Source organism: Lacerta agilis, chromosome 4 (assembly GCF_009819535.1).
Source record: "Lacerta agilis isolate rLacAgi1 chromosome 4, rLacAgi1.pri, whole genome shotgun sequence".
Lineage (NCBI taxonomy): Eukaryota > Metazoa > Chordata > Lepidosauria > Squamata > Lacertidae > Lacerta > Lacerta agilis.
This window is the reverse complement of record NC_046315.1, coordinates 34,997,115-35,119,180: the sequence shown is the minus strand read 5'-3', so window position 1 is coordinate 35,119,180 and position 122,066 is coordinate 34,997,115. Positions and strand designations below refer to the sequence as shown.

At 40.2% G+C, this 122,066-nt stretch overlaps 4 protein-coding genes and 1 long non-coding RNA gene across 10 annotated transcripts; 4 read left to right on the top strand and 1 right to left on the bottom strand.

The window, feature by feature from the left end:
* The first annotated feature begins 6,678 nt into the window (after positions 1-6,678).
* LOC117045014 lies at positions 6,679-9,832 on the top strand. Its single transcript, XR_004426386.1, has 4 exons — positions 6,679-6,722; positions 7,686-7,752; positions 8,533-8,591; positions 9,805-9,832. It is a non-coding gene; the product is annotated as an uncharacterized LOC117045014 (long non-coding RNA).
* A 1,677-nt stretch (positions 9,833-11,509) lies between these two features.
* Positions 11,510-25,588, top strand: LOC117045547. Its single transcript, XM_033146694.1, has 9 exons — positions 11,510-11,526; positions 14,009-14,063; positions 15,231-15,292; positions 16,142-16,252; positions 16,817-16,889; positions 19,490-21,033; positions 21,455-21,518; positions 23,642-23,729; positions 24,719-25,588. Exons 2-9 carry the CDS (start codon positions 14,030-14,032, stop codon positions 24,837-24,839), a joined length of 2,097 nt encoding a protein of 698 aa, XP_033002585.1. The 5' UTR covers positions 11,510-11,526; positions 14,009-14,029; the 3' UTR covers positions 24,840-25,588.
* Positions 25,589-28,610: 3,022 nt separating this feature from the next.
* On the bottom strand, positions 28,611-32,805 carry LOC117045013 (T-cell receptor-associated transmembrane adapter 1). Its single transcript, XM_033145804.1, has 5 exons — positions 32,691-32,805; positions 31,341-31,377; positions 30,800-30,873; positions 30,277-30,335; positions 28,611-28,921 (listed from the first exon to the last, which is right to left on the bottom strand). The coding sequence occupies exons 1-5, from the start codon at positions 32,803-32,805 to the stop codon at positions 28,658-28,660; spliced, it is 549 nt and encodes a 182-aa protein (XP_033001695.1). The 3' UTR covers positions 28,611-28,657.
* Positions 32,806-45,822: 13,017 nt separating this feature from the next.
* LOC117045545 (SH2 domain-containing protein 1B-like) lies at positions 45,823-80,318 on the top strand. 5 transcript variants are annotated; one of them, XM_033146689.1, is made up of 6 exons: positions 45,834-45,869; positions 53,573-53,694; positions 72,599-72,736; positions 74,126-74,189; positions 74,691-74,865; positions 79,918-80,318. In XM_033146689.1, exons 3-6 carry the CDS (start codon positions 72,603-72,605, stop codon positions 79,959-79,961), a joined length of 417 nt encoding a protein of 138 aa, XP_033002580.1. In that variant the 5' UTR covers positions 45,834-45,869; positions 53,573-53,694; positions 72,599-72,602; the 3' UTR covers positions 79,962-80,318. The 5 variants fall into 5 exon arrangements, with proteins under 5 accessions (XP_033002582.1, XP_033002580.1, XP_033002581.1 ...); XM_033146691.1 differs by lacking the exon at positions 53,573-53,694 and having other exon boundaries at positions 45,823-45,869; XM_033146690.1 differs by lacking the exons at positions 45,834-45,869; positions 53,573-53,694 and adding an exon at positions 55,687-55,997.
* Positions 80,319-89,292: 8,974 nt separating this feature from the next.
* CIP2A (cellular inhibitor of PP2A) lies at positions 89,293-119,783 on the top strand. Of its 2 annotated transcripts, XM_033146687.1 has the most exons (21): positions 89,293-89,590; positions 92,052-92,199; positions 93,715-93,827; positions 95,549-95,643; positions 96,859-96,955; positions 97,854-97,976; positions 98,239-98,384; positions 99,885-99,960; positions 100,537-100,761; positions 101,952-102,111; positions 102,887-103,028; positions 105,807-105,906; positions 106,806-106,924; positions 107,085-107,277; positions 108,168-108,242; positions 108,335-108,445; positions 108,810-109,006; positions 111,779-111,892; positions 115,564-115,646; positions 116,528-116,667; positions 119,533-119,783. In XM_033146687.1, the coding sequence occupies exons 1-21, from the start codon at positions 89,489-89,491 to the stop codon at positions 119,701-119,703; spliced, it is 2,730 nt and encodes a 909-aa protein (XP_033002578.1). In that variant the 5' UTR covers positions 89,293-89,488; the 3' UTR covers positions 119,704-119,783. The 2 variants fall into 2 exon arrangements, with proteins under 2 accessions (XP_033002578.1, XP_033002579.1); XM_033146688.1 differs by lacking the exon at positions 101,952-102,111 and having other exon boundaries at positions 102,880-103,028.
* Positions 119,784-122,066: the final 2,283 nt, after the last annotated feature.

The window sequence follows — 122,066 nt, the reverse complement described above, 5'->3', positions numbered from 1 at the left end:
CTTTTAAGTACTGTTTGTTTAACTTGAAATTTACAATGTGGTGATAAACCACTAGATAGGATTGGCTTCCTTCTAGATCAATTAAGGATGAAGCATGGTTTGCATTAACTTAACATTTGCACTAATCAGTGCTTAAAATAGGAATAGATTATCTGGGAAACACCTCAATCAGCTTATGACTCCAAAGATAAATATCCACTTATGGAAGCTGCTTACCACTTTGGTATTATTATTACATCTGTAAGTTAATGTGACTTAGGGCTTTGATGTTTCAACTGTTTTGCCTTTTTCTTTTCTTTTTACCTTTATGATGCAGTTAGAAAAAAAGGATTAACCTTTTTAGAGAAGCTTTACATTTGTCATGGAGTGACACCTTTTTGGGGAAATAATTAAAACTTCAAAGCTTCAAAAACACTGGCTTCAGTGATCCAAGATTAATTCCATGACTTTAAAGAGAATTTATGCCTATTTGATTTGACAGAAAGCCAGTTCACACAATCCCCACCCCCTACAGTTTATTTTAAAAAATACACAAGCTTAATACTCTTAATAATAAATGGGAAACAGTTGATCACTCCAGGAGGGATGTATACATAAGGAGTTGCTTTGCTTACAACATTCCCTGTTCTTGTTTGAGAATCCTAAATGGGATTCACCTGCCTCAGAGTTACCTTTGGAGATGGCAAAAAGTGGACCACTTTCTCATTTTGGAAGACCTCCCATCTCGGTCCTATTTCAGTTCATTGGCGTCTGCTGACCTTAACTACTATTCTAAACTTCCACCACCCCCTTTCAAATTTGTGCTTGCGATGTTTGATTATGGGTTGTTTTTCTCCTGTCACACTATATCCTGGCTTCCAACCCAATTGCTTGGTGTGACTTAGCTTGTTTCTTCATTCTAGTTTTCTAGTGCTACAACAGAGATCTTTACCACCCCATGTAGGGAGCTTGATGTCATCCTTCAGTTGTGGAACGTGCATAGACCTCATGTCACCCACACAGCCCAGCAGGAACCACTGCAGGCCTGAGTTCAGGCATAAGCTTGGGGCTTTGCAGTGCTGAAAGCAGGGATGATAGCAAAACTTCTCCATTTATTCAAATTAATTTAAATATTTCTTTATGTATCCAAAGTCCCAATGTGTGTGATTTCAGATTTTTTGTTGATGTTCAGTCATTTAGTCGTGTCCGACTCTTCGTGACCCCATGGACCAGAGCACGTCAGGCACGCCTATCCTTCACTGCCTCTCGCAGTTTGGCCAAACTCATGTTAGTAGCCTCGAGAACACTGTCCAACCATCTCATCCTCTGTCGTCCCCTTCTCCTTGTGCCCTCCATCTTTCCCAACATCAGGGTCTTTTCTAGGGAGTCTTCTCTTCTCATGAGGTGGCCAAAGTACTGGAGCCTCAACTTCAGGATCTGTCCTTCTAGTGAGCACTCAGGGCTGATTTCTTTGAGAATGGATAGGTTTGATCTTCTTTCAGTCCATGGGACTCTCAAGAGTCTCCTCCAGATTTTACAGGATTATAACTATCATGTAAAACCAGGCTTGTTTCAAGTTAATGCTCATCCCAGAAAATACTTAGGGAAATAGTAATGAGGTGTAAGGAAAGTATACTGCGTTGGTCTTGATTTAGTTTTATCAGGAAAATGAAGGCTTGGTTTTATTTAATATGCATGTTCCGCTGGCCATGCTTCAAAGAGAAAGAGATGCCTAAAGCTGGTCAGCCTCACTTTCATCCACAGGTTGATAACATGTAGGAAAATAAGCAGACATGAAGCTATACTGAGCTTTGAGAAAAACGCATACTAAATAATGGCATCATAATAATGTGAAGTATTGTCAGGATAATGAAAAATATAGAGGCAGGAAATAGGAAACAATAGAGGCATCACTTCAAATTTGGGCAAGACCAGCCCTAAAGGCCTACCTCTTAATGAAAATATTGCAGAGACCCAGCATCTATTTCCTCAGGTATCCCTTGTTGAAACTTTCCTTTGAATCCTCATAAATAAGTGCTTGAATTCTGTTGCAAGTGAATGATGAACAAGGCTGGGCAAGCAATTTCCCCCAAAAGGTGATCAAACCTGAGCAATGAAAATGCTTTCAGTTTTGCTTAGCCTCTGTGGATAGGTGCACATGAAATGCACCACATCATCTGTAATTATTTTACCAGTAGTTTGATCGATATAGCAGACAGCCAAACTATGCAATGTATCACTTGGTATTATAAGCAGAGTTGACATTACCTGTATAGCTTTGGCATTTAGATTATTTTATGCTTTCCACCCACCCTCTAAAAAATCTGCAATAATGAATGGAAACTTCAACTTATTCAACAAAGGTACAGTAATATATTACGGTCTGTCTCAGTATTTTTTTTTGATAACTGAAGGACAAACTCAGTGTAGAAAGGAAGGATTAAATAAAAGGAAACTGTATTCCCCTGAAGTGAATGGAGACAGTGAAGCAGGTTACATCCCTTCTGAGAAAAGGTTTGAGCTTTCCAGAGTCCTTTTAAGGTTGAAAATGTTAGTTTTGATTCGAATGACCAACAGGGCAGAATGGGGGTGGAATGAAAGCAGAACGGCGACTAGGAATGGAACTCCGATGCAAAATGGTTGCTGCCTGTAAAATGTTGAAATAATAGCAGTCTTATAAATAATAATAGTAATAATAATATTTTATTATTTATACCCTGCCCATCTGGCCGGGTTTCCCCAGCCACTCTGGGCAGCTCCCAACAGAATATTAGAAACAGGACAAAACACCAGACATTAAAAACTTCCTCTAAACATGGCTGCCTTCAGATATCTTTTAAAATTGTTTATTTCCTTGACATCTGATGGGAGGGCATTTCACAGGGCAGGCACCACTACTGAGAAGGCCCTCTGCCTGGTTACCTGTAGCCTCACCTCTCGCAGTGGGGGAACCTCCAGAAGGCCCTTAGCACTGAACGATGGGGGTGGAGACGCTCCTTCAGGTGTACTGATATATAAATATCAGAATAAGATCACAGGAGGCAGAGGAGACACTGGAAAAACTGATAACCCCACCAGTCAGAATTAAGTATCCTAAAAAACCTAGCTTCATAATAATAATGATAATAATGTAAAAAGTGTTGCTGAAAATGTAACAGAGAATAAATGAAGACGCTCCCTTGAGGACACACCCATTCTAGTTCATTGGTGTGTCAGGCAAACCATTTTCTATATTTGCTTTTATAGCCTAGGAAGTTAAAGCAGGGAAAATTCTCCCCCTCTGAAGGAGGATGGTTTTCAGTGCAGGTGACACCATAGCTGAAGAGATTCTCAGTTTTCAATGCACAGGCATAACTCAGGTCATGAAAAGCCTCAGTCCACACTTTGAGACTTCATTTTACCAAGTATTCATTTCCCAGATTGCAGGCTCCATATGTAGATTAATAGTGGGCTAACACCACAGTTCTATACATTCTTATCTGGGAGTAAATTGAACTCAATAGGGCTTACTTCCAAGTAGATATGTATAGGATTTAATTGTGAAAGAGCTAGGTAACACTTATTAGAAGACTTCATTGAGCAAATCTGTCGCTTCATAGCATTGCTCTCAAAGTATGCACTTTGTTTTTATTTTTTTATGTCACTATTTTATGATTGGAGCAACTGAAACAGGTGAGAAGGGGGCATTTTTGTTTCATACATCCTTATGTTTCATTGAGGTTATAAGCATAACTGAGTGAGAAATGAGCTTATTATACTCTATAGGACGTTTTAATAATTGAGGGTGTCAGTTAAGTTATCTTAATTGTAAATTACAAGTGCAGAAGGGGAAAGGAGGGAGAGGAATATCAACAATGGATGAAAAAGTACATTGACTAATCAAGCAATCCTATGCATGTCTTGCTCAGGTTTCATAAAATTCCATTGGACTTAATCTCATGTAAAGGTGTATAGGATTGCAGCCTTAATGTAGGATGGGTTCCTGCAGATCAGCCAACATTACCAATGAATGGGCACTCCTTTCCCCATAACCACACATCTCTTAACAATCTGCACAGATCCAATCCCATGCTCTTGACTAGGGGTAGGCAACCTAAGGCCTGTGGGCCGGATGCAGCCCAATCACCTTCTCAATCTGGCCCACGGACGGCCTGGGAATCAGTGTGTTTTTACATAAGTAGAATGTGTGCTTTTATTTAAAATGCATCTCTGGGTTATTTGTGGGGCACAGGAATTTGTTCATCTCCCCCCCCCCCCCATAGTCCAGCCCACCACATGGTCTGAGGGACGGTGGACCGGCCCACGGCTGGAAAAAGGTTGTTGACCCCTGCTCTTGACATTTAATGGCATCCACTGCTAAAGAAAATCACAGAAAAAGACAAAAAACCATATTTTCAAATGGCAATTAATTACATCAGTCAAAGACTCACATTTTACATAAAACTATTTCAAACATTTTAAGAGTTGATGTTCTGCAAAGTCTCTGGAAGAGGCAACTTCTTTTTCTGGGTAATAACCAAAAAGTTATAACTTGAGAAGAAAGCAGTCTTGTATTTAATAGCTTTCTCAACTGCCATAGGCAATTGGGATATTGAGTGGCCTGGTGAAGGAGGGATGAATCACTCCATCTTGGTAGCTGTAGATGAAGGGAAACCCCTTCCTCTATGGCCAGTATAGAAATGTGGCAGGTGGCTGAGGACTGAGAGATTGTTCCAGTGCCCTTTTAAGGCCTGCTTTCGTATTTCATTGTTACCAGCCTGCATTTTCCATGATTGTCCTCCTTTGTGGCCAGCATGGAAATGTGGGCTTGCGGGAAAAAACAACACCACAAAAAACAGTACTCACTGTTGTGGGCTTATCCATAAGGCTGAAAAAAGAATAAAGCAAATGGGAAGGAATAACAAGCCATGGAGATAAAAAAATTTATCTTAGAGATTGTTACCGATTATGATTTTATTCTCTGCTCTGACAGCATTTGCACATGCTATTTTAACCCTGTGGGATTATTTTGGCCCTTTTTATGTACCTACATATTTTGTGCTGATGTTGCATTTTTTCTGATTTGATATTTTACTGCATTATTTGATTTGTGTTTTCAATTTTTGCTGTACATCACCCAGAGGACTAGGTTTATAGACAACTGATATATGTAAATAATAATAAAATTGTACACTAATCTTATTCTACATACAGTATTGACTTTCTAGTAACACTTCAAAGAGACCAATGGTATTTTGAAATAATTTAACAACTGTGATAAACTCTATAGACACTACGGTTTTCTTACTACTGGTGCCTCAGTTGTTTGTCCCTTTGATACATTATGCAAAAAGAGCTCTGCCTTTTTGAAATGAAACATAAAGGATTTAGGGGAAACACATTGTTTCTCAGCTAAAAACTATACTCCAGTAAATTAAGCAGTAGAAACATAAAAAAATTGAGTTTGGCTCTAGTTCAGGTTCCGTGGTGTTTTCGAATTCTTCATTTCAGTTCCCGTTCAGACTGTTAATTGGTTCAGCCACTCTGGTTTCATGTTGCACCATATGGAGAGTTAAACATGCTTCTCCATCCCCGATGACATTTGGTGCAATTCGAAAACATTTTGCAACAAGCATAATCTAATCTAAGGAAGTCGACGTGACACCTCCTACCTCCTGTCATCTGAATATGATAATCTGCAGATTTAAACTCACCGTGTAACATCCATCCCCCACCTATTGTTTTCGCTTTTATGCTTAACACCCAGCTTGATCGACGTTCATGATGAACTCAAAAGCTTGCTCAGTTCTTTTCCATCTTTATTTATTAATTAAAACAACCGTAAAATACTTGAACTTTTGAATCTGCAGGTCAGGTAACAAAAAAAACCCCTATTAAACAGAACAAAAAATAATTAAACGCGAATCAAACACAATGAAAACTTAACCAAATAACACTCAATAAAAAAATGCAGCAGTCATTCCCTGATATAATCAGCAGTTAGCATATTTAAAAAGCTTTATGAAAGCAAACTACCATTGTCTTGAACTGAATGATAGAGGAATTCCAATCCGGCAGAGTTTATGCCACAATAAATGTGTGAGCTTCCGAAGTGCCACAAGACTCTTCGATCTTTATGTATATAGTCCATAGGAACAGCTAACTTCGAACGGGCAAAACTAATCCACTACTACCCATTTGGCGTCTCCTTACATCTCCCTTAAGAGCAAAATCTTTCTGCTTCTCCCATTCGCACTCTTACGCAGTTTGCGTTGCTACGGTGGCCCGTGCCATTCCCTAAGCTCTCTTGCGTGCTCGACTTTCGCGCTCAATGAAGAACTTGTTGAGCGCAGAGACTTTCAACTAGAGCTAGGGAGGCGGGATTAGGGGAGCTGGGGGTGGGGCGGCAGAACTGCTCCTCGGGCCTCTCCGATTGGCGAGCAACTACCAATCCGGCCACGGCAAACTGAAGCGCACTCTCGCGGGACTAGCGCAGCGGCGAATTTGAATCGGTTTGAAAGAGTTGCCCAACTAGAAGCGACCAATCCTCGGCCTTGGGCGGGGGACGCACAGAGCGGGCCAAGGCGACGGCCGAGATGGCGAGAGTGAGGGGGGGAGAGATGGAGAGCGAGGCCGCGAGCCGGCGGCGAAGAGGAGAGCCAGGAGGCGGCGGCGGCGGCGGCGGCGGCACAGCCATGGAGCGCCGCCTCAGGAGCGCCGCCTCCCTCCGCTTCGCCTCCGCCATGAGCAGCGTTGTGGAAAAGGTGAGCTCGGCGCGGCTCCAGGGGCGGCTTCGGCGAGCTGGGCGGGGGGTGAGGGTCGCAAGCCTTTTCCGGAGGGCAGAAGCCCCGGGCGGATCTACTCGGGGCTCCTCCTCGGCCTGTTCCTCCCCTCTTTTCCACGGAATCTTCGTGGGGAAACGTTCGAAATACCCGCTGCGTGACGTCATGGGGGCGGGGAGATAATTAATAAATGCAATTGAATTGTCAAATTTCGGTCTCTCTCCCTTCCTTCCTTCCAGTAGGGTTCCTTCCACTATTAAGGGCTAGCTTTTGTCTGTCTCAGACAAGCTACCGTATAGCTTAGGGCCCCCACTCTCTTGGGGGCAACCCAAAAAATTAAAGGGGAAAAAACTGGATGTACATTTCCAAAATATAAGATAAAAAACAAAATAAAACCTACATACAGCAACAGTTTTTTGTGTTGTGTGGGCTCCTGTTTGTTAGGTTCAAATGGCTTTAGATACCTGTTAGGTCCATAAATTACCATATAACATATATTCAACACAAAAACCAGCGACAACTTAAATCTCATCAAACTTAAATCCAGCCCATTGTCTGTCTGTTTCAGCCAAATTTGGACACACTGCCTTAATGTAAAAATCAAAATGTTGGATGGGGGGGGGTCGTTGTTTTTATTTTTATCATGTATGTTATGGTTTTATATCTTGATTTTATTCTGTGAACTGCCGAGACCCCCGGGTATAGGGTGGTATATAAATTCAAATAATAATAATGTTCCATCACAGATGTGTCATGTAACATGTAGTTTGGCCTTGAGTACTGCCAACTAGATAGGAATGAGTTAACTTGCAAGTAGGCTAGTTAGTAGTTTGAATGGAGGTTTAATAATGTATGAATTTTACCCCCCCCCCCAAAAAAAGCTTTTATTATAATCTCTAGCATTGTAGCCTTATGTAAAAATAGTGTGTGCTTCTTTTAATCCAGTACAACTTCCCCTTTGATGATGATATAGTCGTTTCTATCAGATCATTGACTTACGTTACACCTGAAGGTAAGATTGCTTTTATTGGTTACTATATTCTAGTTTGCCTTTATAAAAACATAGTATAGAGACTTTTTGAAGCATGTGTGGATGCTTTGTCTGTAGTGCAATTTACTAAGTCTAATGAAAATGTATCAAACTTTATTGAATCAAAGTCTGATTGGAAACCTTGAGGTTTATTGTAACAGTGTGACTATACATAACAGTGATAGAGCTTGCATGCCATAAGTCATGGTTAACTCTTTACCATGAATAAACAAATTGCTGTCATTATGCTTTTTCCCTAGCACAAGTGAGATAACCACAATCTTTGCCTATCATTGTTTCAGAATTGGGGGTTCTGGTTTGTTTCATTGTAAACAAAATGACTACCTGAAGGCAATAAGAAACCGGGGCTTCAAATCATGGTTTGTTGCTTTGTGCTGGAGAGAATCGGTGGCAAAGCAGGAGCGATCTGTCATCAGAAACTGTTTTGTGGATTGCCGCTCTTAAGTATCACTATATTTCTGTGAATTTTATTTCTGAGCTTTTTTACAATCCCCTACCTAACCATGTATATATGGACATACAACCAAGTATATCTCTTCATGCATATGATGAAGTGGACTGTAGTCTATGACAGTTTATGCCAGAATGAATTATTCTTCAGAGTGCCACAAGACTTACCGGTATTTACTATGATGCTTACTGCAAAAGATTAACATTACTCCTCTGTTTATCACAAATGTCTGTTCTAACAAATTCTTATGCGTGTGGCATTTATTGAAGAAATTATTGTATCATTTCTAGGGCCAAAGGTTTGGGGAGAAGAACAACAGACAAGCACCACAATTATTGATAGCTCTCAGGTACTGTAAATGCATAACTTGTAATGACTGTATTTTGATGTTTTCTAAGTTATTTTGACAAATTAAAAATCTAGAAATCGCTCTGGGAGACTGGATGCATAGCTATAACAGTATTTTTAAACAATGTTTCAGTGGCAGCTTGAATGGGAACAAGCCATAGATTCTCTTCAGGCTTTATGAACTTAAGTTGAAGAATATTACTTTCTCTCATTCAGCTTTCACTTTTCCTTAAATTTCAGACCATTGGCAAAGCTGATACCAAAATGAGCACATCCAAACAGCTCAATAAAATTTGTTTTCATTGTTGTACATTGCTCTAATCAATGGAGACATTTGGCTAATGAAAACACAGCTTTTGTGTTCTTACCTGCAATCTGAAATGCTGGTGGGTTGATTTAAATTGTTGATACCAGTCTTCAGAACAAGATTCTCACATTTTGCCTTAATTATCCCTCCAGACTTACAGGAAGATAATTCACTTGATATAGTGCAGATGTATCAAATTCAATGCACTAAGACGGGGGTTTCCAAACTAGTCCATCAGTGGTTCATGAGCTTCGTTCCAGTAGTTTTCTCTCTGTGTGTGCGTGTGTGTGTGTGTAAAGTACACTTACAATTTGAATTCTATGGAATTCATATTTGAGTTCTATGGAATTCATATTGTAATACAATAACATCAAATAGAAGAAATTAAGCAAAAAAATAAATAAAGATTATGCAGCATCTAGCACAGCACATTACAGGTGCTATAGCAAGCAGAATTATATTTAAGTAGTACACCAAGTCTTTCAGCAATTTGCAAGTGATCCATGGGGAAAGTAGCTTGGGAACCACTGTAACTAAGACATATGAAAACTGTTATCTTTGTCCCTAATTATTTTGCCCTGTGACTTGAGTTTGGCAGTGTGTGTAGAAATTGCATATCAACATATTTCAGGTATTAGAATTCTTGGCAGATCATGCTGCCTGCCTGCCTGCCCTGAGTCTGTCAGTAATTAAACAAATGAAAATCTTGATCGATATCCTTCATATTTCCAGACCAATAGGCAAAGGGTTACAGACATAAGCAATTTTACAATCTGCTTATTTCTGAATGGCAGGATCTTTTAAAGAAAAAAAATACATTCTTTTGAAAATGAAAGCACCGGGTGCCTTTTTTTTGTACAAGAAATAATTTTTATGCACTGAATTTTTCCTGCTTTTCATATTACAGAATATTGTACCATTTCAGGAAAACACAGGTAAGGGAAATCTTAAAACCTTCTGCAATATTTGTATGTTTAAATTGTGTAACAATTTAACTTTACATGGTTCTTAATGGTGAAAGAAAAATATCAATTATAAATCTGAGACAGTATTCCCTTCTAGAGTTGGCTCTTAAAAAATAACTGTTTGCAAATATAATAGTCATCAGTTTTTATGAAAGAAGATTAATATGGCTTAAGATACATGGTTTTGTTCTTCTTTTTTTACTAAATCCACAGATTGATAATCTTGCTGTAATCTTGATTTAAATGAGCTATTGCAAAGAAAAAAATACCACATAAAATTGGCTATTTTTATTGGATATATAGGGACGTGGGTGGCGCTGTGGGTTAAGGTCAGCTGTGCTGATCAGAAGGTCAGAATTTCGAATCCCTGCGACAGGGTGAGCTCCTGTTGCTCGGTCCCTGCTCCTGCCCACCTAGCAGTTCAAAAGCACGTCAAAGTGCAAGTAGATCAATAGGTACTGCTCCAGCGGGAAGGTGAACGGCGTTTCCGTGCACTGCTCTGGTTCGCCCGAAGTGGCTTAGTCATGCTGGCCACACGACCTGGAAGCTGTACACCAGCTCTCTCGGCCAGTAACGCGAGATGAGCGCCACAGCCCCAGAGTCGGACACGACTGGACCTAAGGGTCAGGGGTCCCTTTACCTTTACCTTATTGGATTTATTTTTAGCTTTATCAGTGTACTGTGTTTCTTCATATGAATGTATTTGTATCATTTTTTTTTTTAAAAAAAAGCCTGCTTTTCACTTGGAAAGACTTTATGAGCCTTTTATGTTATAAAGCAGAATCTAATTGTTCATTCTTGCAAGGTATTCGTAAAATGGTCACTGGAGCTTAATTCTTCAGTTGTTATGGAATTGCTTTTTAAATGACTTTTATGGCTCACCCAAATATGTTTGAATTACAAGCAACTAGCAAAACCTGCAAGTACCCTGTTCCGCCTCATCCCACCCAAGTCTTCCCCCTTTTGTGATGTTTTGGGATCACTTCCCAGTTTGGCGTGATTCGTGCATTTGCGGCCGTGCACAAATAGAACACGCATAAATGGGGGGGGGTTGCCTGTACTTATTATTCTGAAAAGTGTGCAATGCATTTCATTAGAAGAGCTGACCTTCCTCCCTTTAAGACCAGCCACTTACCAGATCTCATTAATTCCTAAGGATATTGTGTTAAGCATCAACTTCATGGGACTTGAAGGCAGTTGCTTTGATATATACCCTAGTGTTGGTGTGATGGAACCTGTATCATGCCTAATTTTATTTAATTGCCTGTGAGAACTAATTAAATATATATTCAACTTTTTGTTGCACATATGTAGGTGTAAGATCTAGATTTCAAAAATTTGATTTGCGCTTGTATAGCAAAACTGAGTCTTGTGCCACAACCAACCATTTCCAGGATCACGTGAATTATTTCCCCATTCAATACAGTCACTACAATAGAGGTGGCTGTACAGCCAGGTTTAAATGGAGATTTCTCCATAGAATTTGTAAAGTGGGGCAGGGGTTCTCAGATGGAAAAGCCAAGTGGCTACCTTTGACTATGTGGACTGATTATAACCTGTCAGAGAGCTGTTATCTTCAGTTTTATAATTTCAATGAATTCTTTTTCAATTAAGAAATTGAGAGGCAGCTGTCCTCCGACTCTGAGAACTATGAGGAGTATCAGGTATGTAGCACCCATGACGGCAGTCAACCAGAATAGTTATCCATCTACTTTTTTCTGGAGTTGTATTTGAATGGGGTCTGTTCTGGGATCCTGTTCATGGGCATATTGAGGAAATGGTACAGTCACTGAAGGAAGAGTGCAGAGAAAGTGCCTGGATGATGTTGATAGGCAGGGAGTTTCAAAAAAATACTGATTGTGGTACGTGTAACAGTGCCAGTTCCATAGCTCGAACCAGTCTAGCGAATATTTTCTGTAAACCACTTAGAAGTGTTTTACAATCAAACAGTTTATAATTTTTATGAAATATATACAGTGGTACCTCGGTTCTCGAACATAATCCGTTCTGGAAGACCATTTGAGTTCCAAAACATTCAAAAACAGAGGCGCAAATGGCTGCCTGCAAATGCAACTGAGAAAATTGAAAAACACACAGCGGAAGTCGTTCAACTTCCGAGGCACATTCAGAAATGGAAGCATTTACTTCTGGGTTTTCGGCGTTCGGGTTCTGAAACGTTCGTCAACAGAGATGTTTGAGAACCGACGTACCACTGTATTGGGCCAAGGTGATCCTGCAAGTAAATGTGCCAAGCTATTAAAGGTTTATATACTAATAGTAACGCCTTCGACTTGACCTGGTGTCAAATGGGCAACCAGTGCAGATCCCTGACCAAAACTGTTATATGCTCACAAGGTTTTTCACTTCTGTTGACAACCGTACTGCAGCACTCCGAACTAAATGTAGCAAAAGAGAAGACTTACACTGAAGTAATCCAATGTTGAAATCACCAGTACCTGAATTACTGTGGTCAAGCTCTCCCAATCCTGAAACAGTCACTGAGGCTACCTGGGCATCAAGTGACAAAGCTGGATCCAGCACCCCACCCCCCAAACTCTGTCCAGGGCAGACCATGGGAACCATTCACTCACAGTGGATTACGAGGATTCAAGTTCAGTTTATTTTCCCTCATCCATCCAACCGTTGCATCCAGACACTGGTCTAGGGCTCACACAGCCTCTCCTGATTCAGTTATTATGCAGAAATAGAGCTCCATGTCATCAGTGTACTGATAGTACCAAAACATCTAATGACTGTTCTCAGCAGCTTCATGTAGAAATGAACCTTCATCCAACATGGGGTGGGAAGAATAACATTAACAGGTTTAAGGGGTGTACTTTCCATCCCATTGAAATTTCCAATGTAGGGCAGGGTAGAACTGCAACCCTATAAAATATTGTCTCTGTGCTGTCAGAAGTGTGCTTAACAATACCCAAACGCTCAGAGTTGTAGGGTGCTTTTCTAACCCTATTAAGAAATGTGCAAGAAAACTGGTCTTGCTTAGAGAAATACCTCCAAACAATATTATATAGCTTGTGCCAACTTACTGGCACTTCTTCTGCAGTCTTGAATAGCCTCACATCCTGTAAAATTCATGAAAATGGCTTCAGCTAAAGCTGTGTGCTTCTGCATTTAGAATTTGCCTGAAACTTAACAGTTCTGCATGAATCCTTTATCTGCTGGATCACAGTGGCCAACCAGATATGCCTGTGGGAAACTTGCAGGATTCAAACACCAGACCACTCTCCCCTCCTGTGGTTTCCAGCAACTGGTATTCAGCAGCATTGCTCCTTCCAACTGTGAAGGCAAAACATAGCTATCATGGCTAGTAGCCGTCAATAGCCCTCTTCTCCATCAGAAGGAGATTAATCTTCCCATCCAGTAACTTTATTTTTTTGTTAGTAGCAAGAAAAGTGTACAAATGATAGCAGGTAATATTAAATTGCATTGAGAAGGTGATGGGGGCAGGTAAATGTGTAGTATATATTTTAAAAATGCTTGCCTAAGTCTTTTAAAGCAACATATGTATTGCACAGTTAGATTGTTAAAACAAAACAAAACAAAATTCTTCCAGTAGCACCTTAGAGACCAATTAAGTTTGTTCTTGGTATGAGCTTTCGTGTGCATGAACACTTCTTCGGATACACTGTAACAGAAGTCACCAGATCCTTATATATAGTGAGAGAGTGGGGAGGGGTATTACGCAGAAGGGTGGTGGGAATGGGTGATTGGCTGATAGGTGTGGAAAACCTGTTGACGACTGTTAACGACTATATATAAGGGTCTGTTTCAGTGTATCTGAAGAAGTGTGCATGCACACGAAAGCTCATACCAAGAACAAACTTAGTTGGTCTCTTAAGGTGCTACTGGAAGGAAATTCTTTTTTTTCTTTTTTTTTTTACTATGGCAGACCAACATGGCTTACCTACCTGTAGTTAGATTGTTGACAGCCATAGCCATTGCAGATTTATGTGGAGTGATGCTAGCATTTGATCGAATGTTTAAATCAAGTAAATATGTAAGTTTGGTAGAATGAAGATCCATTACATCCCCATACATTGACTGTAATATTAAAGTTGATTTTCTAACCCAAATTTAGCTAATATAGGGCTGTTGTTTTTTGTTTCATTTTTTGCAATTATTAAGTCACCTAATGAAGAGCAGTCCATGGTCTCATGTGGAAAGAGCCTACTTGATACAGGTAAGGCAGGCTTGGCAGAAGAGCATGCAATTTATTTATAGGACTAATCTAAGCTGTCTTGGGTGTGGATGACAATTGAGAGAGATGATCACATGCATTTTAAAATTATTACTGGTATATGCCACTGAGCAATGATTGTTCTGCTTTATTTCTTTACAATTTCCAGGAAAAAAATCTATAGGCTTTGTACATAAATTTGTACATTAATGTTGTGACATGCACCTTAATTGAAAAATGATTTGTCATTTTCTTTTGAGCATGACTCCTTTCTTGTTCAAACAGTTGAACCCTTCATCAAAAAGTTTTCTTCTGTAAGTGAGATAGCTAATATAGCAGTAACCAAATTGGGGGACTGCATGGACTTATCAAAATCAGTAACTTAAGGAGCAATATCAACTACCTGTCTCATCATTTGCTGAATCCTATTTTGTTGCCACACTGTAGCCCCTTCTGCATTCTTAATAGTATCATTAATTTTGCTCTCCTTTGGGTAACTATAATTGCAAAGGAAAAACAAGACTACACGCCTAACTTTGACCCAGCAGCTTTTCTGCATGCCATGTTCATGAGCAGCCTTCTGTTTTTGGTCTCTGCCCTACCTTCAGGATGGGAAAGAAAGAACAACACTTTTCATTCCAACATTTCTCATTCCTATTAAACAGTCACCTATCAAGAGGTGAGAGTAATGAAATGACTTTGGGACACTATACAAGCTTCACAATCTCTTCCTTCAGGTGTTGCCCATGTGAAGTGGGCTGGAGCAGGGAAGGGGGTTGTGACGTTGTGCGGTTTGCTCCTTTCCCCAGAGTTGTGCGGCTCCTTCATGGTGCCTACAGAGGCATAATTTCTGAAGTGGGGACTACATTGTGCGTGAGACTCCCTGTGTGATTTAAATTCCTGGGCAGTCAGGGTTATAAATTGCATGAGCCTGCAGCTACTTTCACCACACTTGCCTGATTCATACAAGTAACACCCAAAGAGAGGTGTGCTAGCAATGAGCGGAATAATACACCCAGAGAAAATTGTCAGTCTTGGAAAAAGAATATTGCATAGTTCATTGCCTTGAGGTTTTGTGTCGAGGTTAAATTTTACAAATTTCTTTTATCAAAGAAATTGGAAGCAATCTTATATTTGAGATATGTTTTGTTTCTTTACTTTGAATTGTAGGTCACATAAGCGATGTTGAGTTGGCATCCATTAACAGACATTTGGAAAATACGCATATCAAGGTGAATGAGAATTTTGGTTACCGTATTTGAACATTTGAAAATTTAGGATATTTGTCTTAGGAGAAATATGATTAGGAAGAAGATTGGCAGGAAACAAGCAATATGAGGAGTGACTGAACTCGAAACTCCCCTAAGTTCTGCCAAAAGTTTTCTGAAAATTCCATAGGCTCTGTCTGTGTTTATGAAACTATAGCCATGAGTTCTGGTTTGCTCTTACTTACTTTTCAAAAGCTGTGATTCCCTTCCAAATTCTTGATCACAGTGTACTAATGTGGCTGTTTGAGTGAATAGTATATGAAAAGCCTTTCTCTTCCTTATTGCAGGGACTGCAGTCATTATTGTGGGTTTCTTCTAGTTTAAGAGAGAAGAGAAAATATTGGTCATTGCCATGTACTGTACAGCAAGTAGTACCTATGGAAATCAAGCAGGAATAATAATTAATAATAATAATAATAATAATAATATGATTGAGATATTAATACAGACAAGCAAATATGGCCTAATAGGCATTACTAAAACCTGGTAGGATGAGACAAATGAAATGTGCAACCTGCTCAAACAGCTCAAAAGGGCTTTGTCACATATGCATTTAGAAACATAGCCTTAAAGACAAAACCCTCAACAACTTAAGAATGAGAGTAGACTACATTGTGTGTACTATCCTTGATGGTTCAACATAAAAAAATCTGAAGAAGTGTGCATGCACATGAAAGCTCATACCAAGAACAAACTTAGTTGGTCTCTAAGGTGTTACCAGAAGGATTTTTTTTGTTTTTTATTTTGTTTTGATAAAAAAACAATAACACCAAATCTTGTTTCAACTTCTATTCGCTCTATTTTTAACAAAAGGAAGATACTTCTCTCGTATACTTTTCTGGAACACCTGCAAAGAATAAATACCAAGTCAAAATGGATGTTCTGTTGGAGAATAGTGTCGACTTTGGTCCAAAATCACTTATGGTAACTGTTCAGCTGATTGTATTGAAATCTTTAAACTTACAGCTAGTAATGCAAGTCCAGATTTCTATGTGCAGTTCAGTTTTCCTGTCTTCCTCATTTATTATTATTTTTCTCTTGGAGGTACATTAGAATAGAATAGAATAGAATAGAATAGAATAGAATAGAATAGAATAGAATAGACATTATCTGTACACATTCCCAGTGTTTCTATTGAAATGGATCAGGAAGACTTAAATGTAATGTCTACTGTACTGACACCCTAATAGCCATAAAGTATGATATCAGGTTAATAGTTACTGAGATGGGATTTTGTTCTTCCTGTGTGTGCTTTGGTCCCATTGGGCTGGGACATAATAAATGGAGTATAAAAATGCAACTGTTACATAATATTTTAAGTTTCAATATATTATTGGGCACTTATACTCGATTTGCAAAGCACCAAACTATAGTACATAGGATGTATATCTCAAGTAGTGCTTAATTGCTTAGTCATTTAAGGCTTGTGTCTTTCTGCAAATCTTTAATTCTGTTTACTAACTATCTACCTTTGGGATTTTGGCTTAGGTTACAAGACCCAAAGCAAAGAGTGTTTACCAGTGGTCTCCTTTGCAAAAGCTGGGAGGTGAATCCTTGAGTGGTGAGCATCATGACAAATCCTAAATGTTTTACTGAAAAATAGTGTTTAAAGGAGAAGTAAATGGTTTCCTTGCATAAGAAGGCTGGCACAACAAACTTTCCAATCTAGTGAGCACAAATGCTAGCTCTGATTGGCTGGCTCGGTACCATAATGCTAAGCACTCCTTATAAGACTTAATTAATTGGTGTTTTTAGAAACTTTGTTATCTGAATTGGAAATGAGCTACATATGAGTCTAGCTCTTGAGTTTTTTGTGGAGTATACAAAGACCAACTGAACCAGCATGTACTTACCTGCTATGTCTCCATTGACAAGCAGTGGCTGTAACAGCATGTCTGTTTAGCTAGCTCCAGCCTGCTCCCTTGCATCTGCTTTGAAAAAGCCTGGTAAGGACCGCAACATCTCCTCCCCACACCACCACCATTCTTTTTTTCTGCTGGACCTTCAGTTCTGCATTAGCAACTGCTCAGCACCTGAGTTGTTCGGCGTTCTGCTGGAAGCCATAAAAGGCTTTTAATGCTGTGCCATGGCCTGTCATAGCACTTTACCTACCCGTCAGAGCACTGGTCCAACTAGCACAGTATTGTCTAGGATTATTCATGGCGTCTGGCACGAGTATTTCCCACCTCTGAACATAAGAAGAGCCTGCTGGATCAGGTCCATGGCCCATCCTGTCCAACATCCCGTTCTCACAGTTGTCAACCAGATGCCTGTGGGAAACCAGCAAGCTGAACATGAGCCCAAGACCACTCTCTTCTCCTCCTGTGGTTTCCTGCATCTGGAATCCAGAAGCATTGCTGCCTCCGTTGATATTCTTCTTCTCCATCCTCTTTTAAAACCATCCAAGTTGGTGACCATCGCTGCCTCCTAGGGAAGTGAGCTTCCATTGTTGGACTATGCACTGCATGAAGAAGTATTCTACCACTGATCTGTGGTCCGTCCTGTCCCTACAGTAACTCCATCCTGTTCAGAGTCTTGGCATTTGCTCACAAGCATGGAAGTATCTGGTGTGTCTCCATCGACCCCTGTATAACACTCTGGTGGCCGATATGAACCCACTGTCAGAACTTGTTTTCCTTTAGTAGCTCATTTTCAGTACAGTGGAACCTCGGGTTATGTACCGTCGTCCTTACAAACTCATCGGGTTACGAGCTCTGCTAACCTGGAAGTAGGTGTTCCGGGTAGCGAACTTTGCCCCGGGATGCGAGCGGAAGTGGCGCTGCAGCGGGAGGCTGGGTTAAGAACGGACCTCTGGAATGAATTAAGTTCGTAAACGGAGGTACCACTGTAGCTAGATTCTACTGTAGCATGCTGTATTGTTTAAATCAGCTGCAAACAATTTTTATAAGGATAGCACTCTAGATAATTTTAAATGAACATGCTTACAGGTGTATGGTAATAAACCTGTACTTTACAACACCCTGAAGTATCATTATGAATAGATCAACAGCTAACAGGTGTCTAGTACTCTCTATCAGCTGTAGTAAATTGAATGCTGCTTTATGTCAAAGGATGTCATATTTTCTCGTTCTGTCTTACAAAGCAATTTGTTCCATGTTCCTCCTAGCTATATGTAGTTAAATTACATAGATTGACATTAATTTGAGGCAACATGGTGCAATGGCTTAAGCTGTGTTTAGATGTATGATATGTAGCTTCAGATTCCCATTTAGCTTTGAAATTTATTGGATAGCTTTGGACAAATGACAGTTATTCAACCAAATTTATTCTTTGAGGATAAGCGAAATGAGGATTCTAAATCTCTGATTTTTTTAGCTTAAAAATGCTTCACTGTAGTTTGATTTTTGTTAGTTATTGGATGGATTTGAAGCATAATGAATGCAGCAATTCAGTCTAATTAAAGAGCTGCATACATAGAATCTTTACTGAAGTTTCTACATTGCTGGAGAAAATTCAGTCTCATTTAACAGTTACGTGTGTAGAGATGTCCCTGTGATATTGATAGGAGTGGGAATGTGAGTTTATGTAGGAGCTCTCAACTTATTAGACAGCATGACATCCTTTGGATCAGAGTTGGGGGTCTTTTTAAGGGGTTACCAATAATTTGTTTCATTTATTTATTTACTTGCATACTTGCAAAATCATATAAAAATATATGTTAAAACAAAAATGACATAAATAAAAAATACATTAAAGAAACAAATATAAAAATATAGATATATCTCACAAAGATAGATAGATAGATATAGATATAAATTTTCATAAGATGGTTTTTTTAAATAGTCTTAAGTTGGTGCCTGAAGCTATGTAGACTTGATTTCACTAGGTAGAGAGTGCCAGTATCTTCATTAAGTAGCATTTTGGTGTGCATTGCCTCATTATCAAGTGAAATTATAAATTGCTACAAATTTAATTCAAAAGTAATCATTACAATGATTGTTTCTTAAAACACATAGAAAATATCTGGTTTCACAATGGGAACTGAGAAAATCCTAGGTAATTTAAAAATGTGGTTAGTGCCTTCTGATTTAAATTTCTTTTCTTACATTATAGCTTGTTTGGAACATCATTAGCAATAGTCTTAATGTTAAAAAAAAAGATTAAGTATTAGTACTTAATACTTCTCTTTATTTGGTCTAGTAGGTAACCGTGATGCGGTCCTGAGGAAGCAAACAGAATCTATAAATGGGCATTCTGCATCAACATCTCTGCAGCTGTCCAACTCTACTGCTTCAGGCTCAGACAGTATGACAATTGTGCCTGAAAATCAGTCTCTTGGGGGTGGAAATGAAACTGTCTGCAGTAGCTTTTTGGAAATGTACGAGTCTGCGGATGAGCATTGTTCTTGGAATAACATAACATTAGTAGACTTGTATCCAGGAATGGTGAAGGCACTTAGCAGATTGTTGCATAAAGCATCCTGCAAAGCTTCTTCTAATTCATTGATCAAACGGTACAGATATGGCTATTGGCACCCTAAGAAAACAAAGCTTAATACCAGTACAGACAGAGCAAGGAAGTCCAGACAATTAAAACAGAAGTCTAGCTTGACAATGAGAGAAGATGATTCTAAGGGATATCAATTGTCCATGGCAAATAATGGGCAAATTAGTCCTTTGTATGATGCCAATTGTGAAATGCCATGCTCAATGAACAAGGTAACTAAAGTAGTATCTTCCATAGACTGTAATCCAGATAGTGTGGAAATGGATGCTTCTGGCATTGTAGAAGATCATTCATACACAGAGAATGTTGGACTAAATGGCATGGAGACCACCATTTTTCCTAGGGATCTTTCTACAGAAGAAACATTTCTGGTCAGAACTGCATCTTGTATCCCTTCATTGTCAAACTTTAGAAGAAAGGCTCAAACATTTGAAGAGTACTCTTCAATTTCCACTGTAGATACAGGAACAACATTTAATCTAGCAGGAGATTATAAAACTGATATGAGCATTAGCACATTCAACACTACATCATGTTTAAGCTTGTCATTGAATAGAGGTATAAGCTCTGTCTTGCAAAATAACAAGTCTTCTCCAGTAAAAACTTCAAATAGATTACATGGGAATCATGAAATTAAAACATTCAACAAAGCTGTTTCACTACAGCGAAGTCATTCATTTTCATCACTTCCTGTTAATCGCAGCCCCGTCAAAACTCAACAGAAATGTGACGATGCCTTCCAAAAAATGTATAAGGAGCTTTGTTGTTCAGAGATGCGAAAACCATTTAAGTGTTCGACTATATGCACAAGTCCTAGGAAGTCTCCAGAACTGTGCAAGTTTGGTTTTAAAAGTCTTTCTTCAAATTTTAATCAGAAGCGTAAAAATATGATTGAGAGTATATATCAGAAATTGTGTTCTGAAGGGCTTCCAAAAATTCCTACATTTATGCGTGCTGCAAACTTAAAAAAATATGAAGGAATCCCAATGTCTGACACAGTGAATGCCCTAGTTAATTCTCCTGTAAGAACTTTACCTTCAGTTGCCAGAATTAAAAGAGCAGCAAACTTCTGCATTGAAGACTCTCAGAATTCACCATTGAAAAGATTAAAAAATATATCTGAGAAGTCACCTTATCGAATAAGTCAGAAGCTACCTTACTGGAAAAGCAATCTTCAGAAAACTGACATGACTTTCACACTACATACTCCTAATGCCAACAGTTGGACCTCAAACATGGTAAGTAAACTATTGACTTTGAAATATATGAAAAATACACTTTAGTATTCCCTCAGTGACAAGATTCCTGAAGTAGATAAAACGTAAATTTCCAGGACTTGTTTCAAGTAAGCTTGCATAGGACTGGGCTAGAAGTCTTATACGTGTCCCCCATCCCACTCTTTCTTGAGTGAATTATGGTACTATAGAACAGTGTCACTTTGCATCTTGGTAACTGAACAGATGTGTATGAAGCAGGGGAGGGGGAAAGTAGTATTCAGGTTTTCCCAATCTTCTGAAAAATATGCCCACAGTTACCACAAATATAAAGCAAGCAAACAGACAGAAAAGAAGCTCGTTGACATTGATTAAAATAATCCCTGAATGATAATCCATATTGTAAAACTGCATCATTTTTAATATTTCAACATTTTATTTTCAGGATTCTGGGTTTTGTATTTCTCCAAATCACACCTTTCTGGCTGTTCCAAGTACTTTTATAAAAGGTAGGTTTTAAAGATGAGAAAGTAATCTATGGTACTGAATAAGCGTTGTCCAGAGCAAGTTGAAGCAGTTCTCTTTAGATCTTTGACAGGAGGCCCATTCTTTCTCTAGCCCATCATTTCTTGTGATTCCAAGAGCTATTCAGTCTTTAGTTACTTGGCCAGCTTTAATTTGAAAAACTTTTGGGGAGCATCAGCTGTATACAAAAGAACGATAAAATAAGAATCACCTGGAGGTGTTCCACAGCAGAAGATAACAATTGTTTAGACAGAGTGCTGTTAAATACGGGGGGGGGGGTGGATGTTTTTAAGGAAAGTTGCTCCTGGTACTGACTGGGTGAAGCTGGAAAACAAAACATTCATGGAAATGAGTGAAACCTTTTTCAATCTTAGAAATAATATTCCATTCACATGGCCTGCTTATTTTAAATACAGTGGCACCTCGCAAGACGAATGCCTCGCTAGACTAAAAACTCACTAGACGAAAGGCATTCGCTAACAAAAGGGTGACTTGCAAGACGAATTTTCCTATGGCCGCGACTCGCAAAACGGAAACGTTTTGCGGTTGTTGTTTTTTTTATAAAACCACACTTCCTCTGACCGTGCCTCGCAAGACGAAATTTCCGCTATACGACAACACTCGCGGTACAAATTAATTTCATCTTGCGAGGCACCACTGTACAACAGTAGAAAATGGAACCTAAATCTAGACATGCATACGTGTCAAACATTGACTTACTGAATTGTTATGCAGTTGGCCAAGCAAATGGGGAATTTCCAGATTTGAAAAAGAGGTTTTTGTTGAGCTAAGCAAAAACAAAAACAAAAAACCTCTTGTATTCCACTCAGTGTATTTTCGTCTGGTTGGTTGGTTTGTAGCCCTTTAGTTCAGTTCAGTGTTTTAGTCCCAAATATGTCCTACTTGTGGCAGGGTTGTTTTTAAAAACTATTGACTAGAGCATTGTGTGAAAAGAAGGATGGACACTAAGAGCTTATTCACACTTAACTTTTGTCCTGCTGTTTCCAGGCATCATTCTACACTTAAAATGCCATGTCTGGGGTGTGGGTCCCTCCCCGATGGAAACCCACTCTTTAGCATTCCATCAGAGCAAACATCTGTTTGGGTTTCCAAGGATTGCTATTTATTCCAATTGAGCTTTAAAGAGTGGATTTTTGCAAAGAAAGCTCTGGAGCAAAAGGGGGGGGGTACTCAGTGCTTTAAAGCACAGACTTTATGTGCCTAGAAAAAACAGAGGAAAGGTAAGTGTGTATAAGTCCTAAGGCTGAAATCCTAACCTCAGTTCCCTGTGAGTAAGTCCCATTGAATGGAATCGGACTTGCTTATTAGACATGATTAGGAATGCACTGTAAAACCAAAATGTTCTATTTATGTGACATCTTACACAAGCAAAAGCATGAGAACTGTGATAGAACACTTAAAGTGCTACATGGACTCTTAAACATTTACAGGCACATCCCAGAAATTGCAAGTTCCTTCTCCACTCATTCTAAAGGAAGAAGCAGTAATTTTTACATGTTTGAGTGATGCTCACATCTGCAATGATTATTATCTGGGTTTGTCTGTTTTTAATTTGGGTATTGGTTCTGAAGTTCTTAAATTAAAAATGGGGACGCTGAGATATACAGAAGCAATTTTGCTTGTACCCTTTGCTCCTCTCTTCATTCATGCTGCAGTTAAATCAGGAAGTCTAAAATTAACCATTGTAATTCACTTTTATTTATTCACCCTGCTAAGATTTAAAGTATTTGTGTTAACTTTGTTTGCATTAAATATGTATTCTGTAGTTGACCTCTTTTGTAATGTTTTATTTTGAAATCTTTAAGATAATACCGTATTTTAGTTTTTTGTTAATTGCGTTGGTTTGACTGTATACCCTATATTTGACTTTCTTCAGATTGTTTTATTGATGTTTTAATATTCTATAAACCACTTTGAGGTTTTTCTTAAAAATATAAAGCAGTATAGAAATGAAATTAATAATAATAATTAATAATAATGCTCCTTAGATGTGTCCTCTTTGAAGTAGTTTGGTTTTCTTGTTCTGGCTTTTTTATCATTTTCATGAAATTTCTTGCTTTACTTACTGCATCTAATCTCATCACAGAATCCAGAATTACAAGTGTGGATGAAAACATTCCCATGTTTGTGCAAAATAGTGATTCCCTAAGAAAATCACAGAACTATACATCACCGTTAAGTATCACCTTAATTCCTTTTCAGTATCTCTTTGATGTATTTCTCTGTGAAAGTATATGATGAGGAGAAGCAATAGTGGTTTCCTATAAGCTACACCTAAGATGAGTTGAACTGAATGGCAAAACTTTCATTTGCACTGTAACTTGTCTTAAAATCTACTTTGCACATTGGTGCTTTATGTGACCAGCATCTAACTGACCACTTACTGGTTGTTAATAACTTTCGGATGTTTGACATGAATGTGTTAAATTTGCTCCTTTCAAGTTTGTTAGGACCAGATGAAATTTGGTAGTCCTGTCCTGAAGGTAGTGTGGTTCTGTGTAGCATTTATTGGTATTATAATAGATAGCATATTGTCAAGTTGGCTTAATACATTCTTCCCTCCCCTCTGCAGTGCTGCTTCCTTTTTGAGAAATATGGTCTTGGCAGTAGTGTGCCAAATATTGGGAGTTGGTTTGGAAACTGGAAAGGTATTTAACTGAATGCAGGAAGTCAGTTATGAGCACAACTTTTTTGTATATGACTCGAGGATGACGGAAGAGTTACTTTATATTGGTGTTTTATTGCATTAGTCGGGAGTCATCTCCAAATGGTTAATGCTTTTCTAGAGACAATAGTTGCTGTCTACCAAAGTGAAAATAATGCCATTACTGAGAGAGTTCCTGAAATTGCTGCACCTATAGCATCCTTTTGAGCTTGCAGCACTTCGTTGGGTTTAAAATTAGTAACTTTAATATGAAGTCTCTTTACTTATTGTACTCTTTTTATGTGATATACAATGGATTATATTTTGTACAGATTTATCTGAAACACCATGAAAATTCACCAATGTATTATGCAAGGAGTTGGAGATTGAGGAAAATGTGTTGTTGTTTTTATTATGATTTATTTCCTTTGAAACAGCAAAAAACTTGTTTGCTGCCAGTTCATTTTCCTGCACCTTTCTAGCTATTTTGAACAGACAAGATCCTCTTTCCTTTTTCAGGGTTTCCAGAAAGCTCAGCTATCATGATGGGAGAATCAGAAGAAGAAATGCTTATGTGGAAGAACTTCTGTGTGAAGACTATGAAAGTTCATTTCTGGACGACTACAGGGAAAATTCATGATTTTTAAGGGAAAAGCTGTTTGACTGAATGCAAAAGTTCCTTTCCATTTATGAAAAGAAATTAAATCTAGTGGACCTTTCACGAATGGAAGCGAGGGAATTTTCACCAGTTATGCTTTTCCCTATGTTATATCCACCAGTACCACCACCACATCTGTTCCAGATGTTCCTTCAACCCTCTGAAGCAGAATTCAGGAGGGTGTAGGAATCTCCAGAGGGAAGAGGGAGCTGAGAGCGCCCTGTTCCATGATTTTTACCCTAATTCAGAATCTAACCCATTGCAGATATGTTTTGCCATATGAGAGCTACATATCTCTTCAAGGAACTGAGTAGGCATCTGTTTCTGGAATTCACTTAATGCAGCTGTTTGCATCTAGGGACCAAAGTATCATCTGTCTTAAGGGAAAGCACTGTTCCTTCTTGAAGGCTTATCATTGCTCGAGTGTCATTTATGGAAGCCAATGCTCTTTTTGCTTTCTACAGGTGTAATTTCAGCTATTTCTATTGTGTTTTGCTTGGCTAATGAACTCTTAATGCAGAAATAATGTTTTAACAGGCTATTTAATGCATTTAATTTACTATTCAGTGAGCTACTCTAGGGATGAGCAGAGCTTTATTCCATTGTTGAAAGTGCTAAATTTGTGAAGATTTATAATGTAATATAGCACGCTTCAAATGTGTTTTAATGTATGTATCTACTAGTACTTGGCACTTATATTGCCTAATAAACCTTTATATATGTTGTGTGAATTTTGTTGCACTCCATTAGCGGATTAAATTTTATAGCTGTGTGTTTCCTTTTTGTTAATAAGCAGCAGCCTTTTTCAGTCACCAACATCCTAGCTGGGAAGAAATATGTTAAGGATTGCAACCTTAATCTTGCAGTCCTATTTCTTATTTCTAGAAATGCAGGAAGTAGTGGTCATGACAGTAGAGATAGAACTTTCATCCTACCATATCCATTTCAGTTTTGCATCCAGCTGCTGCTCCTGCTTTGCCAGGTAGGCCCAGGAAGGAACAATTGCCCAGCAGAGAAATGACTAGGCAAGGTGGGTGCTGAGTCTTCTGTTTTTATGCGCCCACAGTCATTTTTTGCTCCAGCAGAGCTTCCTTTACTCATTTCTACTGCAAAGCCAAATCTGGCACTAGTGGTTATTATGAACTACAAATAGGGAATTCTTGGATTCATAGCTTACCTTTAGGAATGGGTATGTTTATTGATCTTAGTGCCTTAGCTATCGGTTTTCCCTCAATGATACTGAATAAATTATTCTAGCCTATTTTACGAAGATAATGGGTAATACATTGGACATTTGAGGAACGCTTTATAAACAGTAAGCAGTATTCAATACATAAGAGCATATAAGTACACATACCAGTGCTTTGGGACAGCAATATATTACAATGATAATATGGCAGCTTGCCATCAGATATATCTATACTTCCATCATTTAATATACCTTCCAAATTTCTACTGTGGGACTTAGTGAAATGTGTGTTGACCTGGCATTCTTTTAGATAAAATCCTAGAGACCTTTTCAGACAGGGCTTTGATGAAAGGTAGCACTATATGATTGCTGTAATGAATGTATTTATTTACATATAAATGGCTAATTTCTCCTGCTATTTGAAAGTTGTAGTTTTTACAGTGCATCCAGTTGAGTGCAGACTTATCCTGAACTACTTATGGAGACACGCTTGGCAGCACAGAAATTTGGCACGCTAAGGGCTGCCAGATGGCCTGGCAAATATATACTAGCATTTGTGCAGTTCTACAGATCAAGTATGAATTAAGAACAATGTTAAGTTCTTAATTTACTTGATTAGGTCATTAGGTGAGGATAACTTTGAATAAACATTTTGGCAAAGGGGACAAAATTGGAGCAAATGTCAACTCTAAATATTTACCATTAAGCTAACAAAAGATGTCTTGGCATATAGAAGGCTAGTAGAAGATGTGTCAGGTCATCAAGGCTACAATTAGACACAATCCTAAATCAACCAGCCTTTTTTTTCCAACAGCCTGCACTTAAATGCCACTCACCAATTTCAGTAGGATTAAATTTGCTTAACTGCAACTCTTTTTTCAGTACTGGACTTTAAAAATCTTTTTAAAATTTATTACAAGGTACAGCCTTAGACTAAGCCAAGTGAGTATATCTGGGGAATAATAAGGAGTAGATTATAAAACAGACTACTGTGTAAAAGGACAGTAGTCATAATTCAAATACCTAGAAGAATGTCAAATTCTTCCTTGGAGATTTATTTTTACACCTCATTTACCCCTTTCTTTCCAGACAATTGAATTCAGATGCACAAGACATTACACACTCGTTGAGCAATGGGGATCGACTCTAGCAGTACTTATCAGCAGGAAACAAAACATATGTGGACATTAAATCTGCTCGTTGTACAAGTGTTAATTAGATGAACCAGAGCTGTTAACATTATTCGCTAATTAGCCCTAAATATCGCACCATGTTACTAGACACAGAATATGCATGGTGTTACTAAGTGTACAATGTGGCAAATCCTAAATGCATAATGGATGGACAAGGTTCATGTTGAAAAGTTAGCAACACTTTAGTCTTTCCAGTATAAGATCTAAGGCAGGCATAGGCAAACTTTAGCCCTCCACATGTTTGGGACTACAATTCCCATCATCCCTGACAGCTAGGGATGATGGGAATTGTAGTCCCAAACACCTGGAGGGCTGGAGTTTGCCTGTGCCTGACCTAAGGGCTTCCTTCTATGGACTAGTGCTCTAGGTACATAGCTATGTGCCCTGGTTTGTACGTGTATGTACAAACCAGGGTACATAGCTATGTACCTAGAGCTATTTATGGGAATAGGTTCAGCTCTGAAACAGTATGAGGGGAGAAAAGAAATTTCCTGTGTGAATCAGGCTTATCTACGTAAGTACCCAGTCAGATGGAGTTTCAGTTCAGTCAAGTCTCCCATTAAGAAGTTGATGTGATCTAGCAGTCCGACAGTTTTCCAGGTCATGTGGCCAGCATGACTAAACCACTTCTGGCACACAGAGGACTGTGATGAGTGCCAGAGTGCACGGAAACGCCATTTACCTTCCCGTCGCAGCGGTACCTATTTATCTACTTGCACTGGTATGCTTTCGAACTGCTAGGTTGGCAGAAGGTGGGACAGAGCAACGGGAGCTCAACCCGTCACAGGGATTTGAACCGCCGACCTTCCAATCAGCAAGCCCAAGAGGCTCAGTGGTTTAGACCAGGGGTCAGCAACCTTTTTCAGCCGTGGGCCAGTCCACTGTCCCTCAGACCACGTGGTGGGCCGAACTATATATATTTTTGGGAGGGGGGGGAATGAATGAATTCCTATGCCCCACAAATAACCCAGGATGCATTTTAAATAAAAGCACTCATTCTACTCATGTAAAAACACCAGGCAGACCCCACGACTAATCCAGAAATGCATTTTAAATAAAAGGACACATTCTATTCGTGTAAAAACATGCTGATTCCCGGACTGTCCGTGGGCCGGATTGAGAAGGCGATTAGGCTGCATCCGGCCCACGGGCCTTAGGTTGCCTACCCCTGGTTTAGACCATAGTGCCACCCCATCCCTATAAACACACACACGCACACAGTGTATTATTTCTCAGTTGACAATCTACTTGGCAATGGACCCTGCTAGGCCAAGGTTAGATAAATGTAGAGCTATTACTGAACAAACATCCTTCCTATTCAGCTAATTTGTTTTTAAGCTACCTGGTATCAACCCAGTTGTTCATTTGTTTTCCAAGTATTTTGACAGCTACATTAACTCGGCTGGGCCAAATTCCCACTAACAATTGGCATCAGTCATAGTGTGAATTAACCCAAATAGTCTGTGGGGATCCTCGTGAGTTGGATCCTCAGCCAGTTTATTCTCAGCGTTCAGTTGTTCACTGTTGAGGTAAATGCAGGAGTCTGAGGGCAAGTTGCTGCTTCTGGTGAGTTGGTCTTCATCCACTTCCAAGGTAGGATATTTCTTTTTTTTAGGGTTTTTGTGTTTCCTCCTGACACTGTGATCCAAGGAAGCATAGCACATCTGACGCTCGGCTGTCTGCTACAAGAAGGCAAAGAATAAGTAATTCATATTAGTTAGTCATGGGGTTGTAGTTATTTTTAAAAGAACCTATGAGGCTGCAGTATGTGGGGTTTATTACATTAGTTTAACAGATTATAAGGCCAGCGCTTCTGCCCCCTTTTCTAACTTTCACACTGCACACACCGGTTCTGTGACCGACATGTCATTCACACTTGTCATTCCTCCATGCCATTCCTTTCCCTCTGCTTTCCGCCAATCCTCTGGGCTTTACCTAGAATGGATTTCTGTGTCAAAACACAGGCACACTTTCTCGTCAGGCAAAAGGGGGGAAAGGCACACACCTTGCAATGGGCAGGTAGCACAGTGCATGCCAGTATGCCAACTCACGGCTCGTCACATGAGTGACTTTGGCATGAACATGTGAAAAAGGCTGGGAAGTCACCGCATAAAACCCCCAGGTTAAGGGGGCTGCAAATGGATTTTTCCAGAATCACCTAAAGCAGAAACGAGCGGTAAACTTGCTCTATACTCCATTAGTTTCTCTGAAGTGGCTTTTATGTTGTGTGAATGCTCAAATATAATGCGCAAAATAAGAGTGAAGGACAGGCAAAGAAAAGATGAATAAGAAAAGAGTTTGGATTTGATATCCCGCTTTATCACTACCCGAAGGAGTCTCAAAGTGACTAACATTCTCCTTTCCCTTCCTCCCCCACAACAAACACTCTGTGAGGTGAGTGGGGCTGAGAGACTTCAAAGAAGTGTGACTAGCCCAAGGTCACCCAGCAGCTGCATGTGGAGGAGCGGAGACGCGAACCCGGTTCACCAGATTACGAGACTACCGCTCTTAACCACTACACCACTATACTACACACTGGAGCCATTGTTGATTTGTTTTTCTCTTAGGTTTGCAACAGATTTAAAAAAAAAAAACAAAAACCACTTTGTATGGTGCCATGCACACTGATGGTGCTTAATAACTGTTTATAAAGACTTTTAAGTGTAAACGCAATAACTGGAGCATAAGGAGAAAATGTATTGGGGCTATTCAGTGAACTTTTGCAGAAGCACTAGCAGAAGGCGACTTGAAGTGCAGCACCGTTAGGCATCTGGGTTATGTGCAAATAGTGGGCTTTAGAAAGGTTGTGGAAAGAGCTATGTGGAAACGTAAAGACTGGTTTGCAGGGAGAGGAAGGGACTTTTATTAAATAACATTGTTGCTAGAGGTCAGAAGAGGCCTGCTAGTAGAAGGGGCACCAAGCTGACAACGGAGAAGGGAGGAGTATCAGAACATATGATTCTTCATTTACAGTCACACAAACAGCTCTGATGCAAAATGTCAACCTTCTCTAGAAAGCAAGTCTCCATAGTAATACCTGTACTTCATTGGCAGATGTGTGAGGGTGGGCATTCATTTGTTCATAGCAGCTTTCATCTGGAGATTGTATGAAACAGAACATTTTTTTAAAAGAGTTGAGCAATGCTACCAATGATTTAAATATCCTGCGCTGAGCTGTAGCAAATTAATTAGAATCTGCAGTATGGCCATTTTAAACATGTTATAAAATATAAATATACATTTAGAATATTCCCTGGGCTGTTAAAATAATAGGACAGGACAGAAATGTGTCCAGTTATCAGCATTTAATTTCTTGGGGGGGAGGGGCTTTTCAAATATTCAAATCTAAACTTTCTGTGTATATTTTATACGACTGGACCTCTGAACATTGTGCCCAGCTACGTTGTATTGTATTCAGCCGTGCTAAGCATACTTAATCTGCAACAGTCTGTTCCTTTTCAATAAAAAATAATAATATTCAAATCTTTGCTTACTCTCACAATAAATGCTTTGACATATTATCCTAAGTGCAGAAGGGAGACATCTTAAGCACAACTTACTTAGTATGTCTTGATGGTGATGGTGATTCAGGTTGTCATAAACAGGGCATTCTTCAGTATAGAACTCACCAGAGCTGTAAAAGAAATTATAGCTATATTGTATGCCAGGATGCAAGAGAGTCTGGTTGTGCTAAAGCTGCTAGAGGTCTGTTTGGCAGCCATAAGGAGGTGATGGCCTTTTTGGTGGTGGTGCCCGATCTATGGAATCACTCCCCCGCAAAAAAAAATTAGATAAGCTCCAACATTAAGGTCCTTTTGTCACATTAAAAAATCCATGCTTTCACGCTTTTGCTAATGCTTCATTTTCAGTAGGTTGGCTATTGATGTTAACCCTGTTCAAGGTTTCAGCTGCATTTTATATGTGACAGTTTTAATGCCAATCTTGCATTTTTAAAGTTGTTCACAGTCATGTGAATGATGTGAAAAGCCATACAGAAATGTCTTAAATAAATATTTGTATTTATGCATAATCAAGATAACCTTCCATGCCAGCCAAATCACTTTTCACCCATAAAAAAATGAAAGAAAATATTTGCCATACCTTGGGTCGTATTGCTGATAGTCTTCATATATTTTATCTGGAAAATGTTTTGAGCAAATTAGGAAAGCATTTCACACCTTCACGTAACTCGTCTTCTATAAAGCTGTTTTGTTATTTTAAATCTTTCCTGACTTACACCTTTCCGGTCAGTGATTAGCTGCAGCAGCCTAAATTTAACAGCTCAGGTTTAGATGTTATCCCCTTAACCAGTTCAGTTAACCTATATTTTTGTACATATTCTTGGTGTCTAAGCAAGAATGCAGTGAAAGAGTGCAAGAAAAAGGCTTTTTTAAAACCTCCTTTAAGATCCCAATTTAAGTGATCAAAATGTATAGTAAAACCAGAACTGATGATATCTAGTATGTGCAAAGTAACTCAATTTAAAATTAACCCAATTGTCCTTGGTTGAACTCTCCCACAGGCGAACAGCTAGACTCCAGCATCCCTCTAATTCTATTACATACAAAAATAAAATAGCAGTTGCTATAATTTACAAAGCACGTTTCTCCAGCCTGTCTTGCCTACAGAATTTACCTTTTCTCATTTACAGTGGCAGTAGCGCAGCTCTTTGTGTGATCATGTCCATATTAATTTCAGACTAATTCCTGATTTCCACTTCCACACAGAAAGCAGACTTAGATAAAAAAAAAGGGGGTAAAGGATCCCTGGATGGTTAAGTCTAGTCAAAGGTGACTATTTATCTACTTGTACTAGTGTGCTTTCAAACTGCTAGATTGGCAGACATTGGGACAGAGAAACGGGAGCTCAGCCCTTCACGCGGATTCAAACCAACGACCTTCCGATTGGTTATTCCAAGAGGCTCAGTGGTTTAGACCACAGCGCCACCCGCTCCCCTTCCACACAGGAAGCAGACTTACACATAGACAAGAATATGGGTCCCTGAAGCCCAGTATAGTCCACAGAGTCGACTATGATTGGCAACAACAAAGTCTCATGTACACACCCAATATCACAGAGTCACTTAAAACACAGCAAAGTTTCCGTGCGCTGCTCAGGTTCACCAGAAGCGGCTTAGTCATGCTGGCCACATGACCCAGAAGCTGTCTGCAGACAAACGCTGGCTCCCTTGGCCTATAGAACGAGATGAGCACTGCAACCCCAGAGTCGTCCGTGACTGGACCTAACGGTCAGGGGTACCTTTACCTTTACTAACACCTTGAACTTGGCTTGGTTGCAGATCAGCAAACCAGCACAGGTCTCTGAGCAAAGGAATTATATGCTGTCAGGATATCACTCCTGTCAGCAATCATACGACAGCATTTTGCACCAACTGCCTCTTCTGGATGAAGCACAAGGATCCCATAAGCCAAAAAATCTACTGCCTCTTACCTTTCCTTTTCTTTTCCTTCAAGTAGTACGATATATTCTTCGCCAAGGAAATAATCATAATTGTCATTACAAAACCAAGAGGTACCCAGCAAAAGATACATTGAAAACACTCCATTTCTATAATAAAAAAATATTTACACATATTAAAAATGAAACATTATATATATACACACACTTCATAGTTATTGTGACTTTTTATATTGGATCAGATTGTTACAATTAATGTTTGATGTTTTATTATGTTTTTATATGTGTTGGAAGCCACCCAGAGTGGCTTGGGCAACCAGGAGGAGGACTGAAAATAAACACCTCTCCCCTCCCCAATGGTGTGGTCTGTCCAACTGTGTCCCCCACCCCCCACCCCATCCTGGTCTTTGTACCTATAATTGTGGGATGTGCTATAAATTTTATAACCTCTTACCACTGGAAATCCTGTTCAACAGCACATTCAGTTGTCATACCCACCCTGGCTTCTGAGGTTTTTACAGGCCCTGACCACACCCTTTCATGTTTATTTTCATGAGCCTTAAAGGCTAGAAATGTGCTCTATTTTTAGAAGAAAAAAAGATTGGGTGGGTAGGCCGTGGCTCATTATGCACTCGAGTCAAGACCAACATTGGTCTTTGTGCAATGCAACTACAGAATAGTGGAATGCACAGAGCCTTCAGGTTCTCATTTCAAGGGACTTCCCTTGGAGAAGGAACAACACATCTTTGCTGCACAAATAACATATGCAATTGTCTCACTTGCAGGACACAGGAGGAAGGAGTTGGTCTCAATACTGTCTACCCTGGATGGCAGTGGTGTGTCCATCTTTCCTAGGCCTACCTGGAGATGTCAGGGCTTGAACCTGCAGCCTTCTGCATGCAAAGCATCAGTTAGACCACTGAGCTACAGGAAAAGGACTGGGGGTATGATCTGTAGCAGAAAAATGGCAAAGGCTGAAAGGGTTGGGGAGGAAATCCTTTCCTCTGCGCAGTACACAGGTCTTAAGTCTTCCACTTTCGTTTCCAGCCTCTCTTGCCCCCATTTTGTACAACAAATCCAGGAACAAAATGAAAGAAACAAACAGCCATTTTCAGACCAAGCTTCCCTTGAACGTCTGTGTTTTCAGATGCATGCTGCTTAGCAGGGCCAGTTGGTGCCCATTGGAGCTGGCAGGGCTGCTAGGAAGTCATGGGGTGTGGCCAATGAGGACTCGGAGGTAGGGCCATTTGTTTTGATTTCCTGTCCATCTTCCTCCTTTCCACAGATAGTGTGGATACTTGTAGATCTACAAATACTCAGCACCTAACTTAACTGAAAACTGTCTGTTGTTGGTTCAGAAGGGGCTCATACTAACACGGTTGTTTCTCTGCTGGGAAACGAGGTGTGCAGCCTCCACCTGTTCTGGTTCTCTCCCTTTGCAAAGAAGCAGCAGATACTTAAACACTGCAGTTTTATCAGTACTTAGCACTTAAGTGTCTTAAATTGGTTCAGAAGGGCTTCCTGAGATCTCAGTTGTAAGCTCTACTGAATTGCATAGGGATTGCTCCCTGAGAAGTATGTGCAGTACAGAACTGCAACCTGAATTAATTAGTATCTCTGCCTGTTCTTGTTTGGTGTCGGTTTCCAAGTGGGCAGCTATGTTAACCTGTTGCAGCAAGAATAGCAAATAATTTTTGTGACACCTTAAAGTTTAACGAATTGGTTATGACATAAAGTTTTGTGGAACAGAGTCCACTTTATGAGATGCATGAAGAGTTAACCTAAGCTGGCAGGCACATATAGGTTATGTAAGCAGTGAGGTCAAAGGGAAATAAAATGCAAAATATACAGCTATTTTGTGAGGATGCTGTAGGGCTTGAATAGACCTGAAGAGATATTTAGGCCAGCATGTTATGGAAAGCTGTAATTAACAAGATGTCTATTATATCTGACATAATGCTGTTCATCCTGTAGAACAAGTGCAGATCAGGTGTTAACATACAAAGCCCACAACAACTTGTGCCCAGGAAAACTTGAGAGTCTGTTGATTGAGCCCTTTTAATCCAGCTTGATTGCTGAGAACATCTGGAGGAATGCTTGTTATTTGTTCCCCATGTTCTAGAAGCCTAGCTGGCTTCAACATGAAGTCGGGTATTTCGTCTGTGTATACACTGCCCAGTTTAAAATGTAGCTAAGCTATTCTTTTTCTCAGTTTGGAACAAAACTGGTTTGGGGCTTTTTTCAGCCAGAACTTGCTGGAACTCAGTTCTGGCACCTCTCAGGTGGGCACCATGGCCATTACAAGAGAAAGAAGGGAGGCATTCGTTGGGAATTCCGGCATCTATTTTTCCAGAAAAATAGCACTGGGGAAAACCACCCAAATGCAGTATTTCATAAGAAACAACAGGATAGATATGGCTTCTGTGTGAACAAGCCGAACAGTGGGAGCACATTGGATGCAGAGGAAACAGGAGTGTTCCCAGCAGTTTCCACTGGCATCTTTCAGGCAGCTCATGAAAACTTTTCTATGCCTCTACAGCTGTTTACACTTTCTTGATCAGCCAGTCATTTTAATGATCTTGTATTGTTTTAATGGTGTTTCATTGTCCTTGTACATATTGTTCTATACTGCATTATACCAAGTTGAAGGTCCAACTGTCTCCCTACCCCGCAGCAACACTCCTGCTCTGTAGGGTAGGACCTGAACCAATGGATTCAAGTTACAAGAAAGGAGATTCCAACTAAACATCAGAAAGAACTTTCTGTCAGTAAGAGCTGTTCAACAGTGAAGCAAACTCCTTCCGGAGGTTGTGGAGTCTCCTTCCTTGGAGGTTTTTAAAGCAGAGGTTGGATGACCATCTGTCATGGATGCTTAAATTGAAATTCCTGCATTGCAGGGGGTTAGACTAGATCAGGTTGGTCCAACACACAGCCCGGGGGGGACGGGACACAGATGCGACCCTTGAGGCCATTTTTGGTGTCCCTCAGCAACCATCAGGACTTCTTAAAGCTGCTCAAGTAGCCGGTTTCTTTTTGCTGTTGCTTTGAGGGGCAATTGAAAACAAAGCAGCAAAGGTGCTTGTCACATCTCCCTCAGCCCCTCTGAGGCCAAAAGGGCCAGCACTTCCCTTCCCGTCCTCCAACCTCACCCAGGGCTGCTCTGTGTATATATAGGCAACAACAAAAATCATAGCAATAACAATGTATTAATGTAAAGAAAGTATTTCACCCACACTGGAATTGGGCAACCAGATACCTCCACATTTATATTTAAGGCTGCAGCCTTGCGCAGAGTGCATTTACCTGGGAGTAAGTCTCAGTGAACGTCACAGTGTTTGCTTATAAGTACGCCTGCATAAGACTTGCACTGCATTTTGACCTGAACAGGGCTTAATCCCAGGTCATCGGGCACGGAGTTGTGAACCTGTTCTGTGGCTTGCAGCCTAGCAACCTGATTCAGTGCATACTTACTCAGGAGTAGGTCAAATTATGCTTAGGAGTGCTTACCCTTAAATATATTAATTGCAGTATATATATTAAATAATATTAACTATATTGTGAACACTTTAACAATTTGGAAATTTAATTCAGGCCCCAGGGTTCTGTATCTTAAGTACACTTGTGGCCCACTTGGTCTGAGAGGTTGGACCACCCTGAACTAGATGACCCTCATAGTCCCTTCCAACTCTACAGTTCTATGATTAACTCATCTCATGTAGTTCTACAGCATCTCCTCACCATGAGGAGAAGCTTTACAGCAGTGGTTCCCAAAGTGGGCAGTACTACTCCTTGGGATGGATTACCTATGGGAGAATTAAGAGGTAGGAAAGCCAGGGTGATGCTGGAGATGTAAATAATTTTCAGCCTTTGAAAAGCTGGCATTACTGGATCAAGTTCATCAAGTTTTGTTGAATTAAAATCAACTAAATAGTTTTAATCGAATTTTGAATGAATGTGCAATTGATAGTTACTGTTCCAAATTTTGACCAGTCCTGAAAGACCTACATTGGCTCCCAGTACATTTCCAAGCACAATTCAAAGTATTGGTGCGGACCTTTAAAGTCCTAAATGGCCTGGGCCCAGTATACCTGAAGGAGTGTCTCCACCCCCCATCGTTTAGCCTGGACACTGAGGTCCAGCTCCAAGGGCCTTCTGGCGGTTCCCTCCCTGCGAGAAGTGAGGTTACAGGGAACCAGGCAGAGGGCCTTCTCAGTGGTGGCACCCGCCCTGTGGTACGCCCTCCCATCAGATGTCAAGGAAATAAGCAACTATCTGACTTTTAGAAGACATCTGAAGGCAGCCCTGTTTAGGGAAGTTTTTAATGTGTGATGTTTTATTCTGTTTTTAATCTGTTGGCAGCCACCCAGGGTGGCTGGGGAAACCCAGCCAGATGGGCAGGGAACAAACAAACAAACAAATAGAAGGGTACAAAAGGCTGCAGTGATGAGCAGTAGTAGGTGGGAAAGCCTCAGAACAAAACTGATGTTTCCCTTGCACCTCTTTGGATTGAACCCCTGACAAAGTCCAGTCACGAAGGACTCTGGGGTTGCAGTGCTCATCTTGCTTTACAGGCTGAGGAAGCCGGCGTTTGTCTGCTCTGCAGACAGTTTTTCCAGGTCATGTGGCCAGCATGACTAAGCTGCTTCTGGCACAACGGAACACCGACACCAGAGCAGTGCACGGAAACACTGTTTACCTTCCTGCTGGAGCAGTACCTACCTATTAATCTACTTTTTGGCGTGCTTTTGAACTGCTAGGTTGGCAGGACCTGGGACCAAGCAACAGGAGCTCACCCCGTCACAGGGATTTGAACCACCGACCTTTTGATTGGCAAGCCCAAGGCTCAGTATTTTATCTATATACAAATCAATTTTCTTTCAGATTGCAATCATAGTTCATAGCCCCATGTCATATATAATGAATTGAAAAAGGTGTTGAAAAACACATTTAGTAAAAAACCAGTCTTTTTACTGGGTATTTTAAAGCACGAAATCCCAAGAGAAGATAGAACCGTCTTTATGTATGCCACAACAGCAGCAAGTATTTTACTAGCTAAAAACTGGAAAACAGAGGAATTACCAACAATTGAAGAATGGCAGATGAAAATGATGGACTATATGGAGCTTGCTGAACTGACCGGGAAACTACGAGACCAGAGGGATGAAGCGGTGGAGAAAGACTGGAATAAATTTAAAGTATATTTAAAGAATTATGCTAAGATTTGTATTTAAAACAACCAGGAAGAAATAAACAGGCAGCAGATATAGAAGTTAGATAAGATGTAGTTATAGATGAATTAATGTTAAGGTGTTAAAAATTAACAGAAAATAGTTTTTTTAAATTAACATTAGATTATAAAAAGGTAAAGAAATTACTAAAGATGATTTACAAGGAAACCAGACGGAGAGGGCATGAGGAAGTCAATATACAATCTTATAAAAGAGGATTAGATATAATTAATTGTTTTTATTAATTTTTTGTTCTGTATTTTGTAGTAGTGTTTTTGTTGTTGTATGTGTTGTTTGTTTGTGTTTTCTTAAAAATCAATAAAAATTTTGAAAAAAGGCATGATGGAAAAGTTTGTTTTTCTGGGCAGGTTGGGTCCCCAAGTGTTTTCTTTTTCTTTTTCCCTGCCAGCAAATGGCTAATGGCAGCTTCCGATTGGCCGGGGTTCCAGGTGGGGGAGTTTAAAAGGAGAGGATTTTGAGAGACAGTTGCTAGGTTGGGAGATAGGGAGTGAGAGGAGAGAGAGTTGGTTCTGGGTAGAAACATCCACTCTGAGGAATATATCACAAGCTAGAGAAAGGGGTCTCTGAGCTTAGTGTGAAGGACAGTGTGTGGTGTCCTGTAAGAGTAACAGGCCAAGAATTAACTGGGAGGCTGAGGCTGAGCCAGGAGAGGTAGAAGCTGTGAGAATACAATCTACACAGGACTCATTCCAGTCAGGAGGGCAGAGATTCTTCTACAAAAAGAGAAAACTCCCAAACCAGTTAAGAGGGGTGTGGAGATCCCTTGGGTCTGTTACTTGGAGTACCTCAGGAGTAGGATTGTCTAAGGGGTGTGTAACTGGCAGAAAGTGCCACCTTGTTTAAGAACCAAAGTATTAAGCGGCAACAGCTATGCAACAACTGAGAAAGAACTGAAGTGAAATAGCATTATAATCTGAAGTATCCTATGTTTTACCCACTTGTGTCATAAACTTCCTTTGTTTAATAAAATCTTTATTGTTTATTTGATCAAATCCTGCCTGAGACTTCAAATTATTAAGTTTTCCCTCACACAAGTCCCCCACAAGATAATCTGGGGTAGTTTGTAGGAATTTGTGGAATTGGTGTTCTGTGAGGTGGGTGCACTATATTTAAGTGAGGGCGGGCCCAACGGCGCCAGGGTGGAAAGTGCTGTTGCACCATCGCAGTAGGCTTCTATATAACTGAAAACTGGATCGTCACTTTATGATAAAACGGAATAAATTTGTGTAGGTTGACTTGATGAAATCAGTGGGATAGTTTTTGGAACAACCTGTTGTTCCAAATTGAATAGAATCACTGTTACCATCTCTTCAAGAAAGGATGGGTTGCAGTAGCTCTTCAATAAGCCTTGTAGTTTTAGTTTTAAAATTGCACACAGGGAAGAATTCGAAAAAGCTTTATTTCTTTCATAGTATATGCTTTGACAACAGCAAGGATTCTCCTGCACTACAATTATCAGAAGCACTAGATCCCCAATTTACTTTAAATCTAGCTGTCCTCCACACCAACTCACCAATTAAGACCTTGATACCCAAGGACTGCTCCTGAAATTATATATCTGTATCAATAATGCAAAGTGGAAAGGAGATAGAAAATGGCTCACACTGAAAATCTTAGTAATGCTGAGTTGGATGTCAGTAGGTGATGCGCCTCTTGCAAAAGTTATTGGGATTCTTTCAATTGCCTCAACTTTTAATGTTAAATCCACAGTAATTTTCTTTTCACTTCCCTACACCCGTTTTCAAAATGTGATCCAGGAAATAGAATGTCAGAACAGTCCAATAAATGGAGACGGCAAGAACTGGACTGTTCTTTTATTTCAATAAATGATTATGTGGGAGACTTCATTCACTGATCCCACACCTCCAGACTATATTTGTGTGCATGCATGGAACTTTCTCATTGCAATCACTTTACCCACAGCCTTAAACACACACACCTCAATATATGTATGCATTTTGCCAAAAGCATTCAGGTGCTGGAAGTCACTATGAACACCTCCCTTGTTCTCTTACAATGGCAATGGCGCCCACCTGAAAAGCGCTGGAACTAAGTTCTGGCTGAAAAAAAGCCCTGCTAGAACCTAATAAAATTAAAATGAGTGTGAGCAACTCAAGCTAAATACACTGCTACGTTCAGGATATTGCGTCAGAAACAGGTAGCGTGCAAACTTTAGGATTAAGCCTGTTTATACATTAGTGACTTAAAACAGGGAGGTCATATTTTTCTCAATTCAGATTGAAGCTGGATCAGTGGGAAACACATCAAATAGTGTTTCATAAGACATGGATTGTGGCATAATGTTGTGTGTACGTAACGTCCCAAACCAGCAGTGTCAGCACACTGGATGCAGTATATATGGAAGTGTGCGCATAGCTAAGAGTCTTTTAAGCACCTGCTTAAGAAAAAGACTAGGAGATCCAAGCATCCAGGGACCTTAGTCCTTTGAATGAAAAGATTATAGTTTATTTTCTACTCACTGCATACCAGGCAAATGAAAGTAGAAGCTGCTTAATATTGCACCTATAATTCCACCTTTACCTAAAAACAAAGAAAACATTTTCTCCAAACCCTCAGCGGTATAAATAAGTTCCTGTAGCAGTGACCCTTACCAAAAGCAAATCCATTAAGGTAGCAATCCTGTGCCTACTAAGAAACTCTATGGGACTTCCTTCTGTGAGTAAACATGCATAGTTTCTTCCTGCAAGTTACTGAACAATATAAAATTGGTGTAAACAAAGTAATCACCTTGATGACCTTTCAGGATAGGCTTGAACATCTTAAAAAGGGTCTGAATCTCTTGAAAGGTATCTTTACATAGCAGTTAATCAGAACACAGTTAATTGGGTTTTTAATATTCAAGCTGCGTGCCTTCAGAGGGTAAAAGGCACAGGATAAAAAGCAGCGGTCCCTTAGATTAGGTAGCAATTATAAAGCACAAACATTAATTGTACCTAACCAATATTAATGGAATTGTTCCTCCACCTAATTTGAGATTATCTAAGGTTTATGAAGATGACAATAATGACTAGTCATCAGAATAATTAATGCAAGTGTTGAAGCATCGGGTAACTTACCATAAGATTTGTAACCTTCTGCAAAAAAATAATTTGCCTAAATTAGCATGCCCAAAATTACCAGTAACGAGGAAAAGGTACATACCTTTAAATTTCCTGCCGTTCGCAAATTGAACACTTTCACTCAAATAGGAAACAAAAAAAGGTTTCAGAGTTGAGATAACTTTGCAGATTCTGTGGGATGTGTTTACTTGGCCCAATTTTCAGTCAATACGGGCACCTGAAGCGTAAGTTTAAATCTTTGTAGATGCAAACAGGAAACAGAGTAGACACCAAGGCTTCTTCTCTAACAACCTCGGGACATGGGCTACGATTCCCCTCTCTTCATTGTTTTCTTACGAAAGAAAAGATGGCATGCGTTCAAGCGATGCATTGGAAGTGTGACAGTGAGAGCCCTCCACCTCCAATCGAGTGGAGCCTCTGATGAAGGATTCACATAGAACATGCATTGCGGGGATTCACGTTTTTCTCTCATTAAGACAACAATAACACTCCTTCCGTGCAGCCTCTCCTAATTTCTGAATCCAATTTCAAATTGTGGATCTTGACAAGCCACGAGGGAGAAATAGCCTACAGTAAGAGGCTTCTCACACCTGACTGCTATCATTTCCCACCACCGCGGCATCATTATGATGATGAATGAGTAGAAGGGGGAATGGAAATAGTTCCATATAGTGCAGCATATAGGCAGGGGGTTGGGCATGCTATGCATATTTATACACTGCACATGAGACACCCTCTACTCCCTTCCCTGGTTTTGCTGAACAGGTTGGATCAACAAGTGTTTCTTTTCGCCCCCTCCCCCTCTTTCCCTGCCAGCAAATGGTCTTGATTTATGAGCTACTACTAAAACGAGGCTGCTTTTTAAGCTGTATTTTAAGCCGTATTTTAATTGGGTTTTTCCCTATTACGTTTTATTGTAATTTATATTTGGTGTTAGCCGCCCTGAACCCAGTGCTGGCCGGGGAGGGCGGAGTATAAATAAATAAATAATAATAATAATAGTTGTGGTAGTTGTTGTTGTTGTTAATGAACGGCAGCCTCTGATTGGCCATGGTTCCAGGAGGGAGAGTTTAAAAGGAGAGGATTTGAAGAGAGACAGTTAGTTGTGGGAGTTGAGAGGGTTGGAATTGAGGTTGGAGAGGTTGGGAGATAGGTAGGGAGACATGTTAGGAGACAGGTTGAGGGATAAAGAGTGAATGGGAGAAAGAGTTGGTTCTGGGGGACGGGACAAATTCCCCTCTGAGAGTATTGCACAGAGTGTGGTGTCCTGTAGGAGGAATAGACCAGAATTTTACTAGGAGGCAGAGGTTGAGCCAGGAGAAGTAGGAGCTGGAAAGGAACAGCCTACTTTGAACTCTGGAGGGGAGAGATTCTTCCAAGGAAAAGAAGAAACTCCCAGACCCAGTGAAGGGAGGGAGTGTGGAGAGCCCTTTGGTCTATTACTTAAAGTACCTCAGGAGCAGGATTGTTAGGGGGTGGATAACTGAAAGAAAGTATCACCATATAAAGAAATCAAACCTATAATGCAAAAACAACCGAGGATGGATTAAAGTGAAATCGCACTGTATTCCTGAAGTAACCTAAGTTGAATCAATTTGTGTTATTTACTGTCTTGCCTTAAATAAATTTTTATTGTTTATTTAAAGAAAACCGGTCTGAGACGCCAACTTACTAGTTGGAAAAGGAAAGGGAAAGAGACCTTCGGGTAAAGGGTTGTTCAGTGAGGTGGGGCGTGAGAGGAAAAAGTGCTGCCATGCCCGTCCCAGCTGGGTCGCAGAGTGGAAGGGAAATGTGCAAACTTTTGCTTTTTCTTCAGACGAGTGAATAACCGGAGGAAGAAAGCAAAGTCATGCACTTGGGGAAGATCCATGGTTCAGTGGTACATGATTTGCATGCAAAAGATGCTAGATTCACTCTCCAGCATCACCAGATAGGGCTGGGGGGAAACCCTGTCTGAAACTTGGGGCAGCACAGTTGGCACTGGCACCAAGGAGAAAGTTGTGAAATGAGAGGAAGCATTCCTTCAGATAGTTGGGGCCCAAGTCATTTAGGACTTTTTATACCAATAGCAACCCCTTAAAATGGACTAAATGGTAACTAGTGCAGCCCCTTTAAGAAAGGATGTGAATTTACTGGAAGTATGCTTGGATGACTGGAGGTCTGCCAATTTTCAACAAGCTTCTGTAGCTGTGCTTGTAAACGTGGGCTATGCAGCAAGGAGCAGGTGATAGTTATCTTCATGCCACATGTGGAGCCACTTTTAAAGCCCCAGCTGCAGAAGCTGGTTAAAAAGTTGGCCACCCTAATTTCAGTCACAGCTGACTTAGGGCATGTGCTCACTAATCAACATTTGCCGACTTTTGTCTCTCACTTAGCAAAACCAAGATTCTGCTAGGGATGCATATAGCACAAAGAGACCTGCTGGACTATTCAAAACAAAGAAATTAATAAGGCTGCAACACTTAATTGATTTGCTTCCTGTGCTTTTTGATCCACGTTGACCCACTTGAGGGGGGGGGGAATCAAAATCCACAATTGGGCCATACTATTATTACACCATTTTCATTAGTCATGTTTTTGTAACACGTTGCATTGGTTCTAATAAAGCAATGTCAGGCTCTGGATTTTGGTCAGTTGAAGGATGCAGTTCTATACTAATATGCCTGATAGTATGTCCCCTTGAAATCGATAGGCTTTACTTCTAAAAAGGCATGTATGTGATTGCTCTACACATAATTATTGACTTTTTCATATAGCTTTTTCTTTAACTGATAGGTTACCCCCCCCCCAATTTATTGGGCAGAAGATTTTTGTCTTCCTTTGTATTAAAAGTATTTTTAAAAATATATATAAATACCTATTAAAACTGTGGCAAGTGTTACCTTAAGAGAGACATGTGTCCTTCTACCTCACAGAAGAGGCAATGTCTTTTTAAGATTATGCCTGCTATGACAAATGAGTGTCTCATCTAAAAAAAAGCATGTTGCTTCCTTCAGAAATGTTGTTTGTATGTGAGGTTTTATGCAAATTTAATCAATTAACTCACTCAGGGTGACATTCCAATTGAATCATGCACAGAGCAGAGCCATTGTAACCGATGCGCATCAGTAACTGATGCTCATTGATTTCAATAGATCTATTTTGAGTCTGACTAACCTTGTATATCACCCTTAGTTTTACTTAATTAGCATACAACCCTAAAAATAAACCATGTTTTAAATAGCATTTAACTGCATTTGAAGACAAAGGTGTCTCTCTTGAAACCATTATTTTCATAGTCTCACCAGCTACTGAAAGCCATAGACTTCCTGGGGAGAAACCACTATGTTTTTTCCAGAACTTTGAGCGACACTTTCAGACAGGGGCCTCTAAGAAGTTCTGCACACAGATATTTTCCATTGAAAGAAATCATGCCTGCCTTCTGTCTTGTGAGACTTTGGTTGGACTAATGATGCAATGGAGTTAAACAAGTTCCCATTTGATAACCCCAAAGTATGTATTGCATTAACCAAAGCATAGACTGACCTCTTCTATAGGCCATATAAGAATAACCCTGTCCTGGTGACAGTTGTTTAGGGCAGATGTGGGGGAAAAGGAGATTGGGATTCACTGGTAGAAGATTAGACGTAGATCTTTCTTCCTGTTGTGGTAAAATATTGTCTAGGTCAGACCTCTCGATAGCCTTCAGAGAAAAGAAGCAACGCTATTGAAAAACAATACATTCAATTTATACAGGAAGGATAATTCAGATCACCAAGTAACACGCCTTAACCAAACAAGTGATTAAGTAACTAATGTGTAGAGATAGCACAACAAGTGGCTGTGAATGCATACCACTGTGGTATTTATTGGAATAAAATATTACCTGTGATTAGTGGCTAATGATTTTTTCTCTGGTAATGTCTGAACCATCAGTTGACAATATTCATAAAATTTGCAACTAATATATTTACAACACAGTTCCTTGTGTGTTTACTCAGAAGTTGTGATGGGGGGGATTCCATTTTCACTGAAAACTGAATTTATCAGCTTTGCACTTTCTGAAATAACATGAGAACAAAAACCCTGCCACATTTATCTGACTGTTGTAATACAGTTCTCCAACCAATGTTCACAAAAATGCATGTATTATGGGAAAGTGTGCATAAACATGAATCTATTTGTGAAAGAAATACAAAAGTGCATTATATGGGGAAATTGCTTGCAAAAACGTGTACAGTAGTCAAAACAGCATGTAAAATTGTGTTTATTATGAGAAATTCACACACTCAAATGCTGAGGATTTTTCATGAGGATCTTTTTTTTTAATGCAAATTGTTGTAGAAATGTTGAAAACTGAATTCAATGTGGTAAAAATGAGAAACAGAGAACCATATTTACTCAGAAGTAAGGCCCTTTGGGCTCAATGGACTTACTCACAAGCAAATATGTATGGGATTGCAGCCTCAAGATTGAACTGATCTCTCTACAGGGCTTGCTCCTATCATTCTTGCCCTTAAGTCTGTCAATTTGTATCTCTTTTTCTCAACCCCTGGACTGAACACTCTTTATCAGCCATGGTGCACTGACAGAGCTTCAGATGGGATGCTGACCTGGTTTGTTATCAGGAGCACAGTGATGGGACAGGCCAGCAAATCCCCCTGCAGCCCTGCCGGCCTCGAGGCCTGTGAGTTTTGTCAGAACTGGGGGGGGGGGGGAGAGAGAGAGAGAGAGAGAGAGAGAGAGAGAGAAACAGCAGCTGTGGCTTATTAACTGACTTTCAACCCAGAGATCACTATTTAAGGATTGCTGCACACCCCACAACAGGCTGCTTACTACCAGTGGGCTGCTCCAAAGGGGGGGGACATCTCCCTTGGGACTACGACCTCAGTGTCTTCATGAGGGTGAGGATACCAGCCTCTTTCCTTTTTGCATTTGTTTTGCTCTGTTACTCTTGTGAAAAAGCATGTGCCAGGATTTATTAATTTTTGTTATGGTTGCTTGTAGGCAATGATTTATGCCAGTCTGTGCAAGAGCCTGGGTTTGCTGGGTGAAGGGTTCCCAGTTGCTCAAAAGCCAGAGTCTGTTGATTAGAGAGTTTAGGCACAAAGTGGGGCTCTTCTTATGTGAGCGACTGAGGGGGAATGAGGGCTGTCCCAGGTGAGAGAGAAGGTGCGCACTGTTTTGAAGTCCAATTGGTTATTCAGGCAGTTTGTTGTCTTGTTTTCTCTATCCTAACACTCATATTCACTTCAGTTTAGCTCTAGTTGCACCAGGAAGTGATGTGACTTGTTTTATTGAGCATTCATTCTGGTTTCCAGTTGGTCATTTACACATCCAAACTTTCCAATGCACTTTGCTATCCCTTCCCCAGCCATAAAAATGTCCACTTTTTAAAAAACAGATTTGTTGTGCTAGGGCACAAACCTAGAGCCCTTCCAGGCATCCTTGTTATTATGCATTCATGGTGATTTGTGCTCCTGGTAGGATCAGGGTGGTAATACACAAGCCACACTTTCAGCAGCATGCCTGCAAAAGGTTGAGGGTGGACATACCGCTTTGTTTCCAATCGGTGCATGTCCCCCAATTCCATGCTGAAAACCTATAACTTTCTATACCACAAATGTTCTAGGAGGGGTGTCAGTCCTTCTTTTGTAGTGCTAAAGCACAAGAACACAAGGTTAACCTTCCAGATGGCATGCGGTAGCCGTGATGGTCCGGTATAAATTCACCAAAAAGGCACTATTACTGCATAAATGGCATGTTGCAGGATGTGTCTGCAAAAACACCCATCTGGAGGAACCCCTAAAATTCTTGTATCTTGTTTGAATCCCTCCCATGAAATATTGACAGCCTTTAGGTACCATGACTGGTGCTGAGCCTTACAAGGATTGGCCAGAGGTCCTTTACAGCCATGTTAGTTGGAGATAGTGGGAACCGAACCTAGGATCTTTGCATGTAAAGTATGTGCTCTACCAATGAGCTATGGGCCCTCTCACCATCAGCTCTAGACTGGCCATTGGTCACCTGCTGATGTTCCGCTTGACACACAGCTATTAAAGGCATACAGGAACTCTTCCAAAAATAAATGTGGCAACCCCTGCTTCATTAGTTAGATATTGATGTTACCGTGTTTGATTGCCAAGTCAAAGTACCTAACAGTCTATATTTTTAAGCAGCGGCGTTGATTATAATGTCTGGTTAACACACTTTTTAGATACTAATATGAAACGCCACGCTGTGCTGACTTGTAGTGATTTGACGTTCGTGACAAAGGTTTTGTACCTACAATAGGTTTTTTTTGTGTGCGGCTGGAAGTGCTTCACAAGCTCAAATCAATAACTCATTCCTTTTATGTACCTGGCGTTTCATTCAGAACCTGCAGTTCCTTTGGATGCTGTTGAAACATAAGAGTTAATCAGTAGCAATGTACCACACTGCTTGCAACAACATATTGTCTGAAGTGAGAAGTATATTAATACAGTATTGCCAAGTATTTGAATAGGACTTAACTGTCAGGGGTCCTTTACCTTTTAAAAATGTGGTATATAATTAGTAATTGTTGGAAGATGGCTTGGATGGCAGAATTAGAAGTTTTATATCAACCAAACAAATTGTGCTGCCACCTTTTTCCTAACACTTTACTAGAGATGGTGCCTTTTCAGAGGTAGTGCTGCAATTCGGGAACACCCTCCCTGGGGAAATTCACCCTTTTGAGTCAGGCTTTTGAAACTGATTTCCCTGCTGTCTCTTAGGCTAGATTTGTTCGCCAATGTGCGTTTTGATACTGAGTAAATGGATATAGATATTGCTTTATTATTATTATCTTTCATTTTTTGAGAGCCCACTTTGAAACAGAACAAAAAATTCTAAAATAAAATTTTAAATGGTGCAATTTTGCTACCACACACTAATCGTACTGTTAGTTACAGTATAGGCGCAAGTAGATTTTATTATTTCTAGAAAAGAAGATGAGAAAATAAGTATGACTGGACAAAACCATATCTCTAAAGCTGGGGACAGGAGTATTCCTCCCATTGGAAACACCAGCTTCAAAGCCAAAGCAGAGGTTTGCTTCAAGATTGCAGCTGGGGAAGATGGGTTCAGTATCCTGCTACCTGCTGTAGTCTCAATAGCCATCAGCCCCACCCCACTGTTGATGCCACATGCATTTTTTTTATAAAAAAGCAAAATAATAATAATAAAAAAAGCTTCACATTAAATGCTAAACTTGTTTAACATCATACCTACTTGGGCCTTCAAGGTATTCAAAAGAACCGATTAGAAAATGCTTCTCTTCCTGCTGCCTCTTAGTGTTGGCACTTCCTGCTGGGATTGGTTTTGGAAGTGGAGAACCAATGGAATGACCCCAGAGTCCAGCAACCAAGATGCAGATCTGGCATCTGCCAAGTCAGCTAAGGGGCCAGATGGATTCAAGACTCTTAAGCCTGTGCCTAGCAATACAGGGCCCCACAAAACAGCCTCCCACAGCACCAGGGACTCAGGACCTTCATGGGCAACTTTTCCTGAGCCCGAAGGACCGAATTGCCCCCCCCCCACATACCTCAATAGTCTAGTGTCACATTCAAAAGTCCCTGGAATGCAGGAGCACTTCTCTTCAGGCCAAAGGGATGCCCTTTAAGAAGTGAAGTTCTCCACTAGCAGCTGGAGCCTGGGAGATGATGTTGGGAGGGAGGAAGGCGAGCCTAAAAAAATAGTTTGCTTTGCTTTGCTTTTGGCATGGGGGGGCAGGTTTTTCATGTGGAGTCTCTGTGGTTCAGCAATGCCTGACCCTAGATGCCCAGGCAATGCACCTGCACTGCTCTAAAAATCAAAGCAAATGTGGATGTTGCGCTGTTCTGCTGGGAACCAAATCTTGTATTTCACTGTTCAGTCAAATTATTTTTTCATCATTTCTTCCTTTTCAGAAACCAAAAAAGTCTGAAATCTCGTGAAATGTTGGACATTGAAGCAGTTATATTGGGTTGGCTGATCTATTAGGCTGACTGTTAGGAACTGCTTCTATCTGTAGTTATATGTGCTCACTGTCTTTTGTATTGACTTTGCACTGCAAACTGCCTATACAGTCCATACAATACATGTTTAAATGTAGACGTTAATGAGGTTAGTCAAGCACCATCACAGTCCATTTTGGCATTTCTGATCAAATTGCTTTTCTGCTTCAAAGTCTATACGGCTATGAACACAAACATGCCAAGGGCTAGAGAAACGCTGCCCTGTGTTTGCAGAAAAAATACAAAACCGTGTATATCACTGGAAGAATTGCATAAATATGAAACTAAACTGACAATATCATAATGCAAAGGGCATTTATAAATATTTCATCAGAGGCAAACCTATATATGCTTTAAATCATCAAAGTGCTAGTACAAAGTGCAATTTACAAAGTGCAAAAATACAAAGTGCCATATAATGTTCAATATAATGATGAAGATGGTATAGCAAATGTCTATCAGACGCGAAGGTCCATCCTCACAATGTTGGGGAAGGTTATTCAGAATCCCTCCAACATGTGGGTGTGTTCTCCCGACGGGTGGCTAGCTTCAAACTTCCCGTTTCCCCAACGTTTTCTTCAAGGTCTGGACTTTCTTTGGTAACAACAATACAAACCATCAACTTCACTACAAATATAAATTCAATTATACAATAAAAAAATTCATGTACTCACCATTTTTTTTTCTGAGGTACAGATACCGTGACTGACTGTCTGTTGTTTCTACTGTGTTTGGAGATGGCTAATAGTGGCTTTCATTGTTCGTTGGCTTTTACCAGATGTTCAGGAAGTGTGTCATTCCAACCTTTTTCAATCTCTTGTGTTGCAGGCTCTCTTCTAGGTGACTTCTCATTCTACCAAGCAGCCCTGGATTCCTCAGCCTCCAGCTCAGTTATTAGGGCAGCTACCTCTTTTACCCAAAGGAATTGACATCTACATGGCAGGCTGACCTTAAATAGCTTTGGCTTTCCCTATTGCTGCATCTCCATAGCAGTGGAAACCAGATGAGTTTTGAACTGTTGTGTAGTGTTAAAAGCACAGGAGCACTGACAGAAGAAAGGAATTGCCCACCAAATCATTATTTCTAGCAAATGAACATTTATCCTTTGCATTTATCCAAAGAAGGCAATGTTAGCAAGTGAGTAAAAAAATTTGACCCAGACCCCGACACCGACACAGACACCGCATACCTGGAGAGGCTTATTGTGATGTGGATTAATATAATAATACCCTTATTGTCAATGTACAACCTGTGTACAATGAAATTAACAAAGTCTCCCCCCCCCAACACTCAATCTCACTGCACTCTGTGTGCTTGTCACACAAAATTGAGACTATTGTCACTTTTTACACAGTTTCACAAACAGGCAGAAATCAACAGGGGTAGCTTTTGCTATCACTGCATTTGCCAGGCAAAGGTCTTGCATGTTAATTTCTACCTGTTTCACTGTGGCTAAAGTTTGTGTAAGAGCCTCTATCATGCAAACTGGTGATCACTGTATTTCACAGCTCAAGGATCTTCAGCTGGAGTTTATTTTATTTTTATTTTTTTAAAGGAAAGCCGATCTTTATCACTGGATTTTCTGCTCTTTGTCAAGCACGGTGAAGCTGTGTGGCAGGCCAAGTGAAATAATTAAGGAGATAAGTACAAAGGGCACGAGCAAAGGGCAGCTGCCTTCATTTATACCTCTTCCTTGCCAGTGGCGTTACAACGTCTTGGGTGACCTATTTTCTTAACCTCAGTTGTCCGTCTTGATACTAAGCCAATTTAAACCTTCATTATTCTTCATTGAAATGATTTAGGGTAACATCTCCAAATCATTGCTCTTTAATCTTAACTTAGCCTCTCAATTGTATAATCTATTCGCACTGCTGGAAGCAAGTGTGACTGACATCTATATTTAACTGTTGTCATTCTCTGCACAATATGAGGCTTTCTAACCTTGGGGATTTTTACATTCCAGCTGCTTATTTTGTTCATTAATACAGAATGCAGTTTGAGACTGGGGGTATGTTTTCCTACGGCATGTTTCTCTGTGCGGGCCCATTAAAACGAATGGGGGCTACTGACGAGCACAGTTTGCACAGCTTCCACTTATGGAGCTTGCCTTTGATAATATCCTGTGTGATATTTCCTTTCATCTTTTTGTTGTTGTTTTTTTTAAAGGTGGGTGCAGAATTAATTTTAGATAGCAAGGAATATTATTGAAAGACCTATATCAAAATCTGCCTGCATGGGGGAGGGGCGGCGGTTTGCTTTGCATTGTGCATCCCTTTCTAGTACACCCTGTACAATCTTATTAAGTCACAATTCATTATAAAGAAACAAATTGGCTTTGGGTAACCGGATTAAGAGAAGCACCATAGAATGCCTGTTTGGCTCAGGGGGATTGGTAACAGGATACAAATAGCCTTTCACCTCACTGGCTTGAACATGGCTTAGGCTGATAATAACTGAACGTCACTGGTATTGAAGGGAGATGAAGGGGTATTCATGGGGATTTTCCCAACCATGGACAGGTCCGGAATAGTTTGCAGTCACTGCAGAAGACACTATTTAAAAACACTTTTTTAAAAAAATCCTGTGTATTTGGTTTTTGTACATACTGTATATCGAAACATAGAAGGCACAATATAACAAACATCAATAATAAACATTTGACCCATCCTCCCCTTTCCCTAAAGTGGTAACAAAAGGTGAATGATACAATGTTCTTTCTAAAATACTGACTATCACTTTAAGTAGATGTATCTACCCATAGTCTGTCACTTTGCTTGCTCTGGATGTATGTAATTTGGTAAAACTAAGGCTAGTAATCATGTAAAAAGCTTATTATATACACTAATGAGAGATATTTGGCAATAAGAGTCAACTGCTTCTAGGTCTTTTTGAGGTTTAGGTACTGTATTGCTACTATGTTTTTTTTATTTTTCCAAGTATTGGGGATCCCCTCTACCACCCCGACTGGATAGCAAAAAGAAGTTCTAAGATGAATGGTGTCAACTGGTCAGCAAACATTTTGTAAAGACACACCATGTATCTGGAGCTGCTGATTTAAAGGGCTTTCAGTTTTGAAGTTTCTTAATAGTAAAAGGAGATATTTCTGTTCTGGAGTTAATTTTGGAATATTTAGGCCATCAAATTTAAAAGAGTGGACCTGCCTTTTAGATTAACACGTGTGGAGTTGATTAACTAGTAATCTAGAGTTTTTATTGCCAAATTAATGGCATTTTTGTTTTGAGTATTGCATTGAGTCTTTTATTTTGGGTATTGTTAATTGGGTATTGTTAATCATTCTCATTCTCTTCTCTTGCATAGTAATTTACTGTTGACCTTTTGCTTGCAGTGGATTTGGGTTTCTTTTCACATTCCTCATTTTTGGGTTGAGGGTAGAAGTAATGGCATTTTCTCTTTTGATTCTTTTATGCTTGCTACCGGTATTTTAAATTCCACTAACCACTGCTTTGAAAGTCTCCCAAATTAAAGCAGAAGCGTATGAACCATAATCATCTAATTCAACAAATTTGTGAAGTTCTTTTTGTAGTTTTGAGAGTGGTTGTACTTTGGAGAAGCCATGAGCCAGGCCTCCATAAGGGAGGGGGACAGTATTTCACTTCCCATTGGTAATACCAATTCCCCAGGGGCATGGTCAAAGATATTGATGGTTCCAGTTTCTGAGCGAAGCAGTAGGCTCCCCCACCACGTAATACCAGAAAATAATCCAGCCGCCTCCTCTTCCTCCAAAACAATAATACCTATCTCCAAATCACTGACAGATCCACAGAAAACTCTGAATCTGATGCAGCAGGGACAAGTCAGAGGAAACCTGGTAGACCCCTCCCCTCCCTCCTACAAACATTTCAAGGAGGTGGGATTAATCACTGTCAAGTTACATATCCATGTTAAGCAGCCCTGTTGGGTTGAGAATATGTTTTCATTTTCCGTAAGGTCTGTCTTATGTGTTTTTTTCCCCTTCCTCTTTTCATCTTGAGCTGCCAGGAATGGTTATCTGGACCTGTTTCTTCTTTACTGTATTTCCTGGTATTTCAATTCAGGCTGTAAATTGAGGGGATTAAGTGGTTTTTTTTTAGCTTTGTTGTCAATTTGGTTATGATGTTGTGGCTTACTCATAATTTAAAAGGGTAGCCCCAATTATACTGAACTCCAGGTGCAGTTAGCACCAGGGTATAAGCTCAGAACTCTCACCTCTGTTGCAAAGTCCTTAGAGAGAGATCCTGAAAAAGAACTGATCTGTGAGAGGAAGGCCTCTTGAAAGTTTTGCTCCCCAAAGTCCTCCGACAACTCTGTGGCCCTAATGTTAAAGGATCTCTCATGGTCCAAAATGTCTTCCATTCCAATTTTTTATTCTTCTTGTGATCGTTCAAGGGATCTTAAGGATGCTTTGTACTGAAGGCTCTGGACAAACAAAAGCTTCATTTTTGGTAGTCTGAGTTTCAGCTAGTGTTTTGTTGGAGTTAGCAATATCCTATCTCAGAGGGAAGAGAGCTATGGACCAATCTTGGACCAATCCTGAGCCAGTTGTTTGCAGATCTGGACCCACTAGTTCAGCTGTTGTAATTCTTGTTCATCAGGCTTGTCTCTCTGTTCCCACCTTGTGAGATACTGGCCAGCACTGTTGCTCTCTGTGGGCCTGGTGACACCGGCAAGGTTGCTGAAGGAAGAGAAGGTGAAATCCACAAGTTGAGCTGACCAGGTTTGTTTTTCTTTCTTCTATGAGGCATACCCCATCTGAGGCTCTTGCTTTTGAGAATTTAATTTGCATTTAAACAACAGTGTAAGGTTGGCAAATTAAGCAGCTATCTTAGTTGATTATGTCACCACCTGCCACCCTGAAAAAATACTTTCCATGTAATAAATTTGTTCCATTGGATGGAGACAGCAAGAAAGCACTTTTGTTACAGGGACACAGTATCATCCTATTACTCAAGCCACATTTCAGTAAGCCCACAACTTATGGGGGGTTATGTTCCAGAGATTGCACCTAAAGCAAAAATTGTGTATAGTCCTCCCCCTTCCCCAGTGTTTCACCAAAGGCAAAAGGGTTTTTTCTATTATGTTTTTTATTTTGTATCTCTGAAGCAAATGCAAAACACAGTGAAGAAAGGCTGAAATTTACTGAGCAGCAGGCTTATCTTACACAAGGATAGAATAGACGAACATACGGAACAAGTGGCATTCTCTCGTCTGGGTGGGAGCCCCAGGGAAGTAGCAGCAGAGTAGACCTCAGTCTGGCCAGGCTATGCCTACGTCTGTTCAAGCATGCATCAAAGCACCCTATTTCTCTAATAAATATGGTAAGGATTTTTATACCCTTGTCTGCCCCAAGTCATGAGGCTTAATTGCTAAGCTACCTTTACCCGGCTTGGGGGGGGGGAGGTGTCTCATGATCTACGCTAGCAGGAAAGCAAAGAAATTAATCTACAGCTGTGTTATCACTGCACAAGGAGCACTGCTGCAAGTCAGCAGCAGTAGGGCATTAGAATCACTACTGCTGAGCTTAGGAGAGCTGTAAAGTCCTGCTTCCATATGGTCATATGAAGGGTTGATTGTGCAAGGCCTCCTCGGGTTAACCATTTATCTTCCATATTTCTACTACACCCAGCTAGTGTCCAATGCTATGGGCAGCATGGAGAAAGGTCTTCATGAATGTCCCAGATCTTAGGTGATATGACAGCACATTGACAAGCAATACAGTGCTTTCCTTCCAGGCCACAATGTGTTAATCACTTCTTTTCCATGTTCGGAATTCTCGCTGCTATATGAGGAGTGCCAGCAAAGCTGTTCCCTTCCTCAGCTGAATGCAATGATTTCTAACATTAATTTTTATATATATAATTGTTTGATGGCCATGCAGTCCCTGTGGCAGTTTTGGAGAACAACTTGTCCACTATGTGAGAAGTGGGTTTTGTAGCGATGGCGATGAATTGGGGAAGGGTGAGTATAGCATTGTAAGCATAAAACAGATTTTCAATTGTCTTGAAAAACCCCAAAATTGTAACAGTGAATGTTCCAGGGCACTTGCACTAGGATTTAGTGAGGGGTGTGGAAGGCGTAAATAGTGGGGAACTGAATACACAAAGCAATGTTTCATTTTCAAGAGGCTATAGAAATATCGCATTCCCACACTCCACAGTCTACATAATCTGGGACCATATTTTTAAACTGTAACAAGCAAAAGAGATGTACGCCACAGATTTTCTTTTTAAGACAGGTGGTTAGTAAAGGAGGTAGAAGTTCCTCAACAACTTGAACTATTTTGGTTCGTCTCTTCTTGTGCCTTGGGATAAAGGTTTTCTGAGTCATGCAGGAAATTTGAATGGCATGTGTTCTAATGTGAATGCCATTCCTATTAAAGTATTGTGGGATTTATGAATTTCCATTATTTCTTCTTAGAATATGCAGTTGTCTTTTATTGAGGAGCAGCAGCAATTTATTTGAAACAAACCTTTTTTTAAAAAAGAATTATAGAAATACATATAAAACGAGAAACAAAAATAGCCACAGGGATTCTTCACACCACCTAAGGAGTCTTTTGGGATTTAGACTGAAAGCATTCCTTGTCTTCACTGCCTTCATCTTTTCTTTCAAGCCAGGGTAGTTTCTCTTCAATAGCTTCTATCACAGTCTTCAGCCTTTGGTTTTCCTCCATAAGTCACTGGTACCAAGAGCAAGCTGTAATAGATTCTTCACTTGGGTCACCAGAGTTCTGTCCAGTCATCAGCAAGATGCTACTTGTGGAATTCTCAGTGTGACATTTGCATGGACGATGTTTCAAGATCTGCTACTTATCATTAAGAATCAAGCAAGAGTAGAAAACAAAGAAATTCATCTGAACAAGCTTTCTTTGGGACACTGAGTACTAGCGTCACTGAGCAGCAGATTGTGTGACGTGAGGAATAGAGGGTGAGCCCTCCCCACCCCTCAAAGTGGGATCTGAACACCTCCAGGCTCAACTGGCAGCAGGAGCTGCACCCCATAGCCAGCAAAGGCAACCAGGTAACTGATGCTCTGCCCCTCCTACAAAGAGGGCTAGTGCGATGACTTCTGGGCTGATCAAAGCTGCTCCTGCCTCTTTGGGGCTTCAGTAGCCCAAATGCTATTGGAAAGTAAGGACATTCAGGCCAAATTGCATGCTTTATCCAAAAAATGATAAAGGGGTGAAGATAAGAATTAAGCAAGAGTGAGCTGAGTTAGTTTGGGTTACCCAAGGCATGGAAGATCTGACGTTACATCATTGGTGGGACATTTTCTCAGGTTGGAGCCCAATGATGAAAAATAGTATGAATCTAGTATGATGTTCTTTTTGATTTCTGTAGCAATTTCATTTGTATTAGTAAGTCTTTTGTATGTCAGAACTCAAAAACTGTATGCAAAAATATAGCTTATGTTAAAAATCTGAAGTAAAAGAGTGCCAGGGCATGGAGGCGAATTGTACATACCAAAGGGGTGGAATATAGGGGGAACCCATTGCGGAAGAATTTTGTATTTCGAGGAGATAGCTTCATTGGTTTGTACCATTCACCTTCCTTGCTTATTGGTGCATCCTGAAGGGATTAACCCTTTAGGACTCTCAGGGTTTTTTTGTTTGCTTTGTTGTCTTGATTTGTCGCTTGTGCTTCAGGGATAAGTATTGGCAGGATGTGGGACAACCCATTTCTGGGTCACCTGAAGGCCAAGTTGCCTGCCAGCAGTAGTATAGCTGCAGGATTATTATTGTTGTTTATTATTTATTCAACTTATACACCACCCTATCCTTGGAGGTCTCAGGGTGGTTCACAGCAAGACCACAACATATAAAATCAAACCAAAAGCAGTAACCTAATACCCCCACCCCACCCCAAGCCACAGTCTAAAATGGTGTTGGATGTAAATAAGATCAACCAAAGGCCTGGTTAAAAAGGAATGTTTTTGCCTGGCACCTAAAGGTGTATAATCAATGCGCCAGGTGAACTTCCCTGGGGAGACCATTCCCCAGATGGGGAGCCACTGCACAGAAGGCCCTCTCGTTGCCACCCTCCAGACCTCTTGAGGAGGAGGCACACAAAGAAGGGCCTCAAAAGATGATCTCAGGGACTGGGTAGGTTCATATGGAAAGAGGCAGTCCTTGAGGTATTGTGGTCCTAAGCCATTTAAGGCTTTATAGGTCAAAACCAGCACTTTGAATTGGGCCTGGAAACTAATTTGTAGCCAGTGCAGTCAGACCAGGTTTGATGTAATATGCTCAAACCTTCTTGCTCCAGTGAGCAACCTGGCCGCTGAATTCTGCACTAGCTGAAGTTTCTGAACTGTCTTCAGAGGCAGCCCTATGTATAATGCATTGCAGTAATCTAACCTTGAAGTTACCAGAGCATAGATAACAGTTAGGCTATTCCCTTTTTTAAAAAGCTTTTTATTGAGTTTTAAGTTTATCATTCTTATTCATATTCCATTCTTTCTTTAACATACATTGTACACATATATGGTCCAAACAGTAACAATATTTTTTCACAAGTGACTTCTCAACCACCTCATTGCAGCTTCTTACATCTTCCTTCTCTTTTCAACTCTCTTGTTTTTCCTTATTACCCTTCTACTACATAATCTACCTTATCTATCTGTTCTTTAATTTGCAAAATCTAGTCAAAACTTATCAAGGATTTTATCTGAGAACAATGTTTTCCCAGATAGTCTTTAACACATTTCCACTCCTTTTTAAGTTTTTGGTTTGGCTGGTTCCTAATTGCCTCTGTAATTTTTACTAATTCCAAATACTCGCACAATTTGGTTTGCCGTTCTTCCTTTGTTGGTGTCCTTATCCCCCTTCCAAGTTTTTGCCATTAAAATTTTTGCTGCTGTTGTAGCATATAGGAACACCCTTTTTATCATTTAAAATATCAATTCTCATAATGCCCAGAAGAAAGGCTTCAGGTTTCTTCTCAAATGTTTGAACATTTTTTTAAATTCATCATAGATAGTATTCCAGATTTTTTTAAAATTTTGTCACAACCCCACCACATGTGGTATATCATTCCTTCCCCTTGGTTACACCTCCAGCATACATTTAACTTTGATTTATATATTTTGGCAAATTTGCTGGGGGTCATGTACCACCTAAATAGCATTTTCATGAAGTTTTCTTTTATTGTGTAGCAAGCCGTAAATTTTAAATCTTTCCCCCATAATCTTTCCCAATCCTCCAACTGGATGGAGTAACAAGACCTTTTGCCCATTTAATCATCACTTCTTTGATCTCTTCGTCCTTGACCTCCCAGTCCAGCAGGAGTCTGTAGTTCCAGTTACAGGTAGGTAGCCGTGTTGGTCTGCCATAGTCAAAACAAAATCGAAAATTCTTTCTAGTAGCACCTTAGAGACCAACTGAGTTTGTTCCTGGTATGAGCTTTCGTGTGCATGCACACTTCTTCAGATGTGTATCTGAAGAAGTGTGCATGCACACGAAAGCTCATACCAGGAACAAACTCAGTTGGTCTCTAAGGTGCTACTAGAAGGAGTCTGTAGGTTTGAGATAGTGTTTTTTTTTTGTTTTGTAATAATTACAGGTATTTATCTAGCTTTGATGTTTCTTTCTCAAACCCAATTTTTAAACCCCAATTGAAATGGATCCAGAAAATCAGTTTCTCCCAAAAGCACCTGGATCTGGTCTGGGACCACTCACTCCAGAACCTTGCCCAAGAAAGGGAGATTAGCAACTGGCTGGTAGTTAGTTAGGTTTTCTTAATGCAGGGAAGGTTTCTTAAGGAGCAGTTTTACCACTGCCTCCTTCAAAAAGGCAGGGACCGCCCCCTCTTGTAAAGAGGCATTGATCACTGTTCCGTCCCTGCTGTTTTTTATCAGCCAAGAGGGGCAAGGGTCTAGAGCGCAAGTGGTTGCCCTGACCGATCTGAGCACCTTGTCCACATCCTCGAGACTTACCATCTGAAACTCATCCGACACAACAGGACTAGACTGTGCTCTGGACATCCCGTGAGATTCATCTGCTATAACAGCAGAGTCAAGGTCTTGGTGGATGCAAGCAATTTTATTCTCAAAATGCTTTGCAGCAAGTCAGTGAGCTACTGTTGGTTCTATTACCTTCTTCTGGCCAGCCTGTAAAAGGCCCCATACAACTCGGAAAAGCTCTGCCGGACGACATAATGAGGATGCAATGGAGGCAGCAAAGTATGCCTTCTTTGTTGCCTTCACTGCCACTAGGTAGACTTGATAATGAGCCCTTACCAGTGTTCAGTTGCATTCATTTGGGATCTTGAACTTGCATTCAAGCCGTCTCCCAGCTTGTTTCTTTGCCCTAAGCTCTGGAGTATACCAGGGGGCCAATCGAGCTCCACAAAGTGGGAGAGGGCACTCGGGGGCAATCGTGTCAATAGCCTGAGCCATTCTGGTGTTCCAGAGGTTGGCCAGGGCTTTGACAGGAGCACCAGTCATATCAGCCGGGAAATCCCCCAAAACTGTTTGGAATCCCACTGGATCCATCAGCCTCCGAGGGCAGACCTTCCTAATAGGTCCTCCGTCTCTGCAGAGGGGAAATGGTGCTGACATCCTAAATCTCAACAGGAAGTGATCTGACCATGACAAGGGACTGATGACAATGTCCCCCACCTTCCAATCACCCCCTTCTTGCCCAGTCGAGAAAACAAGGTCCAGAGTGTGGCCTGCCTTGTTGGGACAGCCCCATGGTTGTCATGGTGGCCATGAAGTCCTGAGCTGCCCCAGAGCCAGCTGCCTCGGCATGGATGTTGAAGTCTGGGAGTCCTCAACACTGTTTCCGAGATCAGCTCTGTCAGTTCAGGTAGGGAGACTGCTGGGCAGTGAGGCAGGTGGTAAACCAGCAGAATCCCTAATCTGTTCTGATGGCCCAACATCAGGAACACACACTCTAGGTTCCCTGCCAACTGGACAGAGAACCTGGAGATAGAGAATCTCTACAGATCACAGCAACTGCCCCTCCCCAACCCTTGAGTCTGGCATGGTGCTGCAATGAGTACCCAGGTGGGCACAGCTGGGTGAGACCAACTCCACCCTGTTCACACACACACACACCCCCAGGTTTCAGTGATACATGCCAGATCAGCCTCTTCATAATCAGATGATGGATGAGGGAAATTTTATTCTGGGATGACGTGGCATTTAACAGCAGCAGTCGCAGACCAGAGGGCTGGCTGATATGACAACTGTAATTCCCTATGATAGAGGAGGGTCTGGCACATGGCACAGTCACTGCCTTGGCCGTGTGCCCCTTACCCAGTCTGCCTCTCTTCCCACACCATACCTCCCCCTACTCAGAACCACTGCGATTGGGGCTCCCCTGACTCTTCCCTACTCCTCTCCTTCCAGGCACATCCCACCCAATACCCTTACAACTTGGTTAAAAAACAATGAATTATGCTGGCCCCTGTTTATTAGTTACAACATATAGAGCACAACAGGCTGAATGCTAATGTTTGTAACAAATTTCTGTACTGGCTACTTCCTAACACACAAATAAAGTCCAGGATGTACACCATATACAATCCTTAAGCAAGGTATATAACCTATTTAATTAAACTCGATGCAGATATATTTCTTCCTTTCTTAATACATTCTTGTTTGAGTTCATATATTACACAGTCCTCAAATGTGGTTAAGGAAAGATCCCCGGAATGTCACGGACAATACAGCTGATGAGGTTGGCTAGCATAGGTAGCAGACACAGGCAGCTGGGTTGGGTAGAACAAGGTTTCCAGATATTTCCTTGTTTCGCCCCGAAGGGCTTCCTCAAAGTGTGTAACAGATTACGTAAGCAATGATCATTGGACGATTGTCAATAGTAATGGCCAATGAGTCTCAATACACCATTAATAAGCAAAACCAGGTGATGAGACAGGAGTAGATAATTAACCTAAATGCAATCTCAAAAGAATATGACCACAATGGTGTGTCATAGGCAGAGCTCTTATATTGTATATATTTCACATAGCTTGTATGGGATATGTCTTTATAAGAAGCAGGTATAGTCCAATTCAGTATTTAAACCTAAAGGATGAAGAGTGTTTAGTAAGAAAACAAATCTGCTTTCCTTCTGTGTAAGGACTCTTCCTGCATTTTAAGAGGTCCTTGATAGGTCCAAAGTACAAAAAACGTCAGGTCATCCTCAGTGTGCGATTTTTGGATGAAATGGGATACCAGAGGAGCATCCAAAATTCTATTTCCGATCCTAGAACAATGCTCCAATATCCTGGTTCTGATTGGTCTTGTGGTTTGTCCCACATAAAATAAACCACATGTGCACTTTATTACATATACAGTGCGTGCAGTAGCCCATGTAGCAAATGATTGTATGGTGAATTTAAAACTCTCACTGCTGGTGAACTCCTTTACTGGAAGTGCGTATCTGCATGCAATGCAGTGTCCGCACTTGAAAAAACCTCTAAGGGCTGTTATTAAAGTCTGTTGTTGTGGTATGGGTTTTAGATCAGTGTGTACCAGTATATCTCAAAGGGATCTAGTGCATTGTTTCCCAAAGGGTGGAGGGACCTCGCAACCAGGAATCTCTTTTAAGATATGCCAATGGTGTTTCACTATTCTCTCAATGTCTCTCGTCATGTGATTAAATTCTAAGGAAGAATGGATTCGCTTGGTGTTCTCATGAATGTCAGTCCGGGTTTTTAAAAGTGTGGATCTATCCTTAGTTTTTGTTCTCTGTATGGCTGCGGACACCACCGTATGTGGGTAACCACATTCTATAAGTGCGGTTACCAACTTGTAGGAAGTAACCAGCAAATAAATTTGTTACAAACATTACCATTCAGCCTGTTGTGCTCTATATGTTGTAACGATTGCATCTGCGTAACAAGGTATTGTATTTGTTTTGGCCCCTGTTTATTTGCCTAGCTCACCTTGCAGGTGATGTAACATCCTCATACCATCCCAATAATGGCTTCTGGAAAAGGAGAGATAATATGCCAGCCATCACATAGCCGCTTGGGCTCTCAGGTATATAAATCTCCCTGATGGGGTCTAATCTTTTGAGCTTCAGTGTAGGGCCTGACTCAGAGAGGGCTGTGTACCAGCCAGCTTTAGTCTCCCTGTTCACATTCCTTGGAGCTCCCAATAACTGAATGGGAAAGTATTTTATCTTGTTTATGCTATGTTATTATGCTTTAAGGCTGTTTCACTGCCTTTTATTCTGTATTCAAGCTTGCTGCTTAATAAAAGCACAGAACTACTCTCCACTAGTGTTATCGCCCCTGAATTCGAAAGAACTATTGCGTTTGGCAAAACAGAGAATGGCCATGTATTCACGGGCTTCATCCTGCAGACTAGATGCCAGTTCACTGCTTCAAGAAATATTTCTGATTTGCATATCTATTCTTGAGTTACGATGCAGATTATATCAATCATGCTGTCAAGCTAAAAGATGCCCTCTATTCACATTATTAAGCCCTTGTGACAAGGGAACCATTACTTGAAATGGAAAGGCAATAAAAACTTCAACGCTCTGATATGAAGCTGATCTACTTTGTAATAATGTTTTGAGCAGAACTCCATTCATCAAGGGTTCTGGCTGAGATTGGGTTGTTTTCTAAATAGCAATTCTAAGTCGTTTTACACTTAGAACCCAAAATCTGCATGAGGGTGTTAAAAAAAGAGAGATTTATGTGACGGAAGCCAGATACAAATCGGAAACAGGAAACCAGTACTGAAAGTCGGCTTTCGTAGTACATGTCCAAATACGTCGGTGTGTTCTAGTTAACCCATTGTTGAATGAATTAGAAACAATTGCTTGCGAGCACAAAATAAAGTCCTATTTGTACAAGTGAAAAACATTTTATCAAATACAGAGAGGAGCAAAACCATTGTGTTATGTTCTCAAAAGTGTTGACACAGGGTAGAATGATTTTATCCCTTTTCCTACCATTGGCCAAATTGACTGAATGTTATACGAGAGCTGATGTCACACTGAGCATGTTTAAAGAGGCCCAGGCCCAGTGTTAGAAACTGAGATAGGAGCTAAAAGGCACCTTAAACCTAGGTTATGAGTGCAACAATGGAATGTCGAGGCGTGCTCTTTTTTATAACAAATGCAAAGCTGAAAATGAATGAACTGCAGCTAAAATATTATGTTCATTTTTCGCATGGTCTAGTCCTTCCCCTGCCCACCCCCTCAATACCCTTAAGAGGGTCACTTCTCCACTCTTCAGAGAGTAGCTGGAAGCGGGGAGGCAGAGAAAGTTCCTTTTTTCCTTCCACTCAGCAGTTTTAATCTGAAATTTTATTTTTTTTTCCTGTCGCAAAATGCACATAGAACAATGGGAGTTTTGAAGAGTGCTCAGCCCAGCTATTAAAAAGGGACAAAAGAGACTTGCAGTGTGGTGTAGTGGTTAAGAGTGGTAGACTCGTAATCTGGTGAACCGGGTTCGCATCTCTGCTCCTCCACATGCAGCTGCTGGGTGACCTTGGGCTAGTCACACTTCTTTGAAGTCTCTCAGCCCCACTCACCTCACAGAGTGTTTGTTGTAGGGGAGGAAGGGAAAGGAGAATGTTAGCCGCTTTGAGACTCCTTCAGGTAGTGAAAAGCGGGATATCAAATCCAAACTCCTCCTCTTCTTCTTCTTCGGAAACTTGGTAGTCATGGGATAAGAGGATAAGTTAGAAAAACGACACAGAGGAATAGAGTTCAAAATAGATGGAAACTAGCAATTACCAGTAACTTCCATCTATTTTGAACTATATTCCTCTATCTACTACTAGTCCTCCATGCATCTGTATTGAGAGTTATGCTACTGAATTTATTCACAAATGATCCAAAATTAGGAGTGAACATCAGAATAGAGGATGGAGTTCCTACAAAATCATTAAACCACAAGTCAACAAGGAAGACACCAAAAGCAATCTCTAATCTGTGTAAATTAAGCACAACTTGATGAATACGGTGATGAAAAATACTAATCCCAGTTGGATTATTGTAATCTGTTGTATGTGGGGATGCCTTTGTACTGCTCAAAGATAATTCTGCAATTAGTGCAGCCGCCAGAATTATAACCAATAAAGCCTGATGGGGTCTCATACTAAAACATCAGTTCTGAAAACTCTCCCTATTTGTGCTTTCGAGCCCAATTCATGGTACTGGAACTGAACAACTGACCATAGTTGTTGTCAAAATCACAAAAATAAAAATTGAAATCTGAGCTATTTTTAAGGAACATTGGCAAAAACAACACTGCTGCCATGGGTTGCCATACTGCATGCCAGATTTTCCTGGACACTTTTGCCGATTTCTGCCCAGACACTGCTTCCAACTGCGGTATTCCGGACACGTCCACGAAATATTGGACGTTTGACAACCCTATATATACAGCTGCATATGCACTTCTATTTACTCAGCATCCAGGGCACTCCCACTCCTGGTTTGCAAAGCGATGTACACAAATTGGTCACAATATATCCTGTCATTTTTGGGGAATACTACGCTTTTATACATTTTCCCTTTAAACCAGCTTTGATGTGAATTGAGCAAATGAGCGGTTTAGCTGCATTTTAAGGCAGTAATGTGTACACAGCCTATATTTGAGTCTTGTATGTATGTCCTCCAGCTTGTACCACACATCTGTTCTAGGGGATTGGGTGCTAGTGGTTGGCCTCCCTAAGGCATTATCTGTCTCAATTAAAGCATTTGAAATTTCTGTATAAGCAATCTGTGCCACTTCATGCCCCATTTTATGGATACATTCTTTTTTTTAAAAAAAATCTGTATAGTCATAGAGACCACATTGTGAGTACACAGCAATTACAATGTTTGGGTTATAGAAAGCCTTTTAATTAGGAACATCGCCCAGTTATGACATCTTTCCAATTTGCCTTGCACAACCATTATAAATAAGGTATTGCATATTATATGTACACAAAAGGCTTTCAGTGCTAATGGGTTAGCTAATTAGGTAATGGATCTAATGAGCATTTGCACAGAAACAGAAGCAGAACTGTGGTGGTTTGTTATCACACTTGGCTGTGGACATTAATATTAGGAAAGGATGATCCAACTGTAAAATAGTGCATAAATTTTCTTTTCAAAAAACAGTTTATCAACTACTAATGGTGTTCCCTGGAGTACAAGATTTGGTTCACACAATTCAGCACTTTATAAAATAGCCAATTCAGAGGCATCCTAACTGGTCTCCTTCATTCCTCTCAACCCTTTCACTATTAGGGATTTTTAAATTTATTTTTATGCTTTAACTTTTTTCCTATTGATGGAAGTGGATAAAATTTTCAGGCACAGTAGCCCCTTCAGAGTGGATGAAGCCTGCCCAATCATAGGCATTTTTACTGTGTGTTTTGGACACTTCTAAAATGTGGTTATTATTTTTACATAAGGAAACAAGGTGTGATGCACCAGAAAAAGAAAGAAAAAGAAAGCTAATGCTATTTTAGGCTGCATCAACAGAAGCATCGTTTCCAGATCAAATGAAGGAATAGTCCCACTCTATTCTGCCTTGGTCAGTCCACACCTGCAGTACTGTGCCCAATTCTGGGCACCACAATTTAAGAAGGATATTGACAAGCTGGAATGTGTGGCAGAGGAAGGTGACCAAGATCATAGAATTGTAGAGTTGGGAGGGACTCTGAGGGTAAATCTAGTCCAACCCCCTGCAATGCAGGAGTCTCAGCTAAAGCATCCATGACAGATGGCCATCCAACCTCTGCTTAAAAACCTCCAAGGAAGGAGAGTCCACAACCATTTGAGGGAGATGATCGAGGAAACCAAGCCTTATGAGGAATGGTTGAGAGATCTGGGGGTGTTTAGCCTGGAGAAGAGAAAACTGAGAAGTGATATGATAGCCATCTTCAAATATCTGAAGGGCTGGTGGATGATGGAACAAAGTTGTTTTCTGTTGTTCCAGAGGTTGGTACACAAACCAATGGATTTAAAATTCGAAGGAAGTAGATTCTGATTAAACATTTAGAGGAACTTTCTGGCAGTCAGAGCTGCCTGACAGTGGAATGGACTACAGCAGAAGGTGGTGGACTCACTTTCAGTGGAGATTTCTAAACAGAGTTTGGGTGGCCATCTGTCAGGGGTGCTTTAGGTGTGATTCCTGTACTGCAGGGGGTTGGACCTGCAACCCAAGTGAGAAGGGTAAGGTAGTAAGTGATTGGGGAAATCACTCTCTGTTAGAAACCCTGGGGAAATGCTGCCATTAAAGAAGCAACGATTCTGATCTAGATGTGCAAATAATATGACCAGTATAAGGCAGTTTCCTTTGTTGTCAACAAGGAAACTTAGATACCAAAAACTGAAGGTCCTTTCCCTTTGCTGAGTGAATAGTAAGCAAACACACTTTCTACAAAACGCTGGATCTTTCTGAGTGAATATATGATGCCCATTTTCAAGAAAGATGGACATCAGGGTCAGATACAAGAGAGGAATGCTCCAAGCCCAGAGTATGAATGGACCTTGAATTCCATTGAAATGAATGGGACAAGTTAGCTATGATGATGATGTCCCCTGATGTCAACAGCCATCAACTTTGAGTGCTCAGAAGTAAGCCTCACTGAATCCGATGGGACTATTTCCCATGTAAATTTACATGACTGCAGCATTTCTCTGGACTAGGTTCACAGTTCAAGCAAGCTATGTCTGTGTGATATTGGACTGGATCTTCCCTATTATCTCTTCCCCTCTCTGTTAGCATATAATTCATTTCAAATCTCCCAGGCTTCAGATTCAGCAGCAGCTAGCTGCAGTTAGAAACATATTTGTCTGTCTGATAGCTGAAAAATAAGCCTTAATTAGATAGCAATATATGTTCCCATGGGGCTGTTATAGAAACACTCCTGATGATATCTCAGCAGGAGCATTATTTCATCAGTACCGCTTACTTGCTTTGGTAAACATCCAATCAAAGAGTGAAATGAGTGATGGGAAGCTTATACTGCTCTTTGTTCTTTTTCAGAAAGGGGATGTGGGAATTTGAAAATGGGACTACACAGGCAAAAGGTCTACAATCTGCAGCACGCCATGAATGATTGTCCACTAGTAGCAGTGTTTACATTTTAGTACTGGACTACACTCTTGGTGTGGGCCTTAATCTTGCTTCCTGTTCTAAATGAGCCTGGTCATTGAGAACCAACCCAGTGTTTGGGTCTAAGAATCCCATCAGTCCCAGCCAGCAATCCCATTCCTTGAGGGAAGATGCACTGGTGAGCCTCGCTCTTGTATAAGATAACAGGTTTCTAAATCACAGTCTACTCCTTTCCCTTCTTCTACCTGGGGCAGCAAAGTACCGGTAATTCATGAGGTGAGCATGCTGTGCAGACAGATAGCTTATAAATATGGAGCATTATATTAAGAGGTCCTCTAGAATTTGAAGAATGTCCTTTTGCCCTGCACGCAGCAGCAGGACACAGCCCTGCCCAATACCCTGAACGGAACATATGGTTATGAACTCTGCAGCTCAACACGTACTGACTTTTGATATTAAGATTTCAGTGGGTGAAAATTAAATATTAGCCACATTTTTTTGCACATTTCCTTTAAGTGAATTGCTTGTTTATTCACGCACCAACAATTATACCATTATTCATCGCTCAGGCATTGCTTCCAAATTCTCCATCAAGCATACATGAGTATTGTGGCACAAAATCCTATCAGTAATATATAAATCAAATTATTGCAGTACTTGCCCAATACGTAACAGTAGTATATAAGGAGCTAGAAGCATATCACTGAGTGGCTCTGATTTCTTTATCCACTGGGGGAAAGGAACGTTTTAAAACAGATATTGTTGCTTCCCGTGCCTTTGCATTAGGCAGAGTTACAGTGCCACCTGGAGGTTTCAAGAGGCTATAATCAACACCAACAGCGCATGAGGGTGTAGAAAACAAAAAGCAGTGGGTTTCAGATATTGTGGAGGGTGAAAGGAGGTTGCAATTCATCTAAAGGTGAGATGTATGCAAGTTAAACACCATGTCAATTCACAACAGCAGCCTCCTAGCCTTGTTGAGCTAAGCTACACTCTGTAGAAGAATAACTCTTTTGTAAAAGAATTTCAACATGCAGGTCAGTGGTGGAGTGCCCTGGCAGACTGAGATATATCTCCACCACTTGGAAGATAAGCCTACTGCAGGAGGCAGGTCGTCTCCTGAAGTTCTGAAAGGGAGAATGCGGTCAAAACCATTTCACTCCATGTTTTGGATTTTTCTTGGGAGGAAGAATATGGCACACGATTCCAAGAGATTATCATTTGCTCAAAGTCTGGGTTGAATGGCGGCCACCCTAGGTCCCCTGCCATTTGAGGAAGCCTGTTCCCATGTAGCACAGAGTGTACTCCTCTGCTCAGCCCCATCTTTTCTCTTTAAAATAATTTGCTGCCCCTGGATAAAGGGGGGGGGGGAACGGGACTTTCTCCTAGGCTTCCCCTTCATCGATCAGCCTTCCTGAGCTCCTCTGAAGCTTTGCAAGGTAGAATAGGTTATGGCTTCCAGGCATGAAGGTGTTAAAACAAAGAGAAGCCATCCCAGGTTTAGGAAACAAGAAAATGGTTCACTAAGATGGAAAAGACAGATCATGCAATGCATAAGTTGCAGGAAACTAGCACATTCCCTTTTGGAGCAATCCAATATCCCTGGACTAAACAGTCCATAAACTCAACCAGGCTCTCAGGAGAATCTTACTCTTGAGTAGCAGCCCTTCTTCCTTGTACCACATCAAAATTGCTTGTCTCCAGGCTGGCTATCCCAAGATACAGTCTCCACTTTTCAATCATATGATCCACTCAGTGTCACAAAACCCCTGAAGCCAAGATCCATGCCATCTTTCACATCCACAATGGAGTTAATTTGCTAGGTTTCCAAATTAACCCTACAATCCCCATTGAACAAACAAGTGAAAATATGCAGCTGATATTATATGCAACAGTTTGTACCAACCGTCTGTTTAAACAAAGCCTAGAAAATATGCATTCCCATTGAAGTAAAATGAAACAGCCCATAACAGCAAAGTACAATTTCTTCCTCGTGACAAAAATCCTGTCTCATGGGGGGGGGGGGAACCTCAGCAACGGATATATCCTGGAAATGCCTGCTCCTGGGGGACATTCCAATATATATCTGCATTACAGAATAATGTATCAAACAATGATAATTTTGTATAGAACAGTCCTGATATTCTGACAGGGATGGGGGGCAGTGGTAACTGTTTGAGTGACACTTCGTGTTACGAAAGATCACGAACAAGCAGGCTTTCTGAGCAAGGAAGGCAATTTGCTGGATCGTTTCAGCATGAAAAACTGATGTGACAGGCTTTTGCTTATTTTTCACCAAGCAGTAAAATAACTCCCGGCTTCAGCTTCATGCAGGTGCACAGCATGGAGTAAAACAGGCACGGATGAACTCTAAGAGCTTAATCAGACTCTCAGAGGGGAACAGGAAACTATATGTTGACAGCTCACTGATGGAAATGGCTTTAGCAACTATGCTGGCAGACGGGAGGCTTTCTCTGTGCAAAACCACTTCGCTCACATACACACACAAAAACAATGCCAGTTTCATAACCTCAAGATCCCTGGTGTCAGGTTGACTTGCAGTTGCTGCCGGAAAGTTGACTTGAGTAGAACCTGGGTACCTGTCATCTTTGGCCTCTGTGACCTGATCCACTCCACCCCCTGGTTGGCTACTCATTTAGAAATACCTCTGTGGTCAGGAAAGCAGGTCAAGATATTATTTGGAGGGCAGTTGTACTGCTTTCTCTCTCTCTCTTATGTTTAAAGTCTTTGTAATTCTTGTATTTTTCATTTCCTATTTTAAATTATTACTAGCTGCTACAAGAGTCCGTTACTTGGCAGGATACCAATTCTGCAATAAATAAAACTGAATGTTAACATTGCCATGGAATTTTATTTTAAGCAAATTTGGAGCTGGAGTAGGAGGGGGCAAAGTATCTGCAAGAGTTTTGAAGAAAGCTGCATGAATTGTGATAAATTTCAAAGCTGGAACATGTGCAAACTAAGCCTTGTGGGAAGTGGTTGAAGGAGATGGGCATGTTTAGCCTGGAAAAGAGGAAATTCAGAGGTGATACGATAGCCATTTTCAAATATCTAAAGGGCTATGGGGCAAACTTATTTTTCTGCTGTTCCAGAAGGGAGGACACAAACCAATGGATTCAAATTGCAAGAAAGGAGATTGTGACTAAACATCAGGAAGAACGTTTCCTCATTGGAGGTTATTAAACAGAGGTTGGATGGCCGCTTGTCAGGCATGCTTTAGTTATGATTCCTGAATTGCTGGGGATTGGACTAGATGACCTCTGGCGTCACTTCCAACTCCACAATTCTAGGATTATATGAAATTACAGCATTGAAATTACACAGAGGGAGTTGGTAATCTCTGGAACATCCAAAACAACTCTGCTGGATGGCTCCTAGAGCAGTGTTTTTCAACCACTGTTCCGCGGCACACTAGTGTGCCGCGAGATGTTGCCTGGTGTGCCGTGGGAAAAATTGAAAAATTCAAGAGAATTACTTTATATATAGTCAATATAGGCACAGAGTTAAATTTTTTAACATTTTCTAATGGTGGTGTGCCTCGTGATTTTTTTCATGAAACAAGTGTGCCTTTGCCCAAAAAAGGTTGAAAAACACTGTCCTAGAGGATGCAATTCAAACTGTAAAATGAGCCTTCTTCACATCTGCCACTGCTACATGGCAGGCATGATTATATGCACTAACCAGTGTTTGGACAGCTTTGGTGCGAGACTTATGCCACTAATGCTGCAGTCTTGATCTGGTTTGCTCCAAAACCTGAAACTCCCCCAAAAGACCAAGGAACCACTTGGGCTCTACAACACCAGAGGATGCTTGGGAGCTATTGTGTCAACCACCCATTCCATCTCAGCATTCCATACTGAAACCAGGGTTGCAACAGAACCATCAGCTTTCTCTGCTGGAAAATCCCCCAAATCAATCAGGAACACATAATTGGGTTTCATCAGAGGGCAGGCCATGTGAATGGGCCCACCACCCTTCTGTACTCCTCAAAAGTGATCAGTGCTGTCAAAGTTGGTGGCGATAAACATCCGGCAAGCATATTTCCTTGTATGTGAGTACCCAGGATGCTGGGGTAGGGATGCAACTTTACCTAACCTGCAGTAGTGCATCGCCGTGACCATATTAGTGAGAAGCCCCATTGGTGGTGGGAATGAATATGGAAATGTGGCCTAGAGCTGGACAACTTCTTGCATTAAAATCAATTTGGTTTTTTGCCTGTAGGAAAGGGACTTACATGAAGATCATTATCATCGCCTCCCTCTCAGCTATCTAAAAAATTCCCTCTTGATCACAGCAGCAAAAGGGTTCCAGACAAAAAAAAAAAAAAAGAAATGTAGGAGACTGTTATAGATGACAATCAATAATGAGAATAAGTGGCACTTTTCACAGTGTAGATCCACTGTGTAAAGTGGCACCTTTTGAGTATCCGGTTTAGAAATCAATGACACTTTTTAAATCCCAGCTCAGTAATTTCTGTACTGGATAGTTTTGGATGAATCAGTACCCACTGAAGTAAAATATGCAAGAATACATTCTTGAGCTTACTATAACAGAATAATAAAATGCACACCATGCAACCTTTGGCACTTGCGTGTTTTTGGTTTTTTTTACTGTTTATTCATTTGATACAGAAGATTCAAATAAAAATTAGCCACAGATCTCCATCTACAGGGAGAAAAAAGAGCACTATAACATAGGGCTGTTGCAACATCAAACATAAAGAAATGTTGTTCCCCTCTCTAATGTTACATTTTACATTGCTCTATAATGTTTCCTGTATTCTGCCTTCACAACTTGCTTGTGAGATTGATAAAATAGCATTATTGAGCTATGGGGAACTGGAACTGACAGACCACTGAGTAAAACCTGGCTGAACAAAATCTTGAGCCTAGCACCCCAACATTGCAGGAGAAATCCTGTGCAGCATTTTCAGGTAATTGGATCTCCTGTGTTTTGAATATCACATGTAAAAGTTTGCTGTAGAATAGTTGCCCTTCCTTGGACCAATGTATCACAAACCAATTGCCATGTGCCCTATTCCAGTTGCTGGACTGGATTGTACTTGCAAGACAAAACCAATGACTTGTGTTCACTTTGCCAAAGACCTGTGTGTATATTGTGGGGGAAGGAACTGTATCCAGCCCCTTCCATTTCTGACAGATGATCATACTATTTGTTGGATGTGCACACACGCACACACACAATCCTTTTGAATAATCATATCTTTGTGTAGCTCATAATCATCTTAATCAAGCTGACAAAAGATTATAAATATATTTCAATAAGTCATTCAATCTTCACTTTTCTCCCCCACAACCAACCACTAAGTTCTTTGTTTAAAGAGCTCTGGTGACGACTAATCCATTTATCAGTTTTACATTTCCTGTGCTGTTTCCTAGGTTTTGCATAGGGGGAAAAACAATCACGTTGCTGAACTGAAACAACACAGTTGAAAACCTTTCATGAAGCCGCTGTGCTAGTTTCAACTTCTGTGCTCAACAGGTTGGCTTCAGTTGGGTAAAGAACAGGTCCTCTTTTTGATCTAAATTGTTAATAATTGATCTGGAAACATTTTTATAGGTAAATGGAACTGCAGTATTTCCACGGAACTATAACTAAAGACGACTGTGAAAAATTACTGAGCAAAACAGGAAAAAATGGGAGCTTTTTAATACGAAACAGTGAGAGTATCCCAGGAGTCTTGTGCCTTTGTGTTTTGTAAGTATTTCCCTTTTCATGTAAACTTGCTTTTCTTTTGGAGAGAATAGCTTCAGCTCAGAGAAACCTAACTACACTTCAGTTATGAAAGTTAACTATGTCTAACTTAAGTCAGCATTATATTACATACACCAGAAGTTTATTTGATTAAGTGGTTTATAGATTTTTCTAAATAAAAGATATATTGATATCGATCGGGCTTACACACAACTTTCTATGGATTGGGTCCAATCCTTAATATGTTTGGAATTTTTGAGAGATAACAGCCCCCTGATTTTAATAAATCAAATAAGTTCATATAGGCGTATCTAAATGTAATCCAGGGGTGTGTGGGTGGGTGTGCACATGAAAATGATTCTGCTTTTTATTGTAAATTGCATTTAGTGTCTGGCTCAGATCAAAGTACTACTTTTGCTGTAAAATGTACATATACAGTAAAATATATATTGGCCCAATTTTTGTCAGAAATCTATTTTTAATTCTTCAAATTATTGAAGCCAAAACTCTAAATATTTGGTAAATCAATATGTCTCTTTAAAGATTCATAGTAAACGGTACTTATAACCCCTTCACATGCACAACTTTAACAAAAAAAAATCTTAAAATTAGCAAGTTTTTCAACCAGTAAGCTACAGATTTCATCTCTCACCCATATGGTGGTAAATTATTCTCCACCATCCCTTCTCCAGTGTTTTTGTGGTGTAGGAGCAGAGTCTTTTTAGATGTGCAGTTTCACATCCAGAGGAGTGATCTACATAATAAAACCTGTTATTACATATGAATGATGGCAAGTTTAGTTAATATTGATCTCAATGGACTGTTGATCTCAGTCAGCACAAGAAACCTCATAGTTGTAAATCAGGTTATATTTATAGTTTCTGCTATATCTAACTTACGCCGTTTCCCAAACACGATTACTCTGATTTGTTTGTTTGTTTGTTTGTTGTTTGTTTCTAAGTTGTAGGAATATAACATTTATTTGTCTCATACTGAAGATGTATTTTGACGGCTTGCTGGACAAAACTAGGCAAAACTAGTGCTATATCTGATCTCCTTATCAGAAAGCCGGAATTATTGCTACCAACCCCAGATACCATCAGAAGAGAGTTCATGTACAACTACTTAGAACACATCTGTTTCTTTTGAAATGCTGTACAAATTTAATTATAGCAGTGATTCCATCCTGCTCATAAGAGATAACCAGAAATATAGCAGCATGAATGGCAGTCTTCCTCTAGCATAATGTGGTAGCTCACATGACCATTTCTCTCTGAATGAACTGGATAGGATTTACAGACCTAATGACTCTCTGACATATACGACTATTACAGTAATTTGACAAATGGGGCAATTGTTTATTAATGTGTCTGTTTCCTATTTAAAAATCAGCTATGAACAGATTATCTACACTTACCGAATCTTCAGGAAACACAATGGACACTTTATGATGCAGGTAAGAAAACGAATACATCTAGAGTAAAATAATGTAATAAATATGCACTTAACAGGTCCTACTAGACACATATGCCACCTTGCTTAACCTTTTTGTTTATTTAGCTACTTTTAAAAAAATCTACGTCTCTGTGTGACCATATTTTTGGGTATTCATTCATTCTAACACTTGGTGGCCACCATGACAACCTTAATTTTCAGCAGGATGGAACTCTGCCAAGAGCACAATATATATCAGTTTCATATTCACAGTATCATAGAATGTAGAGCTGGAAGGGACCCCGAGGGCCATCTAGTCCAATCCCCTGCAATGCAGGAAACTCAGCTAAGGCATCCATGACAGATGGCCATCAAACCTCTGCTTAAAAACCACCAAGGAAAGAGAGTACTATTCTAGTTATCCATTTCAGTGAAATTAATTAATCTTCACTCTTGTGAGGAACATCAATTTACAAATATTATAATCAAATGAAAATGTGGCAACAATCTACTTATTTTGCAGACTTCTGAGGGTGCTCCAAAACAGGACTTCAGAACTTTAAAGGATTTAATTGCTACTTATGAGAAACCAAATCAAGGGCTAGTAAGCAGCCTGCGCTATCCAGTAACTAGACCCACAACATCCCAAAGATCTCAGACCGTCTACGTCACTAAAGGTGAAGCATATTTGATGCCTGGTAAGAGACGTACATAGTAACAATCAAAAAAAGAATGACATACTACTAATACTCTGCCGTATAGCAATTCTTGTATTGCAGGAAAATTATGGGTTTATATAATTTTTTCAAATTAACAAAACTAGTGAAACAACATGAGATGAAAGCCAATTAAGTTTCACTCACAGTGGACCCAATGAAATTAAGACTTTAAAGACCATTGATCATAATGGGTCTATTCTGGGCACGGCCAACAATGAATATTATCCATGATCTGAAATGGGAAAGGTCAATAAACTCTGCAGTATAGGATTGCTTATAAATAAAATCATAGAGTTGGAAGGGACCCAAGGGTCATCTAGTCCAACCCCCTGCAATGCAGGAATCTTAGCTAAAGCATCCATGACAGGTGGCCATCCAACCTCTGCTTTAAAACCTCCAAAGGAGGAGAGCCCACAACCACCCGAGGGAGACTGTTCCACTCTCAAACAGCTTGAACAGCCCTTACTATCAGAATGCTCTTTCTTTTTAAAAATGATAAAGCAAGCCTGGTGTGGGATGGTAGTTTAAGAGTGGACAACTAGCACTCTGGAGACCTAAACATAAATACAGATCTCCTCTAAGCCAAAATGTGCCCATGGCTTGGAACATTGAGGTAAGGTGACCATGTATCTGCTTTGAGTTTTGAGGAGGCAGAGTTGGTTTAAAATATAATAGATACATTTTAAAAAATCAGAGAAAATAATATTATATAAAATAATAATATAAGTGGGGACTAAAATCTTGGTTTCCCAGGTCTTAGTCCAATACTCTAATCACTATACTGCACTGCTCTCAGCTTAACTGGTCTAATTAGCTATTCCAAAGTCTTTGCAGAATTTTGACTGAGGCATTAAGAGGTACTGTAAATGAGATCTTTAAAAAAGCAAAACTCTTGGATAGAAGTTTATATAGCTTACATTTAAGCAAGGTAAGAATTTGTCTCAAAGCTACTTCTTACAGAATAATATCACTCTTAAATAATGATTATAAAATATTTAGAACAATTAGCTTTATATGTAACAGGATACAGATAATATATTTACAGAATCATAGGCATGTCTACTCTTAATTAGGTCTCATTAAGTTCAGTTGGAATTCCACCACTATCCCTCATTTGAATGTGTATTGGATTTTAGCCACACAATGCCATTTTATACACATTTACTTAGAAGTAATTCTCATTGTGCTCAATGAGACTTCCAGGTAAGTTTGAACAGGACTGCAGTTCAAGGGAATCCTGCTAGAGAAGAGACTCTTGGTCTTTTTAGACACTGAAAAAAGCATTTGATAATGTTGAGTGCCCTTTTCTATTTCAAGTTTTGGAGTTTTATTATGATTCAATATTTAGAACTGGATAGCTTTAACCAATTCCAAAGCAAAAATAACAACAAATGAGCATATATCATCCGATCTTACTCTATCAAGAGATACCCAACAGGGATGTATTTTATCTGGTCTTCTCTTTGTGGGTATTCCTACGAATAAAGCAATGAAAATTGATTTACACATTATGTTACGTTCATTCCTTTTTACATATGGCTTTGAGAAATAAGCATTAGGTAAGGAATATGAAAATTTAAATAATAAATAAAGGTAATAAATTATTTGTTCTTCTATTTGCAAATGCTGCAGAATGAATGCAAAATGGGATGGGGGCCATTCCATTGTCACGGGTGGGACACTTTGACCATGTTTTTTGGTATTCACACATGTGTAACAATGTAAATATACATAAAAATTAACAACCAAAATTTAAACTATGTTCTTAATAAGATGCTGAACATTTTACTAATTTTTTATTATTTTTATGGATATTTTTTACAATTTTATTAAATGTTAAAAGTGTTGTCACGGGTGGGACAAAAAATGGACATGGAGCTTGAGATAAGTTTGATTTATGGAAAAACACTGTAAGTTGGGAGGTGAATCAATGATAAACTCAGCATATCTATTTAAATCAATGTTTATTGGTTACAACTATGCAATCAGGAATTAAGTTTAAGAAATTTAACAATACAAAATTAAGGAAAAAATGCTGTCACGGGTGGGACAATCATCAGAAAACTTTTAACTTGAACACTTCTGTGAAGACTACGTGGGTGGACTTTTGAAAAGAAGGTCCATAAAATAAACTTCTTTTGTCTTTAGCTTTTAAAAAAATGGTTAGACTGCGCGTTTGGAATCTTCCTCACCAAAGTCCAGCGCTCATCTAGCATTCTTATCAGGCTCATTTTTCATGGAATGGCCCATGGGTCAAGGAATTTGTGATTCAAGTCATTGGAACTAATATTGAAATGTCAATTTGAGAAAATCTGTGAAATGGAATAAAATAAAGCATGGTCAGACTTCCACTTGTACACTTCTTCTTCACCCTGCAGCCCCTATAATCTGCTCCCCTATGATCTGCTCCCCCATGATCCCAACCCTCTGGAGATTATTTAGAGGCATTTAAGAGAGGAAAATTCCGCTGTGCAAGTCTCTTCCACTAGCATATGACCAGCACTGGATACAGGTTTTAATTTTTGTTTTAAAATTATAGCACAGCTGTATGTTAAATTTGTAAAGATTCATAGAATACATAATGCTTATGGCCAAACGCTAAAATTCTGCAGTACATGTAGGCTGCACGAAATGAGCTCTGGACCATACTTCTTTCATTCATTTACCATCTTTCTACTATAAAATAATTTTTAGAAATTGTTTCCAAAACCCACCACAATGAAGCAATAAATAGCAATGAATTCAATATCAGTTGTGCAAATGATTCTATCTACTTTCGAGCCGCTATATTTTAATGACTGTAGTAACCAGTAAGTACATATGTTTGTTCAGGAACTATAGCATTTTCAAAATGGAAAGCCTGTTTTAAATAGTTAATCTATTCTGGGATGGAAATAAAACATTTGACCAGGAGGTGTTGGGTTATTTGGACTCTACCTTTCAGAACTTTGAGTATGGAATCAGAAGCCATATGTACATTCACCAGAGTAACATTCACTCAGGAGGGTTGTGGAATCACTAGAGCAACAGGTGACTGCAGGAGGAGGAAGGAATTGAAATTGTTTTCATCTTTTCTTTAAAGTGAAAGAGTCAACTTGTTTGCAGTGTGCTGGATGGATCATGTTAATGTTGTCCATCAAGACTTTCCTCTATTCCCATTACTTAAGCAATGAATTAGAATATTTTACAATTTGAGTGATACTTTTGCTTTAATTAGGAACGAAGCTATATCACTGGCAGGGAAAGATATCTCATGTTATTTTTGCCTGCCTTGTAATTTATTCAATATTTTTACTAATATATTTGGCAAGTGGAGGGAGTAAATGCTGTGAATGTTTTAAAAATTCCCCATCTGTTCCAAGTTTAGATCACAAATGCCCAATTTAGATATCTGCATTACTTTACATTTAAAGGACCAAAATTGAATTAAAAAATGAAGCAACAGTTGAACAGTCTAAATAAAGTGTTGTTAAGACTCCAGCTCCTATTAGCCCCCCACCCCACCCCCACCAGTGCAACTAATGGTTGGGGATATGTAAATTGTGGTCCAGCAAAATCTGTAAGGTCAGAGGTTAATCACCCTTGGTCTAAATAGAAATATTCCTGACTTGGTTTGGATCTAATAAACTGCAAGTATTATTCTGCTTGAGCAACTGGGCTTTATTTCCACCTTTCCCATTGCAACTTTGTGGAAGGAATGAGCCAAAATTGGGCAAAATTATCATGTGCTGGCACTCACATACCGTATTTTTCACTCCATAGGACGCACTGGACCATAGGGCGCACCTCATTCTCAGAGGAGGAAACCAGGGGAAAAATATTTTTCTGCTTTTCCTCCTCTAATAGCCCTGTTTTTTTGAGGATCAGCTAAAAGTTTTACAGCTTTTTTGCAAAGGGAAAAGCCCTGGTTTTTTGAGGATCAGCTAAAAGTTTTGCAGCTTTTTTTGCAAAGGGTAAAGCCCTATTTTTTTGATGATCAGCTAAAAGTTTTGCAGCTTTTTTGCAAAGGGAAAAGCCCTGGGTTTTTTTGAGGATCAGCTAAAAGTTTTGCAGCTTTTCTTGCAAAGGGGAAAAAGCAAAGCTCCTTTTGCAAAGGGGGAAAAGCAAAGAGGAAAAGCCCCATTTTAATGGGGTTCAACTCACATTTCTGAAAAATCTTAAGGAAAGGGAGCAGTTTCTACTGTTTCCAGACAGATAATCTAATCAGCCAGTCACATGTCCTGGGGAAACAAACAGCCTCGCTCTGCAGCACATTCAACAAAGGAGGGCGGGGCTGAAAGGGAGCCTGGACTCTTATCTCTCTCCTGATCTCTTGCTATCAGCTGCTGAGCGGGGTCCTTTCAACACCCCTTTCTCTTTGTAAAATAAAAAGCACAATCTTCTTTTGGCCCCTGGGCAATTTAGCTCCAGGGACCACCATTCGCTCCATAAGACGCACAGATATTTCCCCTTTTCAGGAGGAAAAAAGTGAGTCTTATAGAGCTAAAAATACAGTATTATGCTGACACTTTGTGAGCAAAAGCCTCCATGGACGCTTCTCAGCAGAGGAATTAGAAGGGAGCAACTTGCAACGGGGAGAAATAAGCATCGCAGTACCTTTTCTGCTGCAGTTTCCCCCTCCTAATACTGCTTTGCAGAGAGGTAGCAAGTAGCCATTGGGATTACAGGACACAGTGATAATGAAATGTGCCCTTATAGCTTCTTCACTGAGCAATATGTCTTATTATGTTCTATACCATGTCATTCTGCAAATGTTCAGTTTCAGCAGTGCTATTTTTTCCCCTAAAAAGAGGTGCCAGAACTCAACATGAACAGCTCCCCTGTTCTCTTAGAATGGCAATGGTGCCCGCTTGAGAGGTTCCAGAACTGAGTTCCGGCTGAAAAAAGCCCCAAGTTTCAGTCAGAAGTAATTATTCCAATACAAGCCATCACATCTTCTGTTTTGGTCTGCCAATAAAATATTATCTTTCTCCACTCAGGACTTAGAGAAATAATCAAATGACTTGCTCTCTCTCTCTCCCCCCACCCCAGAAAATGAAGATGCTGAGGATTATCTTGAAGTCTTACCTGAGTGATTGGCTGAGGGACCATCTCATGACTTGCTTCATCTCTCAACACAGACACTAGACTAGAGTGGGTCACACTCTTGCTAACTGGATAGTCCATTCATTTGACTGGATTTTGTTTTCATTTGTGCTCTAGATAGTACTGTCCACATGGTTATCTCTTGCTTGCTTGGCTCTTGCTCCAGCAAAAAACCCAACTCTTCCTTTTCCTTTCTGTATTCATGTTACCTATACCTGCCCACTTAAGTGACCACTTCATAGACCTGATGAAATGGAAACTGAGCTGCAAAAGCTTATGCCACTATAAAAGCTGCAGTGCTTAAGGTGTTTCCATTTTAAGAGAAGCAAGTTAAATAGCATTCCGTACATCAGTCATGGCCGAACTTGGCCCTCCAGATGTTTTGGGACTATAACTCCCATGATCCCTAGCTAACAGGACCAGTGGTCAGGGATGATGGGAACTGTAGTCCCAAAACATCTGGAGGGCCAAGTTTGACCATGTCTGCCCTACATGGACTAAAGTCTGAACTTGTTACATCAATGATGAAATGGACTGTAGACCAGCAAAGCTTATTCTGTAACAATTTTTAGTTTTTAATCTTTAGTTGTTTCCTTTATGAAACTCTTTGTGAATAGTCATGAACACAAGTGTCGGTTGATTTTATTTTTTTATTTTTCACTTACTTATTTTGGCAATTGGCAACTACCATCAGTAGCAGCATGCTGAACAGAGTAATGCTAAACATATTTCCTTGCAATTAAATCCTACTGAAATAATTGGGGATTAAGTTTGATATACACCATAGAGCTCTGCAAGAGTTACTGCTGATATCCATAACAATATATCAAATAGTTCCAGTTCTCTTTCAGTGTATCTGAAGAAGTGTGCATGCCCATGGAAGCTCATACCAAGAACAAACTTTGTTGTTGTTCAGTCGTGTCCGACTCTTCGTGACCCCATGGACCAGAGCACGCCAGGCACGCCTATCCTTCACTGCCTCTCGCAGTTTAGCCAAACTCATGTTAGTAGCTTCGAGAACACTGTCCAACCATCTCATCCTCTGTCGTCCCCTTCTCCTTGTGCCCTCCATCTTTCCCAACCTCAGGGTCTTTTCTAGGGAGTCTTCTCTTCTCATGAGATGGCCAAAGTACTGGAGCCTCAACTTCAGGATCTGTCCTTCTAGTGAGCACTCAGGGCTGATTTCTTTGAGAATGGATAGGTTTGATCTTCTTGCAGTCCATGGGACTCTCAAGAGTCTCCTCCAGCACCATAATTCAAAAGCATCAATTCTTCGGCGATCAGCCTTCTTTATGGTCCAGCTCTCACTTCCGTACATTACTACTGGGAAAACCATAGCTTTAACTATACGGACCTTTGTCGGCAAGGTGATGTCTCTGCTTTTTAAGATGCTGTCTAGGTTTGTCATTGCTTTTCTCCCAAGAAGCAGGCGTCTTCTAATTTCGTGACTGCTGTCACCATCTGCAGTGATCATGGAACCCAAGAAAGTGAAATCTCTCACTGCCTCCATTTCTTCCCCTTCTATTTGCCAGGAGGTGATGGGACCAGTGGCCATGATCTTAGTTTTTTTGATGTTGAGCTTCAGACCATATTTTGCGCTCTCCTCTTTCACCCTCATTAAAAGGTTCTTTAATTCCTCCTCACTTTCTGCCATCAAGGTAGTATCATCAGCATATCTGAGGTTGTTGATATTTTTTCCGGCAATCTTAATTCCGGTTTGGGATTCATCCAGTCCAGCCTTTCGCATGATGAATTCTGCATATAAGTTAAATAAGCAGGGGGACAATATACAGCCTTGTCGTACTCCTTTCCCAATTTTGAACCAATCAGTTGTTCCATATCCAGTTCTAACTGTAGCTTCTTGTCCCACATAGAGATTTCTCAGGAGACAAATGAGGTGATCCGGCACTCCCATTTCTTTAAGAACTTGCCATAGTTTGCTGTGGTCGACACAGTCAAATGCTTTTGCGTAGTCAATGAAGCAGAAGTAGATGTTTTTCTGGAACTCTCTAGCTTTCTCTATAATCCAGCGCATGTTTGCAATTTGGTCTCTGGTTCCTCTGCCCCTTCGAAATCCAGCTTGCACTTCTGGGAGTTCTCGGTCCACATACTGCTTAAGCCTGCCTTGTAGAATTTTAAGCATAACCTTGCTAGCGTGTGAAATGAGTGCAATTGTGCGGTAGTTGGAGCATTCTTTGGCACTGCCCTTCTTTGGGATTGGGATGTAGACTGATCTTCTCCAATCCTCTGGCCACTGCTGAGTTTTCCAAACTTGCTGGCATATTGAGTGTAGCACCTTAATAGCATCATCTTTTAAAATTTTAAATAGTTCAGCTGGAATATCATCACTTCCACTGGCCTTGTTGTTAGCGAGGCTTTCTAAGGCCCATTTGACTTCACTCTCCAGGATGTCTGGCTCAAGGTCAGCAACCACATTACCTGGGGTGTATGAGACCTCCATATCTTTCTGGTATAATTCCTCTGTGTATTCTTGCCACCTCTTCTTGATGTCTTCTGCTTCTGTTAGGTCCTTTCCTCTTTTGTCCTTAATTGTGGTAATCTTTGTACGAAATCTTCCTTTCATATCTCCAATTTTCTTGAACAAGTCTCTGGTTTTTCCCATTCTGTTATTTTCCTCTATTTCTTTGCATTGCTTGTTTAGAAAGGCCCTCTTGTCTCTCCTTGCTATTCTTTGGAAATCTGCATTCAATTTCCTGTATCTTTCATGATCTCCCTCACATTTTGCTTGCCTTCTCTCCCCCGCTATTTGTAAGGCCTCATTGGACAGCCACTTTGCTTTCTTGCATTTCTTTTTCATTGGGATGGTTTTCGTTGCTGTCTCCTGTATAATGTTACGAGCCTCCATCCATAGTTCTTCAGGCACTCTATCTACCAAATCTAAATCCTTAAACCTGTTCTGCACTTCAACTGTGTATTCATAAGGAATTTGATTTAGATTGTATCTTACTGGCCCAGTGGTTTTTCCTACTTTCTTCAGTTTAAGCTGGAATTTTGCTATAAGTAGCTGGTGATCTGAGCCACAGTCAGCTCCAGGTCTTGTTTTTGCTGAGTGTATAGAGCTTCTCCATCTTTGGCTGCAGAGAATATAATCAATCTGATTTCGATGTTGCCCATCTGGTGATGTCCATGTGTAGAGTCGTCTCTTGTGTTGTTGGAAAAGAGTGTTTGTGATGACCAGCTTGTTCTCTTGACAGAACTCTATTAGCCTTTGCCCTGCTTCATTTTGAACTCCAAGGCCAAACTTGCCAGTTGTTCCTTTTATCTCTTGACTCCCTACTTTAGCAATCCAATCCCCTATAATGAGAAGAACATCCTTCTTTGGTGTCATTTCTATAAGGTGTTGTAAGTCTTCATAGAATTGGTCAATTTCCGTTTCTTCAGCACTGGTAGTTGGTGCATAAACTTGGATTACTGTGATGTTAAAAGGTCTGCCTTGGATTCGTATCGAGATCATTCTATCATTTTTGAAATTGCATCCCAGTACAGCTTTCACCACTCTTTTGTTGACTATGAGGGCCACTCCATTTCTTTTACGGGATTCCTGCCCACAGTAGTAGATATGATGGTCATCCGAACTGAATTCGCCCATTCCTGTCCATTTTAGTTCACTGATGCCTAGGATGTCAATGTTTATTCTTGCCATCTCATTTTTTACCACATCCAGCTTTCCAAGGTTCATGGTTCTTACATTCCAGGTTCCTATGCAATACTTTTCTTTACAGCATTGGACTTTCCTTTCGCTTCCAGGCATATCAGCAACTGAGCGTCCTTTCGGCTTTGGCCCAGCCGCTTCATCAGCTCTGGATCTACTTGTACTTGTCCTCCGCTCTTCCCCAGTAGCATGTTGGACGCCTTCCGACCTGAGGGGCTCATCTTCCAGCGTCATATCTTTTATATGCCTGTTGTCTTTGTCCATGGAGTTTTCTTGGCAGGGATACTGGAGTGGCTTGCCAGTTCCTACTCCAGGTGGATCACGTTTGGTCCAAACTCTCTACTATGACCAGTCCATCTTGACCTGTCCATAGCTTCCCTGAGTAATTCAAGCCCCTTCGCCACGACAAGGCAGTGATCCATGAAGGGGCAGAACAAACTTAGTTGGTCTCAAAGGTGCTACTGGAAGGAATTTTTATTTTTTATTTTGTTTTAATATATCAAATACTAAATGATAATTTGCTTCAACTGTGTCATGTTATCCTGACGAAGTAAGTCACAGCAATTTTATAATTATATTGTTAAGGATCTTTAAATTTTCAAAGAAAGTACTATAAAGTTGTCACTGTGCATAGTTCAATTATTTTTAAATCTCTCGCTGTAGTCTCTAGTCAGGTCAGAGGCCACTCTAGTTTCCAAAGGACTTCAAGCTATACCCTGTAAATGCCAAAACTAGTCCCCAGAAGTATAACCAGTTTTACAGTAATACACATGTAGATTTAATGCGAGTGTTTGCAGGTGGCTACTGTATAACCTGCTCTAAAAGCATAGCACACCCTGGGAACTATTTTTGAAGGCTCCCTCCCTTTCAGCTTTTCCCACTTTACTTATATATAGTAAAGAAAAAAGTTTGCAGAAGCTGGTGCTTAAAGGCGCATTTTCATTCTGGATTAAACACAGTGCAGTTTGCAATCCAGTCTAATTAATTTAATCACTTAATTGACCAGTTTGGGCCTAAGGGAAGTCAGTGCATTTAGAAAAACCCAGTAAATAGGACTTTTCCCTTCTATAGTAAGGCTGTTTCTCCTTCAGAAAGGAAAGCAGCTTATACATAGCCAGTCTATACGTAGCCAAGATTGTAAATATTACATGAAGATTTTAACATGCAACCTGTGGTCATATTAAATTCATAATTGTTTTAAGTTGGCAAAACATAAATAAAACTACTCCATACACCAATTTAAAGTACCACATTAGAATGCTCACTATCTAAGGCTGCCAGATGTCCAAATCCATTGTTTGCTCTTACATTACATCTATATGGTGTTATGTGATTCACTTGCACACCACAGCTTTCCTCCAATTTTTTCAGCTTTTAGGACAGACACCTGTACCACTTTACCTGTATCGTAAGATGGCAAGAAATAAATCCCCGTTGCACTAATGCACAATGCATGAACACACATCTCTCAAGTGCCACCAACTTTGATGTCATTTTAATACCAGGCAAAGACCGTTGTGTTTTCCCAGGATTTTTAATATGACCTGTTTTATCTCTACTTTTATGCTGCCTTCTTTCCACTGACTGCTTTTATGCTGCTCTCTTTTAAGTTGTGTTGTTCTGATTATTACTATTTTATTACTATTTTATTTTAAACTTAATTTTACTGGAATTTTAATTCTTAAGTCATAACTGTACTTATCATTCCTGTATATCAGGCTTACTTCCAACACACAGTTTTTCACTGCATAACTCCTTGTTCAATTTACTCAACTCTTTTGTACATATTACAACGTCAGCAGTGGGTGGAAAATATGTTCACACCTAGTTTACACAGGATTTAGCACTTTCGTAGTGGCTGGTTGTTTTAGCGTGTCAATATCGCTTTAAAGTTATATGTGCCCACAGGAAATAGCAGCTCTTATCTATTTTTGGCTGCCTCTGCTTATTTACTCCAGATAAGTCTTATTATTGTCATACTATCCCAGGCAAGGCTGGTTAATCTATTGAGCTCAGATGTTGCTGCACTATCCTCCCCCCCCCTCAATTATCTCAATTGGTCATGCTGGCTGGGACTGATGAGAATTGGAATCCAACAATACTGGAAGAGTCATAGGTTAACCATCCCTGATCCAAGGTGATACTTCCTGCTGGAACAGAGTTAAAGTGGCTATGCAAGCACCAAGTCACACAGCCATAACGTCAGAACAATACATAGTTTCATCTGCATGTCTGCAATAAAATTTCAAAATTAAAATTATGAGTTCCTGTAGCCATGGAAGTAACCCCACATATGTAGGGCATCTACACAATTTTAAAGACCATGGGAATGGTATCTGGAAGAAGAGAAGAATGCAGAAATTGAAATAACAAGTAGACATGGAAAGTGGACTAACTGGCCAAGGGAGAGGATTCAGAAGCTGTCTCTTTGGGGCTGCCGAAAGGGTCAGCCTTAGGCTTCAGCAAACACCAGAGGACCCTTGTAGATGTCCTCTTTATGATTATATGAAGATAGTAAGCAACCATTAGAGAAGGAACCTACCTTGCAGAACCGTACTGTCAATCAACGTACCAAATGCTAGAACTGAAAAGGGCAAAATCAGAACAAAGTTCAGTGCAACAATTTCAGGAATAATTTCAACACAGGAGAGATAAGATGGACAGCAAATGTGAGCAGGAAGTTGTACAGCTGCTAGCAGAACATTTCATCCACATTCACTCAGAAGCAGTGTTTTGTTGTAACGTAAGAGGATTTCAAAAAATGAATAACCCTCCATCATCTCCAGGGAATACAGTATTAAGGAGCTTGCACCATCCTGAACATCTCTGCATGATGTTTTTGGTTTGTGGGGTACATTTAAGTGTTTCTATTTATGCCTCTTGTTTTCCACCATTCATTTCACTGAGCACAGGCCTGGATGAGTATCCTTATATGATACTTCAAATGATATTTCAAATAAATATATTCAGCTATTGAAAAGATGTTCCAGAGCTTTTTCCTCAGCACTACCTGAATGCTCAAGCATGTTTTGGCCTAACTCTTTCTCCTTAACAGATCTTAGTTCATCTTCCTAGTCCATCTAAACTAAGGGTAACTAGAATGTAGAGTTGTAGAAAACCAAAATACAATCCTGTGCACTTTTACTTAAATTAAGGTCCAGAGACATCAGTAGGACCCATGTTATAAACAGGATTGGGGTTGTAAAACAGAAATACTGATGCACAGTGCTTCTCTTTACACCTGGCATGGCAAACATCCAGGCTTGCAGGATCTACTTTTTATTATTTAACAAAACCCTGGTGTTATTTTTTATTATATGCAACATACAATATCTATGTCTATATGAACAATTTATGCATCCAAGTCATCCAACCATTAACAGTGACTCATCCAAAGACCTTAGTGATTGGGCAGGAATATAAGGAATGAGGTGGTCCTTGTTCCTGGACCCAAGTTATTAAGTGCCTTGTAAATTAATACAAGAACCTTGCAAGTTTTTGAACACTAAAATTATGTGTTGCCCATCATCTTCCCCCATCAACTGTCTAGTCAAAGTATTTTGCACCTGCTGCTGCTGGAACCTCCAGATCAGGTCCAAGGGTAGCCCCACATAGAGCTCATTGGAATAATTGAGTATGGAGATTGCACTACAGCCATATTTTATAAAGGAATGAGTTGGAGTCAGACATAATATAGCAGCCCAGTTGTACATCAATGAACCATATAATAGAATGACACTTTATTTATTTTAGATAATTTATATGTTGCCCTATAAGTTCTCAGAGTAGCTAATAATAATAATAATGAATTAGAACTACATAAAATGATGCATGTGCAAGTACTGTACACTTATATTCAAGTTACAACCATTAATGGTCTAACTTTGAGATTAGCATTTCTATAAATGGGACTTTGAACCTAGCCCTTATCCATTCACTGCTAACCATCCAGAAATCTACCAGCAGAACCCAAACTACCTTCTGCATACTCCTGGTCTACAGGGTTTAGCTAACAAATGCAGTATGTAATGATTAAGTTATCATATTTATACAGAGCAGCAAAGGAGCTTCAGAGATATTATGAAGATTCTGGCTGAAAATATCAAGGAGCAAAATGAAAAATAACACGCAAGACTCAGTAGATAGCACAGAACCTGGTCTCCTTGGTTTTTTTGTTTTTTTTTACCTACTTTAGGTTGCAATCATAGCCCCACTTACCTGGGAGTAAGCCTCACTGAATACAATACTTATAAATATATATATGATTAGGACTGCGCTGTAAAGTCAGTGGCAGAAAAAAGTGCAGCAAAGTTTATACCTTAGACTAGAATCCACCTCATCAGTTGTATGTAGTAAGTCACTGTTTTAAGAAAAAACTGCTCCTTTTTCCCTTATTGCTTATCCAAGAGCCCGTACAGAGTCCTTATGTAGGTTCTCTATCGGTAGAAGAAAATAAGAGGCCAACCAGAGAATATTGAGAAGCAAATCAGCTAGTAAGCCTGATCTTTATTAAACTGTTGCAACTGGGTTCCCCGCTCACCCAACGCAGGGAGGGAGGAGAGGAACCTAGAACATTGGGTTGCAAGCTCTTGTAGACTTTTGAAATTGCCTACCCTGTAGCTCAAGACCACCCCGCAAAACATCATACATACATCACAGAAAGAGGTGGCCCCCAGCAGAAATTTGAGTGTGTTGCTTCTCTCCTGTCTGCCAGGATACCTGATAAAGCCTTATCTCAGGGGTGGCCAACTCCGAAGAGACTGCCATCTACTCAGAGTTAAAAACTGGCAGTGATGTACCCCTTTTGGGGGGGGTTCAGGTCAAAGTTGTTGAGATTTTTTTTTAGGAAGGAGGAAGGCCCATTTTTTAGGGGTTCAGGTCAGTTGTTGAGCCTTGTTGAAGCGGGGGGGGGGGGAGAGGACTAAAATGTTGAGCTTTTTTCAGGGGAGCCAGAGTTGCTGAGCCAGTGATCTACCACAGACGTCCAGTGATCTACCGGTAGATCACGATCTACCTGTTGGACGTGCCTGCCTTATCTGATTGCCTTTTCCGGGTGGCCTGGCCATTCCTTTGAGATGTTTAATGAACCGGTACTGTATATGCATGGGGAATTATAACACACTGTCGCGTTTATTGCACGAGAGCCACAGAGCAGCATCCTATCTTGATGCAAACACACAAACCAAATTGGCACAACACACGCATGCACGCTAGGAAACGGGCTACTCCGCCGCTGCTTGTTGTGATGTTTGCCCAGCCACGTTTCTTCTGCGGCTGTTGTTATCTTTCATTTCCCACCGGACAGCTGCGCCCACCCCGGACGGGCTTCACCCGCTCATCCGCCACGAGAGCTCTTCCCACGCGAGGAGAAAAGCCGCACCCGACGAGCAGCCACAGGACAAAAATAGCGCCGCTTGTGACCCTTCCCTCCCAGCATGCACTGGGGCAAGGGCTGCTTCGCTCCCTCTGGTTCCGCAGCAGAAGCTTCGCCACACGACACGAAAGAAGAACCACGTATTTCGCCGCGGACGGAAGCAACTCTGTCCCGGCCGCCCACTCAGTCTAGCATCGATTTATAGGCTACGAGGGGGTGTCTAGTGCCATTGTTTTGTTGCCCCCGTTCCTCCCCCCCCCCAGCTCCTCCTTTCGACAGGGACGAGAGGACTTCAACGGCTCTCCTCTCCACCCTCCCGGCATGCACCGGGAGTTCCGGCCTGCGCCGGGGGCTCCTCCTCGCGTCAAAATGGCGGCCAAGGCGCCAAATACGATTTTCTGACGGCGGAATCTGAGGCGCTGCGAGGGAAGGTCCGCGGAGGCGGCGGCGGCGGCTGGGCCGCCAACGCGATGGACGCGTCGGCTTGTATGAAGTCGCTGCTCCTCGCGGCTTCCCAGTACCGGGCTGCGCGGACCCCGCCCAACGCAGCGCTGCTGCAGCGGAGTCTGGAGGTGAGAGCAGACGAGCGGACCTGCTCGGTGTGCTGCTTTCCGTGTCTCGGCTCGGTTGGTCGCGGGTGCCTGGCCGGGAGTTGACGGAAGCGCCTCTTCTGTGCGGCTGGGAATGCCCCTTTTCCTTTGGGATTTCTGTTTTTAGGAGTTTTCTCTCGAAAGCAAAACAACAGCAACAAACAAACTCCGATGCGCACAGCGAAAAAGTGCCTTGCAAAATAAAGCGGCCGAGGCAAACTTAAACTGTGCAAACTTAACCTGGCAGTGCAATTTTCCACATTATTATAACCTAAAGTGCAATTTTCTACATTATTTGAAAAAAGAATTGAGAGGTAGGGGTGGAGATTGGAAGTGGGGGAAGGGAAATACACCCCCGTTTGATTTCTACTGGTTCCTTAGCTGGTAAGGCATATAACAGGCCTGCTGACAACAAAGGAAGCTGCCATACATATGCAATCATCAGCAAAAACTGCAAGGTTTTTAGCGGAGGCAGTTAGAATAAGATATATTATTTGATTATTCATGCAAACCTCCAAAATACTTTTTGCATAGTTTTTACATTTTTTTTTATTTTATTGCTATGGCTAGTGGCTGATGCAAATAAATATTCTTATGAGTGCATATGCAATCAAGGAATTGTACAGCATGTTTATTTGCAGTGTGTGTTTGTAGTGGTTACTGCAATGTATGCTGTGTGGCACTGCTGTTAAAGCAGGGATAGGGTTCCAGTGGCCCTCCAGGTGAAGATGAATTCCCACTCTGATGATTGACCTGTGGATTGAAACTGATCTAGCTGGAGTCCAGCAACATGTGAGGGCTATAATGGCACATCATAAGGAGCAAATGATTCTGAAACCCCTTAACTCAGGATCTCATCACGGGCTTTTTCTTTTATTTATTGTACTTTATTTTATAGCTTGCTGTATTATATGGACTCGGAATTGCTTATGTATTTCCCCCCTAAATGTTAAAAGCCCTGATCTGTGGGATTCACAATTTGGACCTGGTCACACACTGTGGTTGACTATGGAGACTCTGCTCTGTGTACTTTCTGTTTCAGAGGTATGGAAGGTGGTCACAGGGGAGAGGACCACCCAATTTATGGAACTTAATCTATACTGAGGCTCCCTTGGATTGTTCTGAAATAAATCTATACAGGCAACTCCCAATTTACACAGCGGTTACATTCCAAAGCACCACACATTTAAGTGAAATTGCATATATTGCATACATCAAACATGCCTAAGATGGTTGCTGCCTGTATACACTTGTATTTAAAAAGGCATTCATAATCAAGTGATTTGGGAAAATTTGTTTAGGTGTTAGTTCTGATTGCTTTGGCTTTCTGGTTTGTTTATTTTATACTGCTTTATAAACCCCTTTTGATGTTCAGAAAGGTGGAGGAGATAAATCTTACATAGGGAGTGTCAATATTGATTATTTATCTGAACTATATTTTGCTTAATTGTAACCTTGACCCACTCTGGAAAGTGGGTGGCCTTTGGCAGTTCTTGTAGCACTGGAGCCTATACAGTATTGCCTATTTTCAGTTGGAAGCCACTTTGTTCTTTTTTTAATTAATTAATGCATAGAACAAGTCTGAAAATACTCTTATTGTAGTTAATAAGTCTATATAGAATTTCCACCAGCTCCTCAAATCTGTCTGTGTACAGTATTCAAGTTAGAATTTTTGCAGATCTGATAGAATTCAGAGAAAAAACTACCTTTAGCCACTTCTTGAGAGCCCCAATTTTGTAAGCATCTAGGTTGACATGTTCTGAGGCTGCATTCACAAGGACACTTAAGCGTTTTGTTCAACTGTCATACTTTTGGAAGATGCTGTTAACATGTTATCTAGCTCTGGTGTGTTTATACTACTAGTAGAGCTCTTTTTAGAAGTATGGTAAACATGGTATATAGTAAGCTATTACCCTGTTTCTCCTAAAATAAGACATAGCCATAAAATAAGCCATAGCAGGATTTCTATGCATTTGAGAAATATAAGCCGTTCCCCAAAAATAAGCCATACCCCGAAAATAAGCCGTATGTATTATTTGATTATGTACTTGTTTCAAAGAATGGTCATGTTGTGTTAGAATGAACATTGGCTTAATGTTTCTGTTACCCAAGGAAGTAATTTCATGCTTCTGTAAATGAAAACAAAACAGAAGTAGGTAAAACACATTTGCTTGGAAAGTGTTTTAATGATCCAAATAGAGGAGCCTAAAAAAAGCAAAAGGTTTGCACAAAATTGGAGTGTAAGCTCTGTTATGTGATTTTTGCAAGAGAAAGTTAAGGATACTATGTCTTCAAACACACTTTCAATGAAGTGAATAGTTCACTTAGGTTTGTGGAAGACTGCTGTGTATTCACTAGAGTTCCAATATACTTGAGGAGTCTTTGGTTCAGTGTTACTATTTAGCTTCAGTTAGTAGTTACCCCATTAAATATTTTTTCCCAGGTCATCTCAGGATTGAAGCTGACAAGATTTTTTGCATCGAACCAGATTTTACCAAGTGAATGTCTATGCTGCTTAGTGGAACTCATTGAAGATCCAAATACAAGCCCTCAGTTAACCCTGAATGTGGTAGGCTTGCTCTCTCAACTGGGTAAGCCTTAAATACATTTGAATTGCATATCCTGAGCTGTTTAAGGCTTTATAGGTCAAGATACTTCATAATTACAGATAAAATGTAGTGTAAAACTTATGACTGGCTCTGATTTCTTGCATACTTTTGTATATAACTTTCTCAAACCACAATAAAATGAAATGTTAGAGTGTTATGATCATCATAACCAAAATTTCTTGGGTGGATTTTTTTTTTTAAAAAATCTTTTTTAAAATATTGAATTTATTGCTTTTGTGCAGCTCATGAATGCAACAACTTAGTTATTGTAAGAAAAAGCAGGAATACAAAATCAGTGTCTGTATTTAGTAATGCATTGGATGAATACTTGGAGTCCGGGAAATTGGTATTCACTTGCTCTGGGTGGGAGCAGGTATACAGGGTGGGAGTGTACTCCCTGATCCATCATTGTCACTTGATATTGCCTGGAGTGCCTTTTATTACCTATGGCTGGTTCACCACCTGCGACAAGATACCGGTAGCTTTGCCGTGCTGATCGCCACTCCGTTAGCCTGGTTGGAGTTCTGTAATGTGTTAGGGCTGCCCTTTTAAGAGTATATGGAAGTGCATAACTCAGCTGCTAGAATTTTGACAGGTTTAGCCAAAGCTGTTCCTATTGCACCTATTTTGAAAGATCTACATTGATTGCCTATCTGCTTCCAAGTCCAATTAAAGGTGCTGATGCTTATCTTAAAACCTTGTAAGAATTGGAACCCACATTTTGGAGTGCTTCCTTCCATAGCAGCCTCTCCATGTCTTATCTTCTGGAGAGGTTCTGCTCCATGTACTCTCTTTAGTAGATGTATGTTGTGGTTCTGCAAGGAGAAGGCTCTTTATTCACAACTTTGGAATGGCATCTTTACGATGGCATGGCTGGCACTGAAATTACAAGCTTTGGTGCTAGTTGAAAACCTTCCTATTTGACCAAGCATTTTAAATTTTAGATGGCCTTTGGAATTGTACTGTATACTGTCTTTTATTTTACTTTGTTTTGTTTATTTTCTATTTTTACATTATATTTATAAGTTGTATTGAATTAATTCTATTCACACTTTTGTATACTTACATAAACTTTTGATGAATGGTTAAAAATATTTTTAAATAAATGGAATGGTGATTTGAATTCTGCTGAGTGTGCAGCGATATAGTGTAAAGCTAGAGATATGTCAACATTACTTTATCAGATTTTATTGCAGATATGCCAGACTTTGGGGAAATATGTTAACTGGCCTTTTGTTTTAAGATGGAAACTTACTTGTTTACAGTGTGTAAGACTAGATCTATAGAAGCAACTAGCATTTCTTCTTAATTTGCTTAGTTTATACTGTATCCCAGAACATTTCAGGAAAATTAAAAAATTAGGTTCAAAGACTTTATTAAAATATAATTGGCTGTTGGATGGAAAATTTGCTTTATAAACTTTCTGAAATACTTTCTAATTGCCTTTCTTCTAGACATGTTGCTTCTAGTGACTATGTGTGTATGTTTATATTTTAGTTTTAGATAATGAGATCAGAGAAGCCCTTCTGAATACTTACAATTTGTGTAGTGTCCTGGCAGGTGTGATTCATCGAAGTTCTATCAATCCTCTTGATCCAGTATTATTACAGGTAACATAATTTAATGCTTAACACTTCATAAAGCGGGAATTATTTTTTTGCAAATAATGTAAATCTTTAAAATTATTTTTAGCTATGTTTTGCCTTTCTTCCATGGAACTCAAAGCTATGTGTACCTAACAACAACAAACTTTATTTATTTGCATAGCCCACAGGCCGTTGCATCATATGTGTACCTAGTTCCGAGGGGGGGGGAGTCTCCCATCCAGGCACACATGACATCCAAACCTGCTTTGGTGTCCATGCCATTAGACTATAGCTGAAATGCAAATGTAGAGATTGCGAATAAATGTGGAAAAGTAATGGCACACCTGCCTTTTTGATTTAAATAGATTTGTATCCTATAGCAGTGGTGGCAATCCTTTTAGAGACTGTGTGCCCAAACTGCAAACCAAAACCCACTCATTTATCGCAAAGCGCCCAAAGTTGTTAAGCTTTTTTTTGGGAGAGACAGAACAGAAAAATTGCCGCGGTTCTCACCATCTCCCTCCTGTTGGGCATGCTCCCCGGCTAGCTAGCTGGCTCACTCTCGGGCTGCTGCAATGGGGAGGACGGAACAGCCCTGAGGCCAGGTGAGCGGCGACAGCCAGGAGGAGAGAGAGAGCCCCCACCCCAGCCAGCCAGCCCAACAGCTGCAGCTGTCTACCTGTCTGCTCCCTGCCCACAATCCCATCTTCCTCCCTCCGGCAACATCGCCGTGGCAAAGGGGTGAAGCTGGGTTAGGTCCGGTGCGCAGAGAGGCGGTGGGCACAGGTGCCCTCCTAGCCCAGGCAGATCAGGTCCATGGTAGGCAAGCGGCCTGTGGGGGATTGGAGCGGGGGACGGGCGGAAGGGAATGGGTTAGGCAGCTGTAACTCTGCCTCCCAAAGGCTTGTGTGGCTGTTATTTTGCAGCAGCTCTGGCTACAAATTCCCCAGGCGAATGGTGCCTCTGGGGTTGGCCATGGGGTGCTGGTTTCAGGAGCTGAGATGGCCTTGGAATAAGCAAGCAAGTTAGTGAGGGAGGCCAGCCAGCCAGTCCACAAGCCCTTGCAGTTGGATAGACAAGTGGGAGGCCGGGCAGGCAGGCACTTTGCTGGCCTTTCTTGTGATTGCTGGGTGCAAGGCCTGCCTGGGAGCTGCTGCTGCGGCCTCCAAGGTAAGATGGTGGCCTCATGTTCACCTTTGGCCAGTCTCTGTTGATCCACTTAGGCTGAGGGTACCCTCTTCTCAGGCCCCTGGCAGGTGGCATGAGGAGGTACTTCTCTTTGGGGTTGGCGTGGGCAGCTCAAGAGACCAGGAGTGGCTGCCTGGAGGACTCCCAAGGAGAGGGGAGAGGAGAGGAGGCTAAGGGAACACTTCACAAGAGAGGGAATTCAAAAAAGGGTGAGAGGCTGCCAGCTCTGCAGGCAAGGGGTGACATAACTGGGCTCCTAAGTCTGACAGGGGTACCACAGATAGAATGTAGATGGTCAAGGCAGCTGTGGACTCAAAAACTTTGAAAACCTCTGCCTTAACCTACTGATTAGTTGTATAAACTGAATTTTTAGAAGACTATTAATCATCAAGGAGAAATGATTTTAATAGTTTTGAAACAGTATATTGTCTAGTTCCTAATCTGAAAATGGAATGTAATGGCTCTAATACAGATAAATACTTTCCTAATATCTAGAACCTCAAGAAGTTATATCTTTTAGTTGTATCATAATTTGTTTCTCCCCCCCCCCCCTCAAGAGTATTCAACTGCTGCAGAAATTGACCTACAATGCAAGAGTATTCCATGGCAGTACTAATATTGATGACTTAATTTCATTTCTTATGCACCATATGTAAGTACCTCATAGGATTAAATCTTTATCTCAGTAAGGCTACAGTTGTATACTTGTTCGTCTTGGAGTAAATCCTGCTGAGCTGTTTTCAGGGAGGTAGTTAAGGCATTGGGGCAGCAAGGGAGAAAGGGCAGGTGCATTTTAAGGAACAGAAGATGGCTAGACTGAGGGTGATAGAACAGGACGACCAAAGATTTTTCCAGCAGAGGTATATTCATAGAATCATAGAATTGTAGAGTTGGAAGGGATCACGAGGATCATATAGTCCAGCCCCCTGTAATGCAGAAAACGTTTGCCCAGCATGGGGCGCACATCCACAACTCATGCTCTACTGACTGAGTTAGGAGATGGGAGGATGGGACAGAGGTAGTGTTGGTGGGTAGAGCTGAACTTGCAATAAGCAAGTGAAGAGAGATGAAACTCCCTGCCCTCCTCTCCACTTCCCAGGTGGTTTCATAGAATCATAAAATCACAGAATAAGGGACCCAAGGGTCATCTAATCCAACCCCCTGCAATGCAGGAATCTCAGCTAAAGCATCCATGACAGACGGCCATCCAACCTCTGCTCAAAAACCTCCAAGGAAGGAGAGTCCTATGCAGATATTTCTCATACCCACTCCTGTTTAGTTTCAGAGGAGAGTTTAATTGGCCACCTTCAGGTCAGTCTCTAAAATGCACTAAAATAAAAGTAGCATATGTACTTGGGCAGGGGAATAAGACATATAACTTTTGTTTTCAGAAAAATAATAATAAAGATAATTGCACTTGGGTTTTCATTCTCCTTAGTGGCTTCTCTTCTGCAAGAAGTGTTAAGTCCTACCACTAAAGTCATTATGACACCAACAGCTGTATGTGGGTGGGCAGGCTGATATGTGTTTTGAACGGCTTATGCTGCAATCCTGTACACACTAACCTTGGAGTATGTCTGTTAAACTCGGTGGAGCTTACTTTTGTAGGATTGCATTCTGTGCATAATTATAAAGTGAGCAGCACATAGTTTGATAAATAATAGATACAAGCATAGAGCAATTCCAATGCAGTGATTTACTTGTGTTCTGCATGTGGGATCATTCTACTGATTTGGATAACAAAGTGAAAGTTGCTCTGAGGGGGATAATGATTAACTTGAAGGAATCAGTTTTATAAGAAACGAAGTATGGAATTTAATAAACATGTTAACAAAGCAGATTGCTTTATTATGGGCTTTTATTTTAGTCAGTCTACAGAAGACGAGTTAACGATACCATGCCTAGGACTTATGGCAAATCTGTGTCGACACAATCTACCCATTCAAGCACATATTAAGTCATTGGTAAGAAACTTTCTTTATTGAAATCTTTTTTAAGAAAGGGGAGTCTAATCATCTGAGCGTGTGAAACATTAGCACTTTAAGTGAGCAAGTGGGAGTTGATTCTTTCTCTTGATCTTATATAGCAGATGAGCACAACCATTATCTCCAAAGAATATGGAAGAAATTAGAATTTCAAGAAATGGCTTGGTTAATCTGGGGAAATTTCCTTCTGTATTTACATATTTAGCAGAGGTGGTAAAGACATTTCCTGTGTACCTTCAAAACTACAGGACTATAGTCTCATGTTAATGAGCCCAGATAAAATGACTACACTAATGTAATGCAGAAATGAGGACTTTCCACAGTACTTTTGGATATGACTCCTTGCTTTTGATTATTTTAACAAACACTAGATCTAATTTTGGCAAAGTTCATCGGTAAAGGTCTTTTATATAGATTTCATATTTCCTCATTTTTTTTCTCCCTTTAGCTATGCTAATATTTCTGAAATTCAAGGACTGGGCAAATCCTTAAAAAAATACCCTTCACTTCTCAGTGAACACCAACATTTTGCAATCTTTCACAAATGTGTATGTATCTCATTGATTTCAGTGGGAATTTGCATATAAATAACTGAAGTGTAAACTTTTATTTTTTTGAGTTGGCCATCCTGGATCTCTACTGTCCTTCACACTAAAGGTTTCTAAACATAATTCTAAAGTAACATTAAAATAAAACATTCATGCATTATCGGTTCCAGTGGATATTGGTGAAATTACATGTACATTCCATGAGAAAGCAATCTTTTAATTAATAATCTGGTGAAATGGTAAGGAATAGAATATATTGACTTAGGCAGCAACAGGTTACACTCAAATGCAACTTTTTCTAGGAATGTTTTTTCTTCTCTTTGTATTAGACAAATGTGAAGAGTTTCTATCGTACTCTGATCAGTTTCTTGGCCCACAGTAGTCTAACAATGGTTGTATTCGCACTTTCAATATTGTCAAGTCTTACATTAAATGAAGAAGTTGGAGAAAAGGTAAGGATGTGTTCTTTTCTTCTTTTAAAGAAATAGCTTCTACTTCAGGCATGTTAATCTTGCCGATAATAGTATTTGTGGCAGGATGTGGAATTACATCAGCAACCTGTGCAAATAAAGTAATGCAGGCCTGTTCTACTAACTGCATATCTTTTATCCAATTGAATCATATTTATTGCTATCACATTTCAGGTTTATAGGTTACATTGATATAGCTGGGTGTGTGATGGTTCATTATTGTAAATCAGGGCTCTTTGTTTAGCTTTTCCATTCCAGAAATATTCATCAGACTTTCCAGTTGATATTCAATATTCTTGTGAATGGTGATGGAACACTAACAAGAAAGTACTCTGTTGATCTTCTCATGGATCTCCTGAAAAATCCCAAGATTGCAGTTTATCTTACCAAGTATGTCTTTAAAATAAACCTACCTACAAATATTCTTTTGGGGGCTCTCTGTTATTGTTCCTTAATTTGTGTGTCCATTTTTGCACATTTTCCTGTCCTAAGCTCTGTAATCATGTGGCTTTAAAGGTGACAGAAGATAAGTTTTCTACTTCACAGTCTTCCCTGTAGCCCTTTGTGCATATCTGTCTGTGGTGAGAAGACTGGGATTATAGCCATCCCAATGTCAGGCAAGAGGCAGGCTGGACTTGTCTCTTGAGCACTTTTACCTGTGGTGCTTCTAAATTTCAAAGTACAGTAAAAGATGATGACGGCCGCTGTTTCATTCAGCACCATTTTAGAAGATGTATTCCCTTCTGTTTGTGAAACAGCTGCGGTGTCTTAAGGCCTGCGGAGTGGACATTTTCAATAATCATACCCTTAGATGTCATTTCTCCCTCCTGCTGCCACTGAGAAAAGTGAAAGAGCTGTAGATTATCCAGCTGCCTGACATTTTTGGTGTTAGCATCCATTTTATTCCCAGGAAGATGTGTCAAGAAATATCTTTTTTTCCCCTTCCACCAGAATATAATCTTATATCACTTGTGCCCATTCAGTACATGTGGAATGTGCTTAGCTTTGCCTACATTGTTACCACCTGCTAGATCTGAAATTTCACCATAATGGAATCGACAGAAAATGAAATTATGCTGCTTTTCTTATTTACAGTCAGTTCCTATAATGCTGTAATCAACAGCAGGTCTCCAGCTGTATTCAAAGAGCAGCAGAATCTAATTTTCAGAATAGATATTTGAAACATGTATGGCTTCCTGAATGGAAAGCAAATAGGTCCTCAGTATTCATACTGGCATGTTTTGCTAAGAGAGAAGTTCCATTTGACTCCTCTCCCATAGTGTTTTTATTCAAAGTGGTCCTTACCAGAATGTTGGAATTTTAAGAAGTGGTGTCTGCATTTGTTTGCTTCCCCCACCCCATTCCCCATCCCTTTTTCCTTTTGTATAACGTCTTTCAGTTTGTAAGCCTGTAGGCAGGGAGACCTTGTTTTTATTGATCTTATATAAGTCTATTTGGCTGAAGAGCAAGATAAAAATGCTTAAATGACATCTGTGCATAGGACCCTAATATTCGTATTAGGTTCTATGTCTTGCTTAATTAGAATTGCCTTAACAACATGTAAGAATTTGAACTTTATTTTATGTGCTGTGAATTAGGGATTGACACCCAGACTCAAAAACATTTGTTTGATAATATTGATTTATAGCATTCATACGCTGTGTTTGGGCTATTTTTACTCTTTTAGTTGTTTTATTAGCCCTTGTAGCAAGTCTTTCCTAGCACCACCTACTATGACGTAGTTGACATTCTTCAATAGTTAAAGCTACACTATTGAAACTAAAAATGAATTATGAGCAATACTCAAGAAATCTTCCTTTTGAATATTGAGTAATGTCTCCAAAATGAAAAATGTATTTCAACATATATTTTTTTCTTTTAACAATGTAGATATGAACATTTTACCTCCTGCATCACTCAGGTATTGAGTCTCCTTCACGGAAGGGATTCCGATTCTTCAGCAAAGGTACTTTACAGCTAAATATCTTTATAGTGATACGCCTTAACAGAATCCAGATACTGAGCATTCTTACATCCATCCTTAACTTTAAGTAAATGCCTTGAAATATGGTGAAATACACTAATGTTGATACCTACATATTTTGGGCAGCTAGGCTTGCATGGATCATGTTGTGCTTACTATTATGGTAAGATTAAACTTTACTTACAAGCCAAGTAAGCCACAACATTATGCGAATGAGTGTGTGTATTCTTTCCACCATACTTTTGTATAAGATCTCCCTGATACAGGTGCTGACTGACCGTACGTCTGTGGAAAACCACAAACTTTACATGAAGAAAGTTCAGGCCCTGACATCTCCTTTTAAAGTATCCCTGAGGGCAGGAGCGTGAGAACTGTAAACCTTTGGCATTTGCAGGCTGAATGGATCAGTGGTGTGTTTCCAGTATAATACAGACTTGTATATAGGAGGTCAGATTTTTGGCAGGTCCTTTACAGCTGTAACATGGGTAAAACAAGCAGTTCATTTGTGAGTCGAAACTTTCCATTACTGTAATCTGAAATATAGTCATTTCTGCTTAGGTGTTGGAGTTGCTACTTTCCTTCTGTTCGGTAACGGAACTCCGTCACCTCTTGCGTCAGGCAATATTGGAGCCAAATAAGGCAAGCTATGTGAGCACAAGACTTGCAACTCGATCTAAGCCTTCAGAGCCATTTGTCCTCTTAGTACATTGGTCAAACCAACCGCTGGAAGCATCCGAAAACTGCTCAGCTCTTGCGTTGGAGCTGTTCAGGGAGATATTTGAGGTACCGACTTCTTTTACAATTGGCTTCACATGTCTTCTCAGTGAGCCAGTCCATTCAATGTGAAAATGAGGCACTTGCTCCAGCCTCATAGCTGTGCCGTACACATCCCAACCAGAAACAACTTTCTTCACTTCTAGCCTTGTCATTTGGTAATATAGTATTGTTAAGCCCTTAGCTTGTTTTGTTGTTGGCAACTGTATATTAAAATAGGAAATGAAGCCAATGCAAAAATAGTTCTTATATTTTATAAATAATATCCCAAAAGGTTCACATTTAACTTTTTTAAAAGAATACATGTTGCATTTTGGAACCCCCGCAACGGGGTGAGCTCCCGTTGCTCGGTCCCTGCTCCTGCCCACCTAGCAGTTCGAAAGCACATCAAAGTGCAAGTAGATACCACTCCAGCGGGAAGGTAAACAGCATTTCCGTGCGCTGCCCTGGTTCGCCAGAAGCAGCTTTGTCATGCTGGCCACATGACCCGGAAGCTGTACGCCAGTTCCCTCGGCCAGTAATGCGAGAGGAGTGCCACAACCCCAGAGTCGGACACGACTGGACCTAATGGTCAGGGGTCCCTTTACCTTTTTTTACCTCTATCTAGTGTTTGAGGGGCCAGTCTTTACACCTGGTGTTCTGTAAGTATATTTGCCTCATCTTGGCTCAGGGTGTTTTCATGAGTAGCCAGGTTAGGACTCCTCTCCATCATCCCAGTACCCAGATCACTTCTTTAATAAGGAAGTGAAGTCTGATGTTTCTCCCCACGGAGTGGAAAGGGACAGTATGGAAGGCTCAGAGGAGGAAGAATGTTTTTAAAGGAAGAGGGAGAAGATGTACATGGATCCTCCAACCTTTCTTTTCCCTTGATCTTAAGCCTCTGCTTAACAAGGCTTACGCGTCTTGTAATAAAATGTCTGCCACCTATAGCTTTTGCAAGTTCTTAAGCTTACAGTATAAAGACCAACAGTAGTGCACTTGCCACTGCAAAATATTGTAGTTAAGTTTCATCAGATTGGACTGGAATATGTTTCAGAATCTACTGTGAGGGGGGAAAAACTAATCATGGGAATGGTATGTTTCATGGACCTTGAGATGAAGACTGAGTGGCTTTGGACTTGGAAAGCAGATTTGAGGAGGGGGTAGTATATATTATTGGTTACCTGGGTGCCAACAAGCATGTCATTCTTCTACTACAGGATGTTATTGATACAAGCTGCAGTGCTGCAGCTGAGCGCTTTGTGGATCTTCTTCTTCCTGTTCTTCTTGACCATATTCATTTGCCGGATCATGTCTTAGAAGACCTATTGGCAAAGAAGAAGTGTGAAAGAATGATCGGGGCTGTTGATATCTTGAGAAATATCCTTGATCCACGTTCTTTGTTTTGATCATAAGCTTACCATGAAACTGTACTCAGTAGTCTGTAAAATAGATGAAATGCATTTGATTTAAATAATACTTTAAACCCAAGACTTTGGGTAAACAGGCAAACTAGAAATGGTTGCTCTTAAAATGGTTCAGGATAAAATATAGTGTCTATGCATTATATTTTGTAACTGGATTACAATGTAATGGTTAAAAGGGACTTTAGAAAGGTGGTACATGTTTGAACAGTGTTTACATAACATGCATTTTCTGCACAAAGCTAGCATTTGTCATGACAAACATAAGTGTGAAGAGTCATATGTCTAAATATGTGAAGGGAACGTTCGGAAATCAAACAGTTGCACTTCTTGAGTATGTATTCTCTGTGTTTACGCATTTTCCTTTCATGCACTGGGTTTTTGTTATAGGAAATGTACATCCAGAAAAGTATGGACCAAAAAGTGCCCTGAATTTCATGTGTGCAAAATGATTATACGATCAGAGTTTTTTCTGGCATTTAGACAGAAAGCAAGATCGATTAGATTAGCTTAGAGCTGCAAATTTCTGTTTGGGTTATTTATTTATTTTTAAATACATACAGTTATCCAGTCTCTAATTTGCTGAAAAGTAATTAAGGATAGCATCAGCCCTTATGAACACTACTTGGAGACTCCTAGCAAAGTACAAATGTTCTCCTGCTAAATATTTCCTTCTGTAAAAAAAAAAAAAAAATCTTTCATTAGTCAGATTTATCCTTAACAGAACCTACCGCTTTGTGCAGATGATACACTAAAAATGCATGTTACTAAGGCTCTAACTGCTAACAAATGTACATCTTTAATTGAATACCACTTTACGTGCAGTGGGATTGACTTCGGCTTTGGGGCAAAGGTAATGGACTCTGAGCTGAGGTAAGCACATTTTGTTTAAAAATCCAGGGACCAATCCCTTAGGTTCAGTCTTCCTAAGGATACGCTTACATTATCTTTCTTTAGGGGAAAAATAGCCCAGACATACAGATTTTGTTCATTTACAACACAAGCTACAACAAGCTTGAGCAAAGCCTCTGGTTCATGCACTTTGCCCCTCCTGTGGTCAAGTTCTGCAACTTTTAGTTTCACTTTCTGCAAATCTTGACTGCTCATGTTCTACAAACAACAGACCATGTTTTAAAACAAACTAATCAATTTCAAAAGAAACCAGTTTCAAACCCTGTGTTATGTAGCTGACTTTTAAAAACCACTAATTTAGTAAAATACAACCAGCCAGGATCCACTGAAAGTAAAAGTAAACACTGCAGAAGGCCTGGCTGCATGAGAGGGGGAAGTGAGCATGCCCAATGGCTTAACACTGACAGTTGTTGAGCCCTAGTGAAGGGGACAGTTCAAATAGCTAAATATCCCATATTGATTATAAATGTCTTAATTGCTTTTCTAACCTGTTTAAAATATAATTTTTCTGTATTGCTGAATATTAAGAGAGACAGTCTCTTAGAGGCAGAGACCTTGGAAAAGGAATGTGCCTAATGTTGCTTCTTCAACTATTTCTGGGAAATCAGCCAAAACTAGCCAGCAGCTTCAAAGTTTTGATAACGGTGTACGGTCTGGAATTAAACAATGGCCTGTTAATACAGAAATAGCACCTTGGCTGTTACCATAGAAACACCATCACGAGAGAGGGGGACGGAAAGCCCATTTTAAGGAATGTGCCGTTAATTGTGGTTAGCCTTTAATGGGCTTAAGAGCTGGTCTTGTTGATTGATCATACTGGAGGCATCAGGCTTGTTGGAGTTGCGTATCCTTACATGTATTGGTATGTATTGATTGCATATTTGTGTATTGTTCCTATGGGTCTTTGGGAGAGGGGCAGCTCTGAGTTGTGTGAGCAAGGGGGGCTCTCAGCCTTGGACGGGATGTATGCGCTTTCTGAGCAGACAGGAGGAATGCAGCTGGAGTTGGCTCCTGCCAACTGTATTAACGTTATATTCAGTCCATTAAGATGTAAGGTATTTCCTAGTTAGTAGACTCATCCCCCTGCATGGGTATTATGGTCTTACACTAGCAGCTGGCAAGATATCCTTGAAATTCAAAGCCTTCATTTTAATTACAATATTCTGAAGTTTTTATATGGATATGCATTTGAAAGGAATAAAGGTGTTGTGTTCAAGTTTTCCATTTATACATAATTTTAAACAGGCAAATAGGGTGGGGTGGGGGGGATGTTATAAGCATCATCACATTAATACTGTGTCACAGCAGGCCTCTTTCAATTAAGAAAAGAACTCCAAGACATCTCAGTATGCAAGGCAGATTGACTATTACATATGCAGTGTTTGGTTTAACCTCCAAGGGCAAAAGCTATGTAAATGAAAGACCCGGTGTCAGAGCAAAGAGCAGTGTAAGATATAAATAGCTGTTCAGAAGTTTCTTCACAAAAGAAAATCTGTTTGTTACTACTCAAAAGTAGTTTTATTAAAAAATGTCTTTTATTGTTACAAAATTGTACACACACAAATCATAAAGCATGACATGACTAAGAAAAAATGCGTCATGGTGGGGTGGGGGAGATACGAAACATTATTTTACAGTACATAATAATGAGGTGATAACAGTAAACTAGTGAAATGAACTTGGAGAACACAGAGTAATAGGAGTGAGCTAATGAGAACTGCCTGCTTATCTATGCCATATTGCAAAATACGTTGCAAGTATTTCTTGTCTCTGTGTTGTTTCATTTGTATACAATAAGCCCACAGTTTACGCAGGGATTACCTTCCAGCAATCATGCCTAAAGCCAAAATCTCATATAGTCAAAACACATTGGGTTCAGTGGCAGGTGGGATTGCCAAAGCCTTTTTTCCTGGATGTCCACCCCCTTTTTATTTTTTGGCAAGCGCATAAAGCTGAATGCGCCCAAGTTAAATGTGAGTAAGTTGTGGGCTCACTGTATTTAATAAAATCACACAGTACAGTATAAAAATAATCTTGGGGTTTTTTTCCTCCTTTTGGCACCATGAATTTTTGCAACAGCTTGCCCATTATGGCTGTTTGCCAGACTATAATATACCAGTAATCAATATTCATTAATTGCAAGGATTCCCAAGTTCTGGCTATAACTCTTCTAGCTGCTGTTAATAAATGTGTTCTTAATTCCTTGCTTCTTATTTGGTCCATATCTGAAGTATATCAATTAGGTAAGGCTTCATTGGGATTGTCTGAGCTGTAATCTGAGATATCTCTTTTAAAACTTCCTTCTAAAATTGTTCTATTTGTGAACATTCCCAACACATATGTTAGTATGTGCCTATAATTGGCATCCTCTCCAACATAACAGAACAATTGGGTCCTTTTACTGGATGACATCAATTCCACCATATGACTAAGTTGGCTTGCTACATAGGTGGTTTTAATAATTCTAATCATTTTTTGATTGTTAGGTGGGCAGAACTCTGCAGTGCAGCCAATCACAGTGGAGCTCCCTGTCAGTGTTGATCAATGAGCCCCACTTGCAAAGGAATAATCTGAAGCTCTTAAAGCTTCTAATTGTTCCTTTGAAGACATGTCCTTATCTGCCCCATATCATATGTCAGGTTTGGGATTGGTGGCTGCAGAGTGTAGATGTGACATGCTAGTCATTGCTGGAATTTATGGTGTACAGTAACTTTTCTTTTAATTATCACCCTTTTTCAGCAAGCTTGCTGCTGATGTAATCTTAAAAACACTGGATCTTATGAGCAAGCTTAAGCAGCTGGTTTCTAACATGGAAGTCAACTTTTACAAAGTTCTTCAGGTAAGGTTTACTTGATCATTTAAATGCCTATTCAGATAGACAGTGTACATGATTATGCTCATTCTGTGGTAGTGACTAACAGTATCCACAGACAACATACTAGCTGCCATTCTTCAAATACTTACCTTTTCCATCATAGCCAGACTGCAATTTAGTCATACCTTTTTAAGAAGTACATGGCATTGTTTTGAATCCAAAGGTGCCTTGTATGCATAGAAATGGCCTCTACCTCCAAACTCTCCCAATTCCCTACTTTCATCTGTCCTGTTCTAAAGGATCACTTAACCTTTAGGAGCTTTTGTGGGTGCAAGAGGGGAGGGGCCAGGAAAACCCCACTGTATAAGTGGAGTTTTGCTCACAGTTACTTGGTTCAATATAATTGCTGCAATTTAATTTTAGTACAGTTTCATTTTTAGAAGAGTATTGCTTATAGCACGGGGTATGCTTTATTTATTTATTTATTTATTCAATCAATCAATCAATCAATCCATAGATCTCAGGGCAGTTTACAACATAAAAATACAATGTATAAACACAAAATATATAATAAAACCAAGGACAAAAAAATTTCCACAAACCAATTAGCCCTCCCCCCTCCCACAGAAACATTTTAAAGGGTCTAAGATGTTAATCAGCCAAAGGCCTGGTTGCAGAGTGTAGTTGTACAGTGGCAGTATTTGAGATCTTCCAGTAGAATTTAGCAGATCTGATACTTTCCACATCTTCTGCTTCAACTCAAAATATCCCAGAGGAGGCATTAAAGGTTGAATGAAAAAAGCTTCATTAAGAATGGAACAGATAAAGTGAACATGTTTATCACTTGTTTTTTCTTGTGTAATATATTTGTCTGGCTGCTTAAAATAATTGCTTATCTGCACTCACAAGTGGTTTGTGTCTAGGATCAACGTTTGGTTACACCTTTGGCTTTTGCTTTAACATCAGACCACAGAGAGCAAGTGCAGGCAGGACTTAGAATTCTGTTTGAAGCAGCACCATTGCCAGATTTTCCTGCCATAGAGTGAGTTTCTTATTTTTCATCTTTTTAAAAAATTGTCTTATGTTAAAAGTTTACTTTGGGCTTTTGCTGTCAACTCTTGATCCTGCTTCATTAAAAAGACTTTATATTTTATTTGCAATTCCTTCCTGCTGATTTAATCTTATATGTGTTTTTTTTATAGGCTTGGTGAAAGTATTGCGGCCAATAACTCTTACAGACAACAGGAAGCAGAGCATGCATCTAAAAGGAACCACATGCAAGCATCCATTACCTGTGTTAACCCAATGAAATGCTCTGCTGCTTGTGCTCCAAATGACGATGTTGCAACTTTCAACATTCAGGACCTGATACAGAAACTCCAGTCTAGCCTGGAGGTTAATGGCTTTAAGATACATCATCTTTGAATAAAATTAGCTTTGTCCTGGCATATGTAAAATGCGAAAGAGTCTGTTCCAATCTAATTTTCCAGGCTTCTGTAGAAAGCTTTGCACAAGGGCATGATAGAGACAGTACAAGCCCAAACTGTTACAAAGCAGTAGGTTCCATATGGGATCTGAATCCACAATGACCAGGGATTAGGCCAAGCTCCACTGAACTGAATAAAGCCTATGGGCAAGTAGATTAAGTACATAACATGTAACAGGACACTTTTGAACAGAAGCGTTCTAGATAGAGTCACTTGAAATGTATGTGCTTTCTGTAGCAGCCATCAGTATATCACATAAACTAAATTAAATACTGTAGGAGGTATTCACCTAATGAGTCCCAGCAGCAGAAGCCCTGCACAAAGACTGACTTTCGCAACAGGTCTCCCCCCCCAACCCCCCACCAAAATTGGCCTTGATGATAGAGCATTAGGAGAATACCTGGAACAATGCAGAGAGGGAGGAGAGGGGAAATTGTTCCATTTGGCAAGCTGAATTGCTTTCACAAAGCAAATGTTCATCATAGTGTGACTGAATTCCACCATAATTTTGTTTGGAGTGTAAATTGCTTAAGATCATGGAGAATTAGCTTAATGAAATGTCAGTATATTTATATCCTGTTCAGTCAAAAGTTTATTGCATTAACCAAAGGCCATAACAATCCCAACCATCACAATTTGCCACACTGAAAATTATAACATACTGTTTTGTTAATACAGGAATAATAACCAATGTTATATGCCAATATAGTAGTCATTTTTGGTTGCTTTTGTTGAGCTTTTCATTTGTCCAAGTAGGAAAAGTTCTGTCATAGCTTTTGCTGTTAACATTTTCCACAGGTGAAAGAATCAGCCACTGATGTAAGGGTGTCCGACATAATGGATGTGTATGAGCAGAAACTGTCTGCATTAGCAGTGAGTACATGTTTAATATGCACAATTTTTCATCTGATTGCTTTGTCCATACCTGTATTTTAATTTACTTTTGCTTCTGGTTTTTCTTTTAGTCCAAAGAAACTAGATTGCAAGACCTTTTGGAAGCAAAGGCTTTAGCACTTGCTCAAGCTGATAGACTTATTGCCCAGTACCGTTGCCAGAGAGCTCAAGCTGAGTCGGAGGTAGGTAAAACAAACATTTGCACAAGAATTAATTTGCTGTCTGCTCATAGCTACCAGTGCAAGCATGTTGTACCTCAGTATGCCTTGTTTTTGAAAACTAGGCTACAGTTACTTGGGGGGTGCAATCAATACTGGTATTACATTTTTGCATAACGGCAATCCTTTTGCAGTCCACAATACTTGAGGTTTCTAAAGTCTTAAAATTTTAACATTTATCCAGGTTAAGAATAGCTTGGTGCCCTTTGGAAGTTACTGATGGAATGTAGACTTCTCATTGATCAGACAGTGTTCCTTAAGTGAGCTATGGAATGGAGCAGCAAACATAAGTCACTAGTGAAATACATTTTCCTTGTCTTTCCAAAAGGCTAGAACACTTGCTTCAATGTTGAAGGAAACTGAACGAAAAAATGAAGAACTTGAGTCATTGCTGAAAGTACAGCAAGTAGAATCTGAACGGGCACAGAGTGATATTGAACAACTCTTTGAACACAATAGGAAGCTACAGACAATAGCAGAGGAACATGAGATACTGAAAAGATCTTCCATTGACCTTCTTCAAAAGTAAGATATGAAGCTACCATGGAAAATGTGTGAAGAAATGAGTCTTTGAAGCAAAACAACAAGCCCACACCCTTACGTACTCGATGATAATACAAATATGCACATTTTCCAAAATTGATACGTGTGAGGCTTGCAAAAATTGTATTGGTTGTTGCAGGGATGAAGGTGGGCATCTGGTAGATGCCAAACCAGAACCACAGTATCCAACAGTAGGAAATCAGGGTATGGGTTTCAGAGCACAACATGGGATCAAGTCTGGTGCACAATCAGTCTTGGGGAAAAACACTTTCCCTTTAGGTAAGGGGCCTGCTGTTTATAACCACTTCTTATTCTAGAAACAACAGGTAATGCCTTTGAGCCATGACCTGCAGTTTTGAGAATTTAGGCCTTAGTTGTAAGACCTGAATGTGATTTTTGAGCTAAGACTTCACACATGTATGGATAGAAGCTTATCTCATAAGATTAGATTATTCAGATTGATCTGTATATTCAGGGCAACTTGCAGAATTAGGTGGCAATGATTGATCTCGGCTAGGAATTATTTTGGTAATTCCTGTCCTTGCTTGCTTGCTTGCAACTCTGTCTGATAGGGAACTATGATGAAATGGAGCCACCGAGAAACAAGAGAGAGGTATCAGCATAGAAGCATCTGGGGGGGAAATACTAGGAAGGTGCAAATTCTTCTCCACACAAAACAGCCCAGGAAGACTAAGTTTTCCCAGCAGTGACTGAATGCAAAGTGTCAGTTTGAAAATGGAAGTGGAAATTTGAGGTGTGGGGCGGAATATCCAGGCTGCCTAAAGCACAGAATTCTATTAGGAGATGAGACTATGTTGCAACATCTTGTTGCAGCTTCCACCTCTATAGAACTGGCATCTCAAATTAGGTTTTGCAGACTTTAGCCCTCTTCAGATGTGTAGAGGGCTTAGGGACATGGATTCCAGCTGTGCTTCTCCACTGCTGACCTTCACACAAAGGTTGGAATGGAAGGTGAAATGAGGTGTACATGGAGATGTTGAAGGTGGGGCTTACATACATATATATATCTGACTCCTACACACTTTTTTCCTTGGCTGGTCAGGCTGAACACCTGAACAGGACTTGTCAAAAGCAGGTTTGTGTGTTGAGACTTGGGCACAGCTGCTAGAAAATAAGCTAGTCCTTGGTGATGAATTTGAAATTAATTTCACTGGGGACAAATGTAAGGTTAGGCAGGAATATGTAAGCAATGACAATCAGATGCACAAGTAAAGGATGGGGGACACACCTGGCTTGACAGCAGCACATAATGGATCTAGGGATTAGCAGATCACAGGCTTAACACGAGTCAACAGTGTGATACAGCAGCAAAAAGCCTAAGACAATTCTAGACTGCACCCCGACATAAAATGCTGTGAGGCGTCCCTTCACCGCGACGATGGCGTGCATCTATCAAATGCAGGAAATGATATTTGGTTGGCAGACATAATTAAAGGTATTAGGTGTTGGTTGCGGGTGTGAGGGTATTGGCAGCGAGCCCTTTAGGCTTGAGTGGCTGTTAGGCATTGGAAAACATCAACAGAGGTGAGAAGGGGAGGTAGCGCCATCACCTGCCCCTCATTCGAAGGGTATTCCGTTAGGATTCCGGGGGCATGGCCCTGCCCGAAGCCTAGGGAGGTTAGGGCCTAAGGCACACCCCTAACGGTGATTACAGGGGGAGTTCCAGTAGATACGCATCACTGGGCTCCTTCCTGGTGGTTAACCCTTCCCGGACTTCCACCACACGGGTTGGGGTTGGATATAGTCTGTTAGGGTCCAATGCCTAAGCCAATACCGCTCAACATCCGTAACCAATAAAGTTGTGGCCTTTCCGCCCATTAAACCTATATTACGTCTCACGTGTCATTATTTCCCACGGGGAGGGAGGGACATTGTCACGCAATTTAGACTGCGTCAACAGAAGTAGAGTGTCCAGATCAAAGGAAGTAATAGTACCACTCTATTCTGCTTTGGTTAGACCCTATCTGGAGTACTGTGTCCACTTCTGGGCACCATACTTTAAAAGGGACATTCGGAAGCTGAAACCTGTGCAAAAGAGGGTGCCCACAATGATCAAGAGTCTGGAAACCAAGTCTTATGAGGAACGGTTAAGGGATTGGGGCAGTTAAGGGAGTTTAGCCTGGAGAAGAGAAACAGAGAGGTGATATGATAGCCATCTTTGAATATCTGAAGAGCTGTCACATGGAGGATAGAGCAAATTTGCTTTCTGCTGCTCCAGAGGGTGGGACCTGAACCAAAGCTTTCAAATTGCCAGAAATGAGATTCTCACTAAACATTAATAAGAACTTTCCTTGATTGGAGGCTTTTAATCAGAGATTGGTTGGATGGCCATCTGTTAGAATATTTAGCTGTGATTCTTACATTGCAGAGGGTTGAACTAGATGACCCTTCCAACTCTACAATTCTATGACTTTTTCCTACTGTGCAAGGTTCCTTATTGCTATATCTACATGGGAAATTAGCAGTAGGTCCCTAGACCATGAACTGCCTTTTAGTATAAGTGCTAAAAGAAGTCCTGAACACAGATTTCAAATGCTTGAAATCTGTGATCATGACTCAGTATAAGCCCTCTTTTGAGGCTTATACTGAAAGTTGCACATCACACCTGTCAACACACCTGTGAGCAAATCCAGTAATTTTGAAAATAGGAATGTTGGCACATGTTACTAGAACACGTTTAGGAAAAGCGCTTCAAATTAATTATGTTTAATATTAATGTTTTTCTCTTTTTAGGCATGAAACCATTGAAAAACAATATAACGACCTGCAGCTAATGTGTAATTCACTGAATAAACAACTTGACACCATTAAAAGACAGAATGAATCTCTCAAGCAACAGAACGACAAGTAAGTTCAATTCCTGCCTTAAGTTAAAAGGATGCTATGTTTCAATGAAAACCTTCATTTTTAATCAAAACTGCTTCAAGTAGTTTTTTTTTAACATACTTGGAAATATTCTGAAGTGTATTATGATTTGTTTGCAGTTTTTCAAAGGTTTTGTGTGCTGCCTTTCCTTGCACAGAACAATCATGAAGATGATAATCAAGCAGGTTCATATAGTTGCGTAGTAAAAGTGAAACTATTGTTTATGGCTTTTGTGGGTTTGGTGTTTTTTTTTTTTAATTAAGCTTAATCTCTAGTGTAATTCTTTGCAGATCATTCTGAATCTGTGTCAAATGCACAACTTGAAGTTGTTTGACACTTCTGACCAAGACTTTCAACTTCTCACTTCACCCATTTCCCACATTCACAAAAGCTTTCAAAACTGTGGAAGGGCAAGAATGTTTCATTTTCCTTCTGACTATATTTATATATGTATAGTTAAAATTACTACAGCTCTTCCAACAAACTCAGCAGTGCAAGATAGTCCAGTTAGTTGCCTTTAGAACTACATAAAATAAAATGATTTGGCTCCTGAGTACTGCGAACCGAAGGAAACTTGCAAACTGGGACATTCCTGTCCGTTCGTCACCACCCTTTCTGGGTGGGCCCTCCTGAACAGCATGGAATGGAGTGCTGGGGGTGGTGGGGGAAAGGGAGATGGTTGGGCGTGGTTCACCATGGAAAGCTAGCATACAGACAAAAACTGTTGATGATGGTTTGGGTCTACTTCAGCATTAGAGATACAATTATGCTGGAAATCAGAATAGTACATTACAGGCATCCCCCACTTGTTTGCTACCGTGTATACGTGTGGCACTGGGAAGAAGTTAAAAGAGTTAAATTAAAACCCAGAAATGGCTGGAGACAGTTGGAAAGTCCTTGTGGCTTTCAAGGAGACCTTCCCATAAGAGGACTTCTGTGAGCACAGAGAAGAGACTGGAGGCATAGCTGTTGCTGTTGCTTTCTCACACATCTTCCAGCCAGACCCAGAACTTCAGTTCCAGTTGTGGATATTTTTGGTACAGTATTTTTTATTTTGGGAGAGTAGTATTTTGGAGAGAAAGCAGCAGAGAGGGCATTTAGAGGGTGCTTCCCTACTTGTGTGATTTTCACTTATGCACATGGGTCGCTGAAACGTAAACCCTGGAACGTAAACCACTTTGGGAATTTTGTGTAAGAGTTTCATAAAGAGGATGCAGGGTGAAAATCAGGTATACCTTCACCTCTCCATTCTAAGGCAGCAAATTCAGATTTTTTCATCTCTCGACTTGATAAATTATATATATTTCCTGACTCCCATCCAAAAAACCAAAATTGAAACCATGTGTTCATATAGGTATCTCAGAATTAGACTCATTTAACATTTTCTTAAATGGTTATTGGGTGGGAAATGCCAGTTGACGTTCATGGTGGTGATGGGTAGGAGAATGCCTTGTTCTTGTTTTCAGTTAGAGAGATAAGATCTGTGGTTATCTTGTGTGAGTTTCAAATACATAGTGTTTGAATGTTAAGTAAGATATATATTAAAAATAAATATGCAGGGGTGTTGTACAATTAAATCAAAAATAGTATCTCCACTGTTTTCACATAGGAAGTTCTAATGCTAGGTATGCTGTTTGTGAATGTCTGTGGTGGGTGTTTTGTTTTGTTTGTACTTTGCTTTATTTATGTCCCTTTTCTGTAATTGACAATATGGAGAAATATTATTTGGCTTACAATAGATACATGGAAATAATGAAATGCAGGAAGAAATAAAGTTGAAAAATTCATTTGACTTTCTTAGCTAATCACACTAACGATACGTAAATGTTGCTGTAATGACTTCCGGCGGCGACGCCATCGCCGGGTGGTCGAAGGCTGCCTCGGTCTCGAGGCGCCTTGTCCATCCCGGGGGTCAGGAGCTGCGCTACCGCAGCGCGCGGCTCCGTTTGGGGTGCGGGAAGAGCGTCCCGCACCCTGGGCTCCCCGGCTGTGCCCGCGGAGGCTCCGAACCCTTCCCCTGCCCCCCCTGTAAAGGGGGAGTGGGGGTGAAGGGACAACCGGAGCCGGGCTTCAGGGGACATGCCCCAACCGGGATGCAAATGCGGCGACAAAGCCCGCGGTGAGCGTCCAAGTTCTACCTGCGAAGAATGGAGCTAAAAACCCGGTGGTCGTGAGTAAAGATTTGGATTAAAAATCGTGTTTTTGGAACGATCCGGGGGGAAGGGGAAAGGTAGCCTGCCTCCCTCCCTTCGAGCCGAAGAATGTAACCAAATGAGGGTTTACTGCTACAGAACTGGTTTCAATGTAGCTAAAATTGACACATGAGACTGGCAAACTCTTTTTTCGGGCAGTTAATTAGAGGAAAATATCTCCATTTAAAGTTGCGGTGTTTGCGCTTCAGCACAGAAAAATGGCGTTGAACAAAGAGGAGAGCAGAAATACAACACCCACTTCCTCCTCCTCTGCCAGTATGCTGGGTTTTGTCCTTGAACTGGTATTGAACTCTGGACTAACAGATGAACAGAGACTCATTGCCTTGAAGGTGGAACTTGTTTATAGAAAAGTCAAAGTCTTGTGTGGGGATCTGAAAGGGAACCAATTGCCCACAGAGGAGGCTTTTAAAACTTTTGACACTTATGAAGAATGTCTTGCTAATGAGCTGAGAGAGTGGATGGAAAGATGGAGAGAACTGAGTGAGCAACTTCGGAGAAGAAATTCGCTTTTTGGGGGTGGCAGCCCCAAGGCGACGTTAAGATTTGTTATATCCAGTCCCCGGGGTGTGAGCTCGGGGGCCAGGGACAGAGAATTAAGGTATTTACAAGAAGAAAAGGAACGTTACAAAGAACCGAAGAAGCAGGGAGATGATGAGATGGACACCTCTGAACTCGTGGCAAGAAGAGACATGGACTGTGCCTGGATCTGTGGACGTTGGGAGAGAGAAGTTACACGGATGTTCAGTGCCGATGCCACCAGGAGAAGAATAATGGACAGAGGGGGTGTGGGGTGAAGTCTTAAACAAAATTTAAAGTAGTCTAACACGGCAAATCGAAAGTGGAGGGTGAATACTGTCAACAATACTCTGTTATATTTTTGTTTGTATATGAAAGGAGATATTTCAAGTTTTTATGTTATTAGCAGTAATCTTAAGGATAGAAGAATTAGATTTGATGCGAGGAGCAAGATTAAGACTTAGATTAAGTTAAGAAATTGATAAGATTGAATTAAGAAGAACTAGGATGAGGTATTATTATGGTGATGTATTTACTAGTAAGGTGTTGAAAATATAATTTGTTTTAATTTTTTTTTTTTTTTTTTTTTTTTTTTCAGAAGAAATGGTTATAAAATAGATTAAGGATATAAAATCGAAGGTGAAAAGGCAGGGGAAGTCAATGGTCAAGATATGGAAAAAGAAATTTTTCTTTTTAGAAAGATACTATAAGAATCTTGACACTGTTTGTATTTGTCATATTTGTTTTGTATTTGTGGGTGTGGGTGAGGGTATATGTTGTTTGGAAAAATGCCAATAAATTCTTATAAAAAAAAAAAAAAAAAAGTAAATGTTGCTGTAATATGTCACTAATGATAAGGGGAGCAATTTTCTCACGTTTCTTCTTTTGGAAGATCTTTAATGTTTGTATCCTTCAATTTTTCAGAACTGTCAGTCAGTTGCTAGAAACAGAAGAGCATAGAAAAGAATTGCAGAAACATTTGCAAGAGAAAGATGTGAAAATATCAAGTAAGTTAGTTCTGACTTCTATATTAGCTTCATCAGGAGTCTTGCTTTATAGAGAAAACCTGGAACATGTTTTTTCTCCAGCTATGCTATATTTGAATCATCTTTAAATACACAGACCTACCTCTTATTTCAATAGATTGGGTGATCCTATCATTTTTGCTTTGGAGTTTGCAATTACAGCTCTGTAGCACTACGATACTATTACTTTACCCAATTTCCTTTGCTCGCTCTGTGATTTGCTGATGTTTGAAGAACAGCATGTTCTCTCATTTAGACCCAGATTCAAACTCTCAAAATAAACCACTAAATATGCAAGTGTAGCATGCCTCTAATGGCTCGGGGGTATTTTCTGCTGCTACTTTGGGAAACTCCCATTAATCATCACAGTCGCCTTATTGGCTCAGTCACAAGTACAGTTTTGTACAGATGTCACAACTACTTTCTTCATTTGGCCTTAGAACAGTATGTCCCTGCTCACGGTCTACGAAACAGCAGTAACCATTGTGATGGTTGTTTACTGGTCATAAGGTGGTCACGTTGTAGCTACAGTAACCTGTTAGATGCAAGCAGCTTCCATTGTGTGTTCAGAGTGAATTATGTTTGTTTAAAAAAAGCACAGGTGACACATATATATATATATTTTAAGAAAGCTAAATATACTTTAATGGGGGAAAGCTCTATGTTACTCCTTTGAACTCAGTTGTCTCAACTGAAAGATGTATATCTGCTTAGGCAGGCAATCACTTATCTCTGGAGCATAAACTATTAGCATTTGCTCAGTAGATGGCACTGTGGTGTAACTCAGTGGTTGCTTTAGAGATGTTTTGTAATTTGGCAAAAAGAAAAACCCAAACTTCTTTCTTTCACAAATTCTTCAAAAGGTTTGCAACAGAAGGTAAAGATTCAGGAAGAAAAACTTAAAGCCAGGCAGAAGGAAAAATCAGATATGGAGGAGACTGTAGACATCCTTAGAAAGGAATTGAGTAAAACGGAACTGGCAAGAAAAGAATTGAGCATTAAGGTAAGCTTTCTGCTGGAGTTCGTCATATTTAGAAAAATTCTAATGGTATCAAGGAATTAGTCACTACAGTTGCAAATAAATATTTCTGTCTAAGTGGAGTTGGTGGTGGTTGCGATGCTGTCTTTGCTTACCTGGGAGTAAACCTCATTGAACTCAATAAGACGAGCTTCTGCATAGTCATATGTAGGATGTGAAGGATTGAGGTGTTGGGAAACTGGTGGTCCAGAAGTTGTGGATTACCATTCCCATCATCCCTGACCATTAGCCATGCTGGCTGAGGCTGATGGGAAATGCAGTTTATCATTGACCCTTCTGTGTGGAGCAATGGTGTTTCCAATTCTGAACCCATAGTGTGAAGATAATAAGGCCTTACTATTCTTATAGTGGGGAGGGACAGTAATAGTTGAACATATTACATATTTAGTTGAACATATTCTAGTAAATCTTCCTCAATTTGCCGGCCAATGAATCGCCAAAACCTTCTGTCTCGCAATTGTGTTTCCTGCTATGTACATTCTGTCACGACTTCCGGCTGGCGACGCCATAGCGGGTGGTCGGGGCTGCTTCGGCTGCGAGGCGCCCGATCCATCCCGGGGGTTAGGAGCCGCGCTACCGCAGCGCGCGGCTCCGGTTGGGGTGCGGGAAGAGCGTCCCGCACCCTGGGCTCCCCGGCTGTGCCCGCGGAGGCTCCGAACCCTTCCCCTACCCCCCTGTAAAGGGGGAGTGGGGGTGAAGGGACAACGGAGCCGGGCTTACGGGGATATGCCCCAACCGGGATGCAAATGCGGCGGCAAAGCCCGCGGTGAGCGTCCAAGTTCTACCTGTGAAGAATGGAGCTAAAGGAACCCGGTGGTCGTGAGTAAATAATCTTGGCAGAAATCGTGTTTTTGGAACGATCCGGGGGGAAGGAGAAAGGCAGCCTGCCTCCCTCCCTTCGAGCCTAAGAAATTAACCAACTTGAGGGATTGCTGCCACAGAACTGGTTATAAAGTATCTAAAATCGATACATGAGACTGGCAAACTTTTTTCTTGGGAAGCTAACTAGTGGAAAATATCTCTATTTAAAGTTGCGGTGTTTGCGCTCCAGCTTAGGAAAATGGCGACGAACAAAGAGACAGGAGAAGAAATATGATACCCACTTCCTCCTCCTCTGCCAGTATGCTGGGTTTCGTCCTTGAACTGGTATTGAACTCTGGACTAACAGATGAACAAAGGCTCACTGCCTTGAAGGTGGAACTAATTTACAGAAAAGTTAAAGTCTTGTGTGGGGGTCTGAAATGGAACCAACTGCCCACAGAGGAGGCTAACAAAACTTTTGACACTTTGGAAGGAAATCTTGTCAAAGAGCTGAGAGGATGGATGGAAAGATGGGAAGAAATGAATGAGCTACTTCGGAGAAGAAATTCGCTTGTTGGGGGTGGCAGCCCCAAGGCGATGCCAAGATTTGCTATATCCAGTCCCCGAGGTGTGAGCTCGGGGGCCAGGGACAGAGAATTAAGGTATTTACAAGAAGAAAAGGAATGTTACAAAGAACCGGAGAAGCTGAGAGAGGGAGAGTTGGATACCTCGGAGCTCGTGGCAAGGAGAGTGTTGGACTGTGCCTGGATCTGTGGACGTTGGGAGAGGGAAGTTGCATGGAAGCTCAGTGCTGATGCCATCAGGAGAAGAAGAATGGACAGAGGGGGTGTGGGGTGAAGTACTAAGTAAAATCTAAAGCAATCTGTTATGGTATTTTGAAATCGGAGGGTGAACACTGTCAACAATAGTTTGTTTTATTATTTGTTTGAATATGAAAAGAGATATTTCAAGTTTTTATGTTATTAGCAGCAGTTCAAAGGATAGAAGAGATAGATTTGATGAGGATGATTTGCGAGGATCTATGAGGATGTAGTATAAATGAAGTCATTTTAAGTGGTTTAAGTTTACAGATTAAGACGATTAAGACTAAGATGAAGATTAAGATGAATGTGTTACTCTATATATATAATTAAGTTTAACTTTTTTTAAATGAAGAGGTTAAGAAGTAGATTATGGATACAAACTCGAAGGTGAAAAGGCAGGGGAAGTCAACTGTCAAGATTGGAAAAAGAAATTTTTTTTTGCAGATGTTTAATTAAGAAGAAAAATCATGGCAATCTTTGTATAAGATGTGTAATTGTATTTGTTCTGTTTGTGTATAAATGTAGGTGTGGTTAAGGTTGTATGTTGTTATAAGTAAAAATGTCAATAAATTCTTATAAAAAAAAAAAAAAATGTACATTCTGTCACTCTCCTACCAAGTCCACTGCATCCTCTGCTTTCTGAACCCTCCCTTTCCTGTTCAAGACACTGTACACCTTTGTGTATCCCCTTTTGAGATCTCTGTTTTGTCATCCACCGAAAGATACATATGCACACCTTCTTGTCAGCATTCACTGACAGTTTTGTCACTAGTTCTGGTCGCATGAGGCATGTCTTGTGTCCTCCAGCTTTTCCCTCATCTCATGTGTGGAATCAGCTGAGTATGGTGATTTTTCTGACCAGCAATTTATTGTTTGCCCTGGACTTGCAACCACCAGCTGTTACCAGACTCTTTCTGAAGCATCACACTGTTCTCTCTGCGCTATGATTCATAAATTATTTGCTACTTCCATTGTGCAACAGTCTCTAGGGCAGTTGTTACCCCAAAATATAATTAGCATGAACTATGGTTTCATTTCAATTTTCTGTCCAGTCATAACCCATGGATTGTCCATTTAGATTCCAAACCAATGAAGTTTCCTTAACTGTTCTTTGTTGTGATGTATGGATTTACCCAATTTACTAGATGGCAAATATGTATTTTGGAGAAATATGATTGAATAGTATCTTAATATATTACTTTAGGCATCTTCCCTGGAAGTTCAGAAATCACAGCTGGAAGGACGACTGGAAGAAAAGGAAGCTTTAGTCAAAGTCCAGCAGGAAGAGCTAAACAAACATTCTCATATGATAGCAATGATACATAGCTTAAGTGGTGGCAAACTAAATGCAGAGGCTGTGAATCTCAGTTTATAGAATTTGGTTATCTGGTGCTGCATTTCACAGGCCAACCAAAACTTAATGCAAGCCTCAAGTATTGTTACATAAAGAAAAAAGAAAAAACTTTTTGCTGGATGCAAATTAACTTCTGCTCATGTTGACACTAATCTCCGCATAGCAATCAGCTGCTGTGGGGGTCCTTGTTTCCTGATTTTGAAATAAATTATTTGAGATAATTTTGATACACATACTGTCACTGATAATAAGAGGTGGGTTAGGTAATGCTGCACTTTCAGGCAAATTTTCAAGTATGAATTTTTGTCTGTTTAAAAACCCTTGTATATAAAGCCCAAACGACTAACATACAAACCCAGAGATTAGAAGGAAAATGTATAAAAAAACTTCGGTGTTTAAAGTAATGCACAGATTTTAAATTACTACAATGTATTAAATGAATTGTGAAAACAGAAATGTCCTAGCCCTGTTAGTATGTGGCTCCAAAATGCTGGACTATTAATTTTTAGTTTCTAGGAAATAGTAAATACCCGGTATGTGAGTGTTTATATTAAGCTTTGTTTTATTTTCCAGCGTTAAATGTCATTTAGTTCCACTAACCACTTTTCAATTCTTTAGATTTCTGAAAACTTAGGTGTTTAAAGTAATGCATAGATTTTAAATTACTACAATGTATTAAATGAACTGTGAAAACAGAAATGTCCTAGCCCTGTTAGTATGTGGCTCCAAAATGCTGGACTATTAATTTTTAGTTTCTAGGAAATAGTAAATACCCGGTATGTGAGTGTTTATATTAAGCTTTGTTTTATTTTCCAGTGTTAAATGTCATTTAGTTCCACTCACCACTTTTCAATTCTTTAGATTTCTGAAAATATGTCAGTTTTATCTAGAGATCATGCTGGGTTGCTGTTAATTTTTCTTCATATAATTCCTCTCTGCACTTAGGAATATTTATATAGCTATATTTTGCTACATTTAGAAAAAGTGTTTATACATTTTCAAGCACCACCTGAATATTTTTAAATACAGCCATATTTTGCTACATTTAGAAAAAGAGTTTACATTTTCATGCACTGCCTGAGTATTTTTAAAGTAATTAACTTTAACGGGAATACAGTATGCATTTTATATTTAACTTAGGATGTGAAGGCACAGGCATGTATTTTGCTAAAATATACTACATTGTATGTCCCTTATGTATTTTAATAAAAGAACCAATGATACTCGGAGACATTTAAATTCTGAAACTCCATTTGTACTAATGCCACTTAAAGTACAGTGATAGCCAAAAATGTCAGTAAATACATTTAAACTTTAAGCTCCTGTGTATTAATCTTCCACTTAACCATGTAGCCTTAATGTCATCAGTTGCATTTCCAAAAACTGCATCTATTGTCTTCATCTCCGTAGTGGCTTTTGTCACTTTAATAAAATACTTAATATAGGCTTATATTTGTCCTTTTGTAATATTGTTTTAAATGTTGTTTTTTGTCTCTGGGAAGGGAAATAAAAAATGTTTGGATTCTTGTGTTTGTGTGTGTTTAATACATAATTTAAAGCACAAATGTTTTGTTTACACAGGCATGATTGGATGATATGAAATTATCACCTCACTTTCTCTTAAGCTACACTTGTTATGTGCTGATGATAAAATAATCTTCCTTTTTTAAAACAATAAGAGCAGCTGTTCTCTACGATCATTGAGGCACTTCTCACAAGAAGCATTTGAGGGGATAAATCTGTCTCTGGACTGTACTTTAGAAGGGTGAGAGCCAACATGATTTCTCCCACTAATAAAGGAGTTCCCTGAGCACTCCTGCAAATCTTTTTGATGTACAAATCTGTACATAGAAAACTGTGTCTAGAGGGAAAGTTTCTAGCCTAGCTATCTCCCTGACCAAAATTCAGCCATGAGTTCTCATGCAGTTTCATGGGAATTGATTCTTCATAGGCTGTTTGAGAGAATAAGCATGAAAGAGATCAGAAACAGGTTCAAACAATTTTGCATTTGGCGAAACATGGATTATTTTGCAGGAAATAGAACTAAAGAATTTGTGTGAATATATATTTCTGGAAGAGAATAAGAAGAGATCAGCACACAAACACATGGCAATCATGACTTGATTTTAAAGTAAATATTTTGTTCAAAAGTCACTAAATTTGCAGTCGAGCTGAGCTTTTTAAAAGTTGCTTTCTCAGTTTGAATTCCAATAATCAGTACAATAGAGGGGTTCACAAGTGAAAAATAATTTGTGAGTGAAATATATTTATAATACATCAGTGCAAATTTGGCACAATCCAAATAAGGTCCTGTGCTTTTAAGTCTCATGGTCAAATTGTTGGACTAGGACAGTGGGTCCAACATGAATAAAATATCTGGGGGG

What these genes read in the sequence shown, in the direction of transcription:
- LOC117045547 (XM_033146694.1), top strand. Translation starts at nt 14,030, where the DNA reads ATGGTCTCATGTGGAAAGAGCCTACTTGATACAG. An exon ending in TGGAAAATACGCATATCAAG is followed by an intron (nt 15,293 to 16,141) that starts GTGAATGAGAAT and finishes TTTTAACAAAAG; the next exon opens with GAAGATACTTCTCTCGTATA. An exon ending in ACAGTTGGACCTCAAACATG is followed by an intron (nt 21,034 to 21,454) that starts GTAAGTAAACTA and finishes TTTTATTTTCAG; the next exon opens with GATTCTGGGTTTTGTATTTC.
- LOC117045013 (XM_033145804.1), bottom strand. Translation starts at nt 32,805, where the DNA reads ATGGAGTGTTTTCAATGTATCTTTTGCTGGGTACCTCTTGGTTTTGTA. An exon ending in TCACCATCAAGACATACTAA is followed by an intron (nt 30,336 to 30,799) that starts GTAAGTTGTGCT and finishes TACAATCTCCAG; the next exon opens with ATGAAAGCTGCTATGAACAA. An exon ending in CATCTGCCAATGAAGTACAG is followed by an intron (nt 28,922 to 30,276) that starts GTATTACTATGG and finishes GCCTTCTTGTAG; the next exon opens with CAGACAGCCGAGCGTCAGAT.
- LOC117045545 (XM_033146691.1), top strand. Translation starts at nt 72,603, where the DNA reads ATGGAACTGCAGTATTTCCACGGAACTATAACTAAAGACGACTGTGAA. An exon ending in GTCTTGTGCCTTTGTGTTTT is followed by an intron (nt 72,737 to 74,125) that starts GTAAGTATTTCC and finishes TTTAAAAATCAG; the next exon opens with CTATGAACAGATTATCTACA. An exon ending in TGAAGCATATTTGATGCCTG is followed by an intron (nt 74,866 to 79,917) that starts GTAAGAGACGTA and finishes CCCCCACCCCAG; the next exon opens with AAAATGAAGATGCTGAGGAT.
- CIP2A (XM_033146687.1), top strand. Translation starts at nt 89,489, where the DNA reads ATGGACGCGTCGGCTTGTATGAAGTCGCTGCTCCTCGCGGCTTCCCAG. An exon ending in TGTTCAGGGAGATATTTGAG is followed by an intron (nt 100,762 to 101,951) that starts GTACCGACTTCT and finishes CTTCTACTACAG; the next exon opens with GATGTTATTGATACAAGCTG. An exon ending in GTAATGGACTCTGAGCTGAG is followed by an intron (nt 103,029 to 105,806) that starts GTAAGCACATTT and finishes ACCCTTTTTCAG; the next exon opens with CAAGCTTGCTGCTGATGTAA.